General features: G+C 55.2%; 2 protein-coding genes across 15 annotated transcripts; both read left to right on the forward strand.

Annotated features, from left to right (window-relative positions):
• Positions 1-18027: 18027 nt before the first annotated feature.
• FGR (FGR proto-oncogene, Src family tyrosine kinase) lies at positions 18028-38015 on the forward strand. 9 transcript variants are annotated; one of them, NM_001098991.1, is made up of 14 exons: positions 18198-18207; positions 21315-21476; positions 25844-25906; positions 26877-27106; positions 27580-27682; positions 28451-28549; positions 32089-32192; positions 32650-32799; positions 33480-33635; positions 33751-33930; positions 34703-34779; positions 35015-35168; positions 36011-36142; positions 36251-36800. In NM_001098991.1, the coding sequence occupies exons 4-14, from the start codon at positions 26887-26889 to the stop codon at positions 36457-36459; spliced, it is 1584 nt and encodes a 527-aa protein (NP_001092461.1). In that variant the 5' UTR covers positions 18198-18207; positions 21315-21476; positions 25844-25906; positions 26877-26886; the 3' UTR covers positions 36460-36800. The 9 variants fall into 9 exon arrangements, with proteins under 9 accessions (XP_005203207.1, XP_005203212.1, NP_001092461.1 ...); XM_005203150.5 differs by lacking the exon at positions 21315-21476 and having other exon boundaries at positions 18028-18207; positions 26874-27106; positions 36251-38015; XM_005203155.5 differs by lacking the exon at positions 21315-21476 and having other exon boundaries at positions 18028-18207; positions 36251-38015.
• A 7198-nt stretch (positions 38016-45213) lies between these two features.
• On the forward strand, positions 45214-110217 carry AHDC1 (AT-hook DNA binding motif containing 1). 6 transcript variants are annotated; one of them, XM_025001969.2, is made up of 7 exons: positions 45214-45698; positions 45943-46040; positions 88799-88976; positions 94118-94348; positions 94480-94517; positions 94918-99828; positions 109568-110175. In XM_025001969.2, the coding sequence occupies exon 6, from the start codon at positions 94992-94994 to the stop codon at positions 99783-99785; it is 4794 nt and encodes a 1597-aa protein (XP_024857737.1). In that variant the 5' UTR covers positions 45214-45698; positions 45943-46040; positions 88799-88976; positions 94118-94348; positions 94480-94517; positions 94918-94991; the 3' UTR covers positions 99786-99828; positions 109568-110175.
• The last annotated feature ends 11679 nt before the right edge of the window (positions 110218-121896 follow it).

Genomic DNA, 121896 nt, shown 5'->3' on the forward strand with positions numbered 1-121896 from the left:
AAAAATTAAAGAATGGAGCCTTGGTTGCTTCAAGAAGCAGACCCAAACACTCAGCCCCAAATTCAAGTCTAAGGAACCTCAGAACCTAGTCCCAAACACCCAGATCCAAGGTTTTACTTATATCACCTCATTTAATCCTTACCACAATCTCCTTAGATGTTATTAGGATCCTCATTTCACAGAAAAGAAATGAAGGTAGAGAGATGCCAAGTCACTTCCCCAAGGAAAACAGCTGGCAAGTGACAGGCCAGGACTTGAACCCAGTCAGCGGCACTAGGACAGTGCCTGGCCTCCAGAGGGGACTCTATAAGTAACTGCCCAACCAAGGGATTTAATTTTCATCTCCTTCTGCCTCACCCATCTAACCCCATTCAACTGAGCAACCAGGCAACCTGTAGATCTATTTTCTAATTATTTCTTGAGTCTGTTCACCAGTCTCCATCCACATGGCCCTCCTCTCAGCATCCAGGTCACTACCCTCAGGCCTACAGGGAACCCACAAAGTCCTTCTAAGAGGTTACCCTGTGTCCACTCTTGATCCTTCTGTTCACTCTTATTTATTTTCCACACAGGGCCAAGAAGATCTGAAAACAAAGGAGATCAAGCGACACTCCCCCCAAAAACCCAACCAATAGCTGCCCATCACACTTAGAATAAAGTTCTACTTTATTTTGGCCCTTGAGGTCTTTAATAATCTGCTCCCCCAAATCTCCAGAGTCTTACCTCACTGCGCTTCCCCTCCCCCAACTCTTTTCCAGCCACACTGGCCTCTTTTCCCTTCCCAGAACCCTGCAAGAGCCTGCCAAGTTCAATGCCTTTCCACAAGCTCTTTCCTCTGCTTGGAACACTTTTATTGCTTCAGGAGTCAGCTGGAAGGTAACTTCTCCAGAGACCCGAGCCCCCAATCTAAATTCAACACTTCTTTATTCCGGCAGCCGGTTCCGTATGTTCCTAGAATTGATCACGGTTGTAATAAAAGCATGATGGGTGTAAACATTTGTTACTGTCAGACTTGCTCACTAGACTTGAGCGTTCACCAGCACCCAGCTCAGCGCCTGGCACACAAGAGACGCCCCAAAGCTTTGGCTGAGCGGACAGTTAAGATGGACAGCTGGATGCACAAACCGATGAATGGGTGGATGAGTGACTGAGTGAATAAATACACTTTAAAACTTAGAAAACGATTCACCTGCTTGTATATTTCTCAGGTTAGCTATAGCTACATGCGCGATTTACAAGGGAGTTATTTTCACCCTTTGACAAGCCCCACCCACTGGCCCTTCGAGGCTTTTCCCAGGCCCGGCCACTGGGCGGGACTTCCAGGGCCGGATGAGTGACGTCACGGGGCGTGCCCGGAGTCGGCCTCTGCCTCCTGATTGGCGGGCGCCCAGGGCCGAGGCTCTCTCCGCCACTGCCGTCGGCGTGGAAGCCGTGGGAGCTGAGCCGAGGGACCTCGGCGAGGTGTCCCCTTGGACCTCGGCGACGCCGTCTGCAGCTGCGGCGGCCTCGGCTCATCGGGGTCCCATGGGGCATGTTCACGTAGCGCTGAGCCTTTGGCCAGTCTCTCGCCCTTCTGCCGGGAGATGGGACAGCGCAGGGGGCCCGCGTTGCGGCTGGACCGCTCCCCGCAGAGGGCGGGGCAGAGAGCTGGTGACCAGACCCCTACGCGCTCGCCGAAGCGCCACTATTTCGGGCCTCTGACTTCAGCGAGGAAAGTCCCAGAAACACAGCCCTACACACTACCACCACCTCCCAACTCTTCTGGACACGCTTCATCTCTTCCCCAAACCCCCACCCCAAACTCAGACCCCAAAGACCTGAACGAGGAGTAGCACTGATTCCTATTGCCTCCGTCAGACTCCATGCCCGCCCTGTAAGGCGGGAGATGCTGTTCCCATTTTACAGACAAATGGGTTGGGGTTTCTGGTTGGATGCTCTTTATCTAAGGTCGCACAAATGAGATAGTGGCCAAGCCAGGGTAGACTTGAAAGCCCAGCCTCTTTCTTCTACCTCTCAGCTTGGTGCCTCTTGTCTACTGACCCTGCTACCAGAAGCATCATGAGGTCCTGAGGGTCCGCGGCTCCAGGATCCAGCTGGATCCCACCCACACTGGGGCCTCGGCAGCCAGCTAAGAGCTGACTGTATGCCAGGAGTCGCCCCTTCCTTCTGTACTTGGTCACTCCCCAAAACCACGGAGGGACCTAGGCTAAAATTAGGCAGTGGCCAAGGAGCATTCTGGTAACCATCAAGTCCCTGAAACTAGACTGGGCCAGTTATTTCCTGCATGACCTTCAGTGGTTTCCTTTCTTGGAGCCTCTGTTTATCATTTGTAAAGGGGGAATATTATCCCTCCCCGGGGTCTCTGTGTGCCGGTCTTCAGGAAAACTGCTCTTCTCTCTACTACTACTACTACTATAGATAATAATGTTTAAATCCTCAATAATTAAAACACCCTTGTACCCTCTCAGAGAGCATGGCCTCCTCTTCAGGGTCCCTGTGATGGCAAAACGCCAGCATAAACTGCATATAACCTGGTCCTTGATGGAAGTCACAGACCCTGGGTGGGGCAGGCAGCAGGTGAGGGGGGGGGGTGCATAGCTTCCCCAGCTTCAGCCCCTCTTGGCCTCCATCTCTGCTGAGGAACTGGCTCTCTCATAACTTCGACTCACTCTCGGTTCTGTGGCCTTTGCAGAGCCGTTCCCCAGGGGAACCCTGCCTCTCCTGCCGCCTCCTGTTATCCTCTCTCCCTTCTCCCCACCCCCCCAATTGTTTATCCGTGCCTACTCTGTGCATCCGTCACTGAATAAGCTCATTGCCAATGCTTGCAAAGGAGGAGACTGACAAGGAAACCGAGTTATAATTCATTCACCCATCCCCAGTGCTATTGCCCTCCCCGGTTCTGCCCTCAGCGGTGCAGTCTGCTCTCTACTCGGCAGCTTGAGCCATCCTGATAAAAGGGAGGTCAGAACATGTCACTCTTCCGCTCAACCCCCTCCCAAGGCTCCCCAGCCCAGAAGAAAAGCCAGCGTCCTTGCTGTGACCTGGACAGCCTGCCTGAGCTACCTCATCGCCTCCCACTCTCCCCTCTGAGAGCTCCATTCCAGCTGCACGGGCTGCCTTGCTGGTTTTCAACATGCCAGGCGTGCTCCTGCCTCAAGCCTTTGCATTCGCCCTTGGCGCCGCTGGAATGTCTTCCCCAGACATCCAGGTGACCTCCTCCCTTCACTCAGGTGTCTCCAACTCATTCAAGGGCTTCCTTGAAATACTGAATACTACTTCCTACTTGCCTTCTGTCCTTTTATCTGCTTTATTGATGTTTTCTTGGCATTATCAAGCGACAGATAATTATTTGCTTATTGTGTGTTCCCCTACTTACAAGAGTGTAAGTCCCATGAAATCTCCTACAGTTTCTCACCCCTCAGGAAAAAAAAAAAAAAAATGGGGGAGGGAGAGGAAAGAGTATCAGGAAACTATAAAAAAAGAAAGGCAACACTCACTATACTACTATAGATAATAATGTTTAAATCCTCAGTAATTAAAACAACTTGCTTTTGGTGCAGGAAGAGACAAAGGAATGGGCTGGACTAGAATGTCTAGAAGTAGACCCAACTGTAGAGAAGAATTTAGTACTTGATGAAAGCGGCATCTCAAAGTGAAGAATGGACTCTCTAATAAATAGCGTTGGGACAGCTAGGTAACCAATGGAGGGAAAATGAGATCTCTACCTCACATTACAGCATTAGGATAAGCTCCAAAGGGGTCAAAGTTTGAAATGTTAAAAAATTAAAATAAAAGCACTAAAGGAAAACAGGAGAGAATCTGTAATCTCATAGTGGGAAAAGTCTAACTGACGACTCAAAAACCAAAATGTCATTAGAAAAGATTGACAAAGTCAACTATATAGAAATAAAAAACTTTTGCATGGAAAAAAAATCATATAAATAAAAAAATCGCATAAATCAAGTCATAAGATGAATGACAAAATAGAGGAAAAGATTCACATCTCAGATCACAGACAAAGGATCATCTCTCTAATTTATAAAGAATTCCTGGAAGGCCACTAAAAGGATCAACAATCTAGTAGAAATAGGCAAAGATATGAATTGACAGTTTGCAGAAAAGTAAATACAAATGGCTTTTAAACATATGGAAAGAAGATCAAACACAGTTGAAAAAAATGAAAATCAGGAAAAACATGGTGGGATACCATGTCTTATCCGTCTGGTGAAAAATCCAAAAGTTTAATAATATACTCTGTGGGCCTTTCTGTAAGGAAACCATACTCTCACACCTGCAAATATAAATTGGTACAAGTCCCCAAAAGGGCATTTTGGTAAAATCTATCAAAATTACAAATGCATCCAGATATTCTACTTCTGGGAATTTATCCTTCGGATATACTTGCAGAAGTGAGAAATGATGTATGGACACGATTATTCTCGGCAGCGCTGTTTGCAATAGCAATAGACTGGAAACAACTCAACTGTCTGTTAGTAAGTGCTGGGTTAGGCAGAGTACAATCCATTCATAAAATGAGATACTCTTTAACTATGAAAGAGAATAAGGGAGATCCATGCATCCTGACAGGGAAAGGATATCTGTAAGGGATAGTAAGTTTTAAAAGCAAGGTACAGATACTTCCCTGGTGGTCAATGGCTAAGACTCCATGCTCCCAAGGCTGGTCAGGGAACTAGATCCCACATGTCACAACTAAGACCCAACATAGTCAAATAACAAATAAATTTTAAAAATAAACAAATAAATTTTTTAAAATATATGTTAATTTAAAAAAGCAAGGTGCAGAGCAGCATATATGATATTCCACCTTTTGTAGGAAAAAGAGGGAGAATTATATATACAGCTGACCCTCTAACAATTCAGGGTTACGAGCTCTGAAGCCCTGCACGGTCAAAAATCTGTGTACTGCTATGTCTGCCTCAAAAATGAAGGAATTGATAATGACTCACACAAAAGCAGGAAGTGGGGAACTCCCTAGTGGTCCAGTGGCGAAGACTCTGTGCTCCCAATACAGGGGTGCTAGGTTCGATCCCTGGTCAGGGAACTAGATCCCACGTGCCACAACTAAAACTCTATACAGCCAAATAAATAAAAAATAAATATTTGAAAGAAAAAAAAAAGCAGGAAGTGGGAACAGTTCAGATAGAATCAGGATTCAAACTTCAGTTCTTTTGATTCCAGATACTGGGATCTCTAATCAAACACAAACTTTCCCCCACACACTTAATTTAAAGATCTATAAAATGAAATCCCTTGAAGTCTCCTACAGATCTTAATATACCCATTCTACAGCTGGAGTTTGTCCAGGTACCATATTTATTGGGGAAAAAAATCTATGTATAAGTGGACTTACACATCTCAAACCCATGTTGTTCAAATGCCGACTGTATAGTCATAATCTTACTGAGAGGCAGTATAACCAGTGATTAACAGCACAGGCTCAGAAGCCAGACTGCCTGAGTGCAAATGTACTTTTGGGTGCCAGGCTGGGTTCAGTAGTGTCCCACCAAAATTGATGTCCATCTGGAACCTGGGAATGAATGTGACCTTATTTGGAAATAAGGTCTTGTTTGCAGATGTAATCAAGGTAAAACAAGGTCATTCCTACATTCAGTATGAATGGTATTCTTATAAGAAGAAGAAAATTTGGACACAGAGACAGGCAACACACATATGAAGACAGAGGCAGAGACTGGAGTGATGCATCTACAAGCCAAAGAATTCCGAGAATTGCTGGCAACCACCTGAAACAAGGAGATGAGAGGCTTGGAACAAATTCTCCCCAGAGCCTCCAAGAAGGACTGAACCTTGCTGACCCCTCAGTTTTAGACTTTTAGCCTCCAGAATTGTGAGAGAATAGATTTCTATTGTTTTAAGCTACCCTGTTTTTGATAATTTCTTCTAGCAACCCTTGAAGCTGTAGTGGTAATATAGCTACTTAGAAGCTGTGTCATCTTGGGCAAGTTATTTAGCCAGCCTCTCTGTGCTCCAGTTTTCTCGTTGGTTCTGGAACCAATCCCCAGCAGATACCGAGGGAAAATAGTCACCAAGTCTCTATATTCTTGGACAAATAATTCAGCCTCCCTGGGCCTCAGTTTCCCCATCTGTAAAATAGGAACAATGAGATTGACCTTTCTGTACATTTACTGTGCACAGTAACCCAACAGGCACCTCACATGCATCGTTTCACTTCATCACAAAGCAGATTTTATTAATATACCCATTTTACAGATGAGGAGGTTTAAGGAGTTTAAGCAGCTTGTTCAAGGTCACTTGGTCAGTAAATCGAGAAGTCAGGATTTGTCTAGAGGCCAGTGTCAGGGTTATGGAGAGAAGGCAGTGTGAATCAGTTCAAGCAGACCCTGGGTCAGACTCCAGCTTGTCCATTCATTCACTAGTTGTATGACCGTGGATAAGTCTCTGGAGCTCTCTGGCCTCTAACCTTATTAACTGGAAGAATGACTCTACTTTGTAGGGAGATAATGCAGGTAGAATGTTTAGAACAGGGCCTGGCACACAGTAGGTGCTCAATAAAAGAGGATCCCCGCCCCCTTCCTTCTTTGCCCTCTCCCTCCCTTCTTCCCCTTGTCTGGTAGGGATTTCAGGCCTGTGGGCTAACCTGGCTGAATTGAGACATTGTTGGTGTTCCCTCCTCCCATACTGATGAAGATCAGAGGACTTCTGGGGGCATACCCACTCCCAGGGTCTCTCCATTCCCAGGGAGCCTCAGCCTGCGGCCATCTGGGGATGGTCTCCAGTCTGATGTACACACAGCCCAAGCCAAAAGGGGAGAGCCCAGCTCCAGGCCTGACACGGAAACCAGAGCATTGTGCCACCTTGTTGCACAGCGTGTGTGTGGCTGCGGTGTGCACACAGGAGATAGAAGCATTGGCACTCTAGCAGGGGGTGGGTGCGGGGGAAGTGTCTGACCCTCTGCTCTATGTTGAGTGACCTGCTGGGGCCACAACGTGTTGGGAGGTGAGTGTGTTGTGTGGACGTCTGTTGGCACGGTCCAGCTGGTACTTGTCAAGTGACAGCCCAGTAGGTTGCTAAAGCTACGCATGGTGGAGCAAACAGGAATTGTACCCCGAGGGCCTGAGCCACCCATACTGGCCCACTCTCTTCCGCCCACCGCCCATTGTCACCGCCTCACTTAGCACCCTGGCCCCCAAGGGCCTCGGGTCTCACAGGCTGCAGGAAATACCAGGGAGCACTGGGGCAGAGTAACCTCCCCCACCCCAGGAGGGCTCCTATACTCAGGAAATAAACAAGCCCCCCATAAAACAGGAGGGGCTGCAGGTAGACTGCAGACACACCCTTGGAAGCAAGGGTCTGTACTCAGCAACGCTCCCCACTTCAACCAGGAGTCCCATACTTGAGAAAGGGTTGCTGAGGAAAGGAAAGGAGTCCTGCCCAGAGGCAGAGGGATGGCCAGGTTAACCTGACCCTTATCTGGAAGCTCCAGGGTGCCAGTGGGATGCTACATAAGGACGGGCTTCTTCTTGGTGCCACCGACATGGAGGCAAATTGGATATTGGACCCCAAGGCCCTGGTCACCAGCATCACCTTGGAGGCCATACTGAGGGACTGCGTGTGGCTGAACTGGAGTTCGATAACCAGCCCTGAGGGGCAGGAGAGAGCATGAGACTGGACTTCCAGGGACTCCAGAATCGTTGGACTGCAGACTCAGGGCTGAAGGAGTTCTCTGGCAACCTCCAAGGCCATACACCATCTCCACCACTATTCTCACTCACCTCTGAAATATCCCAGTCCACCCCATGAAAAGACTTCAGCTGCCTCTGAAGAACTCCTGATCCCTCTGAAATAATCCAGCCTCCCCCAGAAGACTTCAACCTTCTCTCTGACATTCCAGCTTCTCTCTGAAATACTGTAGATCCTCCTCACTCCCCATAATACTCTAGCACAGAGGTCCCCGACCTTTTTGGCACCAGGAACTGGTTTCACGGAAGACGATTTTTCCACAGACCAGGGGTGGGAGGATGGTTTCAGAGTGATTCAAGCACATTACACTTACTATGCACTTTATTTCTATGATTATTTCTGTAATTATTTCATATTATCTCTATGACATCAGCTCGACCCTCAGATCATCAGGCATTAGATCCTAGAGGTTGGGGACCCCTGATCTAGCATCTTCTGAAATAACCCAGCCCTTGGTGAAGTCCTGTAGCTCACCCGCTCCGCATCAGACAATATTCCAGTCGTCTCTGGAGTACTCCGGCCCTTGCTTTGAAACTGCACTCCACTTTTAAACTGCAGCTCAACTTTAAATGTGTGCTCCAAGTTCAGCACTCTTGTTTTCTATCTGCAATATGCCAACGTCCTTAATACTCCTCACCCCACTAGAGTACTTTAGTCCTAACTCTCATAATCTCCATCCCCCATGAAGATCTTCCAGCCCCTTCAGTAACACTCCAAGCCCACTCTATAGCCCAAAACCTCTGGAATGTTCTGCCTGGCCCCAGAGATGGACTCCCAGGCCTGCCTAGGACACACTGCAAGGTAGTTCTTGCTCTGGCACTCAGTCTGCTGGTTCCGATGCCCTCCTGGGCCTCATATGGCTCCTGGACGTCCACGTAGTGCACAGTGTCAGTATCCCTTCTGGGAGGAGGCTCCCACCAGCTTCCTCACAGTCCTCCAGCCAAACAGACTCTCCTTCTAGAAATCTTCCCCCGGCTCTGCCCAAGTTAAGAGCCCCACTGACCAAACATGATTGTAGTCCCCAAGGGTTAGGGGCACCCAGGGTCTGGGGGACAGCACACTGCTGACCTGCCTGGTTGACTGGTCAGGAGCTCCCTGCCTGGGTCAGCCACCCAGGGTAATCCTACAGGTTCAGCCCTAGCACCTGGCCGGTTTCCCCCTCGTGCTGCTCTGAGACACCTGTCCTGTGGCTCCATAGGTCTAAGATAATAAGGCAGATAGGCCAAGACCAAGTTGCCTCTGTTCAAAAAACACAGTGACCCACTGTGGCCCCCCACCAGGGAGCAGAATGGGGCCCATGAGGAAGGTTTGGGGGGCCACCGGCCCTTTTCTGTGCTTATGTAAGTGTCACCCACTGGGTCACCCTTATGTGAATGTAGCCAGAATCTAGCAAGTCCCTGACCACAAGGTGGCCCCATGGAAGGCGCTATTAATTATGGGTTAGCAAATGAAAGGAACTAGTTTCCAAGCCCAGCTCTGTTGTGTTACTTTAGGTAAATCACTTACCTTCTTTGAGCTTCAGTGGCTTAGCCTTTGGAACAGGTAATAATCCCTTTTAAAAAAAATATTTAGTTATTTGGCTGCATTGGGTCTTACTTGTGGCACTAGGGCTCAGTAGCTCCATGGCATATGGGATCCTAGTTCCCTGGCCAGGAATTAAACCGCGTCCTCTGCACTGAAAGGTAGATTCTTTTTTATTTTTTTTAATATTTATTTATTTATTTGGTTGTGATGGGTCTTAGAGCATGTGGGATCTAGTCCCATGGCCAGGGATCGAACTCGGGCCCCCTGCATTGCAAGCACAGTCTTAACCACTGGACCACCAGGAGAGTCTCCAGATAATAACCCTTATCTTGCCCTGTACCAGTTTGCTTCAAGGCTCAAGTGAACTAGTAGTTAGAGAATGAATCTTTCATTTAATAAATATTTATTGAGTGCCTACTATGTACCAGATCTGCATCAGACATAGACATAATATATTTATTATTTCTCCCTGCACCAACCAGTCTATGAGCATGAAGAAGGTAAAGTATAGAGTGATAGAGGAGAGATTCCAAAACTCCAATTCAGACATCCCTCTCCGGCTCCTAACAGCCTGTTGTACGCCTGCTATGTACAAGGTACTTTCAAAGGCATCATATCCTTTACTCCTCATCCTGGAAGATGAGGAGTTCTGGTTTTACTGATGTAGAACTAAAGCTTAGAGTTGTTAAGTCATGGTCTAAGATAATATAGTAATTTATGGGGCCTAAACTTTGGTCCATCCTGCCTTTGACAAAGAAGAGGTCAGAGCAGCACCACACCCCGCTGCCCTCCACGAACCAGGTCTATTCCTGGAGCCAGGACCACTTCTGTCCTCTGAGAGTCCCTGGTCCATACAAGACAAGAAGACTAGACTCCAAGCCAGACATCTGGAGGTTGAATAGCCCTCATAGGGCATGTTGTCCCACCCTGTCCTTGTACAGATCAGGAAACAGAGGCCCAGAGGTGGGTAGACACTTGTTCGAGGTCACACAGCCCATGAGGCGCCCTGCCTCTTACCCAGGTGAAAACTTGCTGCGTACTGGAGTGGGTTGCCATTTCCTTCTCCACTGTAAAAGACAGAGCATGCCAATAGCCCTCCTTCCCAGGTGGTGCTAGTGGTAAAGAAGCTGCCTGCCAATGCAGGAGACATAAGAGATATGGGTTCGATCCCTGGGTCGGGAAGATCCCCTGGAGGAGGGATGGCAACCCACTCCAGTATTCTTGCCTGGAGAATCCCATGAAGAGAAGAGCCTGGCAGGCTTGGCAACCCACTCCAGGATTCTTGCCTGGGAAATCCCATGGACAGAGGAACCTGGCTACAGTCCATAGGGTTGCAAAGAGTTGGATAGGACTGAAGCGACTTAGCACAGTACAGACCAGAAGTGCTCAATGGCCAGAGAAGGGGAAAAAAATACTGCCTGCCTATAAGACTGAGCCTGGGCAAGAAAAGAGGAGAGACAGGCTGCCGGTCAGGGGGACCTCTGGGCCAACGGTTGGCAATCGGTCTCGTGTGCATCACCAGGGGGTCCATCCCCTACCCATACATGAGGACAGTCCACGAGGATGCCCTTTGTGGCTCACCCAGGTGCCTCCTGAGACCAACCATTCTGCTGCTGAGCTATTCTGAGAACGTGGTTCTTCCTGCTCCTGAACTGAAACTCGGCCGCCCGAGGCTGCACCGCTGGTCAGAATTCTGTTGTCCGGGTCTCCAGGAGCATCAGCCCAGAGCCACTGGGGTAGGGGAGCGGCTCTATCAAAGTTCTCGGTTCTCGGCAGTGAGCCATCTCCTACTTCTGCTTGAGGACCCACCAGACACTCCCTCCTCTAAGGAGTCATCCTTCTCCCTCAAGCAAGGTTCATTCCTTCCTTTATTCAACTTATTTTTATTTGTGGCTGCGCTGGGTCTTTGTTGCTTTGCCTAGACGCAGTAAGTGGGGTCTACTCTTCGTCGCAGTGTGCAGGCTTTCCCACTGCAGTGGCTTCTCTTGTTGCAGAGTATGGGCTTTAGGGCACGTGGGCTTCAACAGTTGCAGCCACTAGCTCAGCAGTAGTTATGGTCCATGGGCTCTAGACCGAGAGTTCAATAGTTATGGCACAGGGGCGTAGTACTCCGAGGCATGTGGGATCTTCCCAGACCAGGGATCAAAGCTGTGTCTCCTGCATTAGCAGGCAGATTCCTATCCATTGCACCACCAGGGACATTCCTTTCATTCTTATTTTCAACCAGTGTCTATCTATTGATGTGCTGGGAACTATTGATATGCTTCGAAGATCTAGGGACAAAACCCCTGCCCTAGTGGAGCCAAAAGCCTAGGAAGGAGAGAGGAAAACACGTTGACCAATACACACCATGATAGCTGTGTTTTTCCCAAGAACTCTCTAGCCAAGTTTTATGTGCTACATTTGGCAATGATGTTGTCTCTTTGGTCTCTTTTCATATAACACAGTGACCCCCATCTTGCCTTTAAAAAAAAAAAAGACAAGTTTTTAAAATGACCAGGTCAGTGGTCTTCCAGAATATTCCACATTATAGCTGAGTGTGAAGGTTCCCTCTAGTGTTGTTTATCCTCTTCCTCTAAATCCGGTATCACTTGTAAGTGGAAGTTAGGTGGAGAGCACAGATTGGCAAACATTTTCTGGAAAGGAGCAGAAAGTAAATATTTGGGGCTTTGCAGCACATACCAGAGAAGGCAATGGCACCCCACTCCAGTACTCTTGCCTGGAAAATCCCATGGACGGAGGAGCCTGGTAGGCTGCAGTCCATGGGGTCACTAAGAGTCAGACACGACTGAGCGACTTCACTTTCACTTTTCACTTTCATGCATTGGAAAAGGAGATGGCAACCCACTCCAGTGTTCTTGCCTGGAGAATCCCAGGGATGGCGGAGCCTGGTGGGCTGCCGTCTCTGGGGTCGCACAGAGTCGGACACGACTGAAGCGACTTAGCAGCAGCAGCAGTAGCAGCGCATACAGTCTCTGTTGCAAGCATTCAGCACCGCCATTGTAGCATGTACACAGCACACAAATGGAGCATGGCTACGTTTCAGTGCAACTTTATTTAAGGATGTTGAAACTGAGATTTAATGTAGTTTTCGTATGTCACGCAATATTATTCTTTGATTTGGGGGGAACCATTTAAAAATGTAAAAATTGGGACTTCCCTGGTAGTCCAGTGGTTAAGAATCTGCTTGCAATGCAGGGGACACCAGTTCGATCCCTGGTCTGGGAAGATCCCACAAGCTGCAGGGCAACTAAGCCCACGTACCACAACTACTGAAGCCCCCATGCCTAAGAGCCTGTGCTCCTCAACAAGGGACATCGCTGCAGTGAGAAGCCAGAGCACAGCAATAAAGAGGAGCCCCTGCTCGCTGCAACTAGAAAAAAGCTGGATGTAGCAATGAAGACCCAGCACAACCAAAAAAATAATTTTTTTTAATGTAAAAACCATTCACAGTTCATGGGCTGCACAAAAACAGGCAGAGACCATCTTTGACCCATGGTTTGCTAAGCCCTGATTGGATTTAGGTTAAGCATCTGTAACAAGAATTCTTCATAATGATGGTGATTGTCTAACAGTTATTGAAGGAGGAGGCACAAGGGCCAACTTACACGAGTTATGGGTGAGTTACGGGATGTCCACTAGATCTCTCCATTGAAAAGAGAGAGCCTCTTTGCAAAAGCCCGGTCAGCTGTGCAGGACTCCTTCCGCACCATGTGAACACTGCGTTCTTTACAACCTTTCACTTAGGGACTTCCGCGGTGGTCAAGTGGTTAGGAATCTGCCTGGTAATGCAGGGGACACGGGTTCAATCCCTGTCCCACACGCTGCAGAGCAACTAAGCCCCGTGCACCACAACTACTGAAGCCCACATACCTTAGAGCCCATGCTCCAAGACAAGAGAAGCCACCACAACCAGATGGCCGAACACCTCCAACCAGAGTAGACCTTACTCTCTCCAACTGGAGAAAGCCCACATGCAGCTATGAAGACCCAGCACAGCCAAAAAAAAAAAATAATTTTTTAAAAATTCAAAAGAAATCCCTTTACCTGGTGTTTTTGGTACCTTCGATGCACTGAACTGTGGCCTCCGTTTAAATTCATAAGTCAAAGCCAGAACCCCAATGTAACTATCTTTGAAGATAGGGCCCTTATGGAAATAATTAAGCTTAAATAAGCCATAAGGGGCTTCCCAGGTGGCACAGTGGTAAAGAATCCACTTGCCAATGTAAGAGACACAGGAGACCTGGGTTCGACTCCTGGGTTGGGAAGATCCCTTGGAGGAGGAAATGGCAACCCACTCTAGTATTCTTACCTGGAGAATCCCATGGACAGAGGAGCCTGGTGGGTCGCAAAGAGTCAGACACTGAGCATGCATTCATATAACCAAAGCCATAAGGGTGGGGCTCTAATCCAAAGCGTATCCTTATAAGAAGAGACAGTGGAGAGTGCCTTCTCTCTCTGCCAGGTGAGGACATGTAGAGACGCTGGCCATCTGCAAGCCAGGAGGAGGGTTCTTACCAGAAACCCACGTTGATCTGGGACTGCTAGCTTCCAGAACCGTGATAAATAAATGCTTGTTGTTGGAGCCACACAATCTATGGCTTTGGTATGGCAGACCGAGGTGACTAATGCAACATCACTGAGAGTTTTTGCCTAAATCGATTATCAGTTGAGGCTACAAGATGGAGTTTTTCTAGTTCTCACATTCCTTCTAGTATATTCACTTCAGTTCAGTTCACTCGCTCAGTCGTGTCCAACTCTTTGAGACCCCATGAATCGCAGCACGCCGGGCCTCGCTGTCCATCACCAACTCCTGGAGTTCACTCAGACTCACGTCCATCGAGTCGGTGATGCCATCCAGCCATCTCATCCTCTGTCGTCCCCTTCTCCTCCTGCCCCCAATCCCTCCCTGCATCAGAGTCTTTTCCAATGAGGCAACTCTTCGCATGAGGTGGCCAAAGTACTACTGGAGTTTCAGCTTTAGCATCATTCCTTCCAAAGAACACCCAGGGCTGATCTCCTTTAGAATGGACTGGTTGGATCTCCTTCAGTCCAAGGGACTCTCAAGAGTCTTCTCCAACACCACAGTTCAAAAGCATCAATTCTTCGGTGCTCAGCTTTCTTCACAGTATATTAGGTGACATTTTTCTACAAAGAAAAGCTTTCCTTCAAGTAGCAATGAACAGCAGCCTCTCCAAAGAAAGGCAGGATAAATGCTACATTTTCCAAGGGAAAGTTTGGAGGTTTTTGTGTGTTTTTTTGGGTGGGAACTTCTGTTTGTATGCTGAGAGGTTAATTCTTTGGAGAGGGAGAGACAGGGTGCAAGAGAGGAGGTCACAGAAGGTGTGAAGTCCTAAAAAGGTGTGAGGATGTGGAGTACAAGTGGAGGAAGGAAGGGGAGGACAGAAGAAACGGTGTGAACTGGCCCTCTGGGTGGATGTACAAGGCCAGCTTACTAAGAAATGTGCCGGAGGATTGCTGGGCTTGGTTGCATGCATGCTAAGTCACTTCAGTCATGTCTGACTCTATGCAACCCTGCGGACTGTAGCCCGCCAGGCTCTTCTGTCCAGAATTCAGAATTCCTCTGAATTCTCCAGGCAAGAATACTGGAGTGGGTTGCTATGCCCTTCTCCAGGAGATCTTCCTGACTCAAGGACTGAACCCACATCTCTTATGTCACTGGCATGGGCCCGCAGGTTCTTTACCATGAGCACCGCCCGGGAAGCCCGCTGGGCCTCGTTAGTGTTCTTGGAATCTGGGAGCTGTCACCCTGTCTGTCTGGCAGGTGTTTTTCTCCTCCACACCCAGAAAAGGTAGATAGTTTGATTGCTGCAGGTCTGGGGCTTTCCAGGCAAGCACCCTGGGGGGTGAGGGGCGTGGCAAAGGGGCACCACCACAACTGACCACAGAATCCAATATGGTTGAAAACAGAAGCGAGAGCAAGAGTGATGGCTGGATGGGAAATGGATAGGAGTGCTCAGCTACTTGCTGGCCCTTGGTTTTTAGTTTTGATATCAGTTTTCAGAATTTATTTAAAGGAACATGCAAGCATGGGAACTACAACCACTAATAACAGTGAGAGAGGGTGTTCAACAGGCCCCTCCTATGGCCTCTGTGTCCTGCGCCCATCGTGGGGAGCAAGTGCCACACGGAGAGCAAGGACTGGACCTGACTCCTGTTCGAGCCTCTACCACCCAGCCTGGCACGGGCTAGTGACGGAGAAAGTTGAGTTTGATTGGCTGAATGAAAGAAGGACAGCAAACACTTTATACAGCGCTTACTATGTACAGGTCACTAGTACATATGCACAAGTCACTTGCTAGGTACGAGCACGCTGATTTCTCCCAAGACTCCTGGAAGGTAGACCCCCCCCATTTTACAGATGAAGAAACAGAAGCACAGAAAGCTAAAATAATTTGTCCAAAGTCATGGAGCTAGAAAGAGGCAGAGCTGATCTACAGACCAGGCAGTCTGGGCCCAGAGAGTCCGTATTCCTCATGACCAGGATATTCTGAATGGATGAATGAGAGTCATAGAATCGGCTTATCTCTGTCCTGGGTGAAGCCAGGTATCTCTTGAGGCCAGAGCCCAGATCTGGTCAAGAGAGAGCCAAGTCAACCAACAATGAACTGAGAACTACTCTGTTCTAGATTCTGACAACTGCCATGAAGGAGACAAACTCGGTGCTAAGGGCAAGAATAAAGGGACCTCCTTAGATGACGTGGTCAGGGAAGGCTTCTCTGAAGAGGCAGCACTTCAGGTAAAGGACAGAAAGGAGCCAGTGCTGTGAAAACAAGGGAAAGAGTGTTCTAGGAAGAGGAAACTGCATATAAGAAGATCTTGAGGCAAAAAGTCAATGTATTCTAGGAACTGAAAAAGATTGCAGTGTGACTGAAGAGGAAGAGGGCCCAAAAGGAACTTAAGAGGTGGGTAGGGGCCACGACTCTTCCGAAGCCACGAAAAGGGTTTGGATTTAGTTATTTTTCGCTATTATTGAATTGTATTTTTTTTATTCTGAGCAGAATGGGAAGTAAGCCATTTGAGTTGGGTTTTTTAGTTTGTTTGATTTTTTGCCATTAGTGTTTTAAGCAAGGAACTTATGTGGTCTGATCTGTATATTAAAAGCAATAGTTCTGTTCTTCCATTCATTTGGATAGTCAGTCATTGATTCTTCGATATTTTCATTTGTTCTTTAATTCTTACATTCATTTATTTTTTTCACTGGACTTTCATTTGTTTGCCTGCTAGTTCCTTTGCTTCTTGATTGACTCATGCACTCCTGTACTCAGAGAACCTGCCTCTCTGTGCCAAACCTTGCCCGGACTCCAGGGGCCTTGCCAAGAGCCAGACACAGTCCTTGCCCTTGAGAAAAACATATCCCACACCCCACACCCCAGGAACCAGTGGTCACCAAGCAAATGATGCTGAGTGTTCTGCTGGAGATGAGAAGCCAGACCTTGAAGGATGACAGAGCCTGATAGATTGGCGGGGCGGGGGGGGGGGGGGTCCCCAGGGGAAGGGACCAGTGCCTTCATGTCTATGGTCCCTAAGCCTGACACCTGACCAGCAATGATAAATATCTGTTTGTTAACTGAACAGGTGGGACAATGGTCAGGCAGGAAGTACTTGATGGTGTCCAGGAGGTGATAGTGTCCAGCCAAGGTGAAGCCACCCTCCACAAGTCCCTGCAACTCTAGCTCCTCCCCTGTGCCTTCTTCCCCACTCTTCCTCCAATAAGAAAGGCATTCTTACCTGTACCCTTCTGTTCTCTGCTGCCCCGCAATCATATTGAGACACACCTGAACACAGGCATGTGCACAGGCATTCACAGCCATCCCTGCTCACACACAGAAACACACATGCCTACATAATGCGTCCCTGTTGTTGATTCCAAAATTGCAGTCATCGTGTTCATTGCCTACAACCACACACTCACACATCTGTGCTTACGCCCCCTCCCGGCCTCCCCACCATATCCCAACACACATACTGCACCAAACAGCCCTCCCACACACATCTCATCCTCTTCTGACAAGAGAGATTGTTGTGGTCCTGGTTGAAGGCTGAACCCCAGGTTGAGGGGAGGGGCATCGAACCCTACTAGTTGGAAAGGCTAGAACTATTGTGATAGAAATTGCTATACTTAGTTTTTCTAAAAGTTGGGGGGTCGAGGGAGGCTGACACCTTCTTGTTTGCTCAGTGTAGCGGGATGACTGATTCCTTTGAAAAGCAAAGAAGGGTCTTCTGCTGCTCCTTGCTGTCCTAGAACCTCTCCAGTGCCCAGTCTCCAAGGATGGCAGAGCATGGTGACTGAAGACCAAGTGGCTCTAATAACAGCAGCCTTGGGTCAACTGGCTGTGAGAACTTGGGTTAAGGCCTGTCCTGGTGTGGTCCTCGAGTTTTCTCAGTTGCAAAGGCCAGAGAGCAGAGCAGTGGTGGAGAAATGCCCCCTCTTAACCTCAAATGCAATAATTCTAAATGAGCAGGTGCTTCTGGGTGTGAGGAACCTGCCCCTTTGAAGGGGGTCTCCGGGAAGTCTGTGCTAAGGGTTCAGGTCTGGGGAGAGGAGCCGGGGTGGGGTCGGGGGTCCGGGGGAGGCCTGGGAAAGCTGAGCAGCGGTAACTCAGGGGAGGTGGGAAGCGGGGGCGGGAGGGCCTGGGATGTGAGGGCCCCTCCCCGCTGCCGCCGGGCAGCTGGCTTGGGGCTGGGGCGTGACTGCAAATTCTCCCCGTCGCCACCGCCACCGCGCGCGCTGCCGCGGCTGCAATAAGAGAAGTCCGAGAAGTCCGAGGCGGCTTCCTCCTCCCTAACCAGAGGGGGCCGCGGTCAGAGGCGAGCAGCACCCCCGTTTGCTCGCCCCCACCCCTGTCGGCACTCGTGGCTGCTGGGAGCCCCGGCCGGCTAGCCCCGGGGTCAGTCAGAAGCGGTCTCGCCTGGGACCAGGTAGGAGCCGTCGGGGGAGCTGGAAGGGCCGGCGGTGCCCCGCCCCCAGTCCCTTCGTGGCTGGGAAGAAAGGGGGACGTGGGGTGCGGAGAGGAACCCCTAAACTTGGGGAGGAGAGCTGAGGGAGTTGAAGGCCAAAGGGTCCTCACCCCGAAAAGGACATAAGAAGGAAAACGGAGGAACCCTGGAAAGTGAAAAACTGATACAATTTGGGGAGAGGGCTGAGGGAAGGCGGGGAAAGTAGACTAAAAGGATCTGGTGGGAACCTGCAAAGACGAAGCTGGGAAGGGGCTGAGTCGGAAGAGGGAAACTGAGGGGATCCCCAAAAGGGTCTGGGTTGAGAAACTAAAAGGGACCTTGAAAGTGAGAATCTGGGGAGAAGCTGAAGGCTCTGGAAGAGAGGAACGACTTTTAGGTGGGTGGGGAGGGGGTCTGCCAGAAAGGAGTCAAGGAAAACCGTTTCTGGAGGACGCGGAATGTGGGTCGCAATCCCGAGGGTCCAGGAAGTCCCTCTATCCGGAATCGGCAGAAGTCGGAGGTGGGGTGAGGCCAGCGGCCGGGAGGGGAGGGGAGGCTGTCACAAGCGCCCCCCTAGACGCTCCAGCCTCGCACAGGTGGGCGGGTTCCGGCTGGCGAGGGGAGTCCTGCAACGCTCAGGAGGCGTGGGTCCTGGTTTCCTGGGGAAGTCCCCGCCCTCGGCAGGGATGGGCCTCTCTGGGTGCCCCCTCCCCGCCCGCAGCGGCGATCTCGGTCCACGTTCCTCGGGATCCGGGAATTGCTGGCCGCCCCGACGGAAATCCTGCCTTTGACCGCGATTGCCGGGAGGGGCTGTCTCCATGGTAACGAGAGGGCGGAGGGACCGAGCCCAGCGCTGGGCTGCCTCGGGGCTCAACGCCCGCGCTACCCTCTGTGGTCTCCTCCCCCGCCCCCATTTTGAGTCCTTAGTTCGGGGCGAGCTGCGGGGCAGAGGAGTAAGGCGAGGATGTGCAAGTGTTCAGGGATTGGGAAGGTGGGGGATCTGCAATCTCCAGGTCTTAGCCAGACTGGAACCTTGATTGCTGTGTGACTTTAGGCAAATTATGGGGCCTCTCTGGGCCTTAACTTCCTCATTTGCATTATGTAGGAAATTATCCCTGCCCCTACCCAGCTTCCATCCCCCAGCTTATCCCCAGTCGTGGGACTCGGGTGCACTAAGCAGTTTCCCCCACCCCCACTCCCCACCCGACCCGGTGTCCTGGGGGCTAGCCTCTTCAGTTTCTCATAAGTATAGAGTTGGACCACAAAGCCTGACAGGGCCTCCAGGGACCAAAACACAGGTGACTTCTTATAAAATAAATATTTGTGGGTCTCTTGAGGCCCCGTACTGGGAAAGTCAGCCGATTTGAGACTGTCCTTGACCCTCCCCCTTATTTATTTTTATTTTTTTGGTGATTTTGTGTGTGTTTATGGTATAAACACTGGTTTGTCAGCAAGTTTTGCTCTTCTCAATTCCAAATAATGCAAAGTTCAAGAATATGCATTTTATTGAAACTTCATTTTCTTTTTTTAAATTGTTTTATTAAAAAAAAAAATGTTTGGTCATGCTGCGCGGCACGTGGGATCTTAGTTCCCCAACCAAGGATCGAACCCATGCCTCCTGCATTGGAAGCGTGGAGTCTAAACCTCTGGACTGCCAGGGAAGTCCTGAAACTTCATTTTATTGAAACCAGTGATCCCTGAGTCTTTTAATATCCTTCCGTTTGTGAGTGTGGTGGTGGGAGAGTGAGGCTCTGTTCCCACTTCTCAGATGGGAAGATGGAGGTTCGGGAGTGAATAACTGACAGGTCAGCAGTAGGGACCCAGAAGCTGGGCATCCTGTCCCTGATGTGGTGAAGGATGTAGACAGAACTGAAGCCTACATTCCCTCCTTATCCCTATCAAATTCCGTTGCCCTCTGGAGAGGAGAGGGGAGCCAGGGGGGCAGTGGTGAAAGAACATATGGGTTTCCTGGGCTGTGTGGCTGGTTCTTGCTTTCCAGTGGGTGTGAAGCTGTGAGTGAGGGTGGAGAGTGTTTTTGAGTATGGTTTGGGCTTTGAGTGAATGAGCTTGAGCGTGTGAGCATGTGTGTGGGTGTTTGGGTGTTCTCTGCAGCCACCTGGGGCTGTGGCAAAGGAAGTGGCCAGACCTTGGCAGGATGGGTAGGGGGACCTCAGGGCTGGGGAAAGAGGACCCAGAGCCCTTCCTGCACAGAGTCAACCAGGCTGGCCTCTGACCAGACCTGGGGAAGGGGACTGCCTGTCTGAGCGTGCTATGAAATTCAGACTCCTACTCCCTCAGTTCCCCCTGGACCAACTCATGGCTTTCCATCCCCCGAGAATCTCAAGTCCCTCAAGATCTCTATTTTAGAGGCTAGTGGGTAGGTTTTCAGCAACCGATGAGAAAACACTTTTACCCACAAGAAGTGGAGAAAATTCAGCTGACACAGTGAGGACCCTGTGGAGGGGAAAGCCAGTGTGGCCCTTCCCTCACCCCCACACACTGGCCTTACCAAAGTGATAGAATCAGAGCCGGCTGTGTCTTCTTAGCCCCTGGGTGTTAGGGGTGGGGGTGATAAGGCCTGAGTGATGTGAGGTGGTTGGAGGTTCTATGAGAGATGAAGGCCTCAATGAGGGAGATGGAGGCTCAGGAAGGGCACTGGAGCCAGGGAGGGGTGGAAGGTCTCAGTGAGGAATGGAAGCCTTCATCAGAGGGCCAGGCCTTGGTGAGGATGGGGTGCGGTGAGCCTGAGACTTGGGCCTGCCCACTGGGCCAGCCTGAAGCCCTGAGGAGAAGCCGGAACTCTTGCTGGATGGTGGTTTCCTGCCCCTGTTCAGTCCCAGTTCCCTTTTGGTGAAATCCCCCAGGCGGCTGGGCCGGCTCAGCCCTCCCACCTCACCCTGAGCACTTCTCTTTCTTCTCTGCCTTGTCACTTCTCCTCCCTTGGCCCTGGAGGGGGCTTCCTCAAGGGGAGGGACCAGAAGTGAAAGTTCGCCGAGCAACTACAGTGCGCCCGGTGCTTTCAGGGGCTTGACCGCAATTGAGGCTCAGGAGCAACCCCAGGAGGCAGAGATCTGATTCCTATTTTCTAGGCGAAGAAACTGCAGCTCAGCGAGAAGTGAAGCAACCTGCCCAATGTCTCAAGTCGGGTAGAATTTGAGCTCAAACCAGTCTCCAGATCCTACAGATACTTGGCAGAAGTCAGGGGGGAACAGGACATCCTGTGTCTACATCAAAGCCCTGATGTAGTGTTGGCAAGTATAGACCAAAGAAAGGATGGGTGCATCTGGGGCTCCTATGTCCAGGAGGAGGCGTGGGAGGGGGGCAGGTTCTCCGCTTTATGGCCAGCTGCCATATATATGGCAGGGGTGGTATGATCAGTTGTCTGGGGACTGGGTAGGAAATATGACATTCACCAATCAAGGAGAGCGTGACCCCCCTGCTCAGGCTTTGGAGAGCATAGCTGGGAACAGAACTCTGTACTTGAATTAATAGTCCTGGCTTTGAATCCCAGGTCTGGCTGTTTGACCTCCAGCAACTCACTTCCCCTCTCCACACGAGAGAGGTAGACTGATAAATCTTCCCTGAGGGCCCTTCTAGCTTTGCTGTTTGTGGTTCTCAGCCTCCCTTAACCACACTGGCCAAGAGCCTTCCCAATAACTGCACAGAAGATACAGATGCAAAAACAGATGCTCAGAAGGCTGATGTCATCCAATTAAGGCCCCCAAACTTGGGAGGGCCACACAGAGGGAGACATGCTGAAGGTGGGAACACCATGGTCCAGGATTGGACCTCAGTTCTGACATCTACAACCTGATCTTGACCCAGATCAGACTTTAGAAGCCAACTCCTGTCAACCAGATGTTCAAGAGACCTGTTTATTAACAGATTCAAGTCCCTGCAGTGACCAGAATGCTTGTGGCGGGTCTCTGAGCCACTCCCTTTGTAAGCAGGCAAAGGGAGAAAAGAGACTTGGATTCAGATTCTAAGGGCTATTGAAAATCAGTGGTTGCTGAGAGACCCTGGGCAGGTCACTTCCCCTTCACTGGGCTATAATGAGGATTCAGGGTGTGTAGCACAGGGCTTGGCACTCTGTGGGGGCTCGTGAGGGTACATAACTGTATTGCTTTCACGGGGACTTCAAAATACAGCAGTGCTTATGATGGACTTTGGAGCCATATTGATTGGGGTTGTGTTTTAGCTTCCCCTTATTCGCTGTGTAGGTAGTCTTTGGGAAGTTATTTAACACTTTTGTGACTCGGTTTCATTATCTGTAAAATAGGGGTAATAATAAAACCTACCTCACAGGGTCACTAAATGAAATCAGTCATGGGACTTGTTTGACACTGTGCCAGGCACAGAGTGAAGTGAAGTGAAGTGAAAGTCACTCAGTCATGTCCAACTCTTTACAGTCCCATGGACTGTAGCCTGCCAGGCTCCTCTGTCCATGGAATTGTCCAGGCCAGAATACTGTAGTGGGTGGCCATTCCCTTCTCCAGGGGAATCTTCCCAACCCAGGGATGGAACCCAGGTCTCCCGAATTGCAGGTGGATTCTTTACTGTCTGAGCCACCAGGGAAGCCCCAGGCACAGAGTAGGTGTTTAATACTTTAACGTTTTAAAACTAATAGCTATTTGCCTTCCCACCCGCTTCCCCAGACTTCTAGGAAGTCAAATTATGCTCCTAGGCATTGGTGGCTTGTAGCTGAGATGACAGCTAGCCGAGGACAAAGATTCCTGGGGGCTGTTTTCATGCAGATGCTGAGCAGAGAGGACCCTTTGCGTTCCCTTTCTCTTTTTTCTGTCTTTGTCTCTTTAGTTCTCTCTGTCTCCACCCTCTCTTTCTCAGTCTCTGTCCGTCCGTCTCTCTGTCTCTCATTTCAGTCTCTATTTGTCTCTTTGTTTCTTTCCGGCAGTGCTGTGCTGGAGCCAGCTACCTAGTACCGGCCCTGGGGAGCTGATTCTGCAAATCTCTTTCCAGCCCAGCGTTCAGCAAGTCACTTCAGTAACTTGAAATCGGCCATGGTGGGAATATTTACACCATGGAAATCAGCAAATGCTACAAATCTGGGCCTTTTTATTCCCCTGTTTAAGAGTCAGTATACCAGCACAGCATCACCCCTGCCCCCTCTGCCCACACGGTCAGCCTTGCCAGAGCTCTCCCTCTGCCTCTTTCTTGGAGGGTCTCTGGACCCCCTCCCCATTCCAGGCTTGCAGAATTCCGGGATCCCCTTAGGCTGACTTTTAAAGATGGGGGTAACATGTACCTGTGTATTGTTGGAAGTGGCGGCATCATGTCTAATGGGAACTCAAGAGATCGTATAAGTTTGAAACTCTTATAGAGAGGAGCTCTGTGTGGGTCTGTGACTGGGGGAGGGGAGGACTACATATATCTCTGGGTTTCCCAGTGGAGGCTCAGTACACCTGTGTGTGCTTGAAGGAATGGCTGGAATCCTCTGTGTCTGTGACCAGGCAGTGGAGAGAAGTGGTTCAGATCCTGGAACCAAGGGCCAGGATACCTCATCTGTGCGGCCTTGGGCAAGTTTCTAAACCACTCTGTGCCTCGGATGCCTTTGCATTAATAATAATTCTTAACCTCGTAGAGTTGTCGTGAGGATAAAATGAGGTAATATGAATAAGGTGTTTAATGCAGTGGCTGACACAGAGGAAGGCTATAATGGGAGAGGCTCTGTGTGTGTGTGTGTGTGTGTGTGTGTGTAGATGGGTGAAGGCTGAAGGTGTGTGTCTGTTCATAGATGTCTGTGTCTGTGAATCTGTACAGAGGAGCTCAGAGAGTCCATGTGAGGCACTGTTGTGTAGCTGAGGTGGCGGGGGTGTCTGAGAATGTGTTGGGAGGGCTCTGTGCCATCTGAGATGTGTGTGTGTCTTCCTGTGAGAAGACCTCCATTCTCACCCTGTAGGTTGTGTTTTCCTCTTACCCCCATCTGTCCCCTGAGTGCCTGAAATCCCCTCCCTTGGCTCGAGATGCCCCTCCTCCACCTCTGCGTCTATTCTCTCCCTGAGCCTAACCAGCCCTGTAGCACCTTGGAGCCCTTCAGACAGTGGCTTCACCCCAGGGGAGGGGTCCTGAGGTCCTGAGGTGAAGACCTCCTCAATGGCTTGGTGAACAGGGGCTATTTTGGAGCTCAAACCACAGCCCGCCTCATAGTTCACCACATGGGTGTCACCCCCTACACATACACGGGAGAATGGTTGCAGCGGAGCATGAGACAGGCTGGTGGGTCTAAAGTGGGGATCACAAGGCACTGATGTGACAGAGCCATCAGCCAAGCAGCTAGATCCAGTGGATCCAGGAAGGCTTCCTGGAAGAGGTGAGTGGTGCTGGCTGGACAGGTGGGGCAGGACCCACAGAGAGAAGAAGGAGGGTATCTATAAAGGGAACGGAACTCGGGAGTCGAGAAAGGCAAGGCGGGACACCTGTCCTGAGGGTCCTCTGGGAGAAATGAAGGCACACAGGGTTAGCCCCACCCTATCGCTCATATCCGGAGAAGGCAATGGCATCCCACTCCAGTACTCTTGCCTGGAAAATCCCATGGACGGAGGAGCCTGGTAGGCTGCAGTCCATGGGGTCACTAAGATTCGGACAAAGACTGAGCTACTTCACTTTCACTTTTCACTTTCATGCATTGGAGAAGGAAATGGCAATCCACTCCAGTGTTCCTGCCTGGAAAATCCCAGGGACGGGGGAACCTGCTGGGCTGCCGTCTATGGGGTCGCACAGAGTCAGACACAACTGAAGTGACTTAGCAGCAGCAGCAGCAGAGCTCACATCTGAGGAAGTCGAGCCCTTTCCCCGGCAGTTCCTCTCTGAGTGTTGCAATGGCAGAGTTTCTGGCAGGGCGTGGAGAGCCCTTGCTCAATGACCTGCCTGCCCTGTCACTCAGAAGACACAGCTACCGGGAAAGCCTTGGCTCCCTTGGGGGCTTCCCAAGGGACCTGGTGGTCCTGACTTCTGACCTGGGCCTTTCCATGGTGTGGAACAAGCTCTGGAGGTATGTGTCCACCTTCCCCGGCTATTCAATGTAGTCCTGGGGTTGCTGGGGTTTACCCAGACCAGGAGGGATGCCAAGGCAGAGCTCAGAGGGAGGGCTTGGTTTTAGGAGACAGTGACCAGAGGCCTAGGGGGAACTGAACAGGGCTGACAGAAGTCCTGTTAGAGACCTGGGTCTAACCCAGAGATGTGCATACGTGAGTGTACGAGTCTGTTAGCCTGAGCAGGCAACCTGTGTGCACGTGCGCGTGTGCGCGCTGCCGTGTACCGGAGCTTGGGCTGGTGTGCGTTAGTTGTGTTGCTGTGTGCTGGTGCTGCTGAGCCCACTCACGCAGGGGTGCGCTGTGAGTGTCGCGGGTGACTGTGCTGCCGTGTGTGCTGCTCATGTGTTGATGTGTCAGATGGAGATGAGTGTGAGAGGGCTGGTGTGGGTGGTGGGTCTTGTGTGAGGTCTTTAAGTGAGCCATGGAGGCCAGGAGGAAAAGGAAGGAGGAGTCCTGTCGGGGCAGAGCCCAGGCCCCTGGCTTCCCTGGAGAGGACAGGTGTGGGCATCTGGCCGCCAGAAGCCTGGCAGGGACTTCATCTTCCGTGTCCTCTGTCCTGCCCTCAGGTCTCCGGCCCCTCCCAAGGACCATGCCACAGCCCCACTGACGCAGGAGTAGAGGCCTGAGGGGTGAGTGGGGGCTGAGGGCTCCCCGGGTCAGGAAATGGGGTGGCGGTGGCCTTTCTGGGCCCCACAATTCCTCACAGCCCCTTCTTCCTACAAGGGCCCTGTTGCTAGGTAACAGATGGGGGAGCGAGAGTGAGGCAGCTTGAAAGGCCAGAGGCTGGACCCACGACAGGAAATGGCCTTGATCCCCCTCTGCAGGGACTCTCCAGGTGCAGGCACACAGCCCTCACACACACTCACACATAAACATGCATCGACACACAGACATGCGCACTTGCACAGACATGCACATACCCACACGGACTGACGCAGACCTGCACACACAGATACACACACGCAGGCAGGCACAAATACTCCCACACAGGGCTACATGCATGGTCATGACACACAGATGCACTCACTCACACACACCTGCAAACACAGAGACACACACATACATGCTGATACAGAAACGCATGCATATGGACACATTCCAACAGACATGAGCATACAGAGTCATTTCATACAAGAACGTCCACACACTCACACACACACAGACACAGACATTCACAAAGAGCTGCCTAGACACACACAAAGACATGCACCCACAAGCAAACTCACCAATACTAAGAGACACATGAAAGACACACACACACACACACATGCAAGCACTCTGAGGGGGGTCATAGAAACCCAACACACTGAAGCAATAGGAGGCAAAAACATATAAATAAACACAGAAACATCTCGAAACAGAAAACCAGTCCTGTGGAGGAGATATATACTCTCCAGAAACACTAAAGCAGCTGCGGGGGTGGACAGAATGGTGACCCTGCCCCGCTTTGTCCCTCACTTAGGGAGGACTTCCTCCCCCCAAGCCTGAGTGAGGCAGCTGCACGCCTCTGCATGCTGTATGTCAGTGGCGTGCAGGTGTGCCTAGGGTGGCATGTCTCACATGGACCCCTGAGTGAAGCATGCACCCCTTCTATAGCAGGGCACCTGGCATGGGCTGTGTGTTCTGCAAGAAGTTGGAGCCAGGGGCCAAGGAGGATGGTGGCCTAGAAGGGGACTTCAGGAACTATGGGGCTGCAGACCGCTATGGCCCCGACCCTACTCAGAGCCGGCCTGCATCTTCCTTTTCCCACATCCCCAACTACAACAGCTTCTCCCCTCAGCCCGCCAGCCCCGCCTTCCTCGATGCGGGCACCATCCGGGGCATCTCAGGTGAGTCCAGAGGGCTGGAGGCAAGCCCTGACTGGACCCTCACAGGACCTCAGGGGAGAAGAGGCTTGGCCTTGTCCTTCGGAGCCTCCAGGATGACTTGGGAGACACAGCCCTGCTTTTAGCGCACAGTCTGAGGGAACCCGTCCAGCCCTACCCTCAGAAACTTCCATCTGAGGGGCAGACAGAGCTCTGTTCCCCGTCTGACAAAAGGACTCCGAAGACAGTTACCAGTGGGATGTCTGCTTGGTCAGGAAGAGCAGAAGGGACTCGCAGGGAGCCCCCAAGGGAGGAGGGATGAGCTCGATGGTGTGTGTCCTGAATCCATGGGGTCCAAATCAGAAATCCACTGGATTCCAAAGACCTTTGATCTCCAGGGCACTGCCGCAGTGGGGAGGCAGAGTGCCTGTCTGAGGAACAGGACTCCGGGGGTGCAGCTTCCGGGGGCCCCCTGATGAGTAACCCTGACTCTGCAGGGATTGGGGTGACCATGTTCATCGCCCTTTATGACTATGAGGCCCGAACGGAGGACGATCTCACCTTCACCAAGGGCGAGAAGTTCCACATCCTGAACAACACGTAAGTGATCGGGCCTCCCCAGCTCAGGACCCAGAGAGGAATCTTACTGGTCCTTGTCCTCAGGAAATGCCAGTCTAACTGGAGAAGGAGACATGACAATAACAATGTCTGGGTAACTGCTACTATGTAGGGGAAGCCTGAGGAACTATGGGCACGGAAAGAACACCAACCACGGCCTCTAGGGTAGCAGTGATCAGGGCAGGCTTTCTGGAGGAGAAGATTTCTAAGCTGAGACTAGAAAAACAAAGAGACATTGAAAGAAGAGGTGACAAAAAAGGAAGAGAGTTAGAATGAAACTAAATGATGACTTCTGGAAACCACCAAGTGGTTCAGATTAGGAGGGTCATAAAGTCTGAAGTGCGGAACAGATCCTGGAGGACTGGGTGGGAACAGAGTCCGCAGGGCTTTTTAAGCCATCTTGAGGAGTCTGGATTTTATCAAGAAGGAAATGTAGCCATTGGAGGGGTTTTTAATGGGGAAGTGACCTAGTTAGCTGTTCACTGCCTGCCCAAACCCCAGCCCAGCTGAGGTGCCAGAAAAGAATGCCAGGAGGCCCAGATGTCCCCACACATACTCCTTCTGCGGGGAAAAGCTCCCAGGGCAGCTGCAGTGGCTGGGGGCAAAACAGGCAAAAGCCCTGGGGGTGGTGTGTTCCGGGTGAGGGGTTGGCAGGGCCAGTGTTCGCCTGATCTTTGACGTGACCCTGCCTGGCCCCATGGTGCCCCAGGGGCTAGGTTGCCAACGAAACCCTCTGTTCTGTGTCTCCAGCGAGGGTGACTGGTGGGAGGCTCGGTCCCTCAGCTCCGGACACACTGGCTACATTCCCAGCAACTACGTGGCCCCCGTGGACTCCATCCAGGCTGAAGAGTGAGTAAGGTGGGGGGACGCCAGCCTTAAGGGCAGGGCTCTGGAGTCCAGATTCAAGGCCACTCTTGAGCAAGTCGCAGCTACACTCTGAGCCTGTCTCCTTATCTATAATCCAGTAAGGTCATTGTGAGGATACGAGAAGATAAGAGAGATGATACTAATAGTAGGTAATATTATCCAGCACGTACCATGTTCTGAGCATTATTCAGAGTGCTTTCTGTGTATTAACAAAGTCAGAAACTAATACTATACTGGTTTACAAATGAGGAAACTGAGGCAGAGAGAAATTAAATATCTTGCCCAAGTTCACATGGCTAGTAAGTACGTGGAGCTGGTATTTGAACCCAGTTAGTCTGGCTACATTTGCTAAACGTTATTTATTTATGAAAGTGAAAGTCGCATAGTCGCATAGTCGTGTCCAGCTGTTGGCGATCCCTTGGACTGTAGCCTGCCCGGCTCCTCTGTCCATGGAATTCTCCAGGCAAGAGTACTGGAGTGGGTTGCCATTTCCTTCAACCCAGGGACTGAACTCGGGTCTCCTGCATTGCAGGCAGATTCTTTCCCAACTGAACCACTAGGGAAGCTATATATAGATATATATTCTCTCAGCGATAACAACTGTGTATGAGCTTTTTAAAACACTGGGAAGTGCTAAACACATAGAAGGAGACATTACTTAGAATTAATTCTGTTAAGCAATCAGAGAAATATCATTTTTTAATACCCTGATGAAATTGAGATACTGTGATGGGTACTTTACATACTTGATTCATTTAATTCTCTGTGGACACTATTATTATCCCATTTTAAGGATGAGGAAACTGAGGTTCACAAACACTTTTTAATCTAGCTTCACATATACATCCATATATAGGAAAAGTAGAGATTGGAGAGACCTCAGAGTGGGAGTCGCCAGGACTTGGTGACTGATTTGCTGCTGGGCTGTGAGAAGTGAGAAGGATCCAAAGTGACCCACAGGCTTCTTATGGAGCCAAGTAGGTGCTGTTTGCTAAAGTGGGGGAACCCAGGAACAGGTACAAATACATGAGAAGGGGCTTGTGAGGTTGAATTCATGGAGAGGAACACCCACAATTAGGTCAGCAGTTAGATTGGGTGTGCTTTGCATGAGAGCTGCCCAGCCCATGCTAAGGCATGTGCCTGCATTAGCCCAGAAAAGGGGCATCCTTTTCTAATTAGCACTGAGATTCCTTAGTTTGTTGGCTGTGGCTTTTGCAGAGGTCATACCTGGGCTGGGGTGGAAATTCAGGACTCTTCAGAGGAGAAAGAATCATCAGAGCTGCACAGAGGTGTGAAGGAAGAAAATGAAAGAGACTGGTCCTAGGACCCAACTCTGGAAAAAGCCGGGCATGAGGGAGAAGGAGCTGTTGGCAGACCAGGCCAGGCCGAGTCAGAACAACCAAGAAGGCAGCGGGGAGGTTTCAGGAAACAAGAGAGGGAATGTCAGAAGCTGCCACTGGATTTGGCAACAGGGTTGACCTTGGTGAGACATCCCTCCGCATGAAGTGAGGGTGGAGGCCAGACAGCAGAGCCTGGGAGGGAGTGGGAGGTGAGGAAGCAGAGACCCAAGTGCGAAGGGCTTTTTCAAGTGAAGGAAGGTGAGAGATACAGCAGAACGTTGGTGGTAAGATAGAACTTAGAATGGTTTCCTTTGGGGAAAGAAGAAGTGTGGCCACATGTAGGGGCTGGTGGGATGGAGAGGAGGCAGATGGGGCTGGTCGGTGGGGGAGAGGTGTCCCTGAGCAGAGGCCAGTGGACGGGCTCCAGAGCTCAAATGGCAGGAGGCCTTCATCTGGAGAGGGTGATAGGAGGCTTCTTGGAGGAGAGGAGGTGATGAGGCAGGTGAGAGGTCTGGGGGTCCACATCTTAGAGGCAGTGTCGTGCAGCTCTGAGAGGCGCTCCGGGCAGCATCGTGGTTAAGAGCGCTGTCGTGGTTAAGAGTGCAGGCCCGAGAGCAGACAGCTTGGGTTCCTATTCTGGCAGCACAGCTTAAGAGCCGCGTAGCTGGGTAAGTTGCTTAACCACTAGGCATTTCAATTTCCTCATCTGTCTAGTGGGGGTTAATAACAGTACTTATTTCACAATATTGTTATAAGAATGAAATAAATACACGCATGTAAGACAGCAGAGCCTGACACAGAACAGGTGCTGTTCTTGTTATGTCAATGATTAAAGAAGTAGCTAATGTCAAGGTGTGAGGAGGGGCAGAGCATTGGAAACACTTGAGAATGTGATCTGTCTACACAGCTTCTCCTTTCCCCACCCTGCCTGCCCTTCTGGGCACTACTTGCCAATGCCTTTCCTTGTTCCCCAGACTGTGCCTAGTAACCATGTGTGGCTTGACAGTCCCAGAGTTCACTGAGACCGCCACCTCCTTTAATTTGAAAACTGTGCTCCTTTTAATTCAGCCCAAGGTGATCACAAGCCAATTTAGTGATCAAATGACACCTGAGTCTTCTGTGGCACCTGTGGTCACTTTGGCTCTCCTCCCATTGTAGTCTCACCATTGGTTCAAGGCTACAGCTCAGTCCCAGGAAGTATATCCAAGAGACAGCAGGAATGCTTGAGATCTGAGTTGAAGTTGAGACTTAGAACAACATCCAGGCTTTAGAGAGTGGAGGGAAAGCAGCAGTCAGAACTAGGCAGGAGCAGTCCAAAAGAGGGAAAAGGGGACTTCCCTGGTGGTCCAGTACTTAGGACTCGGCGCTTTCACTGCCTTGGCCTGGGTTCAATCCCTGGGGCAGGGAACTAAGATCCTGCAAGTCATGCTCTATGGCCAAGGGGGTAAAAAAAAAAGAAGAGTAGCAGAAAAGAGTGTTGTTCTAGATGCCAAATGAGGAAAGTGTTTGAGGAGTATGTGGAGAGAGGAATCTGAGTGACTGTGTGGGTTGGTGGGTAAAGAAGTAGGGTGGGAGGCAAAGGTTTTAGATAGAGCTCATCAGCTAGCCTTGTGGGAAGGTCAGTTCCCCTCTCTGAACCTCAAGTTCCTCATCTGTAAATGAGCCTATGGAAGGAGCTGTAGTGACCCCCTGATGAAGTCTAGCAATTTTAATTCAAGAGAAACTCAGAGAGGTGATTTCCCTAGTGGCCCAGTGAGTAAGAATCCACCTTCCAATGCAGGGGACAGGGATTCGACCCCTGGTCCTGGAGCTGAGATCCCACATGCCACGGGGGCAACTAAGCCCATGCACACAACTCCTGAGCCTGCCCTCTAGATTCTGTGAGCCCCAACTAGGGAGAAGCCCTCACAGCGAAAGGAAGATCCCTTGCAGCCAAATAAATAAGTAAGAGAGAAACCCGGAGAGTGAAGAGAAGCCTAAGCTTCACTGGGCACCTCCTGTGTGCCAGGCATGCTGTATGTCCCTGCTCTGTGATCCTCCTTGTCAGGCTGCAAATCGGGTGTGTGATCCCCTTTTCATGGGTGAGGAAAGCGAATCTTGGCTAGTGAGGTGACTTTTCCCGGGAGGCTGAGTTGGGGGTTGAGTCAGGTGTATCTGACTCTTGCTGGCCTTTCCCAACAGGTGGTACTTCGGAAAGATCGGGAGGAAGGACGCTGAGAGGCAGCTGCTCTCCCCAGGGAACTCCCGCGGGGCCTTTCTCATTAGAGAGAGCGAGACCACCAAAGGTGAGGGCTCTGCCACCGCCCACCCAATGGGGACAGCCTAGCCATTTGGGTGGGGCTAAGAGCAGTGGGCTTCCCTTGTGGTTCAACTCGTAAAGAATCTGCCCGCAATGCGGGAGACCTGGGTTCGATCCCTGGGTTGGGAAGATCCCCTGGAGAAGGGAAAGGCTACCCACTCCTATATTCTGGCCTGGAGAATTCCTGTATAGTCCATGGGGTTGCAAAGAGTCGGACAAGACTGAGCAACTTTCACTTTCACTTCACTTTCAGGAGCAGTGGGGTGGGGCTTGGGTCAGGGCCAAGACTGGGACAAGGTTGGAGGGACTGAGCTAAGACAGGGATTGGGTTCAAGAGGTGTGGCCATCCAACTTCAGAGTCCCCAGCCTTTTGGGCTTCCCCAGGCTCCCAGACTGGGGCTGGTGAGGAGGAAAGCAGACCCAAAGGTGACCCTTGCCCACAGGCGCCTACTCCCTGTCCATCCGGGATTGGGACCAGACCAGAGGCGATCATGTGAAGCATTACAAGATCCGCAAACTGGACACCGGTGGCTACTACATCACCACGAGGGCCCAGTTTGACACTGTGCAGGAGCTGGTGCAGCACTACCTTGGTGAGGGCAGCCCTTCAGGCTGGCGTGCGTTTGAGATTCCTGAACCAATTGGCTGAGACTGAGGTGCCCAGGGAAGGGAAGGGGCTCCCAAAGCAATTGTGCCTGGACCGGAACTAGAACCCAGGTGTCTGGACGCCTGGCCCAGGATCCTGCTCTGTAAGTTTCCAGAGGAAACTGAGGCGTGAAGCTCTGCATGGCTGGAGAGCGCCCCCCCTAATGTCTGAGCTGAGTAAGAGACTGAATGGACCTGCCTTGGAGGATGGGCTCTAGGGTGGAGGAGCAGGTTAGCATCCAACCCTGGTTTTTGCTTTGGTTGGTTAGGCCAAGCATAGCTGTGTGGAAGGGTGAAGGCTTCATGTCCACACCTTTGTCTGGAATTCCCAAGTCCATTTCCACCTGTCAGAATCCCATCTTATCCTTGGAGGCCCAGCTGGAGGCCACCTCCTATGGGAAGGCCGTCAATCCTTACAGGAATCATCTCTCCCTCCAGTGCCACCTCCTTCCCTGGCCACCAACGTGTTCACCTACTCAGTGGGCTGGGGTGCCTTCTGCCCTGGCCTGTGACCCTCAGCTGCCCTAGCGCCTTATAACTGGTCTTGGAGGCTGGGGTGGGGATGAGGAATATGTGGACCATCCTGGCCAGCCTTTGACCTTCAACTTCCCAATGCCCCACTGCTCAGAGGTGAACGATGGGCTGTGCCATCTGCTCACGGCGGCCTGCACCACCATGAAGCCGCAGACGCTGGGCCTGGCCAAGGATGCCTGGGAAATCAGCCGCAGCTCCATCACGCTGGAGCACCGACTGGGCACCGGCTGCTTCGGGGATGTGTGGCTGGGTACGGAGGTCCCGAGAGCGGAGGAAGGGGTGTGGGTGGGGGTGGGTGTGTGGAGGCCAGGGCGAGGGCTGGGGGCGGCAGGAAGCTGATCCAGACAAGCCTTTCCACGCGACAGGCACGTGGAACGGCAGCACCAAGGTGGCGGTGAAGACGCTAAAGCCGGGCACCATGTCCCCGAAGGCCTTCCTGGCAGAGGCGCAGATCATGAAGCTGCTGCGGCACGACAAGCTGGTGCAGCTGTACGCGGTGGTGTCAGAGGAGCCCATCTACATAGTGACCGAGTTCATGTGCCACGGTGAGGGGCGGGGTCAGGAGGCGGGGTCTGGGAAGGCGGGGTTTTCAGGGGGAGTCCCAGTTTTAGGTGGGTGTATCTCGGGGAGGAACCGGGGTGGCGATTTGTGAAGGGACGAGGAATGATGGGCAGAGTTCGAGTGAGGGGCCCCGGAATGAGAAAAAAAACACTGGAACTTTGGGTGGGGCCAAGTTAGATGGGGCGGGGTCTGTGCCTGGGGGCGGAGCCTCGTGGGGCGGTCCAAGACATGTGGGCAGAGTAGGGTTGTCGGTGGGAATAGGGTCTGGGCGAAATCCGTGAGGAGTTGAGGCACTTGGCGGGATCCCGAGTGGGTGTGTGTGGGGGGTTGGGGGGACACGGATCTAGGGTGAGAAGGACTGGGAGCAGGGGGCGGGGCCAAGCGAGAGAAGGCAGGCCCAAGGCTGGGAGTAGGGTCTTAACGGCTGCTTTTCTTCTTTTTTTGTTTTTAATTAACTTATTTTAATTGGAGGATAATTACTTTACAATACTGTGATGGTTTTTGCCATGCATCAGTATGAATCGACCATAGGGATACATGTGTCCCCTCCACCCTGAAGGTCCTTCCCGCCTCCCTCCCCACCTGTATCCCTTCAGGTCGTCACAGAGCACCAGCTTTGGGTGCCCTGCTTCCCATATCAAACTGGCACTGGTTATCTCTTTTGCATATATGGTAATACATATATTTGGATACTATTCTCTCAAATCATCCCACCCTCTCCTTCTTGCTGCTGATTTTCCGAGTTCTTCTCCCCAGGTAGCCTGCTGGAGTTCCTCAAGGGCCCGGAGGGTCATGTTTTGAAGCTGCCCCATCTGGTGGACATGGCGGCACAGGTAAACTGAGACAGCCACCTTTATCTCTCAGAGCCCGTCCTATTATCTCCCACAAACCCCTGGGCCCTCCAGCACCTAGCCTGCTCCTGGGAGTTGCAGCCCCAACGCCTGGACCATCTGTGCGACCTGAGGCAGGACCCTGCCCCTCTCTTTGGGCCCCAGTCTGAAACAGGATTTTTCAAATAATCGCTTACACAAATACGGTGTCCTCATCTCTCTGTACCTTCGCCCCCAGGTTGCTGAGGGCATGGCCTACATGGAGCGCATGAACTATATTCACCGTGACCTCCGGGCAGCCAACATCCTCGTCGGGGAGCGGCTGGTGTGCAAGATCGCTGACTTCGGGCTGGCCCGACTCATCGAAGATGACGAGTACAACCCCCAGCAAGGTGCCTGCCTCACCCCTCCTTCTGAGAGCTCCCCAGTGCACCAAGGGGCTACCATGGGGCCCCGCCTCCTCCCAGACCATCCAGGACACTCCTGCGCTACGCTACGCTAAGTCACTTCAGTCGTGTCCGACTCTGTGTGACCCCATAGACGGTAGCTCCTACTCCGATATAACATAAAAGGCAACTCTGGGTTCAAACCCAGCTCCTCCACTTACCAGCCATGTGGCCTTTGGCAAGTCACTTAACCTCTCTGGGAGCTGTCTTTTCTCATAATGGAATTCTCAGTGAACAATCCCAATGAAAATACTCAGACAATAGATATTTATCAAGCACCTCCTATGTGCCAGGCACCTCTATAAATCTCAAGTGAAAGACCATAGAGTGTAATAGCAAAAACGCTGTAGCCAGAATGCCTGGGTCTGAATCTTAGCCACTTGGAAGTTGTATGATTTGGGCAAGTTATTAACTACTTAGTGCCACCTTTTCTTCTTCTGTACAATAAGGATAATAATAGTAAAAAAAAAAAAAATAGTAATAAAACTCACAGGGTTTTCCTGAAGGTTAAAATGAGTTAATGCATATAAATTGCTTAAAACAGTGCCTGGCACATGGTAGAGGCTATACAGGTGTGAGCTATAATCATGATGAGAATTATTACAATGTTTGCAAAGTGCCCAGCACTATACTAGACTCTTAGCAAGTTCTGGCTAGATACCAGGTCTTTCCTGTTATGCCCAGAGACCTCTGTGCTTAGGGTTCCCGTTCCCAAAGATGCCATTCTCTAATCCAGCTATTCCCAGGGATTTCCTCATTAACTTTCTCTTCTCCCTCAATCTCTCTAGGGACCAAGTTCCCCATCAAGTGGACAGCCCCTGAGGCTGCCCTCTTTTGCAGATTCACTATCAAGTCAGATGTGTGGTCCTTTGGGATCCTGATCACTGAACTCATCACCAAGGGCCGAGTCCCCTACCCAGGTTTGCTGGGGGATGGGGAGGTGGAAAGGTGGGCATGGGAAGAGCTTCCTCCTAGTTGCTTCTTCAGGAGGGGCTAGGCCCTCTGACTGACAGAGCCCTACCTTCCAGGCATGAATAACCGCGAAGTGTTGGAACAAGTGGAGCATGGCTACCACATGCCGTGCCCCCCAGGCTGCCCAGCATCCCTGTACGAGGTCATGGAACAAACCTGGCGTCTGGACCCAGAGGAGAGACCCACCTTCGAGTACCTGCAGTCCTTCCTTGAGGACTATTTCACCTCCACAGAACCCCAGTACCAGCCTGGGGATGACACATAGCCTGATTGGGCATCAACCACCTCTCTGGGGGTGCCCGCCAAGCCCTTCCTATTCCCAGGTTCCTATTTCTAGGTTCCCAGGCCTAGAACCCTATAGAGTCCTAGCATGTCAGAGCAAGCAAGTTGCTTTGGGTTCATCTAGGGCAACCTGTTCATTTTAAAGATGGGGCAAATCGAGGCTCAGAGATCATCCCTCACCCACTCTGGCCCCAAGCTCTCTCTCTCCTCTTCCCACTTAAGCCCCTACATGCCTCTAGCTTTCCTGCCTGTGCCCCTTCCCCCCAAAAAGGAAATGCTGAGATTTTTTCTAGTTATTTATAAAATTGTATATCCTCTCCCTCACTTAGCTCCTGTCCCTGGTTTCCTACCTGTCAACCCACCCTGGTCCGGACCCCCAGAATTCACCTACTCAGTTCTCTCATATCTGTAATTTACAAAAACAGGGAAAGTCTCTGTCGGATCCCTTTCCCACTGGGTGGATGCTGTAATACACGACTGGGGTCCAAGCCCAGGGTGAAGGAGAGGGTTGCTGAGGGCTCATCACCTCTCTGAATCATGTGTGTGTTTACTGATTTTGTAAATAAGAAGAGTGACCATATGAATTGTTGAGCCATGAAAATCTTTTCCTGTGGGAGGGATGGTGGTCAGTGGGAGGTGAGTGGGCCTGCTTTGGCTGCTGGAAGGAGGAGGAGGTTAGAGATAGCCGTAATGCCTGCTAATCACAGGGCACCCAAGGTGTGTTCTAGGACACCCCAAAGTCCTGAATCTCATCCTCATATGAGCTCAGGATGAACTGAGAGATGGATATAGAATCAAGTAACTGGAAATCAAAATATCCCCTTCATTACTGATGTGGCTTTCAGTCTGCATGCAGTGGTTTCACTAAGTCTTTACTTGATTTCAGCAGATTTACTGTTCATCACAGGCACCTCAGCAGAACCTCAGGCCTCCTCCACTGAGGTCAGGGAGAGGACCACAGTGGATCCTCTGCAACTCCCCAGAAGGGACAGGGGTAGGGCTGGGTGGGCAGAGGCCTGAGAGTCTAGCTCCTTGGATTTCACTTGGGACAACTCTGCCCCCAAGGGGCTTTTGGAGAGGTTTGGAGGCAGTTCTGTTAGTCACAGTGATGGGGGGGTGGGGGGGTCCTGCTGGCATGTAATGGACAGGGAGTGGGGTACTTAACATCCTGACATGTACCTGTGCAGTGAAGACTTGTCCTACCCACTGGGTTCCCCTTTGAGAAACTCCTGCAGCTGATGTGACTCTGGGTAGAAACAAGAACAGGGAATAAGGATTCCCCCCTCTCCCATCAACAAGTGTTGACCCTTAACTTACAAAAAGAATAGCCAGGGGAAAGAGTCTGGGAGCTGGGAATTACGCCCATGCTTGGCAAACAATGACTAAGTATTGGCTCTGTGAAGGGCCCTTTGCTAGGCAGGAGCCTGGGAACACAGACCTGAACAAGATCTGTCCCTGTCCTGAAGGAGTTCACAGTCAGGCTGGGGAGAAACAGTAGTAATAATAATAACTCATTTATTAAATGTCAACTGAATGCCAGATGTGTTTACGGTTATCTTTTCATTTAATCGAGTCCTGAATCTGGTTCCATGATTAGCACCCCCATTTACAGGCGAGGAAACTAAGGCCCAGGGATTACCTGATGTACCAAGGTCACACATATATATGACAGAGCTGGGATCTGAACCAAGGCCCATGATCTGTCTATCAGACCTTGCTACCTCTGAGTTTTGGGAAAGGATCCTGTCTGCCCCAGTGGATGTTTAGGGGATGCTTCTGTCTCTAAATATTGGTAGAAGGATTCTCTGGAAACTCCCCAAGTTGAGTGACCTAAAGGAAACAGAATAAGGTGGCCAGTGTAGATGGAGCTTTCCCTGCGCTCAGCCCTCTGCTAGGGATGGCTGAACCGGAGCAATAAGATGCAGAGAAGCCAAATGACTGCTTAGAGAAGTGGTCACAGCGCTGGGAGCCTTCGCTTTGCATACTCCAAGTCTCAGGGGCCAAGGCTTCCAGAAGGCCATGGTTTCTGGCCAACCGAATTCACAAGAACCTGATGTTTAAATCAGAGGCCCAGTGTTTCCATTTGCCATGGAGTAAGCACATAATAAGAGCACAGCTCTGGAACTGTCGTGTAATGTTATGAATCTGGCCTCTACCATTTGCTAATTGTGTCATGTTGTGCAAGCTATTAATCGCTCCAAGCTTCAGTTTCTTCTTCTGTGAAATGGCAATAAAATGCACAATACATGTTAGTTGTCTTTGTCACTACCGTTTATAGATCATTCACTCTATGTAAGGCATCCTATACATGCATGTTGCCATTTAATCCTCGGAAAGTCTTATGAGGAAATAGCTATTATATCTTGATTTTACCAGTAAGAAAACCGAGGCACAGTGAAGTAGACTATAGGACATAAATGGCAGAGCAGGGGTTTGAACCAAATCCTCTGACTCCAAAATCAGTGCTCTTAGTCTCTAGAGTCTTTTCTTGGGACCAGACTATTCCTGTCTGCCCCCAAGGGGCTCTGCCTGGTACCTGGATATCCATTTAGTTTAGATGATGGCCTAGCAGGGCAGTGAGCCACCTGGAGTCCCCCAGGTCCCTGTGACTCCACAGCGGAGACCAGAGCTGCCTGAGCCTGGAATCCCTCTGTCTACTGGTTCCCCGTCCCTCCCTCTGATGCAGCCGAATGAATTCTCCCTTGCACCCCCTTTTCTGTGCATTCTTCTGTTCCCGTCAGATAGAGCACAATGCAATTGATTAGGCCTCTGTTTTCTCAATTTCAATCACATCCTCGCCCTGCCTCCCTGAGATTACAGGCGGGTCACCTTGATTGCGGTTTCCACCGTTCACAAAACTCTTCAGTCATTTACAAAACCATCTCTCGCCTCATTCACTCCCCCACCTGGCTCTTCTCCTCTGCGATGCATGATTTTACTGGCTTAAGACTCAGAGGGCAATTTTATTTCCAAGTTCATGGTGGGGGAGGAGGACACCTAATTGACTAATGCTGGGTGTTTCACATGCATCATCTAATTCGAGCCTCACCATGAGGCAGTGCAGAAGTAGGATTATTCCCGTTTTACCAAAGTGGAAACAAAGACTCTGAAAGGCCACAACGCTTGCTCAAGGTCACTCAGCCGGATGATAGAGTCAGGATTTGAACCCAGATTTGTGTGACTTCAGAGTCTCAGGCATCCCTCTGTGTCTCATTCCCTTATTTGATGGAACAGCATGGGAAAGTGTGATACTAACCCAGAGTCAAGCCCAGGGAGGACATACTGCAGACTGGGGGTGGGGGTAGCCCCACATGTGCCGGACTGTTTTCATAAAAGAGCCGACTCATTTATTAATTTTACACACATCTACTGATGTCTCCTGTAGGCTGGTCCTGACCAGGAGGCAGAACAGTAAACAATTACAACACTTAGGGGCAAGGTCAGTCTGGAGGCCAAGGGAGACTTCTTGGAGGAAGTGAAAGAAAAGTCTGCCTGATGAAGCAGCCAGAGGGTGAGATCATCTCCCACTGAGGGAATAGCTTGTGCAAAGGTCCAGAGGTATTGTAGAGCAAGGTCAAGTCAGGCAAGTATAAATAATTATATATGGGAGGGTTGAGGCAAAGGATGAGGCATGGAAGAAGGAGGTTGGAAGGCCAGAGACAAAAGATACTGGGGGGTCAGGAAAACAAGGGTTATGATCCCTGAGTTGAGAAAAGTCAGAGAGAAAAAGTCTGGGTGGCCTAGGACATATTGGGATGAGTCTATTCTGGATTCCACTGCTCCGGTACTGAGCTGGGTGGACCCACTATCCACTCCAGGAGTTCTCTCCCAGGTACCATATCAAAGTCTCCCTCCCACTCCGGGAGATACACACACCCACCCACCCACCCACCCCTGGATGGTCTTGCAGTGATGTCTGTACTCTCTCTAGCGGCCATTCTGGGCACTACATCCAACACTGCAGGAAACTTTCTGGGATAGAAGAAACCTTCAGAACCTTCCCATCCTCAGGATGGGAGAGACAGTCATTCGGTACAGTTTACGCTCTCAGAAAGCTCACAGTTTACTGGTGGTGAGTGTGAAGGGCACAGGCAAAGCAGATGTTGGAGATCAGGAGAGGGTCCTAACCCAGTTGGGCAGGGGGACATCTTCTCACAGGAGGTGTTACTGGAGACTTGAAAAAGGAATAAAAGTTTGCTTGATAAAAGCAAGAGAGGGGCATCCATACTTGATAGAATTGAGTAGCTCAGAGGCAGGAAATGGGACTGTGAAGAGAGTTAAAATTAAGTAGCTGTGATTGGAGTGAAAATTTTGAGGGGGATCTGTGGCTAAAGATGAAGATGGTGAGGTCGGCAGGGGTTGTCTGCTGTGTCCTCAAGCTAGGATTCCAAACCTTGCGTCACAGGAAGTCACTGAAGAGTTCTGAGCTGGGGAGTAAGAGAGTCAGATTCACTTTCCAAAAGGAACCCACTGGTGGCCCACACGGAGGAAGGCCAGGTGGGAAGAGGTGGGAGAGGAACACCCTTCTTGGACACAAAGAATCACACCAGGTCACACTCATAGGAGGACACAGAGCTCTGGGCAAGCCTGTGAACTAGACGTAGAGCACAGATGACGACACCTACAGACTTGTCAGTGGGACCCCAGGCTGAGCACCCAGACAAACACACACATACTGACATACACGCAAACCCAGAGCTCAGGACCTCGAACCAGAAGGAAGCCGAGGACACGCATTCACTCCCAGTCACAGGCTGACAGTGAGACCGAGCACACTGATGGACGCAGGAATTCACCCGCATGTACTGTGTGGCTGTCAAGGGCTCTACCCTGCCCCGCCCCACCCCCACCCCCGGTCCCTCACCACCTCCGGCAGGAACAAAGCTGACCTTTGCCCCCTGGCCTCTGGCCTCTCCTCCCACACCCCCTGCCCAGAGGGAGGAGCTGTTTGAAGTCTGGGCTGCAGCTGGGGTTTCCTGTTGCCTGGAGGAATGTGGGAGGACTTTCAGGGAGGGGTGAGTGCAGGGAGGCCAGCACAGGAGGAGGGATAATGGAGACCTGGGGGCCTTGGTTCCCACTGTACCACAGTGAAGGAGAGCTTCCTGCTTCCACTGTCTCTGGGGCCTCAGCTCTGAGCTGTTCCCATCCAGAGGAGGGGAAAACCAAGGCCTCAATGGCTGCAGTCCAACGGGCCTCTTGTTCCTGGATCTGTAGCTCAGTGGTTCAGGACAGGCCCACCACCTCTTTGGGCCTCAGTTTCTCCTTCTAGGGACTAGGTTGAATTCCTCTGAAACAATCCAGACCTTTCCTGGGGATAGCTCCAAGAATGAGGCCAGCCCCAGAACTTCTGTAGTCAGGGAGGGCGGTGCCCATTCCTACCCAAGGCTCACTTCACTCTGCCCTTTCCAGGAGCTCCAGGGATGTGGCTCCAGGCTGCTGTGACCTCAGTTACTGTTATTATTATTATTATATGGCTCAGTAATCCCTCAGCACGCCTGTGCCAGTTTTTCAAACTGCTTTCATATCCATGTGTTCAGTAAATCTTCTCAACAGCCTTGCCTGTAATACAGAGAAGGGGTTACTCTCAGTTTTACACATGTGGAAATGGAGACTCGGAGAGTTAAGGACACGCAAGCAAAAGCCGAATCAGAACCAGGTCTGGAGAATTCCCTGGCTGTCCAGTGGTTAGGACTCCACGTTTCCACGGCAGGGGGTCCAGGTTCAATTTTGGGGGAAGGGAACCAAGATCCTGCAAACTGTTCAGCACAGCTGAAAAATAAAAAGAACCAGGTCTGCCTGCTTCCTATTCCACATGCCCTCCAAACTCTTAGGCCCCACAACTTTTAGCCCCTCTGGACTCTCACTTCTATTTCCTAGGTCTAGCTACATAACACCTTCTGCTTACATCGAGACAAAAGTGGTTGCAGTGAGCTGAACCTAGAAAGGGATGATTTAGGTTCTTCCTGTCCTTCAAGTCTGCTTTCTCTGGGAGTTTACAGGTACCCTGCCCAGCCTGTGGCTACTCCAGATGCTGTTTTTAAAGACCAGGTAGCCCCCAGTCCATCCTAAAGGAAATAGTCCTGAATATTCATTGAAAGGACTGATGCTGAAGCTGAAACTCCAATACTTTGGCCACCTGATGCAAAGAACTGACTCATTTGAAAAGACCCTGATGTTGGGAAAGATTGAAGGCAGGAGAAGGGGACAACAGAGGATGAGATGGTTGGATGGCGTCACCGACTCAATAGACATGAGTTTGAGTAAACTCCAGGAGTTGGTGATGGACAGGGAAGCCTGGTGTGATGGACAGGGAAGCCTGGCCTGCTGCAGTCCTTGGGGTTGCATAGAGTCGGACACCACTGAGCTGAACGGAGACCCCTTCGGACTAGGCTGGTAAACAGATATAGCAATTGGACACTAGGTGGCAGCAGCCACCCACAGGAAGACTTTGCTTGAGTTTGGGGAGGACCCCCGCCCACCCTCTCCACAATACAATTTAAAGAGGCTCCAAGAGAAAGACCAGTTCCCAGATGACTGGGAAACCCTGTAGTGCTTGGTTTCCAGCAATGCCCAACACCTTGGGGGCTAAGAACACCCAGCCTCCCTGGGAAGGAGGCTGCTCAAGCAGCCTGGGGTGGGAGAGTGTGCATGGACAACCCTACCTAAGTTCTATTCCCCTCTCACTTACAGAGCCATGGGCCCTACTAATCTTGGCCCCTGTACCTCATCACCTAATCTCTCCCCTCCCGTGTCTTTCCCAAACTCCTCTTCATCCCTCTCCACCTGGGGCTCCCTATCTCCCAGAAGCCATCCTGTATTGCCCCCCAGTTCCTGCCTCAAACTTGATTCAGCCTAGGTGGGGTCTTCATTCCCTGGGGCAGAGCCTAATACGTAAGGATGTTGTGAAGGTGTAAAAGAAAAGGGAACCTGGGCCTCTCCTAGCCTCCCCAATGCTAAAGTCTCACCGGTGGGGGACCAGCTGGGGCAGGATGCCAAAGCCTCATCTATTTGTGATAACTTTAGGTCAGGCTTGGGAGCTGCAAAGGGCCCCTAACAACTTTAACCATTGCTTTCGTTAATATCTGATCTTACAATGGTCTCCATTTAATTGATAAATCTTTGAACCCAGGGCTTGCCTATAAGGAGAAGCTGCTCCCAAATGGGAGCTTCTGCGGCTGGTCAGCAGCCCCATGATGCCAGATCAATAGATGGAACTATTTAGAGCCCTAGACCTCTGCCATGGGCGTGGTGCCCCCAGTCCCTGCAAAGGGCCAACAGTGTCCCCCAGAGCCCCTCCTTTTTTTGTCTTAGAGGAGGGGCTTGCAGGTGGTGACAGGGAGCTGCCGTTGGCAAAACACCTGCCTTTTGTCACACGCTGGCCATCACCTCGTATCACCCTGCAGGGCCAAAGGAAGAGTCCGAAACAGGTGGGCCAAGGACAAAGGCACTGCTGAAGGGACTTCAGACACAGGGAGGGCAGGACAGAAAAAGCCAGCGGACATTGGACAAAGGAATGCCAGACACACAGATGAAGTGGGACTAGCACAGGATCAGTGGGGCCGGTGCTGGGAGATGCCGGGGACAGGACAGCCACCATGCATTATTCATCTCCGTGTCCCCTGTGAGCCCTGCACACCTCAGTTAACATTTGTCGAATTTAAGTGCCAAGGGAGGACACACAGACGCCGGGAGAGAAGGTCAGATGGAGAGCTGGGAAGTCGCAGCTCCCTGCTTGATCCAGAGGTTAAGCAGTGAGCTTTGGAATCGAACAGACCCTGGTCCAGCGCAGGACTCAAGAGCCCTGCGGTGTTCAGTAAGTGGCAGCAGCAGCAGTTCTCCTTCTTGCACTGTCCAGAGACCTCTCCTTGGTAACCAGGCCCTGGCAGTGCACATTCCCATCTGTGGGGATAGGCCAGGCAGGGGGCCAGAGCTAGGGGCTGGATAACAGATGTGACCTGCAGAGGAGGTAGGTGAAAGTGCTGAGTCCAGCCCCCTGGGCCCAGCAGGAGCTCTGAACTGTTGAATCTGAATGCTGCTTCCTGACACCAGGAAGCTCAGTCGAATTCAGGAAGGCAAGGCTGTGTGTGTGTGTGTGTGTGTGTGTGTGTGTGTGTGTGTGACAGAGAGAGATCTGTGGAGAATCCAGGACTTCATGCTCTTGTCTTCCTCGGACTTCTAGAAAAACTAGTCTTTGGTGGGGGTGGCTAAACCCAGAGCTCAGAATTTGAGACTGGGGTCCCTGAGTGAGGAGGAGGAGGTGCGAGCGGGCTTTGAGTTTTCTGGAGCAGCCCTCTCTCCATCAACCCTTGCGCTTTACTCAATAGGAAACCTCATGAAGGGAGAACGCCTCCAGATTCAGGGAGCCGGCCGTCTCCTCTTCTCGCTTCCTCTCACATTTAATTGGGACGCCCCCAGAAAGTCTCAGGCCCTTTTAGCTAGTCCCTCGATTCCCCCATTCTACTCTTTGCATTCTCAGACCCCGCCCCTTCACTCCCACCCGCAACCTCCGCTCCGGCCAGAGACTCCCGCGGGAGGACAAGGAACGTGGGGAACGTTGGTGATCCTTAGGGAAGAATGCAATCCCCCTTTGTAAAAGAGGACGCTCGCCCTCGGGGCTCGGGCGCTGGGTGCCTCCCGCGGGCTCCCGGCCGCGCCGTCGGAGCTCCCGGCGCCGCCCCGCCCGCCCCGCGCGCGGAGCGGCCGAGGCGGGGACTACAAGTCCCGGCGAGCCGCGCGCGCGCTCCCCCCTGGGGTTCCGGATGGTGAGCGGCGAAGGTAAGGCGAGCTCGCAGAGGCAGCGGCGGCGGCGGCGGAGACGGAGAGAGGCAGGCAGGCAGGCAGGCAGGGCGAGGGCGAGAGACGGCGAGGGGAGGGAGCGAGCGAGGCAGACCAGACAGACAGACAGGCGGGCGGGCGGGCAACGCGAGCCACCCGCCAGGCTGCGCTCAGCCCCGCTCGCCGCGGAGAGAGCAGAAGGCAGGAGGAGGGAGGGGAGGAGGGGGAGGGAGGGAGAGAGGGAATCCAGCTACCACCACCCAAAGCCAGCGTCTGCTTTCTGTCCTCATTTCCTTTTCCCACCCAGCTCTGAGAGCAGAGAAAGGCAGAGGGAGCGAGAGATTGAGACAGTCAGAGGGACAGACAGACAGCCAGAAGAGAGCGGGAGGGAGGAGGGCGGAGGAGGAGGAGCAGGAGGAGGACTACGCGGGGCGCGTTCCCTCCCAGGTTTGCAATTGGGGGGGTGGGGGCGGGGGTGTCCAGGGCTGTGAGAGTGTGTGCGCGGTGGTGGTGGTGGGGGGAGAAAGGGGGGCGCAGAGAGAGAGCGAAGGAGTGATCGAGGTGGGGGGCGCCGCGGGAGCTGGGGGGTCGGGTCCAGCGGAGTTAGCGGCGGAGAATGTGAGCCGAGGCGCGAGCCATGCTGTCAGCAACGGCGGGCGGCTCAGGGCTCCTCCACGACTCCTCTCCCCAGCTGCCGGGCGCCCGCGTCGCTGCCGCCGCCGGAAGACAGACGCCCCCCGAAGCCCCTCGCCTGGCTCGGACCCACGGAGCCGGCAGCCCAGCACTCCGGTGAGTGGCGCCTCCTCCCCAGCCCTAGACCCCCGCTGGGGACCGGCCGGCCGGGCTCTTTTGTGCAGCGCACCGGGGGGGCCCCGCGCCCCCTCCGCGCGCCCCGGTCCGGTCCGCCGGACCCCGTGGCTGCGGTGCCCGCGGTGCGATCGGTCTTTGTTTCCACCGGGGCCCGCGGCTCGGCTGGGCTCGGCTCGAAGCCTGGCAGGCAGCGCCGGGAAGGGGGAGGGGGAGGTGGACGAGAAGGGGGGGCGGGGAGGGGGGGTTCTCGGGTTTCCTGGCCGCCCCGCGGCTCCCCCGGCTCGGGGGCGAGGTGCGCGCCCAGCGCTGCCGCGCGCCCCCTCCTCCTTCCCCCTCCCTCCGTCTTTGGATTTAAAACTGCAATTTGCTCTCCAGCTTGCTGAGAATGTGGGGGGGTGGGTGAAGGGGGGGGGACCGTGGGAGCGGAGAACAAGGCTGGATTTTAGGAACGGCGCTGGGAAAGGGGGAGACTGCGGAGGGGAGGAGCCCCTCCCCTCCAACCCCCAAATCCCAAGGTTCCGCTTGTGCTCTGGGAGTTGAGGGGCGGGGACCTAATGACCCGGAGGGGGTGTGGGGCGGAGGAGGGATTTGGGGGCGGCCGGGGCCAGAGGGGTTGGGCCGCGTGCCCGGTTACCTGGCGAACAAAGTCGGCTCACTTTTGCATAAATAAATAAATAATCGCCCATCAATGCGTTTCCTCTGAGGCTCTGATTGAATCGGGGGGCCCCCTCTTCCCCAGGGGTTGGGGTGCTGAGTGACAGCTGTCAGCCCCCTGGGCCTGTCGCTGGGGGGTGAATCGCTGAATCCCTCCGCTTTCTGGCTCCGGGCGCATTCCCCTGCTGGGTCTTGGTCCCCGGGCAGAGCCAGAGGGGCAGGGGGATGGCTCCGAGTCTAGGAAATAACCTTGTTTCCTGTTCTACAGGAAAAGGGACGGCAACCCAGAGAGTTTGGGGGCTGGGGATGAAGACTGATGGGAGCCGGAGGGGTTCCCCGGCAGCCTGACCCCCCAGCCTCCTGCCAGGCGCAGGGGCCGGCCGAGGGAGGGAGGATGTGGGCCTTGCTGGCCCGAGGCGGGCGCTGGGGCAGTCCCCGAGGCGGGCAGCGGGCACCGAGCAGGAGGAGGGAGACGGAGAGCAGCGGGGGCGGGAATTCTCCACCGCAGACCCTGGGGGCCGGGGCCAGATGTGGAGGGGCGGGGAGTCCCCCTCCCTGCTAGCTTGGGGGCCCCGGGGGCTGGGCTGGGAAGGGGCTGAGCCTAGTGCCCTGGGTTCTGCACCAAGTGCCTGACTGGCAGGGCCAGCTGAATTTGGGCCCAGGCGTCACCCTGGGAGGCAGGGCCAGCCTGCACCAGCCTGGTCCCTGAGCACAAGGAGGGACCCTTGGGGGGCCTATGCCTGTCTGGCTGGGCAGGCGTTTCCCGCCGGACCAGTTGGTGTCAGGCGGGACTTGGCCCCAGCTCCCTGGGCAGAGCTCAGGGTGTGAGGACAAGCTTTGCCTCTGGGTCAGGGTGGCCACATTTTGTCCGCTGCTGCTGCTGCTGCTGCCGCCGCCGCCGCCGCCGCCGCCGCCGCCAGCGGGGCGGGGGCATGTACCCGGGCCTGGGCAGAGTCCTGCCAGGAGCATTTGGGGTGTTTCTATTGTTGGCTTGTTCCTGTTCCGTGTGGCCCGGTGTGTGTAGCTGTGTGAGCTGGGGCTGTAAGTGAAAGATTACCAGTCAGTCCACCCCCCCCAACCCACACCCCCACCCCCACCCCACCCCCTGCCTGTTGGGGGCAGGCTGGGTTGTGGTGGTGAGCTGTGGGGGACCCCCCCAGGTGGCATGTGCCTGCAGCTTGCCATCTCCTTCCTTTGAACAGATGTATATTTATTTTTATAGTAATGGAAAATCAAACTGGATAGTAAGTTGAATTCATTTTTTTTTTCTCTTCTGCTGTGTCAATAGTTGGAATAACCCCCAGAGACGAGTGAACTTCTTGCCCCAAAGCTCCCACCCTCCTGAGGTTGCAGAGATCAGTGAGCGCATGAGCTTTGGGGGGCCAGTGGGCACCAGTTCAAACTGGTGATTCTTGTCCCTCTCTGTCTGGCATTGGGGCAGGTACCCAGGTGGGGAGGCATTGCCCCCTCCCCAGGCATCCCCCCCCACCCCACTCCCCCTAGTCTGTCCTCTCAGCCACCTCCTTGGTCAGCACCTAAGCTGTGCCCAAGCCCTCAGGGGACGTTCTCCTGGTGGGCTCTCTCCCCCTTTCTGGGCTCCTGGCCCACGTGCTGATATTTATTTTCTGTAGTAAAATCCATTTTTAATGCCGTTACTTTTGAAATAATATAGAGAGAAACAAATGTGATGTGTTTAAGTTGCCCTCTGTGAGTTTTTAATGTGATCTATGGCTGAGGTAGTGATGGAAGGAGCTGTTGGGCTTGGAGGAATTTGGTGTCATAAAGAAAAAGAGCTTGCTGTTTATTATGTTTGCTGGGCTGGGGGTTCTGAAACAGGGTCGTGGGGGCCTGGAGTCCCAGCACCCCCAGGTGCCGTGATGGACAGCAGTGCTTCTCAGTTTGGAGGTGTGTGGTTTCCAAGACTCTTTTTCCTTGCTCCCCAGCCTTCGATGGGGCCTTTGGTGAGGGGGCTTGGGAGCTGAGGGATTTGTTCCCCACCCCCCCACACACATAATTCCACCTGGTTAGACTTTGGCTGGGAGGCTTCTGGAACCCCCTGCTGAGCTAAGTGGAGGTGTGCTGTAGCGAGGATGGATTTGGACTCTAAAGGAGATTAAGAAATGGGATCTTTACCTGCTTGGTGTGCCTGTGCTGGAGACTTGAGGGGCAGACAGTCTCTGGCAGAAGACCCTTTTTTTAAGGTGGGGGTTGCTGCTGTGGACCGGCAGAGCCCCCAAGGGACATTGCTGGTTTTCAGGTCAGCCTGGAGCACTGGCTGGAGCCACTGCCTCCTGTCGCTTCTGTTCCTCATTGGACAGGGGCTTCCTCCAGGCAAACCTGATCCCCTCCACTTCCCCTCTTCTCCACTCTGCCCCACCCCAGGTCAACTTTTTTTTTTTTTTTGGTTTGTGGAATACAGAGCTCTGTGTCTCATGCCAGCCACCCAAGACCACAGGGTGCCCTGCCGCCTTCGTACCAGATGCCCAGGCGCTTCTGGTCTGATTCGTGAGGTCAAGCCGACTCACTATTATGGGATGGAGCCCAGCTCAGTCGCTGGGTCCCCTGGGTCTCTTGGGACAGAGCCGGGGAGGGGGTGGAGCTGGGAACTGAAGGAGGGGGGGAAGCAAGGGCAACATTGTTGCTAATGTCAGCAGATGGGCCCCCCAGGGAGAGAGCTGGGGTAGGGGGAGGTGGGGAGGAAAGAGACCCAGACAGTCACACGCGAGGTGGAGAGAGGGAAAGATGGTGACAGGGGGAGCAGGGAGAGGGGGAGCAGAGAAAACAGTCAGGAAGAGCCAGGATCAAACCCCAGGAGACGCGTCCAGGGGACCTAGAAGGCCTAGGTGTGTGCCACTCCCCACCTCAAAGCCCGAAATGAGCGGGCACTTGAGAGCCTCTCGCCCAAGATCAAATGCTGCTAGGATTGTGTTTGGAGGCGAGACAAGCAAATGTCTCAGGGAAGAGGGAGGAGGACAGACAGGTGGGAGGGGGAGAAGGGAGGACTCCCACAGGAGGAGGGAGAACGGGGAGACTGGGGGATTCCAAGGGTCACTAGACTGAGGCTGCTGCCCCACAGGGCAGGGTCTCCCCACTGCTTTGCCCAGATGTCTGTGGATGGAGCCTGGCTCTTCTTTGGACCTGGGGGCGGGGCCGAAGGCAGGTACAGTGCCCCACAGATTGTGGGCGCTCTGCACCAGGAGGCATTGGGATTTTAAAAACAGGGAACATCAGGAGCATTAGAGGCACCAGGGTGCCATGCAACTGCATCCCCCCTTCCTTGTTTGACGGGAGGAAACCCAGTCTAGAGAGCACCCCCCAGCCGCCGCTTGCCAGGGGTCACAGGCAGCAGAGCCAGATCTAGGACCTAGGCTCTTTCCCTCCACCTCTCTGTAGTTAGAGTTGGAACAGCTGCAGGGGGGCCTCCTGGGTGCGCGGGGGTGGGGGCCAGAGCCTGGGGAAAGGAGCAGGCGGGCACCCTTGTGGCCAGAGCCCCCCCAGGGGAGGGGGAGGCGCCGCTGCCTGCCGGGAGAGAGAGAGAGAGAGGGAGGGGAGAGAGGAGGGAAACAGTGAGTCAGGCTTCCAAGAGCTGAGGATGAGAGAGCCAGAGCTGGGAGGGAGAGGGCAGGGAGGGCTGCTCCGAAGCGCGGAGAGGGAGGGGGCCCAGCCAGGGGCAAGGAGAGCTCTGGAGGGAGGGAGCCAGCCTCTGGCCCCAGCCCAGCGGCAGGGCTGCACAGGGCTGTGCGCCCTGCGGAGGGTGCAGCCAACATGGACTCTGCCCACGGCAGGTCAGGAAGGAGCCAGGTCCTGCCCCTGCAGGTCCCTCTCGTCATCTGTGACCCCACCCCAGGGTCTCAGAAGCTCCTGACTGTGTCGTCCCCTTCCCTTCCTCGGTTTCCCCATCTAGCGTGAGATCAGGACGGCAGCTCTTCTCAGAGGAGTAGGGGGAACAGAGCCTCCTGAGAGGGGTCTGAGGGCTACCTCCTGCAGCTGCTGGCTTCCCGCCGGGAGACCCTGTTGGAGGCCGCTGCCAGTCAGGGTGAGGCAGGTCTCTGGGGTCGGGTTCCTATTAAGCCCTCTTGAGTCGCTGGGCCACAGAGTGGGGGCGTTGGGCTGTGAGTGCTGGTGGGGGGGCCGTGTGTGTATATGTGGGTGTGAGGTGCTGGGCTGGCTGTGGTAGGTGGACTGCCTGGGGTCTCTCAGGATGGCCAGTGCCTCGACAGGGCAATGATCTCTACATGTCCAGAACCAACCTCCATTTGGGGAAGGGGGGAGACATTCGAGTGATTTCCACCCACCCATCCCCAACTCTGCCTGCCATATCCCTGTGGGTCAGAGGCTGTAGGGCAGCAGGGAGGTGGGAATGGCCCCTGTGGAGCTGATGAGAACTGCATGTGCAGCCCCTCGTGTCGTGTCTGGAGCTGGGACCAGAACTGGAGGGGTCCCCAGGGACTGCCTGGAAGGGAGGCGAGGGGGGGAGGAGCCCCCCTTCCACCAAGCTGACAGGAAGCTGCAGCTCCAGCCCCTCCTTTACCCAAGGCCTGGCATCCTCCAACCCTTCCCTCCTGGATCCCCCAGTGCCTCTTGCATGGGTGAGGGGATGAGGAAGGTGGACATAGGGCCTGGCTTTGGGGGGGAAATGGTGAAATGAGGGCAAAGTGAGGCCCCCTGCCTCCTCTTTACACACACACACACACACACACACACACACACACACACTCAGCTGCAAGAGGCCCTGCTTTCTCTCCTCTCTGCTCTGGGGTCCTTGGCTTGGGAGCCCAGGGGAGGGACCGCTTCTGCAGCTGGCTGGCCCCGAACTCCCAGCTCAGCCCAGCTGCTACTGAAGCTTCCAGAAGCTGCAGCTCTGCACCCCCCTCCCCACCTTCTGAGCCAGGAGAGGCCTTTGCTGACCTGGGGGAGGGTGGCTTGGTGAGCGAGCGGGTACCCTCCGAAGGACTCGCACAGACAACCAGACAGATGGGTGGCGAAGCAGATGGACACAGACACCCACGCACAGGCAGACAGAGAGAGACGGACAGATGGACCAGGACAGGGAGAGACGGACAGACAGAGGTGCTGGCAGAGAGAGGAGTCAGAAACATGGAAGGGTCTGGGGAGAGAGAAACAGACAAGAGACTTGGAGACAGGGAGATCCAAGGAAGGAGACAAGGTGACTGAGATGGGAGAAGGAGAGATACGGGGAGAGAGTGAGAGGCAGGAAGAGATAAAGAGAGAGGGGGAAACCCAGACGGAGAGAAAGAGAGGCTGGAGGCTGCAAACCACAAACAAGGATTTGATGAGAATCTGGAAGGTGTTTTCTCCTGCTTCCCTCCCCAAACCCCCAGGCCAGCCAAGTCTCCATTCCTTCCACCCCCAGCTCAGTTTCCAGCTGCTAAAGAGGTCAGGAAGGGAGAGAGAGGAAGAGAGAAAGAAACACACGCGCACGCACGCACACACACACACACACACACACACTCGCCAGATCCCAGAGACCCTCCCTGTTGATCTCTTTGTGGGGGCAGGGAGTCTCAGAGGGCACCTCTCCTGGCCCTGACCCCTATTCACAGATGTACATACCTCTTGTCTCAGGAAATATTCCAGAATCCTCCCCACTCACTGGGTGTGTGTCTTTTCATACAAGTGCACCCCCCGCCCCATACTCATACCTGTCCACACAGGCCTGGCATCACACACACTCACAAACACACGTTTTGTGGCTCTCGCACTCCTCTTGAATCTCACAGACAGAACCCAGTGAACTTGTCCCTGGGCCTTTTACCCACGTGGGCAGTGACACCAGGACTCATCATGGGTTCTCAGGACCTGTTCCTACCCCCATATACAGTCACACTCAAACAACAGCAGCAGTCACCCCACAGCAGAGAGAGGACCCTTTCTGGAGGGGAAGATCAGGGTTCCCAGGGAGCCATGGTGTTGTGGGGGCAGGGGAGGGGGTTTACCCCCCACTCTGACTTGGCTGGGTGGAGTGGAGGCCCTCTGAGCTGGTGGGAGCCCTCCTGGGAAGTGACAAGGCCTGTCCTGAACACTGATCAGCTGGCTGGTGTGAAAGAGCTGAGAGTTGGTGAGAGTGTGTGTGCATGCATGTGTGCACATGTATAAACCAGGGCACATACATGCAGGTGTAAGGGATGGCGAGTGTCTGTTACGGTGTGTGTGAGAGACTGAATGCATGTGAGATGGGGTATGGGTGTGACAGGGAGATCTGAGGTGTGTGGCGTGTGGGTGTGGGTGTGATCGCTACTTGTCAGGTATATATGTGTGTAGGCATGTATACGTGACAGGTGTGTGTGGTCGTACCTGGCTTTGCAGCGTGGGGTGGGGTGTGATGGGCATGCGTGTGTAAGGACTGGGACCCTGGGGCGCAGGTACACGTGTGCCAGGGTGCACTGTTCTGCAGATGTGGAGGTGTGGGGGCCGTGTGTGCGGGAGTGTAGGCAGGGTGCATGGGTGAGGGGTAGCTGCCTGTGTGAGCCTGTGAGTGTGGAGCCTGGCTTGGAGGGAGGGCTGTTTTCCAAGGCAAGGCCGCCGCCATGAACACATGCGAAGAAGGGGCTCCAAGGCGCACAGTCGGGCGCTGACCCACACAGGCGCCCAAAGGACAGACAGACCCTCCCCTGCCCTCCCTCCCTGCGTCGGTGGTTTTCAGAGGAGCCTCCGTGAGAGCTGTTTTCTCTGCAGAGCCCCCAGCCCCCAGCCCCCAGCCTGTCTCTTCAAACACAGTGATGCCCTCCAGGCAGCTTTGTGGAGGCTCCTGCCTCGACCGTCTGAAGGCAGATGGGTGGGCTGGGATCTGCTGCCACCCCCCCACCCTGGGGATCGAGGAGGCGACTCTGCTTCTCCGGCCTGGCTGGGCACAGGCTGAGACAGATGGACAGCCGGTCTCGACGCCCCCACACAGGGGTCTGAGGGCGGGCAGGCACCGCCCTCCGCCCCAGCAGAGGGGTTCCAGCAGCAGGCAGCCCCCAGGTGGGTCCCTGAGCAAAGGCCAGGACTCTGCCCTTCACCTCCTCAGAGGGGTACCCCACCTCACCCTGCAGCCCCCCACCTGTCGGGACAGCCGGGGGGACCCAACTGCAGCCCCCTCATGCCTCCTGAGTATACAGCTACTTCCCCACTCACGGTGGCAACACCCCAAAACACACAGCCCCAGCTTCTCCACAAACACACAACCTCTCCACATTCCAACACCTTCCTCATATCTGCTGCTCCGTGCACTCAGCCGCAACACACCACCACCACATGCCTACCCCCCCACACACATAGTCACAGCTCTAGTACTGAAAACCCAGATTTTTATGACCCCCAGTATATCCCCAAACACCCCAACACACACACATGGCTTCTACCACATCCTCAAACGTATCAACTCCCCTCTCTAACCCCAACATCTCCCCAGATACACCCAGGACCCTACTCCAGCTCTAATACCTCCCACACACCCAGACTCTCAGAGCCCCAACACCTAACAAGATACCCATGGACTCTCCCTACAGCCCCGATGTTTCCCCCAGCTGGAGCCCAGCATGTCCGTAGACACCCCAGTACGGCTCCCTACACCTTTCCAAACTCACAGCTCCCACCCCTCACACAGACACAGACATGCACACTGCCTCACGCAGGCTGCCGCAACAACCACTCAAATGGCAACGCCTCCTGTGGCCACGCCATTCACCCCAGACACACAAATATGGCTTCAGTTCTACTGTATCTTTAAACAGGCAGTGTCCCCCCAGCTTCTCATACCTTCCCAGGCATGCGTGTGCAACACACACACACATACACACACCCCAGATCCCACAACATCTCAAACAAGCGGTCCTCTGTACATCCCAACAAGCTCCAGCTCCAGCACCTTGCTCTGCCATCCAAGGGCCCAGGGACAGCCTCCAGCCTTCTCCAAAGACCAGTCCCGCACTCATACACACACACACATAGCCCCAGCTCCATCACAACCCTGCACCCATTCACCCCTCAGAGCAGCTCTGCCCTGTACCCCCTGCACCCCCACCTCAGCCTGCAGCCCTTACTCCCACTGGCGCACATTCCAGCACAGCTTCCCTTGTTCTTCCCAACCCGCACCCCCCCCACCAAACCCCCTCTGGATAGCCTCAGCTTTGCTCACGCATGCGCGCACGCGCGCACGCACACACACGCACACACGCACACGCACACACACACACACACACACACACACACACACACACACAGGCCCACTCTTCTGTGCTGTCTACTCTGCTGCCCAGTCCTCCCCCACTTCCCAGTGCCTCCTCTGCCTGGGGAGGCATCTCCACCCCGCCTCATTGCCCCAGGCCTTTCATTCCTGGACAGTGAGGCTGTACATCTGGTTCAAAGCTGCCCCACCCAAGACCCTGTGCTCTGGGCACCCTGGCCTGGGCTTTGGGGGTTTGAGGCCTCTTTGGGGGCTCTTGGCACCTGGTCATCCTGGTTTCTCAGCCAAGAACTCTTCGTACCCAGCCCTGCCCTGACTCTGGCAAGTATGGTGGTAGGGGTGGGGTGGGGGCATGGTGCTGGGCAGGGGGATTTACCCCCAGCCTGCACTTTGTCAGGTGCTTGCCAAATCCCCCTCCTCCTTGGCTCACCTGAAGGGGGACATCAGGCCTGGGACTTCAGGGAAAAAGATGGGGAAGTGCTGGCTTGACCTGATACCCCCTCCCCAAACACCGCCCCCCCCCCAACCAGGTCCTGGCTTGGGGCTTGGTCTCCCTGGGAGTCAGTTCCGACAGTGAAGGTTACTTTACTAGATGCATGATTTTAAACGGAATCTCCACCATCTGTTCCACCCCCTAATTACAGATGCACAGAATCCGCCTCAGAGGGCAGCGTGAGGGAAGTGATTTAGAGGCTGAGCTGCTTCTGCCTGCATTAGGGCTGAGGAGATTGGGGTGGGGGGGGTTCTGGGTATTGCTCACAGCCCCCCAACCCCACCTCTTCCCCAGGGGCCCCTTGTGCCTCTTCTCTTGCTGGGGGAAGGCTCCTAGCAAGGTGCTCTGACCCAGTAGACCTGAAAGAGGAAGCAGCTGCAGTGCCGCGGGAGGGGTCCCTGAGACATCGCCCGCGTCCCAGGCCCCAAGTCTTGGGATGCAGGCTCCATTAGAGCCTTAAAAAATTCAGTGGATCGATCTCCTGCCTGCCTTCTTAAGCCCTGGGGAGACACAGGCACTGGCCTGGCCCAGCTGTCTGCCCACCCCAGGGGTAGCAAGGAATTGGTGAGGTAGGGAGGGTGCAGTTAGAACAGAGGTGGGGACATCGGGGTTTTTGGCAGCAGAGGACGAGAGCAGGCACGTCAAAACCCCCCAGGTGTGTTTGTGCATATGTGCCCCAGCTGCCTTGGCGCCACTGGCAGGCCTGACCCCAGCTTGAGCCTCGCCCTATGGGGCTGGAGGGGCACCAGGGGCCAGAGGAGATGGGCCAGGGCCTGGGTTTCAGAGGCTCCTAGGGGACACCAGGCTACACCCCGAGGATGGGTCCAGGGACCTGGGCCTCCAGCAGGCTCAGCGGTGGCGGCCGCGGGCACATGGTGGTAGGAGCTGGAGCATTTACCTTGGGGAGAAAGGGAGCGAGGCCGGGCTGGAGGAATTTTAAAGATTGCTGCAGGCAGGAGGGTCTCAGGAACCCTGTGGAGCAGGCAGTCATGCAGAAGTAATCCTATCGCCGCCTGCCTGGAGGAGAGGAGGGGGGCAGGGAAGGAAAGAACGGGCGGATGCCCCCTTCCCACCTCAGCCCCTGCCCCGGCCAGTGGTGGAGGGAGCCTGGGACCCCAGGGCGCCCCTCTCCTGGGGGAGGCACCACCCTTCCCTTCCGCTGCGGCCTGTGCCCCCTGGAGGGGCAGCACTGCAGCTGTTGCTGGGCCTGGAGCGCTGGGTTTTATAAATAAAGCAGCTTGGAGGTGGGGGCCAACTCAGCACCCCCCAGTCACCTTGAGTCACCCCCTGGGGGCATCGGCTCCAGCTGGCGGTCCTCTCCCTTGCAGCTTGCTCCTCTTCTTTGGCTGTGTGAGCTTGGGCCAGAGGTCCAGCCTCTCTGGACTGGACCAGGGGCAAAGGTGTGTGGAAGAACCTAGAATCCCCTGTCCTCTTGTACGCCGCCCACCTCCCCCTGAGGCTTCACAGGTTAACTGGCCACTGGCTCAGCACATCCAGGCTGGGAAGGAGTGACTGGCCATACAGGAACCTCCCCCGTCCCCAGCCCCTCCATTTTGCAGATGGAGTAGCCGAGTCCAGGGAGGGCAGGATGGCCAAGGCCAGCCAGCTGATGAGCGCCTCCTTCCTGCCCCGTTCTGCTGTCACTCAAGACTCTTCTCAGCCTCAGCTCAGCTAAGAGCAGGGCCTGGGGGGGGGCGGGGGGGTGTGGGGTGGGGGATGTTTGGGAAAGTGGTTGCGGCTGAGAGGTTGCCATGGCAATGCTGCAGGATGCCGAGCTGAAGTGGGGGTCCTACAGGGTCTCTGGGGCCCCCAGCTCCACACCCCTGTGGTCTTCTCCTCCCCAGCTCCTGTCCCCCAACCCAGATGCCTGTCAGGCAGCTCCGGTGACAGGCGGGGTGGGTGACAGGTGGTGCAGGTGATGGGCTGGGTGGGTGACGAGCTGGGTGGGTGACAGGTGGTGCTGGTGCGAGGCAGGCAGGTGACAAGCTGGGTGGTGACGGGCCCTGCTGATGACAGGCAGGGGGTGTGGTTGGCGGGGATGCTGCCTCCTGGCTGGTGGCCTGTTGCAGCCCCCCACCCGCATGCGTGTGCACATGCACAGACTCTGGGCTCAGAGCTTGGGGCTAAGATACTAATGAGGCTTATTACGTGTAGAGGGGCAGGTGCCCAGGCTCACTAATGAGAGGCCTTTAACGAACAGGGGAGACGGCTGGGGGGATTCCAGGAATTTGGCTGGCCCTCCTGGGCCGGAGGATGAGCCAGGTCAGGACCCCTCCTTGTCTTCCCCCCCTGGCCACTTGGCTTTGTGTTAATACTACCCACAGTCAGGATAGCTACCACTGTCGAAGCGTTTGCTACACTGGCCGAGCCCATTACGTGCATTTTTTCTCATTTCAACGCAACAGCCCATAGGAGCAAGGCACTATTGCCCATTTTACAGATGAGGAATCTGAGGCTGAGAAGGCAAGGGACTTCACACAGCAAGTGTCTGTTGCAGCTGGCACTTTAATCTAGGTCTTTCTGACCCTGGAGCACATGCTCTTAACCATCCCACCAGTAAAGCTCAGGTCTTGGTACAGACCCCAAGCCTCTCTCAGGGCCTCAGTTTCACTCTTCTGGAAAACAGATGCATCGTTGAGTGGGGGGAATCACCAGGCTCTTCAGCTCTGAGTTGGGTGCCTTCAGGGACTCCTCCAGGTAACCACGAGGCCTCACCCCATCTGGCCCAGATGGTCGGTGACAGCCCTGGACTGGAGAGAGGTCAAGTCTTAGCCCTGAGGAGCGGAGCTAAAGGGGAGACACCTGGGATCCGAACCACTTCCTGCGTCATGTGGTGGGGAGGCTGAGGTCTGGAGAGGACCAGCAACTGCCCAAGGCCACACACCCTGTGAACTATAGGGCCCCCCCTGGATCCCAGGTCTCTTGGCTTGTTGGAAGGGCGGGGCTGGGTGTGGTGCCAGGGCTGGGAGGTCACCTCCTCCTGGGCCCCACCCTCTAGCCTAGCTTCTTTCCCGGAAATTGTGAGCCCTTACCTCCTGGGAGGGTGCAGGGGGCTCTCGGCTGCTTCTTTAGGGCCTTGTCCCATCCCCATCAATCTGGGCCCTGCGTGTCAGTTGAGCCCCCTCCTTTTGGGACCCGTTGGGGTGGAAACTCCCTGGCAATAGCTGATGGATGGGTTAGGGCCTTGACATTGGCCTGGGGCCACAGCATGACCCTGGAGGGACCAGGCTAGGGCTGGGGGGCTTGGAGGGGAATTTAAGGGAGAAGAATTAGGCTCATAAATCTTGGAGCTTCTCGGTTCTCTTCTCCTCGACCTTAATCTCTTACCAAACCTGCTCTCCGGCTGCTCGTCCTCTAAGGCTGGGGGTTGAGGGAGTCCACCTGGCTCATTCATTCCCTTCTCCCTCCAACAGATGCCTCCCCCATCATGCAGATGCACTCCCTATGGGGAAGAATGTGTTGCCAGCAATGTTGTTGGGCAGAATTAAGAACTTGTGTGTCTTAAACTCCTGGCTGTGGCCTCTTCTTCATGATGACAGGCAGGGCAGAAGGCTCCACTGCCTCAGTTTCCCCAGCCTTGGGTTTGAAATCCTTGCCTGGTGCTTGACTGCTCAGTCAGGAAGGAATGCTAAGATTAAGTGGGATGTCACAGCTGCGGGACACATAGCCCTGTCCTCAGGAGCCCCAATGAGGTCAGCAGCACAGCCCTGGCCTTTGGAGCCCTCAGACCCCGGGGGTGAGGTCTTGAACCGAGGCTGGGCGTGTGCAGAGGCTCAGGCAGGGAGTGGATGGTGCTGGGTGGCTGGTCCGCAAGGGCCCTCTGAAGCAAAGGCTGCAGCTGGGGAGACGCCAGGAGAAGGGTGGCGCTGTGCCTGGGGGGCCGGGGAGCCGTTGTTGATGGTTGGGGTTGGAGCCCGGAAGGGTCTGGCTTTCCCATAGGTCTGGACAGCTGTAGCCTCGAGTTCTGGGGCCCTCCAAGCTCCCCAGGGAACCCGCTGCTGCCTGGCCCTAGGGACCCAGGCGTCCTGGCGAGTGAGGGCGGGTCTCCAGGAGGCGCCCTGCCAAGCCCCGCAGCCTGCTCACCAGGAATCTTGTTGCTGAGAGATGGAAAATCCCGGCCGGGCCTGCAGCTCATCCCTCCCCTCCGGGAGGAGGAGGGGCCCAGAGATTCCTTCCTGCACCCCCCCTCCCATCTGGGGCAGGGCCCTCCTAAGTAGTGGGTGGGGCTGGGGGGGCCCAGGACAGGCCTCTAAGGCTCCATCACATGTCCTGGAGCCTAGCCCAGCCCGCAGTGGGCACCAGGGCACTCTGGAGGCAGAATGGGCCTGGCGTGGCAGAGGAGAGGTGGGGGTGGGGCGCTGAAGCCACAAGGGGGTCTGGACGGAGGCCTAAGCCTGGCCCTGGCCCCACGGGCTCCCCCAGGGCGGAGGGTGAAGAGTTGGTTCTCTCCTTGGACAGGAAGACGAATGATCCCATTATGGGAGCGTGATTTTATTCCACGTGTCACGGAGTCTGAGATTAACTTGCTCACCAGTCTGTGACAAACCCCTCACACCCTCACATCCAACACACGCATCCACACACAGAGGCACACACACAGATCCTTGGTCTCACAAACACACATCCCACAGGCACACAGGAGCATTTCCACACTACCACGCGTGGCAAGAGTCTCACAAACAGAAACACAAGCACACACTCAAACTGGGGTACCCCACGGTCTAGACCCACAGCCTCAAAAGCACAACAGTTCTCTCACTCACACCAAGGCCACCCATCAGAGACGCAAACAGGCGGGCCAGGGCATGCTGGCAGCCCTCCTGAGACATGCACAGCTCAAGGACACACAGCGCTCCACGGACACAGATACACCTAGATGCACACACCGCCCCAGAGACAGTCCTGTGGGCAGGCCTAGACCAACAGCCACACACACCGAGACAAAGGCCCAGATACAGACAGAGACAAAGACAGGCAGCGACACACAGCCGGCAGCGCGCGCACAAGCACAGGCGTGCACACCCGGACACAGACAAAGACAAATACATGCCCAGAGGTTTCGCTGTGGACACATGTGAGGCACACACACACAGCTGGGCCTCCTGCTCGACCTGCCTGCCTGGAGACGTGGTCAGCTGGTGCCTGCGGCTCGGAGGAGAACTCTGAGGAATCTTCTGCTCAGTCAAAGCCCCCCCACCCACCCACCCTGGGCCCAGGGCCAGCCCCCACCTCTGGCGCTGGGCCCGTGGCCGAGGCCGTGGCAGCCACACCCTCAGCAGAGCCTGACGTCCCTTACCTCATTGTGCACGCTCTCGGGCGCACCGTCTCCTCTGCACACGCTCACGACGCCCTCCACGCCCACACGCTGACAGTTTTTCACTCACACCCCTCAGGTGTCCCCCTCCTGGTTGTCTTCCCCAGTCACTGCCCCCGCCCCCACAGGCATGCACAACCCCCAGCACCACGGCGTCATGGCCCACACCCCCGCCCCTCACACAGACCCCTGTGCACAAGGATAACGCATGGGCTCTCCTTCCCAGACCCACGAGCCACGTCCGTGCGCCCCTGCACAACCTTCCTCGCCACTGCTCACAGGCTGATTCACAAATGCAGCGCGCGCACACACACACACTCCCCCGCATACATCCCCACCACTTTCTCACATGCATGCGTGCACACACACACACACTTTAGAGCCTCCCTCACACCATCACTTGCCTTCCTCTGTCTCTCACAAACACTCCCTCTGCCAAGAGGGTGGCTCTGCTGCAGAGCAGCCCCCGAAGTGTTTGTCACTGTTCTCCATCACGTCCTCCCTGGCCTCAGGCTCTTCCCTTCCACCTCCAGACCCGCATCCTGGGGCCTTGTGCTCTTCCGTCATTTCTCTGTTTAGTCAACAATAATACACGGAGGGTCCATTTACTTCATTCAGCATATGTTGATGGAGCGCTGATCATGGGTTAAGCTTTGGGACTACTGTGGAGATGGGCTTCCCTGGTGGCTCAGCGATCAAGAATCTGCTGGCAGTGCAGGAGATGCGGGTTCGATCCCTGGGTCGGGAAGATCCCCTTGGAGGAGGGCGTGGCAACCCACTCCAGTATTCTTGCCTGGAGAATCCATGGATTGAGGAGCCTGGCGGGTTGCAGTCCATAAGGTCGCAAAGAGTCAGACACGACTTAGCAGCATGAGCACACACACGCACACACTGTGGTGACAGAGGTCCTTCCCTCGTTGAGCTCTCGGTTTTGTGGCCAGTTTGTTGGCTGCTTGTCTCGTCCGACTCGATTGTTAAGGTAACCCTTGATCTTCGATGTTGAGACATGAGTAGGGATTCACAGGAGGAGAAGCAGGCGGCAGGTGTTCTAGGCAGAGGGAACAGCATATGCCAGACCTACCAGTGAATCAGGGTATGGTAGGCTGGAAACCAAGGTGATGTTCAGAGACTGGAGGAACCGCTGCCAAGAGGGCAGAAGCCAGATGTCACAGAGCTCAGAGGCCATGCTCAAGGGTTTGGATTTTGTCCAGTGGCCCCACGGAGTCATGGGAAGTCTTCAGTGACAGGACAGGGTGCGGAGATGACGGTGGTCTGACCTAGAAGAGGTGAGTGGGAAGGAAAGGAGACTCATCTGGGAGCAAGGCCCGTGGTAGGGGTCCAGCTTCAGAGCTGTGACCTCGGAGAAGTCACACAACCTCTGTGCCCTGGGTCCATCATGGGAGGATGGGACAGGACAGGGGCTGGACTTGTAGTAGATGCTCAATAAACGATAGTTAGCAGTAGGACATGGCAGAGCATCAGATGAAGAGGAGACTGCACACCTACTGAGTGCTGAGTACCGTGCCAAGTGCTGGGGCCCAGAGGCGAGGTGGTCTGCGGCTTCAAGAAGCTCACATGCCACAGCCACAGCTCACGTGGACAGCAGAGAGTGGGGAGTGGGGTGGGGGTGGAGCACCTTGGAAGGTTAAAAGAGAAGGAGGGCTCTGGGGGCTCCCAGAAGAGCTGGCACTGACCCGGACCCTAAAGAGGCGGGGTTGAACTTAAGCAGGCAGAAGTGTAAGAAGGAGCTTCAGCAAGGAGAAGCCATGTGAACAACAGCCCAAGGGCAAGGAGTCTAATCCGGCTGTTGTGTGGGACACAGGAAAGGGGGGTCGTGGGATGGGATTATGGAGGCAAGACCGTGGTGGCCAGGCTAAGAGGGAGGTCAGCACAGGACTGAGCTGCACTCTAGAAATGCCATGTTTTGGAGGTGACATGGAATATGTCCATTAGAGACTCAGCTCCAGGCTCTGCCAGGAAGCCATGGGTGACGGAGAACAGATGCCTTGCCCTCTTTGACCTCGGTTTCCCCATCTGTGTGATGAAGTGTTTAGTCTTGTTTAGGAGGGAGTTCCAGTATCATGTCCTGGGATTGGTCCAGCCAGCTTTGCTAGACATGGGATTCTGGGCCTCAGCAGTGCTTCCTTCCTGAGCATTCTCTGCCAAAGAAAGGAGCAAAATGAGGGGTTCCCCGGAGGAGGTTCTGGGCACTCCAAATGAGGGGCCAGAAGCCCCGCACAGAAGGGAGAGGTATGCACCAGGACCCAACTCCAGCCCCAGAGGGAGCCCGGAAGAGAAGGCCAAGGTCCCTCTTCCCTCCTGCCTTGACCCGTATGGCGGCAGATGTGGGCCATGTGCCCAGGAGGGCACAGTGCCCAGTCCCTGGCCCAGAGGGCATCAGGACCCTTCTTGCCCACTGACAGAGGAGCAGAGCTTGGGTTCAGGAATGTGGCCCAGGGCTTAGAGTCCCCTGAGATTCAGGAGCCAGGAGGCCAATCTCAGGGTGGCAGAGCCAGTGAACACCCCCGGGTGGCTGGGTTCATGGGTACTTGGTGTTGCCTGGAACTGTGATCTAAGGCGAGTCCTGGTGACCCCCCAGCCACCCGGAATCCTGGCTGCAAGGGGCTCTTTAAGCATCTCACCTGTGAGGTGGGGCTGGCAGAGAATTAATTTCCTGTGCTATTTTAATTTTGCTGTATTTAATTTGCTGTTTATTTTAATTAATTAACGGCGGGTAATGGTCTATCGTAACTTGCTGCCTGCCGCTGGCTCCTCTTCCTTTTCGGAAGGGTGGAAGGCCGGGCCAGGCAGCTGCCGAGTTGGCAGTGGGGGCCCTGGACAGCCTTGGGGGCCTGCCCCTCTGCCCCTCTGTCCCTCACTCCAGGGGTCTTCTCTGTTCTCCCCAGTTCTCCAAAGCGGGGCTCTCGTCTTCCCCCTCACTGGTAGCCTCTCCTGCTTCTTCCTCCTCTCCCCTAAGGCCTGCCTCAGGACCTCAGATGCTGTAACTTCATGAAGAGAGGCCAACATGAAGCCCCTGCCTGTCCCCCAAGAATTGTATTTTTATGTCATAGGTCGTGGACTAAAGGACAGGGCACTTGGCTTGCAACCTAAGTGGTGCTTACGGGCCGTTGGGGAAACTCGTATAAAGTGTGGGTCGGTTTTAAATGGCAGCTCCCTTCACCACCTTGGTGCCAAACAGCTCGCCCATCCCATGTGGTCAGGCCTGTGAGACACTCACATGTTCAGATACCTGTGAACACATCCATGGGTGTGATGTCAGTTATTAGTTAATCTCTAGGACAGAATTCCAAGGGAGGATTATCCCCTATAGAGAGGAGGAAGTGAGATTCAGAGAGGCTAGGTGACTTGTCCAAGGTCACACAGCAACGAAGGAAAGCAGGGCCTGGACTCTGTCTATAATCAATCTGGCTATATAGAAAGAGTTAATAGGTAGAGGGAAGGGAGGGGAAGTGGCTTGGGGCTTAGGGTAGGGGGATTAGGTCCCGAAGACTGAAGAGGCCAGGAAATGGGGTCCTCTGGCTCTTGAGGGTGTGGGGAGAGGAGGAGAGTGGGTCCCTGGCACAAGGGGCTTCCCGAGGCGTGAGGTCTCTGCCACCTGTTTCCATTTCCCTCGGTGTCTTCGGTTATCTGTTTGGAGCTGGGGCTCGCTTTGTCACTTGCACTGTACTTCACCAGGGTGACCCTTCCGTGGCTAGGTGGAAGTCTACTTTTACTTATTTAACAAACACATAGCACTTACTGTGTCCCAGATACTCTTCTAACTTTATAAATAGATATTCATGTAGTCATCATGGTAGTTGCATTATTATTATCTTTATTTCACATATCAGAAAAGTAAGGCTCAGAAAGGTTAAGTAACTTGTCCAAGGTCACACAGCCAGTACCTGGTGGAGCAGCCTTGGAACTTGCAACAGTGGGATCCATTAGTCCTTGTTTTGAGCCACCCTAACCATCCCACTCCCCTTGATGCTCTACATGGGAGCCCTGAATTCCCAGGAGATGTGGCATCTTCGGGGAGCCTCTAGTCTCAGTTGAAGGGAGATCTAGCCCCTTACTCGCCAAGCCCAAATCTCATAGGGCAGAAAGAGCCCACAAATCAACAGCTGCTTTGTGGGGGAAGCTGGCAGAGTGTCCAAGTGGGCCTGGCTGGGAGGCGCAGGTCAGTAGTTAGGAAGCCTCTGTAGAGCGTGGGCCTGCAGCCACAGTGCTGGCCACGGTAGCGGGTGGGGGACACGGAGACATTGACGAAAGTGTTGGCCTCAAACTGAGCCCTCAGAGAGCTTGCCGTCTGACTGACTAGAAAAACAAGGCAGGCATGTGTGACCAGTTAGCAACAGTTGTGTAAGAAAGTGGGAGAGAAACAGCATAAAATCCGATGCAATTGAAAGAGTTTGGGCTTGGAATCCTGTGTGGCCTTAGTTATTTGACCTCCACTCTCAGTCTCCTCACCTGTCATGGGGAAATAATGATGGCACTGACTCCATAGCGTTTTGTGAGGCTCAAATGAGACAAAATATGAAGGGTTTGAGCTCTGAATCTGGAGCCCAGTGAGCACCCGAGAAAGGCTCAACACCCAGAGAAAGAAAGGGACCTGCCCCTGGGGCTGGCTTTGGAGCAGATCAGGATGGGAATAGTGAAGATGAGGAGGCCAGTGAGGGTCTTGGCTCTGGAGTCAGACTGCTTAGGTGTAAATCCCAACCATGACGAGTCACTTACCCTCTCTGGGCCTCGATTTCCTTGTCTGTAAAATGGGTATAATAATAGTGCCCCCCCCAAAGGGTATTCTGAGGATTAAACTAGTTAACTCATTTATTCAATAAGCAATATTGAGGGGACTTCCCTGGTGGTCCAGTGGCTAAGACTCCTCACTCCCAATGCGGGGGCCTTGGGTTTGATACCTTATCAGCGAACTAGATCGCACATGCTGCAGCTAGAGATCCCGCGTGCCGCAACAAAGATCGAAGATCCGGTGTGCTGCAACTAAGACCCGGCGTGGCCAGATAAATAAATAAACAAATAATAAGCAATATTGAGCACCTGCTGGGTGCCAGACATATCTCTATTCACCGCAAATAATAAACAGTCAATACACGTTAGTGATCTTATTATCTTCATCAGTCATTTTCAGAAGGCAGGGGACTGTTCAGGGAGGAGAAAAAGGGGGCTGAGGGTTTTCAGGATCTTTGCCTAAATGGGGAGGCACGACATCCTGATCACAAGCTGATAGGTGATGAGTGCTTACTATGTGCTGGGCAGGTCAGCTCATGAGACAGGGGATCATGTCATCCCCCTTTTGCAGGTAGCAAACAGGTCCAGAGACGTGCAGTGACCTGCTCAAAGAAACACAGCTAGTGGAGGTGGAGCTGGGGTTTGAGAGACTCAAAGGCCAGGCTCTTGATTTACAAAGCTTTAAACTTGATTGAGAGATGGCATGGGGTGGGGGCCGTGATCCAGGAGAGGAAGGAGGGAGAGACCTGGCCAGGAAAGGGACAGACATGGGCAGAGCCTCCAGGTTGGGCAGATAGTGAGGAATGGACCAAGTCAGCATCTGCCTCTCTGGTGGGTTTTCCCAGCAGTAAACAACTGAGGGAAGACAGTGAGGGAAGATTAGCTGCCAGGCTTCTCAGAAGAGGTGGGTCTTAAGAAACAGGCCGAGTTGAAAGAGATGACAAGCCAGTGCCTTCCTGGCAAAGCGCACAACATCAGCAAAGGCCCTGAGGTCAGCACGCAGCATGGCATAGGGCTGAGAAGCTGCCGGAGATGGCTAAGGGAGGTCAGAAAGAGGATTGGGAGGGCTGGAGGCCTCAGGGGCACAGGGAGAGTGACAGCCCCAGGGAGATAGGGAGGGTGACAGATTCTAGAGGCCTAGCTAATGTAGAAATAGAAATAACCTCCCATCTGGACAGGAAATAGAGCACAGTGATCAAGAGGGCAGGTCCTGGACATTCTAGTCAGGCTACTTCCTACCGTGTGGTCAGAGCAAGTCGCTTGATATCTCCTTCTCAAAATGAGGTACCTCTCTCCTAAGACAAGACCATCTGTGAGGGGGGCTTCGTGCAGTGCTGGGCACGTAGAAAGTGCTTGATTCATTCATTTATTCCTCAGCTACCAAGTGCACCCTTAGGCACACAGCAGAAAACAAAGTAGATAAAAATTGCTGGCCTCAAAGAGCTTATATTCAGAGGGTAACGACGCGAAAACCAGTGAAATACATGGCTTGCTGGATGGCGATACGTGCCAAGGAGAAAAACAAAACATGGAAAGGGCTTGGGGACTGCCAGGGTTACGGGGTGGTTGTAGTTTGAAGTAAACTTATAAATAGAGGCTATTGTGTAGAATTATTGTATGGCTATATTATAACATTATTTGCAGAACAGGTTGTAGCAGAAAAAAGTGCCTTGCAGTTTATGAGGCATTTATCCTTCATTAGAATCACTCGAGGTGTAGGTATTGCAGTTCCCATTTTATAGATGAGAACGTTGAGGCTCAAAGAAAAGAATCTGACCTTGGAATCATGACTCTGAGGACAGGCTGCAGTGCCTGACTCCTAATGACTCCCTGTGACAAGAAGAGTGTTGTTCCTAAAAGTCTAGAGGAGAGGTTAATTGGGGTGGCAGGGGGACAGGGGGTGGATATAGACAGGGGCCAAGGTGGGTTAGCATCTCGGGGTGGGGCGGAGCTGGGGAGGAGGAGCAGGGGCCTCCTTCCAGGGCCAGAGCTGTGGTCAGCATACCTCGGCATGGCCTGATCAGAGTGAGTTCGAAGTGGCCGGACCCAGGGGCAACCCTGAGGGCAGAGCGGGGGCAGCAGCAGGCTGGCCCTGAGACACTGCATGATTGAACAGAGGGGCAGAAGCTGTCCAGAACTGAGTGAGTGTGGGGGTGGTATGGAGAGTATGGGGGAGGGGGGAGGGCTGACCAGACCAGAGAGAACAGTGAGGAGGTTGCAGGGCCGGAGCTAGCCATCCAGCTCTTGAATAGCAGGATGGAGACCTCGGCCTTGATGTCGTCCTCAGCGGTGGGGAGCTCTTAAAAGTTTCTGGAGCAGGGACACGGGTGTCATGAGAATGAGATTTGGGGAAGAAGAATCTAGCACTAGGTGGAGCAGATTCAGGGGAGGTGTTTGGAAGTGAGGACCCCTCTGGGGGACTGCCATAGCTGACTGGGCAAGAAGTGATGAGGAAGTCAGACCAGAAAGACCGCTTGGACTAATGGACAGAGTGGGGCCTGGGAGACCCTGCTTCTAGGTGCTAGCCTTGGGTCTGCCTCACATTTACTTTTTTTTCTTGGACTTGCCGTGTGCTGCTTGAGGAATCTTAGTTTCCCTACCAGGGATCAAACCCAGACCCTCAGCAGTGAAAACACCGAGTCCACCAGAGTACTCCTTGCCTCTCATTTTCTGAGGGACCCAGGGCTAGTCCTTTTCCCTCTGTACCTGTTTCCTTATTTGGATTGAACTAAAGCCGCCCACCACCCCCCTCCTTTTTTTTAACCCTGTGGGCTAAGAATCCATTTTGAGAAGATGATGGACCTCTTCAGAAAAAATACTAAAGCAAATTTTGGTTAAAATTTGCTTGAGGTTTACAAACTTGTCAAAGACCATTCATGGAAACAAGCTAGATCATCAATAATAGAAAAAATAGCAACTAGCATTACATGCTTTTTTCGGGGGGGCGGGGCATGCCACGGCATGTGAGATCTTAGTTCCCTGACCAGGAATTGAACCCAGGCTCCCTGCAGTGGAAGCATGAAATCCTAACCACTGGACTGCCAGGGAAGTCCCTAGCATTACATGCTTATTATGGGCCAGGTGCTGGGCAAAGTGCTATTATATACATCATAATCCTGTTAAGTCTGCTCAACAACCCAATGAGGCAGGTACCATTGTTTTATTGTTAACCGATAAGGAAGCTGAGGAGGCCTAGAGAGGTGCAGTGACTTGCCCAAAGTCAGAGCTGGAATTGAAGCTTGGCTGTGTCAGCTCTAGAGCTTGAGATCTTAGCTCCTTAGGTTAAGGGCTAGGATTTTTGGATGGAGTAAGGAGAAATGGCAAGAGGAGAGTAGATGCGGGGGGATTTTCAAAGAAAGCCGTGGAGAAGCAGCGCAAGAGTAAAACCATGGAGTCCTGAGATGATGGGCACAGGTGGCTGTAGGGAAAGATTCCATTTGGAGGTGCCTTGTCTAGCTTCCAGGGTGTTGGTAGCTGTCCCACACAACCCCCAGCTAAGTGACCTGCTCTGGAGCCTGTTGGGAAGGGGAGGGGTTGTTCTGTTTTCTTGGCTTGATTATGTCCTGCCCCCTTGGCAGGAAGAGCTTACCCCTGACTCTTGACTCAGCCTCCAGTGCTGTCTCTGGAATCTACCCTCCCTCCCCCTTCCCAAGGCCATTGACAAGGGCCAATGAGCCTTGATCTCTCTAGGAAAGTTCGGAAGAGGGAACACCCTTTCCAACCCAGAAAAGAGTACTGAGGCCCCTCTCCTGAGATCAGAGTGGAATCTGGAACCCAATCAGCATGGGTGCGTGTTAGGTTCTGGTTTAGAACCGGATCAGCAGTACCATCTAGGGGGAGGTTTTCTGGATTAGACCAGGCCATCATCTCAGGCTGGAATCTAGATTTATGGTGGGTGGGACTTGCTGGTCATCTAGAATAGGGATTGGAAACTTTCTGTAAATAGTTCGATAGTAAAAGTTTTGGGCTTTATAGACCACTGGGTCTCTGTCATGACTACTCAGTTCTGCCACGGTACTTTGAAAACATTCATAGTGCGTAAAAGGAATGAGCATGGCTCTGAACCAATCAAATTTGAATCCTAAAAACAAACAGCAAGCTAGATTTGGCCCTTGGGCCATAGTTGCCAACCCCTGGTCTAGAACCTTATTCTTCCTGTAGATGGCTAGATCTCAAACATGACTAGACAGTAATCTAAGCAACAAGACTGGGTGATCTAGAGCCACTCTCTTGCTGGATCTAGATATTGAGAACTGGTGATCAAGAAATGTACTAGACCGTGCTTTCAAACAGACTAAGGCATAATCTCTGGCTGAGCCAGATTCACAGAAAGCTGGGAAGGGCTGGTGTGGGGTGGTAAGATTTAGACCCACACATAAGGCTGTGGTCTGAACATGGGGAAGTGGATGAGCTAAAGCCACACAGATATTGATCTACAGCAAGCAAAGTCTTGGTCCAAAGCCAGAACACCATATGATCTAGGACAGGACCTGTCCAATAGAAATGTAATAGGGGACACATATGAATCTGCATTTTCTAGTAGCCACATTAAATAAGGTAAAAAGAAAGAAGTGAATTAATGTTAATCATATATCTTATATAACCCAATATATCAAAAATGTAATCATTTCAACATAAAACCATTGTAAAAAATCATTGTCTATTTTATATTCTTTTTTTCATATTTAGACTTCAAAAGCTAGTGTATATTTTATACTTACAGCACATCCCAGTTCCAACTAGCCACACTCCCAGTGCCCAGTAGTTAATTTATACCACATTGGGTGCATATTCTTCCAACGTCGGGCAGTTTGGAAGCAGGCTTTTCTTTGGGACCAGGGTCCAGAGGAGTGATGAGCCAGAATGACCTGGAGTAAATAGAGCTGGTCACACCGGAAGTTATATTCTTAGCAGACCTGAACTGGGTATAGACTGGCTTATCCTGGGAGAGCATCTAGGCTCCGGATTGGGAGGAGGAGGTGGTGGTGCTGGTGGTGTCCCTCCCTTGGAGTCCTGACCAACTGGCCTCCAGCTCTCCCTCCTTCCTCCCAGCGTCACCTCTGAGTCCCGTCTGGTCTGGCAGGTGGGGGTGGGGCAGGGTAGCAGCTGGACCCTTGAGGGAGCAGGAGCTCCACCCCTCCAAGCCAGCTGCTGCCAGCCTTCCTGGACTGACTCTGTGGAAACAGGGGGCCCAGAGACAGAAATAAACTGCCAGGTTTCCGGGGCGGAGTAGGGGGCCTGCCAACCTTTGTGCTTCCTTGCTAAGGGGTAGTGGAGGGGGACAGGAAGCAACTCCAGGCCCTCTCCCAGGCTGTTACCCCTGCATGTCGTCTCTCCTCACCCTCACGTGTCTTCATTCTCATGGGAAGGCTGGGCTAAGTCTAGAATTTGGTGGATTAGTAAATCCTGGGGGCCTGGGAGTCTGGGCCTGACCCTTGGGAGCAGAGTGTGATCCCTCAGGGCCCTGGACACAGTTCTGTGCCCATTTCTAGATCCCATCTTAGGGCCCCACTCGCTACCCCAGGGCAGGAACTGAACAGCTTCAGAGTGTTGAACAGCTTCAGAGTGCTGCACAGGGCATTAGACTAGGAGTTGGAAATCTGTGTTAGATGCTCAGCTCTGCCACTAACTGGGCAAAGGCAACTTGGGACAGATCGCTTTGAGCCTCAGTTTACCCTTCGATGAAAAGGGGACAGTGTTTGTCCTGCTTGTCTCAGGGCATTCTAGTTCAGTGGTTACTCAGACTCTGGAGCCAGAGCTTATCTGATTCTGGCCCCTGCCACTGTGTGACTTTTGGCGAGTCACTTAACTTAGAGCCTCAGTTTCCTCATCAGCAAAAAAGGAACATTACCTCCTTTATGGGAACTTTTTAATTAAATGCGTTTACTGCATGCAAATTATACAGGGCAAGTGCCCAGTATTGGTTCTTGTCCCTGGGTAGTCCATGAGCTCAAGTAGGTTGTAGTGAAAATGCGTTATTCAAATATAAGGGATTCTTCCTCTGTTAAGAGTTCTTTCGGACTCCCTCATTTTATGAACGAGAAAACTGAGGCTCCCAAAAGAGAAGGCGTTTTGGCCAAGGAGAGGCATACGGCGAGCAAAACCTTTATTTCCGTAACCCCTCTTGTAAAGCCAGGTAAGGCTCATCCCCAAGTTACAGGTAAGGAAATCGAGGCCGGTGATTGGCCATTGGTGCATAGCCGCGCCATCCAGTAAGGCCTGAGTCCGTCGCTGGGGAGGGAGTGCCCTGGCCGCCCGTGTTCACCGGAGGAGGGGCGTGCAGGTAGCGGGCGCCGTGGAGCCGCAGCCGGAGCCAGGCGCTCTATTAATAATCCCGCCGCTCTGCCTCGGCCGAGAAGCGCAGGTCCGCACCGCCGCCGGGCGCCTCCCGGGCCTGGGCCGGGGCCCGAGCCCCAAGCCGGATCGCGGCGGCCCTCCCTTTCCACCAGCCTCCCCCCGCCACGTGACCCCCTCTCCACTGCGCGGGCAGCCGAGGGCCCGGGCTGGCGGGCCGGGGGCCAGGAAAAAGCCAAAAAACACCGAGGCCGGGCCGCTCCCCTTCCCGCTGAAAATAGCCCCCGGCCGGGGCTGCCACGCATTCCGCTGGGCCCGGGGCGCGGGAAGGGGCGGCCGGCCGGGCCCCCCGCCCGGCCCGACGTGGCTGCCCGGCCGGGTTGGAGGCGGCGTGGGGCGGGGGTGGCGGGGGGAGTCGAGGGCGGGCCGCGCGGCCGGCCGGCATGTGGCTCTCCTTCGGGGAGCCTTGGCAGCCCGGGCTGCGCGCTGCGCCGGGATGATGGAGAGCTTCTGGAATTTCCTGCAGCTGGAGAGCGCGGCCGGCCGGGGGAGCGGGCTGAGCGCGCGGCTCGGGAAGGGGCGCCTTGCAGCTCGACCCTAGGGGGCGCCCCCGCGGCGAGGGTAATAGCGGGTGGGGTGGGGAGGGTAAGAGATCTCCCGCCCCGCCTCCGCACGGCGCACCAGGCGAGACGAGCTGCACACACCGCCTCCGTGTCCCGCCGTGCTTTTTCGGGGGGTCTGGCTGGGGTCCAGTCCCGCCCCCTCCCGGCCGGGGCGGCCTAGAGGGACCAGGTGCAGGCGGCGCCCCTCCCCCAGCCGCCTGGTTTCCCTCTCGGCCCGTCACCTCCTCCAGGAGTCAGTAGCTCAGGCCTCATCTGGGAGGGATGGGGGGGCGGGGGGTGGCAAGGCTTGAGGGCCGCTCAGGCCTGCCAGGTAGCCGGAGAGGCGGCGGCGGGAAAAGCCGCGGACCGTTCGGCCCGAGAACCGCTGGGGCTGCAGACCAGAGCCTCCTGCTCAAGCTCATGGCCCCCCGAGGGCTTCTAGGAGGGAGGTGAGGCAGCCAGCTCACAAGAACCCCCACCCCCATTCCTCGCAATTGCGGACCCGGTGGGGGTCGGATGGGCCAGAAAAATCCTGGATAGTTTTCTCGACGGCTGCGGCAGCTTTCTTTGGGGGGCCGGCTCTGCACCTTGCAGGTCTGGGAATCCAGAAAAGGGCTCCCGGGAGGGCTTCCTTTTACAAGGAGCCCTGAGATCCAGGGGAGTAGGTAAGTGACCCCTTAGGGCTCACTCTTGGCACGCTGGCTTGCGGGAGGGAAAGAGGTCTACCTTACCCTTTGTGGGGGAGGGGAAGGGATGCTTTCCCACCACTTCGCTAGTTCCAGTACCGTTTGGTGCTCTGCAAACCGTGGAACCGTTTGGCAACTCAGCAGGCACCTCCCCGTCCTGGGTTGGACCCCACCCCCGCCCCCCCGCACTTGCCAGTGGTCCCTGTTCCACTTCATGTCCTGCCCCAACCCAGCAAACCCTCACTGCGTGAAAGAAGCCGAGGGGATCGAAGGTACAGTTGTGATATCTTCTCTGTCGCTCCCTGGCTGAGTGACCTTGAGCAAGCCCCCTCACTCCTTAGTCCCTTTGCTCATTTGAAATGGATGGTAGAAGGTAGGCCACAACAAAGATAAACAAAACAAAAACGAATTAGAAGGTAGTCCGCGGCCTTGTGGTGGGGCTTAAAGTTGCACAATATTTAAAGCAATTCCCATAGTGTCTGCATACAGTCAGGACAGGAAATAAAGGGCACCTGTGTATGAGACAGCCAGCCCCACTCAGAGCCTTCAAAAGTGTTTGAATCTCTTCTCCAAAAGCCCTGAGAAATTTGGCCTTGCAAGGTAAGTAGTGCCTCTCAATTGGGCTGGGAAAGATGGAAGGAGCTTGGTTCTGTTGAGTGTTCATTTATTTACTGAACACACACTTACCGTTATTCTCAGCTCCAGTCTGGGGGAGAGACTTACACATTTGCTCTGGAGACTGAGAATCAGGGTGGTCACCACATTGTTAAAGCTGGAAGGGCCCTTAGAAATCCTTCCTGCTAGGCTTTCTTTTTTTTTAACCTGGGAATTCCCTGGTAGCTCAATTGGTAAAGAATCTGCCTGCAATGCAGGAGACTTGGGTTCAATCCCTGGGTGGAGAAGATCCCCTGGAGAAGGAAATGGCAACCCACTCCAGGATTCTTGCCTGGAAAATCCCATGGAAAGAGGAGTCTGGTGGGCTATAGTCCATGGTATTGCAAGAATCGGACACGGCTTAGCGACAAAACCACCAGAGGCTAGCTCTTAGTACAGATGGAGAAACTGAGGTCCAGGGAAGGGGTGGGGTCTTCTCACTCCTTCTACTGTTGGGATGGGGGTGGGGGCAGGGGCTGGCAGAGAGCTCTGGGCCTGAGAAGTTGGGGCAGCCCCTGGCCCAGCTCCCTGGAGTATGGTCCAGGCTGGCTGGGAAGCTGATGGAATTCTGCTTTCCTCTCCCTCTCATCTTCTTGCTGACCTTTCACTCCACCTCAGCTAGAGTGGGTGGGGGTGGAACCCAGATACCCAGATTCAAATTCAAATGCTTGTTGGCTCCCCCTCAGCCCAGGATGTTGGGCCTGGGCCTGTGTCAACTCCCACCCTTCCCTCTCCTCCTACCCCTCCTCCCCCCAGTTCTCCCTGTTTCCTGTTGGATGGGCCTTCCCTGTGTACTGGAAGGAACTCAAGGCTCCATTTGTTGTCTGTGTGAACTTGAGCAAACTACACCACCTCTGTGAACCTCATTTTGCTTTTCTGCAAAGTGGAGTTGAAATAAAAATTACCTTGCAGAAAATCTCTTTCGCAGCATCCCAAAGGCTCCGTGGCAGAGATCTATTTAAATAACAAAAAGCAGGGACTTCCCTGGTGGTCCAGTGCTCTGGATGGTGCCCTTCCACTGCAGGGGGCGAAAGTTCGATCCTGGTCTGGGAACTAAGCTCTCATGTGCCACTGCCAAAAAGTAGTAATAATAATAAAAAAGGCAGGGATTCCCTAGACGTTCTAGGCGAGGTATAGGGAACAGAGCAGCCTCCTTTCACCTTTGATTTGGGGAGGGAGCTCTCTGGAGCCCTGGAATAGAAAGTGGGTTGGAGGTGAATGTGTACCAGATCATTTTGGCAAAGTACAAATTTGAGCAAATCCATGTGGACCCCAGATTCTGAGGCTGCCGGGGTCCCATGTATCTGAACACACCGCAGGGCAGTTCTCATAAGCTCTCCAGGACTACAGACCCTCCCTCTCCCAGCTAATCCAGTTCCATCTCACTCTGGGCTAAGTGTCCTCTACCCCCAACCCCCATTATCACAGAGGACTCTCAGAGACTAGAAAAGAAGGGCTGTGTGGCTTTGGGCAGGCTGCTTCCCCTCTCTGGGCCTCGGTTTCCTCCTGCATAGAGGAGGAGGCTGGATTAGTGACTCCCTAAGGCACCTTCCAGCTCTGACAGGCTCGGAGCCTGTGTTGACTGATGTATCCTAGGAGATAGGAGCACACAGAACCGAGTCAGCTGGGAGATTCTTGTTGAGGTATATTCCACCCGGCCCCCCCACCCCAGAAAGCTGGAGTGCCTCCCTCCCTAAGACACACCCTCCAAGGATACTGGCTGAGATTGTGGTGGGTGGAGGGGGGCATATCACCCAAGTGGTGCTACTGATTCCCTGTCAATAGAGAGGCCTGTGCCTAAGAACAAGAGCTGGTGTCAGGCGGGGCTGTGAGACTCCTTGCTTCTAGGGGAAGGGAATGTGTGTGTCAGTGACCAGTCAGCCTCCAGGGAATGGGGGGCGCGGTGCATGAGGCAGTTAGCTTGTGGGACGGTCCAGAAGAGTGGTCACAGGGCCAGTTTACTGGTGTATGCAAGACAAGGAGGCTGACAATGGGAGGGAGGAAAAAAAAAACCAGATGAACCACAGAGTCAGGCTTTAGGTTAGGGCAGGCTGTTGGGGAGGCACCAGCCTCACGGGGAAGTGTTGGAATATTCAACAGTCTGACACAGTTTTGCCTGTGCCCAGGATTGTCAGCTTGTTTATAGGTCCTGTGCTGAACCGCACTGTTCGGAATTGTTGTTGTCACATTCTCATGTGGGGGTATCTGTGTAAGGGTGTTGTCAAGGTTTAGTCATCAGCAAGAGTCTGGCTGTTTTCGGAGAGTATCTGTACAGGATGGCATTATAAGGCAGTTAGGCAGCTTTTGTCCATTTGGGGTGCTATCAGATTGTACGAGGGGCGTTGGTTCTGGCTGCTAGGAAGCCTTGAGCCATCTTGGGGACATTGCCAGGCTGCTAGGGAGGGTGTTCTTAGGCTGTGGGAGCATCCTGGCCATGCTTTAGGTGCCTCTTCCTCCTCCATCTCTTACACACTGGGAGAGCGGTCTGTCTTCATCAGTCCCTCCGCAGGTAGGCTAGCAGGCAGTCACAACCCGCTCACACTCGCAGTAATTTTACCACGGTGCCTAAATCAGGACCAGGCGTGAATTGACCTTTTAACCCCTTCCCCGCCAGGGGATTAGACTCTGTTTCCTGTTCAATCTCCTCCAGAGCCAGTTCCATCCCTCCTGGGGGGGACCCCCAAGGAGTGGATAAGCAGCCCCCACCATCTCTTTTCTCCCCCTCCTCTGTAGAGCCTTGGCAGGGGTGGGGGGGGCACGGGGTGGATGCTGAGGTCCAGGCTGGTGCAGGGCCTGGCAGGAGCTGAGGGCCCAGGCGGGAGTGATAAATATTGAAGAGGAGGGATTTCAGTGTGGGCTGGAGCAGCTGCAGTGGTTCGAGTGTCACACTATCTCTCCCCAGGTTTACTGACCCATTTCCATTCACGCGGCTGCTGGTTTCCTAGCAACGGCAACAGTCCCCCCAGAACAGGCGGAGTGTGTGTCTGCCATTAGCGACTGCCGCAACTGTGTCAAGGTTACCCCGCTCCCTGCAAACCCACCCCGGCGGGTTTGTTTTCTGCCAGTGCCTGGCACACACCGTGCCAGCCAGGGAGGGGGAGGGAGGGGGCCGGGGGCCAGCCCAGGGGCTTGGGTGGGGGTGGGGGGCCAAGGAGGAGCTGTAGTTCCCGGTCCAGTGAGAGCCAACTTGGACTCAGGCCGAAGCAGGCCCCCCCCCACCCTTGGCTGGTGGAATTCCTGAGCCCGAGGGGAGCAGGGGGCGGGGTTGTCCCTCAGCCCTGACCCCCGAGATTCCAGAGCCTAGGGGGAGGGGTGTGGGCCGAGGGGCCTCCGGGAAGCCTGCCCGATCTGACCCCACCTGGCTTGTTCTGCTCCTGCCCTGGCTTCCTCCCACTTCTGCGCAGCTCCGTGCTCTTCTCTGCTCTCAGCTCTTTGTCCCAGCCTCTGTGCCTGGTCTCCCCCCTCAGACTCCCCAGGGCGAGGTTGTATTTCTCCCATCAGACTAGGAGCTCCTGAGGTTGGGGTTCATGATACCTCCTTTCCTTCTCTTCCCTCAGCTCCAGTTCATGACTGTTTTTCTAAATGTCATGGGAGATGAGACTAAACACTTGGGGTAGCAAAGGATAAGTTTCCTTAACAGGGACTAGCAGGGCAAATACCCCCATTCTACCTCCTGGGTGAAGTAGGTTCTGCCTGCACCGCCCAGGCTGGCAGCACTTGTAGGGGAGGGGCCACTGGAAATAGAGGAGGACCCTTCTTTTTCACCCTGAAAGCCTGGCTGCAAAGGGTTAAAGCAGTTCTTCCCCCCCACCTTGGTATGTAAGCTCCCCTCCAGGCTGGGGAGATGGGAGGAAGAGGGGGGGGTCTGTCGCCTTATAGCCACTCATGTGGTCAACTCAGACCTGACCAGTCACATTCCTGCCCAGGAGGATGAGGCTTGAGGTGGAGAGGTAGGGACCTGGAGGGGGCTGGGTGTGTAGGATTTGGGGAGTTGGGGTACCGAGAAGGTGGGGCACGGGGCTGCTGGGAACTTCGAAGGATTGTGCAATGTAAACCTCTGGAAGCCTGTATCAGCCTCCTGTCCCTCTGGAACTGTCTCCCTGTCTTTCCTCCTAGTTTGCACCCCCAGAACATTCCCGTGGTCCCTGTCACTGTGACACAGGTACAGATGCAGTCCCAACTCTAAACAAAGAAAAGTGTGTTGCGGAAGCAGTTTCCCACATGCAGGATGGCGCAGAGATTTGTGGGTAGTCTCCACTGTGACTTTCTGGTGCTTGGAGGAGGTCGGCTGGATTTTTGGCTGGGTCGGAGGCTCTAAGATCTAGGGTACAGAGCAGGCTGTGCTTGACAGTAGAAAGAGACCTGGGCGGGGACACAGACAGCCTGGTTCTCTGCCCAACCTTGTGCCTGACTCCCCGTGGGCTCAGTCTCCCCATGTGAGGGGCTTAGGCCAGTGGTCTCTAACAGCCCTCCTGTCCTGTTGGTCAGTGGTTCTGGGTGAGGGATGAGGAAGTGAGGGGCAGTGGTCTGGAGGGACTGTGGGAAGCTGCCAGCTCCAGGGGGAGTTTGCAATGTGATCCCAGAGCGAAAATAGCCCAGGTCATTTTCAGCTGCTTGGGCGGAGGTATCTGATCCCGCCAGGGCAGGGCAGCTTGGGCAGGGGGCAGGGAGGAGCATTCTGTAAAGCTCTCTGGGAAACCAGACCCCAGGATGGGATGGTGGGGAAAGGTTGGCATGCCCGGCTGGACTTCCTGAGGACCCCCCCACCCCCACCCCATGGGGGCTCTGGAATTTTTAAGATGAAGAATGCAGAGGGTTAACAGGAGGTGAGGGCTGGACTCCAGTCCCCTTTGGGTCCTGGCCTGGATGAGGTGAAAGGTCAGCCCCAAGGAGTCCAGGCACAGCTGGGGAAGGAGTAACCCGATCCTTCTCCCTAGTCCTGCTCAGGGGATCACAGAGCTGCCTCCCCCAGGAAAGGTACTTTGACATCCCCAGGAAGAGTTTGTTTCGACTTGTTCTCAGCAGGCAATGAGGGGTAGGGGAGGGTCCTGGCCCAAGGGGTCAGGGAGAGCTCCAGGCCTGGAGCCCCAGCCAGTATGGCAGTGCTTTGTCATCCTAAGGTCAGGGGAGGTGGAGGTGAGCTTGCTGGAAAGGTTAGAGGTAGCGTGTTGTGGCCCTGCTCCCATTCTGTGTTCCATTTATGACTCTGATGGCCAACACTGAGGATTGAGGAAGCTTAAAGTTAGGAGACTACCCGCCCTCAACACACACACTGATTAGTGAGAGAAACTGCCAGCTACTAGACAGTGACATTACGATGCGTTTGGGGTGGTGAATTACCCTGACTCTGAAATGGCTTTGCTGTGTGTGATGGGGTCGTTACAGAGATAATACACAGAAGAACATGGACTCTGAAGTCAAGCCTGACCTGGGTTCAAATCCTTGTCTCTGTCTCAGACAAACTTTTTAACCTAAGCCTCAGTTTCCCCAACTACAAAATGGGACTGATCGTCTTCATCATAAAGGGCAATCGTGAGGGTTGGGAGAGAGCAAGTACTCAGTAAAAAGTAACCCTTAATGGGCCTCATTGTGTCCCAAGGCTCCAGAGGAGTTGGTGAGCTACAGCTGGTCTCAGGAAGAGGAGAGTTACGAGACTGTGACGGGGTCAGTGTCCCCAGGGCTCTGCGTGAGGCTGTGGGAGTATCCAGGTCACTTGGGGTTGGATGGGGTGAGGTAAATGATGTTTAGTCTGTAGCAAAGGGTGGTTGGGGCAAGGTTCTTCTTAACAGCCGATCTCTGAGGCTGGCGACAGCCCCCTCTGCTGCCTACCCCGGCGGGTTTGTGCAGCCATGTGTGGGTGTAGCCTGTCCCCGGAGTGTGGCTGTAGGTATGTTTGAGAAGGCGCAGGCATCCCAAGAAAGAACAAGTTGCCTTTTGTACAAGCCCAACCCCGGGGCGGGTTGGGCCCTCTCTGGGGGATCCCCTGTTTCTGCGCCCGGCTCTCAGCCCACAGGACAGCGCCCCAGCCGCGCCGGCCACCTAAGGGGGCTGCGAGGCTGCCTGAGCGCCCCCTCCCGGGGGATCCACGCTTCGGGCCTGGAGCTGGGGGTGCGGGGGGCGGGGAGTGGTCTTGGGCAGGGGGCGTGCTTGGAGTCCTGGCCCCGCCCACGTGACGTCACCCAGGTGCTACCAATCTCTGGGAGCCGTGCCCACGGGCGGCCCGCCCCTTCCAGGCTCCGCGCTCTGAGATCTGGAGGCGCCGTGGGTGGAGGAGGCGGCAGGGCCGGCCCACGGGGCGGGGAGACCATTGAAAGGCTTCGCCCTTCCTGCCTTGGGCGGGGCTGAGCACACGACCCTGAGAGCGAACCGAGCTGCTCTCTTTGAAGAACCTCACAAGACCTCCTTTCTTCCTGGAGCACTCAACCTTCTTGCCCACCTGTCCAAATCCTACCAGGTACCACTTTCTGCAGGAAGCCTTCCAGAACCGACCTCTCCCCCACCCCCCACCAATCTTTTTTCTTATTACCTACACCCTTTTAGCGATCCTCAGTCATACCAGTACTGACTGCTACTAACACCAGCAGCTGTCCACTGAACCATTTACTGTGTACCAGGCCTTTACGGGTCTTTCATGGAATATCTTACCTGATAGATCTCTGATTGCTTTCCACCTTGTATTATGAGCCTTTCGCACCCACTGGATTGGAAGTTCCTCTGGGAAGTGGTTCCAGACATGGCATGGCTCAGAATAGGCACTACTGAATGTTTAGGATGGATAATAAATGAAGAGACAGGCTCATGGAGGGAAAATATCCTGGCAGAAGTCCCACAGCAAATAGGTAGAAGAATCAAAGCTAGAAATGAGGTATCCAGGCTCCATTCAGGCCTTTAGTTCTGGTGTGTGACTAAGAGTAGGGAATTGCAAAGAAGGATGGCATAATCCTCCTCTCTCCCCGTAGGAGGGCTTCTCCCCCCACCCCCCCACCAAAGATCAGAGGAACCCGAAATCTGTTTTCCTCTGCAATTCACACACCTTGAACCAGAATCTCTGGCTCTTGAGAGGATGAGGAAGAAACAGTGATGGAGGAGCTGGGAGGGCTTTTGTAGGCCAAAGTGTTACCTCTGGGCTGTAAGGAGTAGTGTGGTTCCAGTAATTGGGGGTACTGGTTCTGGGGACATAAGGCATTTAGTTTGCAGGTGGGAGGTTCCAAGTTGAGCCGCGAGGAGGGTTGGGAGCCAAGGTATGTAGGGATTCAGTGCAAGGGAGGCAGGGTTTGTGCTGGGCAAGCACCACCCCCCACCACCACCAGGCTGGCCTGGTGGAATGCTGGGAGGCCCAGGGGATGGGGCCAGGCAGCCAAGGTGTCTCCGGTGGTACAGAAGCAGTTAAGAGCTGCCTCAGCCCGTTCCTTCAGACAATTAGTGACATCTCGCTTGACAACACCACACTGAGCCGATGCAGACCTCAGCCCCCCTCCCGGCCCCCCCACGGCCGCTTCAGCTGTTTATTCTTGGGCTTTAACAATTGGGATTCTGACTTGGAGGAGCGGGCGCCCCGCGCTGCCCTCTGACCCTCCGTCGCCTTGGCAACTGGAGCCCGGTAGGCCTGGGCTCTGCGTTAGGATTACAGATCCTGAATTCACAATCTTGCTGCTCCCCTGCAAGCAGAAGCAGCAGCGGCAGCATGTGGGATCTTCAGCTAGACTGGAGGGGACAAGAAAGAGGATCCCCAAGGGCCAGCCTGAGGCACAGGTGGGGAACCAGGGATGCCCACAGGCAACCCAGAGCATGGTGTGCCCCCATGGAGTGGAGCAGGGCCCAGAGCTTTTCTCCGTTCCCAACATCTCCCATCCTCTGTCTGGAAACTTTCTTCCTAGTAGAGCCCCCAGGGCAGGGGCCAGCCTTCTTCATCACCCTCCCCCTGTTTTTCCCCCAAGTCAGCCCCCTACCATGCCCAGACCTCCAAGTGCCAGCAGACTGTGCCCCTGCAGTGCCTGCAGCCATGGCAACAGCCCCCCCCCCTTGTGAGCTCTCCTCCTCCCCCCCCACCATCCCCCCCACCCCAGCAACCAACTGCCCCAGCTGAAACCGGAGCCGACGCATCTGTGAGCCTCATGCCCAGACTCACATTCCATTTCTGTCCGCTGTCCCCCCCAGCTCTGGCGACGACATCTCCCCCTCCTCCTCTTCACACCCCCTCCCTCCTTGCCTCTGTCTACTCCTGCTGCCCCCATCCCACCCCACACACACACTTTATCACTTAGTGTCTCCCCCTTCCTGCCTTCCCAGTCTCTGAGTGCCTCTCCCCCTCTCCCTCTGTCTCCAGTGGTCTTTGGGTGTGTCAGTCAGTCCCTCTGTCTCCAGCTTCCTGTGGTGTCTTCAGTCCCCTGTGCCTTGCCCCGTCTGTGGCAGCCCCTTCTCCATCTCCTTCCCCTCTGCAGGTGTCTTGCTCTCTCTCTCTGTCTTTGTCTCTGCCTCGTTCTGCTTGTCTCTCTGTCTCTTTGTCTTTTTCTTCCTCCTCTATCCTTCTCTCCCTGAAGGGAAGACTTCCTGTCTCTTTCTGGCTCTTTTCCTTCCTCGAGCTTTTCTCTGTCTTTTTGTCTCCCCATCTCTGTCTTCTTAACCTCATTCTGCCCTGTTTCTCTTGCCCCCCGACATGCTTCCTGTTTCCGCCTCTCTCTCCCTGAATCCGATTCTCTGCCTTGGTTTCTCCTTTGTCTCTCTTCCGACTCTCTCCTTCTAAATTCATAGATTTCTTTCCAGTCTTCTTTCTCTGTTTCCTAGTCATGAGGGGTCATTCCCCTCATGGCCCCTGGGATGGTGGGGGTCTCTCCGGAGTCACCCCAAAGGAGTCCTCTTTCAAGATAATCCTGGTGTTCATTCGGCACATGTAGTTGAACCTGAGATGAGATGGGGAGGTTCTAAGGGCAAAGAGTCAGCAGGGCGTGGGGCACAACGAACCAAGATTACCAGGCCTCTCTTCCCTTCAGAGGACGGGCTCCATCATCTAGTTTACCTTCACCCAGCCTAGGTAAGGGCAGACGGTAGTTGTTAGGGGCTGAACTGGCCCAAGAAGCCCCCTGGCTCTAGGAACTCCACGAAAAGCATGTTTAGGCCTCCTTCCCTGATTCCTGGGATTTGTTTCTCCCCCTCATACAATGATGGCTGCCTCAGACTGTGCCTCAGTTTCCCCTCTGGTACAGAGGGTATAGTCCCCTTGCTCTATCTCTGACTCCTCTTGAGTGCTTTGAGTTCCTGGAGCAAAATGGGGGTTATAAAGAACAGGGAAAGGGTGGAGTGACTTCCGCCGCCCTTGCTCACCAATACTTCTGTGCTGGAGGGGGACTTCAGCACAGAAGAATTGGTTTGGCTCAGGGCTGGGGTGGAATAAGGGTCCTGTCTCCTTAAGTGTCTGGTGGAGGACAGTGCCCCCTCTCCCCCCCGACCCACGACTGGCAGCCCTTGCTGTCAGGCCCTCCTCCTCACACCCCCTCTTTGGAATGAGCTTGGAGTCATGGGAAACAGACCCTGGGATGGCGGTGCCAGGCCTCCAGGGCCTAGCCCTTGCCTCTGGGTGTGATGAGACCTGGGCAGGCAGACAGTTCTAGGACTCCTGGGTCTGGGCACTACTCACCAAGGGGCCAGGCGGGGGAGTAGGGGTGCCTGGGGGAGGCGGGTTTGCACGCAAGGCATGCCGGGCCCCCTCGGCGGGTGGGTGGGGGGAACAAAGCTGGCATCGAGGCCTCAGCTAAAATTAGCCGCTTCCCTGCGCGGGAGCGAGCATGCCTGCCAGCCGCCCAGATCGCCGCTGCCTCGGCAGGCCATCTGTCGCCACGTTTTGCTCAGTCCCTCAGGGCCCCCCAGCTCCAGCCACCCCAGGGGCTAGAGAACTCTGCTCTGAGGCTGTGCCTGGCCAGGATGCTGGACACTGCTGCTGTCGTGCTGTGTGACCTCAGTCTAGGCCTGTCCCTCTCTGGGCTCCTGTACAACAACAGGGCCCCGGATGCTGACATCCCAAGACCCCCCCCCAGTCCTTGCAAGCACCAGGTGCTGGCGCCACTCACGGGGGCTGGGGTGCAGGCTGCCTCCCTAGCCTTCTGGTCTGAAGTCTGAAGGTGGACCACGTGGGTAAAGGTCAAGCTATATGACAAACTCCTGTCCATTTTCTTGATCTTCATTGGACAGGAGAGCAGCTCTGTAAGCAACAGTACACACACACACACACACACACACTCACTCACTCACTCACTCACTCTCTCTCTCCCTCCAAGCAGTCCTACAGAAACAGCTTCAGGCGGGAAGCCTGGAGGCAGAGGCTGGATTCAGCTGATACTAACTTGCCCTGTGGTTTGGGCAAGCCTCCTGCCCTTTCCTAGTCTTATCTTCCCCTCTTCAATAAGAAGCTCCCATTTCGGGACTTCCCTGGAGAGCCAGTGGCTAAGACTGCACTTCTAACGCAGGGGGCGTGCGTTCGACCCCTGGTCAGGGAAGCCTCTCTGCTCTCCAGTTGAGGCAACTGAGCTCCAGAAAGCAGAGGTTCCTGGTGAGGAAGCAAGCAGTGGGCCAGGGTGTGAGCCGCCATGTCCTTCCTCCTCAGCACCTCCCGGGTTGCTGCCTCTTCCCCCTCCCCAGAGCCAAAGAGACTGAGCCTCTGCTCCAAGGTCACTCCGCTTGCCCTGGGAGGAGCTCAGACTTGAACCCAGGCCTCTTGGCTCCTGTCCTCCTCACTTTCTGGCCAGCAGGCTGGGCCTGTTCCCTGGGTGAGTCATGCCCCTGGACTTTGGCCTCCTTGTCAGGCTCTGTGGCCTGAATTGGAGAGGGGGCCTTGGTAAGAAAGAGGGGCTCCTCTGGCCGCAGTGGGTGTCTGAAGCGATCATCCCACCCTGTCCATCCTGGGCCCCCGAGCGTGTGGTGACAGCCACCCCTACCCCACCTGACTCCACAGCCTCCGAGAAGTCCTGTTAGGACCTGCTCCTCAGGCCTTAGGGCCAGGACAACCTCGTTGGCCTCTGCATTCTATTCCCCACAAAGCAACTACGTTCTATTAGAAATGGGGGGGAGCGCTCCTTGGGAAGGTGGCATTTTCAGGTTGTCCATGCCCAGGCGGCCTGCCTTCTTCCCGGTACTCATCCTCCTGGCCCCGGACTACCCAGGAGAGAGGCCATGGCGCCGCCCCTCCTGGTGTCCAGGGACCAAGGTCACGCCCAGAGCCCTGTGCGCCTCCACCTCCTGGGGCCAGCGGTGTTTGTCACTGGGGCAACGTGTGGCTGTGCCCGGCGCTGGCAGTGCTGGGGTGACATTCATGCCCTGTGAGCTGTGACGCCTCTGCAGGCAGAGGACGGCACCACCAGGCTGGCAGTGATGGGGGAGGGGCCGGTGGGCTGTCACCTGTCCCGAGCAGCCCGGGGTGACATGTCCTTTACCCACCCGGCAATCTGGAGGGGGAGGACTCACGGGGAAGGTTGTGTCCCCGGCTTATACTCGATGTGTTGTGGGGAGGGGGCTGTACCTTTGTCACACCTGGAAAGTGAGGTGTGTGTGTGTGTGAGAGAGAGGTTCTCTGCATTTTGCACCCTGTTGGGGTCCTATTTGTGTGTCGGTCCCACCCTCTGGAGGGTGACAACTGTGTTTCTGTCTCAGACTGTCTGGAGTTATCAGGTGTGCCCATCTCAGGCTTTGGAGGAAGTGACAGGTTCTATGCTTAGCCCCTCCTGTTAGGAGGGTAGTCACCCACTCATCCGCCTATCTCTCTGACTGTTGGGTGTGTGTGTGCGATGTCACCATGTGCCCATCTCATGCCACTGTAGGGAGTGACGTGTGACTATCTCGTGCTGGTGGGGGGCTCTCAGGAACTTGGGAGCTTGTCTCTTGACTCTAAGGAGACGACATGTTGCCCAGTGGCATGGGGCTGTCAGTTGGCAGGGCCTCAAAAAGCAGGCCAGAGCCAGGACGCAGACCATGGGCACAGGGACAAGCTGGGATCGGGGCAGGGGTGCAGGGCAGGAGGGTCTGGGCTCCCCAAGACCTAACTTGTGACCCAGGTGCCAGCCCTTGGGACTGTTCCCTGGGAGGAAGGAATTTGCTGTTTTTCAGATGATGTGGGCTGGGGCAGGTGCGACCTAGTAGGCAGGGCACCAGGCAGGGGTGGCATGGAGGGGCTTGTGTCCCCACGAGTCTGGGGGCCCTGTGCCTCGCCTCTCCTGCCCCTGAAACTGTTAAACTAATTAAGGCTGTGGAGCCGCAGGATTAATCGGGGCAGCTCGGCGCGGGCCAGGAGCTCAGGTAGTCGATTAGTGCGCCGCGGAGGATATTGGATTTCTGAACCGCAAGTCAGCACTATTCGGGCCTGTTATCTCTCCCAGGCTCCAGGGTCAGGAGGCGGGAGGCTCCAGGGCTCGCTGGCCGCCCCCGCCCGGCTGCTCCAGGGCGGCCACTCCCCCTGCCCACCCATCGCCTCTGCCCTCCCTGACCCTGCATCAGGTTCCCCCTGAGTCTCCCCTCCATCAGGCTTGCAGCCCCAGCGCCCCCCACCCCGCCCTCTCCCTCTCAGTCCTTCCAGGCCTGACTAGCACCCTGTGCCTCCTCGCTGACACGCTCCTCAGCCCCTGACCAGCCTCTCTCCACCCTGGTCTCCTTAGCAGTTGCCGGCCCTGTCCCCCACTCTAAGCCTCCCCCAGCATCACCCAGTCCTGTCTCTGCTTTGGGGTTTGTGTGTCCTTGTCTCTGCTTCTCCTGTCTCTCTCCCTGTGCGACTCTGTTGAGTCTTTCTCTCCCTGTGTCTTTTCCTCTCCCTCTCTCTCTCTCTGTCTTTTCCTCTCTCTCTCTTGTGTGGTCTCGGCTGGTGTCTGCAACCAGAACAAATCTCCCCCAGCCAACACCCCCTGAACAAGGAGGCCAGAGCAGCTAATGGGAAACATGTGATGCTGCCTTGCGCCTGGAGCACCGTGAAGGGAGCCTTAGTCCCAGCTCAGCCCCTGCTCCCACCCCCCCTCCTTGCCGCATTCCCCCCACCACACTGTCCCCTGCCTTCCAGCCCGTGTGGGCACAGTCACAAGTTCCTCAGTCATTACCATCTAAAGGGGCGGGCGAGCTGGCCATTATCAGTTGGGGAATATCAGGTTGGGGAGGGGCTGGGAGCAGCTTCACTCCTCAGGTCGCCCCAGCCCCCAGGGCCAGGCAGACCTCATGCAGACTCCCCCCCAACCACCAGCACCATATGTAGGAGAACAGGGCCAAGATGAGCTGAGCTCCAGGGGCCTGAATGGGGGGCCGCCAAGCCACCCCCACTGGAGGGCTCTGGGGCCACCCAGATTTCCATCTTTTCCACCCTTCTGGGCCTCTGGGGAACCGCAGAGGTGGGGGCTCCCCGAGGGCTTGGGCCGAGGCTGAGCTGCCGGGCTGCATTTCTGTGCCCACCCAACCATGGGGGGAGGGGGGATGGATCAGAGGAGGGAGGCTCTGGCAGGTTGAAATTCTCCTTCTCTGCCTGTGGATAAATTGTCCCTAATCCAGGCTTGGGGAGTTGTCTGGCTCCTACAGAGAGAGAGAGAGAGAGAGAGAGCAGGAGATAGGGAGGGAGGAGGGAAGCAGGCATACAGACACAGTGACACAGACACACACTATCACAGAGTCTCACATACACGCACGCACGCACGACAAGTTACACAAAGGTATCACATGAGCACTGAAGCACCACTGTGCTGACAGGCACACCATGGCACACACTCACATGTTGCGCTGACACAGACATACAATGACATGGCACAAGGGCCCACTGACATACACAGGTGCACAGTGATGAGGTCTTACAAGACGCACGTGCAGGGTCACAGTCAAGCACACACTGACCCGCGGTGAAACAGACCCACAGGGACACTGTGACCAGTCGCACCACGAGCCTGAAAACCCAGAGAAAGGCAGAGGGAAGGAGGGAGATGGCACTGATCCAGTGACACCAGTGCCCCCAGTCACTGGCCTCGAGACTGGAAACCTGTGAGGACAGTAGAGGGTCCACTCCCCTCCCCACCCCAATGCACACACATCCAGAGATGGGCAGAAGTCAGTTCGGCTCCTGACACGGCCAGATGCAGAGTGTGTACACACGGGCACACATGCCTCAATCACAGCTGGGTACACTGGTCACACATTAGGCACATATACCTGTGTGTCCCCATAGGTGTGCGAACATAGGCTCAGCTGGACACACACAGAGAACTGAACAGACCCAGATACACACATGAAGACACCAACTCTAGTAAATAGCAGCTCTCACACACACACAGAGACAGTCCTATACATGGGCACTCTTAAACACACATATACTTGCATAGACATACAAAAATACACAGAGAAACATACAGAAGGCTAAGTAGACCCAGGAAGCCACACACAGGTGTGTTTGCCCAGACAGCTGAATGCTCACAGACGTGCAGGATCTCTTTAACACGCATGTACACACACACATTCCCAGGCAACCAAAACCTATAAGCAGTCCATGAGGCCTGGTTCCCAGACCCCTCGGGGCTCAAGTACAAACCTCAGGGAGGTAGACAAATGGGCAGGAAGCAGAGGGGGTGAGGAGGGCCCTAGTTATTAAAGAAAATAAGAGAGAGAACCAGTCTTGGATGGAGAAGGGTAAATGCTAGCTGCGTATACACCCCTTGTGAAGATCTGCAGTCACCATCACTTTGAACAGTAACTCTCACACCTGCATTGTAAGTGCTCTTAGCATTTATAGTTTCCCTAGAGCACTTCTCCCCGTTCATAAACTCTCCCTATTTTATACATTAGGAAACTGAGAGCCAGAGAGGTTAACTGACTCGCCTGAGATCCCACAGGTGATGAAAGTTGAGCCAAGGACCATTCTGACACCCAAGACCAGGTTCTTTTTGCCATAGCGTATGTGTTCTTGTTCATGCATACATATCTGCCCATGCAGAGATACTGCCTGGGGATTCAAGACACAGTTCGTAGTCCCCAGTGAAATGAGGTTGGAGCCACTTTCTGTGTACGTCTAGACTCACCTAGGATGGCCTCCTGGTCCCTCTGTCTGGTTCATCCTGTATCCATGCTTATGTCTGGGGTGCTGTTTTTGTTTTCACAGATGGGAGCTTGCCTACCTGTCTACCTATTGGCCTGGACACCAGAGCCTGCCCAGCTAAGTGCGTGCAGAGGGCCCCGGGTTTGGGGCGATTCTCAGGCTGCCGAAGAGACCACCCTGGAATCACTGGCGAAGACAAGCCTTGGCTGCTGAGCTGGGCCTATCTGCACAGCTTGCTCAGGTAACAGTGTACAGAGAAGCTGGGTCTGCCGGCCACCCCAGGAAGTGGGGATCAGGGGTACTTCTTCTCAATCCTATCAGGGATCCCTCCCCTCTCAGCTTAGGCCAAAAAGAGGCCCTTTAGTATCAAAATACTGTAACTACACTTACTCAGACTCCCCGTTATCCAGAAAGGCAAGGTCCATGGATATACAGCCAGTTCCCCCAAGTCCTGCCTCCTAATCGGGGGACCTGCACCTGGATGACCTGAGAGAACTGGGCAGTGAAAGGGGTTGTCCCAGTGATCAGAACCCAGGGCAGAGGTAGAAACCAGAATGCCTGCTGTGTGATTGCTGACCTCCCAGGACCCCTGTCTCCTAGAGTCTGTGGAAGCTGAGAGGACCTGGGGAGTTGAGGTACGCTGGGCTGCCCTCCTGGGATGAGATAGGGCAGGGGCGGGGGCAGGAACCATCTCCCTAGCCTAGGCCCAGATGAGCCCACCCAGGCAGGCTAGAGAGCAGCAGAGGCCAGGTGGAGCGGCCCTGCCCTGCAGAGGCAACTCCCCGAACTGACACATGAAGCCTCAGGCTCCAGGAAGCTCCCTAGAGCCCAGCCTGCATGGGGACCCCACCCAGCTTCCAAAAGAGCATTCCTGGGGCCTGAGGTCTGGGGGGGTGGAGTCTCCCGGGATTGTCAGGGTGGGGATGTCAGAGCTGGGTGTACCCAGTTGTAAATGTACAGGGCATCTAGTGTGCAAGTACTCCAGCTTGTGTGCAAGCAGGCGTGTGTAGGACTCTGTCCTGAGGTGTGCAGGGTGCTGTACATAAAAGTCTAGGTGGACTGGGCTGGGAGACATTCACTGGCTGCATACATGGTACATGGGAGTGAGTGTGTAGGACTCAGGGTGTGTCCTGTGCAGGTGTGGGGAGGCTAGAGTGTTGTGTGTGCCATGCTGGGTGGCATTCCTGGGCAGGGTGCTAGTGTACACTGGAGAGGTGTGCAGACAAGATTCTGAATACACCCGGGTTATACACGAGTACACACTGGGTGGGGTGGATCATGTACACAGAAGTTCTTCTGTGTGTCACCAGGGAAGCGTGTGTTCAGTGGCTGCACACACTGGGGGATGTGTGTGCACGTGGCTCCATTTGTGCTTTGGAGGTGGGCTGGGCAAGGCTTCAGCTGAGCTGGGCTCAGCAGTGCCCAGTCTTGTGGCCAAACTGCTGAAGTCACTTCCTTTCCACCAGCAACTTTCCAGGAGGAGGAGTTTTTCAGACCTGGGTGGGGAGGGGTGGGGGGGCGGAACAAGGAGCTCTCAGGGGAAGGAGGTGGGCGGTGGTGAGGCTGTGGGGAGGGCCTGGTGGGGCTGGAGGAGGGGTGTCCTCCGGGAGACAGAAGGAAAGACAAGGACAGGAGTCTGGAAGGGCCAAGGGCAGGAGGGGATGGGGGCGGAGCAGGCGGGAAGCACAGTCCCTGGGTGACCTCGGAGAGAGGAAGGGAGGGCCGCCCGGCAGGGTGACCCTCGGGTTCAGCCAGAGCTGGGGGTGGTGCCCACACACCTGGCACCCAGGGCAGGGGGCTGGCAGGGGGCGGGTCTAGGGTAGACCTGCTTGCCAGGTGCCCTGCTCCGGGCAGGAAGGGGGTGGACAAGGGCTGCACAAAGGAGCTCTGTGTGGCTGGGGGTAGGGTGGGGTGGGGTGTGCTGTGCTATTGGGGGGGTTGGCCCTGATGATTCCAGGGGGCGGGGCGGGGCTTGCTCCCCTTGGGGGCATCAGTGGCTCTAAGGGGACACCTAGTGGCGAGGGAGGGTAGTGCATTGAATGACCGAGGTGGGAGGGGTGAAGAAACTGAGAGGAGGGGGTAGATTTAGAAGTCAAAAATTAGACCTGGTTGTTGGGACCAGGACAGTTCAAGGAAGCCGCAGGGGAGGGGGCTGACTCTCTGTGGACAGTGGAGAAGTTTGGTTCAGAGGAGCTCAGCAAACCCAAGTGCAGACACTCTTCCCTGTCATGGCTGTTTGTCCTTAAGGGCTTTTCTTAACCTCTCTGAGCCTCCATTTACATGCCAAATAAGTGACAGCTGCCCGTTATTATTTTCATCATCGTTATTTTTTTGGTAACAATTCTGGTCCAGAGTCAGGTTGGAAGGAGATCTTCAGGGGTGGGTGGGAGGGGGCTGAAGAGAAGGAAATTGAGAGGGGAGGGTGATGCATAGTTCCTGAGGGGGTGCAGATCCTGGGAAATAAAGGTCCCTCCCAAGGGAGGTGATTGAGGGAAGGTTTCAGCGCAGCAGTGATAGCCCCCTTTGAGGCCGAGTTTTCCATTTGAGGACATCTCTGGGCCTTCAGTCCGGGCTGGGAGGGAAATGGTGTGTGTGGGGTGGGGGGTGGGGGTGGGGAGGAGGCTGGAGAGAGGGTCATGAGGCCGGAAGTGAGAGCTGGGGCTGGCAGCCTGGCTCCCCTGGGGAGGCTGCGGGTGGGGGAGGGGGAGGCTGGCTGGGGAAGGGGTGGGGTGGTCAGAGCCGCAGCGGGGGAGGGTGGGGCTGGGGACTCAAGGATGTGGGCTGGCCCTTCCCGGCACTGTGCGCAGCAGGTTGGGGCCCCCAGCCCCCCTCCCAGCCGGCGGGTGTCCCCACAGGCAGGCTCAAGACACACTGACCCAGAAGCAGACAGACGACGGACAGAGGACCCTTTGCCACTTTGTTCACAGACGTGGGGATAGGTGGTACCCTTGGGAGGGGGTCCAAGAAAACGTCTGCCTGGGTGTGGTGGGGAGGGGAGCCAGTTGCTTCCCTCAGATCCTGGAGGCCGCGGACAGTCAGGAGGTCTGGCAGGACGACGCGCCCAGAGGTCTTCACGGGTGGGTGGAACAGAAGCAGCCGCTGGAGAGGCGGTTTGTCTCTTCTGCCAAGGTCACACCCTCAGGCCCCCAGTGGGAGGTCTCCAGAGTAGGGAGGGTTGGTGAGCCCCACCCTTAGCGAGAGAGGGGCGGTGGCTTGTGGTAGGCATCTCGAAGAGGGCAGCGGATCCACGGGTCAGCCGTGCAACAGGAAATAGGACCTGGAGATTCCAGAGTCTGAGCCCCTTCCCTCCTTCGTGAGTGTCTTACTCACAGTTCTTCCCGCAAGAGCGGCTGTGAGATTCTTCAAGCAGAGAGGGCCTGGCCTAGAAGGGGCCCGACCACAGTCTGCAGGCGGGCATGAGAGAGAACAGAACCCGAAGCGATCTAGTAAATGGGACGGTGAGGAGCAGCTGCGGCCTGGGACCTGAAGAGACACGGGGGTGTTCTGCTTGGATGAACAACACACTGGGGGCCACACCTCCCCATGCTATCTTGTGGTCTTGGGCACAGTCTGTTTCCCTCTTCCGGTCTTAGTTTCCTTGTCTGAAAAATGGGAGGGGCACGAGGTGACACTGGAACACTGTACCCACTGGGGGGAAGCTGATTAAAAATGCAGATTCCCAGGGCCTTCCCTAGTTAAGTGAAGTGAAGTGAAAGTTGCTCAGTTGTGTCTCTCTTTGCAGCCCTATGGATGTAGTCCATGGAGTTCTCCAGGCCAGAATACTGGAGTGGGTAGCCTTCCCCTTCTCTAGGGTGGTCCAGTGGTTAAGACTCCGTGCTTCCACCACACAGGGCACAGGTTCGATCCCTAGTTGGGGAGCCAAGATCCCACAGGCTGCACAGTGCCTCCAAAAAAAAAAAAAACCACCAGATTCCCAGATGTCCCTTCAGATTTATGAGTCAGACTCCCTGGACTAGGGTCTGCATATCTGGAAGGTTGCACAGCTCCCCAGGCCCAGGGTTTAGAAGCCCAAGGGTTAGGTGATTTTAAGGTTCCTCCCAGCCTTAATTTAGACCGCAGCTCTAGAAGAAGCACTTTCAGGAGTGTCCAGAGGAGCATTGCAAGAGCTAGGAGTGGAAGGAGGCTTTGGACTTGGCAGAATTAGAAATCTTGCCACTTAGCAGCTATGTGACTTCAGGCAAGTTATACAACTGCTCTGAACCTGCTTCCTCTGTAACATGGAGGTAATAATCCACATCTCCCGGTTCACTGAAGATGCAGTGGGTCATATAGGTGGAGGTGCTTTGTAGGTGGCATGTTGCTGCCCACCAGAGGGGAGTGGACAAGTGGCCCTGCCCATACCTCCCTGTCCCCAGGTCAGCTCTGCTGTCTTCCTGTGGAGTACGAAGTGATCCTCCCAGTGATCAGGGCTCATTCAGCTTCCTGCTCCCCCAAACCAGCTCCTGGGGATCAACCAGGGCCCTGAGTCCCCTGGCTCCTTTGGGAGTCAGACCTGCCTGGATCTAAATCCCAACTCAGCCTGACCAGCTCAGGGAGTTGCTCAGTAAATGTTTACGTAGCATCCATAGCCCAGGCCCTGGGGCCAGGGGATACAACGGTAGACAAGACAGACTTGGTCCTTGCCCCTGAGAGCCCACACTCCGGGAGAAGACACACTGAACAGCCAGTCACACAAGTAATTGACTGCAGTCCTGATAACTACTGTGAAGGTGAAATAAAGGGGGGCTCTGAAAGTACGTGGCAGGGCCAAGCTGAGGCCAGAGGTGGCAGGGGAGCAGAGAATGTCCCTTTTCACATTCTTAATCTCCCTCCCTCCTTCCACATCCTACCTGGGCCCCACTTTGGGGTCTGGAGAAGAATGAGAGAGAGCCTCGTGGAGAAAGGCTTATTGTTTTGTGTGTCTCATTCATTTATTTGTTCAGTAGATATTTTCTGAAGCACATTTATGGGCCGTGGTGGGGGATATACTTGACAGCAGGGCGGAAATCCTTGCCTTCATGGTGCTTACCACCTTCCAATGGATGGCTTCCTTGACTGTAAAAGTGGGGGTGATGATCGTATTGATTTCAGCTTTGCAGGGGGGTTAGATAAGATGATCCGTGTAATGCACCCAGGGCATGAACTTTTATTGCTGTTGACTCTTGGTATGACTGTTGGACCTCGGACCTCAGGCGCTCTTCAGTTTTTCTCTGCTGCTGTTATTCCACTAATTACGTCACTTATGATTGTCTCATCAGTGTTTGTCTACCCAGTGTTTGTGCACAGTAGACACTTCACAAATACTGAGTATATGAATGAATGAATATGTTACTTCGTCTCTGAGCCTCCGTTTCCTCATCTGCAAAATGGGGTTATTAATAGCCCCTACCTCACAGGATTGATATGAAGAATTAAATGAAACGATGCCTGGACAGCTTCCAGCCCAGTGCCTGGCGCCCAGTAGGTGCTCACTAAACCTGAGCTGCGATGGTCCTTTCCAGGCGCTGTCCACGCCCCGAGGCCTGGGCTCGGGCCAAAGTTGCTTCACAACACCCCCAGCTGACAGCCAGCGACTGGCAGAGCCCCCAGGCACGGGGGCCCTCTCTCTTCCAGGTCAGCCAGAGTTCCTGGGGAGCTGGGCTTGGGGTGGGGGTGGAGACGGGGCCCTGTGGGCAGGTGGGCAGCGGTTGGGCTATGACTCCCAGACCACTGAGATGGCTTCTTGTCTGTCTTGTTACCCACAGACATCTCCAGTGTGACAGCCCAGGCGGCAGAGCCGAGGGTGAGTGACCAGGGTTCGCCTCAGGGGTGGGGCAAGAAGGAAGAGGCCGTGTCCTTGACAGGACCTCCAGGCCCTCAGACGGGCCTGGCCCCCTCCTTAAATTGATCTGGAGTGGTTGCTCCACCCCATTCATGAGCGTCCCTCTCAAAAGCAGGTGAATTATTCTCCCCCAGTCCTTAGCCTGGGTCTAGACAAAAGTGGGTGCACTATTAGGAAGTGGAACTGGGGCCCATGGGGGTTCACGGTGCTCCTGGTGGCTTAGGAAATGCTAAAGGCCACCAGAGGTATTGGGCTTTGGGAGGGGTCTCAGGAGAGGGGTGCAGGGGGCCACAGGGGATATGGGAAACTGATGGGGGCTTGGGTGTTCAAGGAGGGACCTGCTGCCTGTTCCGCCCAGCAGGTCCTGGTCCCGGCTTCTCGCACCCTCATGTCAGTCCCGGCCCCGCCCGGCGGCCCTCGGAGGACAAGGTCAGGATGCGTGTGAAGCCCCAGGGCCTGGTGGTGACTTCCAGTGCCGTGTGCAGCTCTCCTGACTACCTCCGGGAGCCCAAGTACTACCCCGGCGGCCCCCCCACCCCCCGGCCCTTGCTTCCCGCCCGGCCCCCTGCCAGCCCACCCGACAAGGCCTTCGCCCACACCTTCTCCGAGAACCCGCGCCCACCCCCACGCCGGGACCCCAGCACCCGGCGCCCACCAGTCCTTGCCAAGGGGGACGACCCGCTGCCCCCGAGGGCGGCCCGTCCTGTCTCCCAGGCCCGCTGCCCCACACCCGCGGGAGACAACAGCAGCAGCTCCCGAAGGCACTGGGACAACGGGAGGGCGACCCTGCGTCCAGTGGTCCAGCTGATCGACATCATGAAGGACCTGACCCGGCTCTCCCAGGACCTGCAGCACAGCGGCGTGCACCTGGACTGTGGTGGTCTCCGGCTCAGCCGCCCCCCCGCCCCACCCCCCGGGGACCTGCAGTACAGTTTCTTCTCCTCGCCCAGCCTGGCCAACAGCATCCGCAGCCCGGAGGAGCGGGCCACCCCCCACGCCAAGTCCGAGAGGCCCAGCCACCCTCTGTACGAGCCTGAGCCTGAGCCTCAGGACAGCCCCCAGCCCGGCCAAGGCCACAGTCCTGGAGCCACGGCCGCGGCCACCGGTCTGCCACCGGAGCCTGAGCCCGACGGGCCCGATTACTCAGAACTCGCTGACGCCGACATCCTTAGTGAGCTGGCCTCCCTCACTTGCCCTGAGGCCCAGCTGCTGGAGGCCCAGGCCCTCGAGCCACCGTCGCCTGAGCCAGAGCCTCAGCTCTTGGACCCCCAACCCCGCTTCTTGGACCCGCAGGCTCTAGAGCCGCTCGGGGAAGCTTTGGAGCTGCCGCCCCTGCAGCCCCTGGCTGATCCTCTGGGGTTGCCAAGCCTGGCGCTACAGGCTCTGGACACCCTGCCCGACTCCCTGGAGTCGCAGCTGCTTGATCCCCAGGCGCTTGACCCCCTGCCCAAGTTGCTTGACGTCCCCGGCCGCCGCCTGGAGCCCCAGCAGCCCCTGGGACCCTGCCCACTGGCCGAGCCCTTGCGCCTGGACTTATGCTCACCCCATGGCCCTCCGGGGCCTGAGGGTCACCCCAAATACGCCTTGCGGCGCACTGATAGGCCAAAGATCCTGTGTCGCCGACGGAAAGCCGGACGGGGACGCAAGGCAGACGCTGGCCCCGAGGGCCGCCTGCTGCCCCTGCCTATGCCCACCGGGCTGGCTGCTGCCCTGGTGGAGCCACCCCCACCGCCGCCGCCGCCACCTCCTGCCCTGCCCGGGCCAGTCCCCGTCCCGGAGCTGGAGCCCGAAGCCTCCCAGACCCCGGTGGTCCCTCCCCGCAAAGGCAAGTGCCGGGGTATCCGGCGCATGGTGGTGAAGATGGCCAAGATCCCCGTGTCCCTGGGACGGCGGAACAAGACCACATACAAGGTGTCGTCTCTGAGCAGCAGCCTGAGCGTGGAGGGCAAGGAGCTGGGCCTGCGCGTGTCCGCAGAGCCCACCCCGCTGCTGAAGATGAAGAACAACGGCCGCAACGTGGTGGTGGTCTTCCCACCAGGCGAGATGCCCATCATTCTCAAGCGGAAGCGCGGCCGCCCTCCCAAGAACCTGCTGCTGGGCCCCGGCAAGCCCAAGGAGCCGGTGGTGGTGGCGGCCGAGGCAGCCACCGTGGCAACAGCCAGCATGGCCATGCCAGAGGTGAAGAAGCGCCGGCGGCGGAAGCAGAAGCTGGCGTCCCCCCAGCCGTCCTACGCGGCGGACGCCAACGACAGCAAGGCCGAGTACTCAGACGTCCTCGCCAAGCTCGCCTTCCTGAACCGCCAGAGCCAGTGCGCTGGGCGATGCTCCCCACCCCGCTGCTGGACGCCCAGTGAACCTGAGTCCGTGCACCAGGCGCCTGACACCCAGAGCATCTCCCACTTCCTGCATCGCGTGCAGGGCTTTCGCCGGCGAGGTGGCAAAGCGGGCGGCTTCGGTGGCCGGGGAGGGGGCCATGCAGCCAAGGCCGCTCGGTGCTCCTTCAGTGACTTCTTTGAGGGCATCGGCAAGAAGAAGAAGGTGGTGGCTGTGGCAGCCGCGGGGGTTGGGGGCCCCGGCCTCACTGAGCTGGGGCATCCGCGCAAGCGAGGCCGGGGGGAGGTGGACGCTGTGACTGGGAAGCCCAAACGCAAGAGACGGTCCCGGAAGAATGGGACTCTGTTCCCGGAGCAGGTGCCCAGCGGCCCTGGCTTTGGGGAGGCGGGCACTGAGTGGGTCGGGGACAAGGGTGGCGGCTGGGCCCCTCACCACGGGCACCCAGGCGGGCAGGCTGGCCGAAACTGTGGGTTCCAGGGGACCGAGGCCCGGGCCTTTGCCTCCACTGGGCTAGAGAGCGGGGCTTCAGGCCGTGGCAGCTACTACAGCGCGGCTGCGCCCGCGGGCCAGGCCGAGCTCAGCCAGGAGCGCCAAAACCTCTTCACCGGCTATTTCCGCTCCCTGCTTGATTCCGACGACTCCTCCGACCTCTTGGACTTTGCCCTCTCGGCCTCTCGGCCCGAGTCCCGGAAGGCATCAGGCACCTACGCAGGGCCCCCCACCAGCGCCCTGCCTGCCCAGCGGGGCCTGGCCACCTTCCCCAGCCGGGGAGCCAAGGCCAGCCCAGTGGCCGTGGGCAGCAGTGGGGCTGGGGCTGAGCCCTCCTTCCAGCCGGTGCTGCCCGCTCGCCAGACTTTCCCACCCAGCCGGGCAGCGAGCTATGGGCTCACCCCGGCTACTTCAGAATGCCGGGCTGCAGAGACCTTCCCCAAGCTGGCGCCCCCACCTTCCGCTGTGGCCCGCTCACCTACCACCCACCCGCCCACCAACACCTACCCTCCACAGTACGGTGGCTATGGGGCCGGACAAAGCGTTTTTGCCCCGGCTAAGCCCTTCACGGGCCAGGACTGTGCTAACAGCAAAGACTGCAGCTTTGCCTATGGCAGCGGCAACAGCCTACCTGCCTCACCCAGCAGCGCCCACAGTGCCGGCTACGCCCCACCGCCCACCGGTGGCCCATGCCTGCCACCAAGCAAGGCCTCCTTCTTCAACAGCTCCGAGGGGGCCCCCTTCTCTGGTTCAGCCCCCACACCTCTGCGCTGTGACAGCCGGGCCAGCACAGTCTCGCCCGGTGGCTACATGGTGCCCAAGGGCACCACGGCCTCTGCCACCTCCGCCGCCTCTTCGTCGTCCTCGTCCTTCCAGCCCTCGCCTGAGAACTGTCGGCAGTTTGCGGGGGCTTCTCAGTGGCCTTTCCGGCAGGGCTATGGAGGCCTGGACTGGGCCTCGGAGGCCTTCAGTCAGCTCTACAATCCCGGCTTCGACTGCCACGTCAGCGAGCCCAACGTGATCCTGGACATCTCCAACTACACCCCGCAGAAGGTGAAGCAACAGACAGCCGTGTCCGAGACCTTCTCCGAATCCTCCTCCGACAGCACCCAGTTCAATCAGCCGGTCGGCGGCGGTTTCCGGCGTGCCAACAGCGAGGCCTCGAGCAGCGAGGGCCAGTCGAGCCTGTCCAGCCTGGAGAAACTGATGATGGACTGGAACGAGGCCTCGTCCGCCCCCGGTTACAACTGGAACCAGAGCGTCCTCTTCCAGAGCAGCTCCAAGCCGGGCCGTGGACGGCGGAAGAAAGTGGACCTGTTCGAGGCCTCGCATCTGGGCTTCCCGTCGTCCGCCTCGGGCGCTGCCTCGGGCTACCCGTCCAAACGGAGCACCGGGCCCCGGCAACCTCGGGGTGGCCGGGGCGGTGGAGCCTGCTCGGCCAAGAAGGAGCGGGGCGGGGCGGCGGCCAAAGCCAAGTTCATCCCCAAGCCGCAGCCCGTCAACCCCCTGTTCCAGGACAGCCCAGACCTTGGCCTGGACTACTACAGCGGGGACAGCAGCATGTCCCCGCTGCCCTCCCAATCGAGGGCCTTCAGCGTGGGTGAGCGAGACCCCTGTGACTTCATGGGACCCTACTCCATGAACCCATCCACGCCATCCGACGGCACCTTCGGCCAAGGCTTCCACTGCGACTCGCCTAGCCTGGGGGCCCCTGAGCTGGATGGCAAGCATTTCCCACCGCTGGCCCACCCGCCCACGGTGTTTGACGCAGGCCTGCAGAAGGCGTACTCGCCTACCTGCTCACCCACCCTGGGCTTCAAGGAAGAGCTGCGGCCGCCACCCACAAAGCTGGCTGCCTGTGAGCCCCTCAAGCATGGGCTCCAGGGGGCCAGCCTGGGCCATGCGGCTGCAGCTCAGGCCCACCTGAGCTGCCGGGACCTGCCACTGGGCCAGCCTCACTACGACTCCCCCAGCTGCAAGGGTACTGCGTATTGGTACCCACCAGGCTCAGCTGCCCGCAGCCCACCCTACGAAGGCAAGGTGGGTTCGGGGCTGCTGGCTGACTTCCTGGGCAGGACGGAGGCCGCGTGCCTCAGTGCCCCACACCTGGCTAGCCCACCGGCCACACCCAAGGCCGACAAGGAGCCGCTGGAGATGGCCCGGCCGCCCGGCCCACCCCGTGGCCCCGCTGCAGCCGCTGCTGGCTATGGCTGCCCACTTCTTAGTGACTTGACCCTGTCCCCTGTGCCGAGGGACTCGCTGCTGCCCCTGCAGGATACTGCCTACAGGTATCCAGGCTTTATGCCGCAGGCGCATCCCGGCCTGGGTGGGGGCCCCAAGAGCGGCTTCCTGGGGCCTATGGCGGAACCTCACCCTGAGGACACATTCACCGTCACCTCCCTGTAGTGCCAACTGAAGTGCCGACTGGACCTCGAGGTTTTGTTCCTGGGTGAGTCTGAGGATGTGGGTGCAGTGGGCAGAAGAAGCCTGGGGGCTGGGACTGGGGAGGCGTGAAGACATTAGAGCTTGGGCAGGGGGCAGAAGGATGGCCGCGAGCCAGAAGGACTTGAGGGCAAGACTGGGGACCCAACAACCGAACAGGGAGTTGGGATTCAGGGAGTCTGGCGTTAGCTGTTGGCAACAGTCTTGGGGAGGAGGTGAGTGCTTGGGTGGGGAACCCAGTACGGGGCTTAGACATTCCGGGGACCCATTTTTTAAATGGCTGGAGGACTGTAGACTGGGTGGGGCCATCTGGTTTGGTTCATCAGGTGTCTGTTCCCCTTAGCCATGCTCGGTCCTGAGCAGGGACCACCTGAGTCCCAGCACACACTCATCACTTGACCTCTTGTAAGGGAGGGTGTTTGCATCACTCTGCATGAGACAGATGAAGGAAGAAGCAGGTTGGATAATTACCCACAAAGGCCCATCCAGGATACTGATCCTGCCAGCTTCCTTGTCTCCCTGGGAACTTCATTTAATTCAAGATGCAGTCTGACAAAAGCCAGGCTGAGGGTGTGGCTAGGATGTCCTTTTCTGGCCTCACAGGGTACCCCAAAGGCTATTATTCCACAGGGGTATTGGGATTTCACTGTCTGGGAACCTCCAGCCAGTGGGTCTGTCCCCACGTAGGATGTCGCCTACCTAAAAAATCCCAGGCCCTTTCCTGAAACCAAATTCATTCCTTAAGAATTCAGTTAAGTATTATTAGGTATTTTGATATTGTTTTATCAGGTACTGTCACCTCCTTCAGTATTCTTTAAGATTTTGTGTTCAAGAAAAGGAAAATAAAAGAGGGGGGAAAATGCCCCCAAAATGGTCTAAGGGGACAGAGTTGAAGGAATCATTTTCTTGATGAACAGCCTGCTCCAGAAATGTAGCCATTAGTGGCCCTTCATTGACCTGGACATGGTGTATGCATAGTGATGGAGTGGGCTGGGGGTCTGTCTGAGCCTCTCACCCCACCCCACACCTCTGTGACTGCTGCAGCCTCCTGGGAATGTCTTTTCCTGGAGAAGGAATGACAGGGCTTCTGGAAAGCCCCATCCCTGCTCGCGGAAGGCCATTCGAGGCCAAGGTGACTCAGGGTCCTGAAGTCATGTCAGTGGAAACTTATTACCCCCTCTCCGCCTGACCTCAGCTCCCTTGGTGCATGGAGATGGCAAAGGGCAGCACGTGGGAGTCAGGAGGCCTGGGGAAAGACCATTCCTCAATTGGCCGACTTGCTATGTGCCCTTGACCAAGCTTTTGCCCCTCCTCCTCCCCATGCCCCCCAACCTCTGTTTCCCCATCTGTTCAAGGAAATTGACTTTGGTGTTCTCTTGGGTTCTTGAAACTCTGCATGGCATAGAGAAAGGACCAGACTTTCTTGGGGGCAGCATATTTTTCCTCGTAATAAAGCCAAACCAAGATTAAAACGGCCTTCCATTCCCCATGCACCTCATTGCAAGCAGCAGAGCCACAGATCTGAAGCAGGCCAGGGAGAAGCTGCTTAGGGTTTAAAATGTCAAACTCTTGATCCTTCTCACTGGAGGGAAGATGTCTCGTGGATAATCCAGAAAATGTGAAATAATCTGAAAACCTTTCCTCGCGGGCTCTGGGTGGGAAAATAAACCAATGTGGGGGCTGGGTGTTTGGGCAGGTCATGGCTCAGTGAGATACATAATGGAACCACCCAGCGAGGCCTGAACGCAGGAGGAACTGGGACACCATCCAGCCCCATTCTGGCCCGCTCCCCACTCAGAGCTGGGAGTTGACAGCACTAGTCCTCAGACCGAGGCACTCAGTCGTTCCAGAGACATCCATCCAACACCCACTGCCTGCCAGGCATTGGGGACACAGCAGTGAACACCACAGTGAGCCCCTGGTCCTCAGGGGGCTTCCAGTTTAGAGGGAAAGACGGGAAACAAGAACACAAAGCATTTGGTAATTGTGGCCATAGGAAGGACCATGCAAGAGAAGAAAAGGTAGGAGGCCGTAAAGGTCTGCAGCCGGCTGGCCAGGTGCTGAGGCTGATGTCTGAAAGATGAGGGGGCGTCAGCTAGATAGGGAGCGGGGCAGAGGGAACAGCAGTGGGTAAAGCCTGGAGGCCAAAAGCAGCTCAGCTTTGACGACCTGATGGGAAGACAGTAACACTAATGACGGGGTGAGGAGGCAGGGCCAGATCATGCAGCCATTGGAAGGAGTTTGAAGTTTGTTCCAAGACAAATGGGAAACCATTGAAGGGTTCTGAGCTGGGGTACCGCGGGCGGTGGCGGAGCAGGCAGGTCTTCAAGGAGGGAGACCAGCTGCAGTAGCTCAGGCGAGCAGTGGTGCTGGCTTGGACCGTGACGGCGGGAAGGCTGTCCCCCCTTCTTCATCCAGGATGGCATATACTCTCTCATCTCAGGCAGCCCCCGCTCCCAGTGCCAAGGACTGATTAAAAGCATTGTGGGGAGTAAGGAAGTGTTGGGGATGCAGGGAAGGAGAGTGGTGAGGAAGAAGAGTTAACAGAGGGAGTGGCGCTCGTTAACAGGGAGTGTCATTGTCAACAGAGGGCTTAAACAAGGACAGTGACACACTCATTCACCAGCAGGGCAGCGAGCCCTTTTGACCCAGGGCCGGGTGCAGGAGCAGTCACTGAGCTCAACCTCGCATCTTGAGCATCACCCCCACCTACCCTCTGATGCCTGTCCCGATGCCAGGCACGGCCCCTGTCCTCGAGGGCCCATGGAAGCTAACCCAAGCCCACAAAGAGCCTCAAGCGTCTGGGCATGAGATGGTAGGGAAAAGCAAACCTTGTGCACCAGGAAGGTGGGCCACGGCCCCGAAGTCACCTCTCTGTCCCTTTGGTAAGAAAAGGGACATGTATTCATGCTGGGCCGTTTGTACAACACAGCCTCGCTGGCCCTTCACAGCAGCCTGAGGGGTCGGGGTACTTGCTTCTTCCATCAGCGATTCAAATCTCTTGGAATGCAGGTGCAGCTCCGAAGGTTGCCCAGGGAATCCACGGGTAGGAAACATCAGAGTCGGAATTTGAACCCAGCACCCCACCCTCATGGATCCTGGATACTGTGCCTTGCTGGTCCCCTGCGCCTCTGTTCCCCCACCCGCAAGATGACGGAGTGGTTGGATGGTCCCCACAGCTCTGTCTGGGTCTGACATTTTAAATGGATTTTGAGGTTCTGTGAAAGAAGCTGCATCTGAGCTCAACCTTGAAGGATAGGCAAGATGTAGACACGCAGGAGACTGGGGGAAGGGCAGTTCCAGGCAGAGGAAACTGCGGGCAGGGGCAGGTCACCTCCCAATGTGAGTTAGAAGAAGAAAGCTGGGAGGAACCAGAGCAGGGAATGTGGGCCCTGACTGTCTGGGAGCTGAGCTGACAGAGAGGGAGGGGGGCGGGGGGCGCCCCGGCCGGCAAACATCTCTAGTCCCTTAGATGGAACGCAGAGCCAGACAGACTGGCTCCGCCTTGGGCCCTCACAGCTGAAGATCACCCCCTTCTAGACTCTGGGGACAGTCTGCAAGGGTGGGAAGGGCCCCTCCAAGGTGTTCAGGGATCTCGAGTCCCCCTCTCCTCCCCATTCCCTCTTGGGTCTGGACCTGAGGCCAAGAGAAATGTCACAGGTCCTCCAAGGTTATACCAGCTGGGGCAGGAAGCAGCTTCCAAGGCCACCAGCCAGCCAGGGTCAGCAGGCATGTCCGGACCTGGGCCAGGCCCTGGCCGCTCTGGGCTTTGTCTCTCCCTGTCTTGAAACCTCAAGAGGTCACCTGATGTTGCCTCTGGCCCTGAGCAAGAGGCCCACACCTCAGGGGTCAGGCAGGCTTGCCCGGGCTCCTCTCCCCACTGTCTGGTGCTGTCCTCTCTCCCGGCCTGTCTCTCGCCTCTCCTGCAGCCATTTTCAGGCCAGGCCTTCTTGTTCTGAGCCCTTATTTCCTGGAAGTGTAATCTCTCCGTGAGCATCCCCTCTCAGGCCCCTCCTTTCCCATCTCCCCGCATCTCTGTGGACCCGGAAGAACCCAGGGAGGCTGGAGGGTGGTGGCTGGGAACAGGCCTGTGGGTGCAGACAGGCCTCTGTGCAGAGCCCGATTCCATCCCTTCCCAGCCATGTGACCTGGTGAATCATGTCACCTCACTGCTTCTCTTGTGAGAATTAAATGAGATTACCCGTGAAGCACTTAGCCCAGTCCCTGGCACGCAGGAAGCACGTAATCAGTGGTTGGTAGATGAGTGAATAACATACCTCCTCGCAGTCTGCATGAGTCACACACCTCTGACCCTTTTCTCCAAGCTCAGGACTCTTGTAGCCAGCCCTCTTTCACCTGCTTTCCCCGCTTCCCTCTTGGAAGGAGCTTGTATTCTAGTGTAGGTTTGGGGCCTTTGGGTTTGGGAAACTGTGAAATGCCACCTGGTTACATGCCTTAACAGTGGGGCTGAGTCCTCCCTGGGGGGTGTCCAGAGTCAAGGTGAGTCACAGGTCCCACCCCAGTGGACCACCCCAGTGGACCTAAAGCCTGATGGGCAACAGGCCCCAGACTGCTGCGTGATCCAGGTCGGCTGGAAACTCTGCACATAGTTACCCACACCAGTTCTCTGTCTCAGTCCAGATCATCTGAAAAAAAAGATTTCTTTGTCACTTTGTCATCTAACTTTGGCTACCATGTGCCCTCCGTTGGTGCCGGAGGGCAGGAGAAAGTAGGTTAATTCTGGGTTCAGCCCACACAAATGAACCACCTAGCCTGAGCCAGCCATTAAAGGAGCCACTGAACAAGATGAGCAGTGTCCTGCCCTCATGGAGTTTGCAGCCTTTAAGCGGGTGTTCATTACAAGCATCCATGTGGGCATCACTCACCAAGGAAGGGACTGAGACACTCCCACCAGATGTACCAGAGACCACCCTCTTGAACCAGGGGCAGGACTGGCAGGAAGAGCTTCCGGTGGGGGGCAGGGCAGCAAAATGGGTCTTGAACAAACTCAAGGCTTCGGAAGCTATAACCTTGGCTCAGCCACTTGGGTCAGCCCAGCCAGCACCTGGCAGGTCTCTTCCCCAATATCTGTCCTCCCACTCCCCTCCCCCGGGGCCCATACCCCTGTTGTGGCTGCCAAATATCCTTCAGCTTTGTGGGATGCTGTGTCTGGATAGCTCCCCACTCCCGAATATTTACTGGATGAATTGATTCACACATATCTGCTCTTGTGGCTTCATTGCGTAACACCTTCTGATTGCATCCTCAGCCCTTCAGCCTCCTATCCTGGTGTTCTAGGCATTCGAGGCCGCTTCTTCAGCCCCGACTTCCTGCTCGCACAGCCTCCCTTCTCAGCCCTAGACTGTGGGGTCTGGAGAGAGCTTTCCAGGCCCCTCCCCAGCATGCCTGTGCCTTTGCGTTGGCCGTTCCCTGGCCTGGGCCGCCCTTTCCTAGCCACCATCCATCTCCCACCTGTCAGGTCCTATCTTTCACTCAGACACTGCCGCCTCCAAGAAGCGTTCCAGGATCCTTCCCAGGCGCAATTAATCTGCAGCCCTTTATGCAGCTGTGACAGCTCTTCCTGGGAATGACTTCCTCACTGCGCCATCAGCTCCTTTAGGCGGGTTACTCATTTCTGTGCACTGTCCCCTCAGTGTCTCATCGTGCCTGGGACATTTCAGGGGTCAGGGTTCCCCCCCTCCTTGAGTCAAAGAAGGGCATGTAGACCAGGGAGAACTGTGAGAGAACGGGTTAGGCATCGTGCTCCCAAGGATGGAGCAAGGGTGGGGTGTGTAAATGAAACCAGTTCCAACTCTCATGGCTCCTGGAGTTCTCCCAGTGCAGCCCCTTCCAAGTTTATAGAGAGGAAGAGGGACTCACCCAGCCACCCAGGCAGGAAATCACAGAAACAAAGAGCCGGGATCACCCAGGTCCGTGTTCTTGCCACTTCTCAGCTTCCATTCAGTTGCATGCCCAACACATTACCTGTGGGTGACACCTGTCCTGACACAGGCATCTCCCATTGGGAAGAGAGAGATGGGTGTTAGGGGGACATGTATAGCCTCCTCCCAGAAGTAAGGAGGTAAGGAGTGTGAGGCTCCAAGAGGTGAGAGATACACACAAGGTCCCACAAGTTGGGTGGGCAGCCATGGGTGTAAACCCCGCTTGGTCTCACTGGCATCCCTCCGTGTGCCCAGTAGTGGGGTAAGCAAGGGAGGGTCCCTAAAGAGGGAATGACTGGCAGAACTGGAGTTTAAGGAATGCCTCTGGTCACTGGTGGGTGGATTTTGAAAAACTCTGGGGCAGGGAGAGCCACACCCACCCACGCCACAGCCTACCCACCCCCAGTTGGAAGCTTTATCCCTCATAGATGTCTGTCTGGGTCCCGCCTACCTGAGAGTATCCCCATCTGCCAGGTATGTTCTGGGTCTCAGGTTAGCAGTCTACTCTCCACATCTAAGGGACTCGCAGGCCTGACTGCCTGAAAAACCTCAAGGGATGGATCACCTTTGGGCAGCTGTGGTTTGTTTCTGACCCCTTGTCTTTGGCACATTATCTCAGTGTCTAAAGATCTTCCCCCATTCCCTGTTCAACCCCCTTATTTTGCATAGAAACTGAAGCCCAGAGAGGGCAAGGACTTGACCTAGGTCACACAGCAAATCGGTCTCTCAAATTCTCATGCAGTCTTCGCCTTCTGTTCCACTGTCGTATTGGATGTTGAGACCCCCCTTTCTGGAGGGTAGAGACTTGAAGGTGGGGCTATACTTTAGACTATCCCTCCGCTGGTTTGCTTAAGTGAATGCACAAACTTGTGCTCCTTTTGCTGGGGAGAGCAGCTCTCTTTGGACAACCTGGTTTATCCGTGGTCTTCAGCATTTTAAATTCCTGCTCAACTCAGCTCTCCCTTGGTGTCCCCAGTGCCAGCCCCCACTGACAGGCAGAGGCCACTGAGAGACCTGGCCCCACAGACCGGGTAAAGCTGCTGGAGCACTAGGCTCTGTGGAATATAGCTCTGCAGCCCTTCATTATGGAGGTACTAAAAGGTTAAGTCTCGTGAACAATGGCCCGTGTCCTGGGGCGCTAGCCACGTGCTGGCATCCGGGATGCCCAGGAGGAGCTCGGAAGGGAATGACAAGTGCCCCAGTAGCTATGGTAACAGGGTGGTCTGAGGAGGCGTCTGGAGGTATGCAAGTCCTGAGCTGGACCCTGAGTCCCCCATCGGACGTAGACTGGTCACAGCTATGTCATTCAGTCCCTGTGTACCACTGGCCCAGCATGTGCCGGGCGCCCTGCTCAGCAGTGAGTTGGAAGAGTCAGTCTTTCCCACCAAAGCTGGGTAAAGTGTGTTCCCTGAGCCCCCCAGGGCTTTTCTTGCCATACCCCCATCTCCCTGCCTTGTCATCCCCTGGTTTGGGCGTCTGCTTTGCTTCCTTCTCTGCTCTGTGAGCCCCTCCTGAGCAGGAACCAGATCTGTCTTCCTCTCTGCTTTGTCCCCAGTGCCCAGCACTGGGCCGCTTGGCCCAGCAGCATTGGTTCTGGGCTGGGGCGAGTTGCACCTAGTAAGGTCAGGGTTCTACATGGCCACGGCACTCTGTCTTCCTGGCTCAGGAGCCTCTGGTTTTGATTCTCTCCCCATCCCCCACCCCCCACCATCCCCCAGATTCTGGCCAAGTCATGAAAGCTGGGGAGGGTGGCGGGAGGAGGAAGGTGAGACAGCGGTGGCTTAGCAGAGGGTGAGAAAGCCTCCCCGCTGCCTGGCCGCCGGCACCACGGGAATGGTTCTGGCAGGAGCTGCCTGCTGGGCTGAGATCACCATGGAGACCTGGCTTGGAGAGGGTCACTGGCAGTGGCTAAGGGCTGGAGGGGGGCGGGGGCGACAGGGATTTGTGCAGAGGCTCCCAGCCTGCCCTGGGGCCCGCAGGGGAAGCAGGGGAGGCTGGGGTTCGGTACAATTTGCTTGTTAAGTGGTTTGGAGCTGCTCGTCCTGAATCTCCCCCTCACTTGTCACCCCAATACACGATATCTATCACCCCAACGGCCATTCCTTAGCTTGGCAGCTGTTCTTCAACTGCAGTAAAGCTGTCTTACAGATAGATGCCCCCAGCCCTCCAACAGAACCTGTGCCCCCCCACCCGTTTATCACTCCCCTAACTGGAGAACTGGCACCCACCCCAACTGCACCCCAGGTCCCCACCACCCCAGTTGTGATACAGCTGTCACCCTAACAAGCACACCTCTTACCCCTACGGCTAATTTTCCATCCTCCTCCCACCAGCAGGAGACCTGACAGCCTAACAAAGATACAGCTCCTGCCCTCCCACTCACGCCTCTGCAAGCCACCTGGGCTGCTGCACCAGGATGGGATTCTGTTCCACCTCTCAGGGGTCCACCTGGCTCCCCTGGCCCTTGAGGGGAGTCCTGGCAAGTCCAGCCTCAGGACAAAAGTCTTCCCTGGGGCTGACTGCCCAGCAGACAGCAGTCGGGGCTGAGCAGAATTTAAATGTGGGCCCATTGGAAAGGGAAGCCAAGAAAGAGGACAAGAGAGGAAAGGCTTTCAGTGGCCGCTGGTTCTTCGGGGGGGTTGGGGGGAGGAGGGTGGATGGCTCCCTGAGGAGTCTCAGAAGGTGGTACTAGCACCTCCCATGCCTGCCCATTTTCAGTGGCATGGTCACTCACCAAGTATAGGAGACGTGAATTTTAGGGCTCTGAGAAGATGGAGCCCCAAAAGAGCCAGGATAGTAACTAGAGGTCTTGAGAATATCACCTCTTTCCCACTGGACATCTTCCTGCTCACCCCAGCAAAGCTGGGGGTCTGGATAGGAAATCAGGTCCCCAGAGCCCTGCAAACATAATTAGGACCATCTAGGGGAGTGGGTGACTTCATATCTCTAGTGTCTGATGATTGTAGGGACTGGGGGAGTTTCTGAGCTTCCGGAAGGCAGGGGCTGCAGACAGCACAGATGCTATTGTGTTGTCTTCTTTTTTCCTTTATTCTGACAGACTTCCTCATCACCTCACCTCTGTAAGGAACAGAATGGCAATGGTAGGGAATGGGGAGAAGGTTGGATTTGGAAAAAAAGCCGCAGTTCACACCTGTGCTGTGCTAGGGCCTTGTCTTCCCATTATGTCATTCCTCAGAACAGCTTCAGTAGGAGGAATTACTAAACTTACTGTTACATTAGGAAATTGAGACGTGGAGAGCCTAGCTGGCCCAAGCCCCAAGAGGATAATGACTCGTGCTAATTAGCATCACTTATGATGCATTTATGGACCAGCTGTAATCTGCCTCAAACCACTGAATCTTCCCAGCAAATACACAGGATAGTTCTGTTATCCCCTTTTTACAGATGAGTAAACTGAGGCCCGCAGAGATCCACTGACTTGCCCAAGGTCATAGAGCTGTGAAATGGAGGTGCTAGCATTTGAGCTCAGCTGTGTCTGACTCAGGAGCTCAAGTTCTTAACAGGTTGCTCTGCCTGAAACTCCACCTTCTTATCCAGCCCATCCTTTATCCCTCAGTGGCGTGGGCCTTGGGGACACACCTATTTTACCAGTGGGGAAATTGAGCTCGAAGCAGGCCAGAGTTTCATGAGCGGAGCCGTTTGGAATTTTCTGGGAGGAGGAACAAGGCAGTTCACTTCTGGGTGAACTGGGTGGGGGGGTCCTGCTCTTAGACTCCCTGTTCCTAGAGCTCAGGGCCTGTCCCTGCCACTGACTTCTGCCTCTTCTCTTGTGTTTCTTTGCAGCTTTCAGAAAACCAACGCCAAGACCCCTCCCAGTGTCCACATCGTCCTCCTCTGCCTGCCCCTCTGCCTCCCGCCGCCCCCCCACACCCCCTGCAGCCCTGCCCCCTGCTCCCGCCCCTCCCCGCCCATCTCCTCCACGCAGAAGCCGAAGGTGAGCCCTTTCTGCACAAAACCAGCAATTGTAAATACTTTTTAAAAATGTACAAAACTTAAAAAAACAAAACACAGTTTTAGAAAAAGACAAAAAAAAAGAGAGAGAGAGAGCGCGCGCGAGTGTGCAAGAGGTTGCGAGCGGGGCCTCACGGTGTCCAGAGCCCCTGCAAGTATGCACTGAGAAATTTATCTACAGGTTGTTTGACAAAAATGAACAATATCCTATTTATTGTATATACTGTTTTATTATAAATCGTGGATTGTATATTGCATTCTGTAAACCTGCTGTGGTCCCGTGGTGTGCAAATTCGCATGGTGGGGGGGAGGGAGAAGAACCTCTTGCGGGAGCTTTTTTTTTTTTCTTTCTTTCTTATTTTTCACTCTTTTGGGTTTTCTCTTCTGTTGTTGTTGTTGTTTTCTGTTGGCAGGACACACCCAAAGATCCAAGTTTGTATTAAAAAGAAATGAAAAAAAGCAAAAAAAAAAAAAAAAAAAAACACAAAAAAACAACCTCGTGTCTTGTGAAAGGGGATGAATAAGGGTGGACAGAATGGAAGGGGTGACAGCTGGGGATCATCACCATCCACCGGGTCCCCAGAGAACTTGAAATATCTCCGCCACTTTCCCTCCCTCAGAGTTCTTCCTTCTGCCTGAGATGAGTGTCACTTGCCTCTGGGCCCCTCTCTTTGCACACCAGGCCTTGGGTCTCCCCTGCCTCTGGGCTCCTCAGTCTTAGCCCCAAAGTTTCCTAGGCCCTGATGCATTCTGTCCCAGGGCCAGGGAGTCTGCCTTTTAGAGCTTCATTTTGATTTAGGTCCTGGGTCTCCCCTGATTTGAGACCCCTTTTCTCCCCCAAGTCCTAGGTTTCCTCTCCCTGGGGAACCCCCATTATAAATCAGGTCTTGGGTCCCCCTGTGCTTCTCGACCCCCTCACTCCATCCTCAGCCCTGGGTCTCTGACTGTAGCCCCTTCATTTGTCCTGTGTCCCCCCAGCCTTTGGGCCCCCCAGTTATATTCCGGTTCAGGATACTTGTCTTTGAGATACTCAGTCCATCCTAAGGGCAAGCACCCTTGTGGTTCACCCCCTTTTCCCACAAGGACTGGAGTATCTGTTCATGTGTCTCCTGCTCACCCAGGGCCTGGGTCTTCTTTGTCTCCAGCACCCCTCTTCCCCACTTTTTTGCCCCAACACACCTTCACCTGCCTATGCAAACTGCAGGGTTTGACTAGGCCAGTGACCCCAATATTTCTGCCTTCCCCTGTCTTTCCACCCTGAACCCCAAATGCCAGGTTTGAATTTCCTCCCAGCTTCTGTAAACTTTGGAAAAAGAAAACTCCTAATCCTGAGCCTATTTCTGGTGGACCTGGCAGGGCGAGCTGGGTCCCACTCCCTGACCTTGACGAGCTCTTGGCTGCCCTTGACCAAATAATGCCCACATTGGGCTGCCTGGTCCTGAGCAGGCAACTTTTCCCATAGCCCAGTTTATGTCTGTGGCCCTCCCTGCTGAGGCTCAAGGTGACCCCCAAGGGACAGCTCCGTACTACCTGCCCCCGCTCCTCACCCAAGCAGCATGGCCCAGGCATTGGGAGAGTCAGAGGAACCCTCGATCTGAGAGAAGATAAACCCCCCAACTTCTGGGCATCCCTATCTGAAAGAAGACGCCGGAGGGTTCAGACAGGGGCAAGTAACAGCCCCTAAAACCTCAGTCTCTGTGGTGGATGTGAAGGTTCATTTCTCCCACGAAGCCTCCCTCCTTTGCAGTCCCAAGACTCCCCCTCCTGCAGTGAGGGCCCAGGCATCAGGCTGCAGTGGGGTGGGACTGGCAGGGGTGGTGAGACCTGGCGAGGGTTTCCTGGAGGCCAAGACCAGGTGCGAGGCAGAAGAACCCAGGGAGTTCCCAAAGGAGAGAGAGCCAGGGGATGGAAGCCACGTGTGGCTAGATCCAGGTGGAGTAGACACTTGTCTGTTTGGGGAGGAAAGAAGGCTTTCATGAAGTCACCCCAGGGCTGGGGGCCGGGGGGCGGGGGCAGGCTGGTTGGAAGGGGTGGGTGGCCTCAAAGCGACCAGCGGGGGAGGCCTTGAGATGTTTGTTTTCAGCCCCAAGAGTCTCCTGCAGGGAGAAAATGAGTACGTTCATCGGCTGCTGAGGAAGCAGAGGAGACCTAGGGAGGCTGTCCAGGTGGGGCAGGCTGGGTAGAGGGTGGGGCCCCGGTGACGGGGGTCGGTGGGGGTGCCATGGGGGAAGGGGGTAACAGAATTATTCTGTGGAAGGCATTGTTAGGGCTCAGGGATAGAGGAAGAAGGACACAGAACCGTGGTGTGCCCAGGAATTGGGGTGGGGGTGGGGAGGGGTGACCCAGGAAGGAAATGGGAGTTGAGGGAGGTAATTATAGCCCAGCAAGGGGGCTCTGTAACTCGAAGAGGGCTCTGTAGGAAGGGTGAGGTTTCACTGAAAAGAGAGGGGCGCCCAGAGAGGGATGGAACCCAGAGAAGGCCTTGTGGTTTCCGGGATGGGCGGGAGGCTGGGTGAGGAGGACAGGGGCTCCTTGAAAGGTGAAAAGGAGGCTCCTGGAGCCCAGGAAGGGGAGGGGTCTCAGTCTAGGGTCTGTGGCTTAGTCCGGGCTGAGGAGGGCGGGGCCGGAGGTGTATTTGGAGAGCAGACTCGGGGAGCTGCCAGGGCCAAGGGCACAGCTCTTGGGATGGAAGGTTCTCTTGGCCCTTGGGCCCTCGGGCTTCTGAAGGAAGGGGAGCAGAGACCCTGCTCAGAAGTTTGGCCCTTCACAGCCACCGTCCCACACCTGATCCCACAATACATTAAGGCAACTTGGCTCCTAGGTATTTGGATTTTGCCACTGTTTATTAAGCCCCTCCCTGAGGTTTTTTACTCCTCAGGACAATCTTTGAGGTAGAAAAAAATACTCAGCTCATTTACAGATGGGAAGACAGGTTCAGAGAAACAAAGTAACCTGTCCCAAGATCCCACAGGAGGTGGCAGAAGTAGGTTGACCCAGAGTCTGACTCTGAACCATTGCTTTTTCATAACAAAGGGAAAAAAGTCTTGCTTATAAAATTAATCCCCAAATTCATCCATTCTATGATTAAAATTTTAAATGATAGAAGTAAGATCAAGAAATAATTACATAACATTATGTACTAGTTACTGTTCTAAACTAGATCTATAAACTCATTTTGTCCCCATGACAATCCCATGAGGCTTTATTGTAGATCATCCCCATTTTACAGACAGGAAACTCAGGTACAGAGAGGTCATTTATAAAGACATCTCAATGAGGACACCAGGGTTGAAACCCAAGCAATCTCCTTCAGGAGTCTGTTTGACTATACTGTTCAAAGTGAAAACCCACACTACCCCCATTCTTGGTAATAACCCTTACGTCAACATTTTCGAGTCCATTCATCTAGATCAGTGGTTCTCACCCCAGAGAGATTTTATCTGTTGGCCTGGGTGGGGCCTGGGCATGGGGATTTTTAAAAGCTCCCCAGGTGGTTCTAATGTGCAGCCAAAGTTGAGAACCTTAAATCTAGCTGTTGTGCTGAATGTTTGCACACAAGCAGCCACTTGTGTGCACACACCTGTATTTAACGTGTTGTCCTAGGTGTGCATAAAATGCTTTGTGTGTACACTAGGGTACCCGTCAGTGTTTTTCACTGAATGACTGGTTGTAAATTACCATGGGTTCTCTCAGTGACTGTTAGAGACACTATGTGAACACATTCATTCAACCAATATTTCTTAAGCATCTACAAGATTCCAGGCACTGTCCCAGGCACCCGGGGATACAACAGTGAACAAGACAGATGGGGTTCCTGTCTGTGTGTGTATGGTCTGATGGAATTGACAGATTTGTTCTTATGTCTTTCCCTGTGGGTGACAGGGGTTGGGAACCCCTCAGGGGTTGCTGAAGGGTGAATGGCAGCCTGGGGGAACTTAAGAAGGTGACACTTGCTGTATGCATGGTGGATCACCTGGCCCTGTGTATAGATGTGTAGAGAGAGGGAGACTGAGGGCATGTTTCCGGGTGTGAATGAGTGTGGCTGACTGTGTGACATGTGTATAAAGGTGTACATGATCTGGGCCAGTGAAAATGCGGACAACAGTGTGTGTGCATGAGGGGGGAGGTGTGTGTGTGCCTGTGCCTTTGTGTATCTGGGTTTCAGCGTGTGGTTGTATCTGCCCTCTCTGTGCCTGTGCTCCTGTATGTTCCTTAAGAGGTGTGTGTGTGTGTGTGTTTATGTCAGTTGTATGCCCATGGCCCTGGGAGGGCTGAGTGCCATTGTAGGCACTGGCCAAGAATAGCACACAGATGGTAGCACATGCACACTGGAGCACTTGCGTGCATGTGCACACGCACACATGTACGCACACACACACAGCCAGCTGCTGCGAGGAGGAGGCTGGGTTCCAGTCCTAGGGCACAAACTCCCAGGGCCAAGAGAATTCTGCTTTGGGTGTGTGGAGGAGGCACAGCTGGGGCTGGAAACTCTAGAGTGGGAGGAAGGGAGGGAGAGAGGGAGGGAGGCTGGGGAGCCACATCCTTGATCTCTGGTCTGTTTCAGCAGTTCCGGACTTGGTGCTCTGGGTCTCTGTGTGACTCTGGGTCTCTCTAATGTCTGAATCTTGGATCTCTGTTTCTCTCTTCTGGGTTTTGGGCTCTGAGGCTGATCACATGACTCTGGGTCACCACCTCTGCAGCCTGCTTGGCTCTCTGCGTCCTCTTCCAAGTCTCTCTGTCTCTGCCTCTATGTCTGCCTCTGTCTCCGTGTCCTTCCTTGTCCTTGCCAGGTGGGAGGAGGGGGTCCAGTGCTCAGGGAGCAGGTGTCGGCTCACTCAGGCAGCAGGGAGTGAAGTTGAGGAGGGCATAGAGCCAGGAGCTCCTGGACACAGCCACACTCCAGGACACAAACTCAGGGTGCTTACAGGAACACACGACAACATACATGGAGAAGTAGGTTCTGGAGGACATATACACAGGTACACAATTCAACACACAGCTGCGCCCCACCACACACAAGGATGCCAAACACCGAGGGTCACGTGCAAAGAAATCACACGTACACAATGACAAATACTCATCTAGGCACACCCGGATATACAGTCACAGGCATATGGCATTCTTCCACAGGAAAACCCAGGGCCATGGGCATACACACAGACACACACACACACACACACACACACACACCTTAAGGAACATACAGGCACACAGGCACAAAGAGGGCAGACACAACCACACGCTGAAACACAGATACACAAAGGCACAGGCACACAGTTACGCTGGGGCAGTCACACTCAGAGCCACAACAGGAGTAAGAAGGCAAATGAGCACAGACAGGCAAATACCCTCAAGGACAACCAGACACAGGCACAACAGGCGCGCTGAGGGACACACCCAGGCACAAGCAGATCATCCTCAGGTACACTACCCCCCCACCCCGGGCTCACTCTGGAGCACCTGGGGACACGCCCACGGACGGCGGGCGCGGGACCCGGCGGCCCAGCGCACCTGGCGCCCATGGCTCGCCCCCGGGCGCCCCCAGGCGCCCCGCCTGTGCGTGCCCGCGCTAGCGTGCCCGGCCCGCGCGCGCCGCCACCTGTGGGAGGAGAGGTGCGCGCTGCGCCCGGGGCAGCCTGGCCGGCGCGGCGCGGGGGGAGCGGTTGCCATGGAGCACAGAGCGCGACCGCATACTAATGGGGCGGCCACGGGCGCTGCCCCCTGCCCGGCCCGCTCCCTCCGCCCACTCCTTCCTCCCGCTCAGCCAGAGTAGCCCTGGCCCCGCGGCTGGGCCCGCGCACCCTACTCCGAGAGCCAACACACCCCGCCGGCCTGGGGCCTGGGGCGGTCTGGAGGCCCGGGGATGGGAGGGGGGCGCTGCGGGACCCCCAGAGGAGGCCCAGGCCAGGTGAAAGGCGGCGCAGGGCGAGGGCCTGGGGCGCTGCGGGGGCTGCCTGGCCTGGGCACGGGCACCAAACGGGCATTGGCAGCTGGGAGCGCAGGTGCTGTCTTGGAAACGGGGGTGGGGAGGGTAGCTAGGAGGGGGTGGCTATCCTGGGAGAGGGTGGAAATAAAGGGGGAATTTAACCCTTTCGTTGCCAGAGGGTCCTCCAGCCAGTCTTCCCCAGGCTTGACGGGGAGGGGGAAGAGACTTGACCAATCGCTAATACGGTCTGCACCCCTCACTTTCCATCTGCTTCCAGCATCTCTCCAGTTCTGGCAGGGGGCATCAGTTACCTTCCCTCCAGTCCTGCCCTTGTCTGACGGGTGAGGAGGAGGGGAGAGTGGAAGAGTGGGCTGAGGACTGGGGGCCAGAGGACAGCGGCACCAGAAGGGTTACACCTCCCTACACCTTAATCCCAGTCCCAGAGCCCCCCTTTCACTCAGCCTTGACCCCCTACCCTCTCAACCCCGCTGTTTTAATTGGCATGGAGGGGGCGTGGCAGTATCCCGGGGTGGGGGGAGCCGGCAGAGGGTTTGCAGGTAGAGGCAGTGGGAGGTGGGGGCTTAATAGAGGGGGGAGCCAGGCGGTTGCCTAGCAACCCCACAGCTGTCTGTTGACCTAGAAGAAGCTGCGCTGTCTTGACACAGCTGGTGTTTACATGTAACCGAGGCTCTGGCTTACCGCTTGCTCGGAGGAAAGCTGAGGCAGTGCCCTGGTGGCAGCCTGGCCTCGGCTCCCGGCTGTGGTGGGCTCCGTGCCTGGTTCCTGCCTGCCCTCTACTTCAGCTCCCACCTCAAGTCCAACGGGAGAGAGGGTGGGAGGGCAGATCTCAGAGCCGGAGGCACTGGGGCTGGGGACAACTGATAGACACACACACACATACACATGGCACAAAACCCGAGGCCTTCAACACAGAAATGGTGGAAGACTGAAAAAGGACTGAGGGACAGGGGTGCTCAGTTTGTGCACAGATTTCAACCCCCACAGACAACTCCAGCATTTGCAGGAACGCATGGCCACAACAGACCCACGAAATCAAGCTGACAACAGGCACACACACTGGCACAGAGGTGCCCATGGACAAAATGACATCCAGGCAGACACACACAGACACACAGAAACAGAGTCATCAGGTGGCGGACATCCCAACATACAGACACACTCGCGGACCTCTTGGTAGAGAGGACAAACAGGCACTGACCATTTGATAGAGACACACACTCCAACACACCGCCACGCCGAATTCTCCGTGTGGTAACACCGGCAGCTAACACACCACCACAGTTCATTCCAGCCTAGGGTGTGCGGGTCTGCATTATGAAAGAAACCCAGCCTCACATACAGAGGAACATTCACACGGGGGAACACCCAACTCCCCATACTTTCATTGATTGCCCACAAGGTTTAAGGCAGGCAGTTGCTGACAGCACAGACATAAGCGAAGACACACCCAGGAGCCTAACATGTGATGGGACACAGGTCCCTGAAGAACCACGGGCCCTGACATGTCCCGCCCACACCCACACAAAACATGCCGGCCTAGGGTGTGAGCTGAGCTGAGACTCCTCCCTGCCCACAAGCCCTGAGTAGCAGCAGATGTGCCTTGGGGTCAGAGGGCCCTAGTGGCTCCAGGACCAGCTCCAGATGAACCCACACAGCCTGGGCTGTACCCTTGACCCTCAGCGCTAGGGAGGAAACAGCACCAGTTTCTTCCCCAGGAGCCCCCTACCCAGGCTAAGGGGGAAAGATATAGCCCATCCCCAGAACGCCCGGTTGGCAGCTCTGCCCTCCCAAGTCCCTGCCTGGACTGACAGAGGAGACATGGTCCTGCCCACAGGAGCCCTGGTCAGATGGAGCCCGTATCTCCCTCCCAGGCAGCTCTGGACACTACAGATACAGACACACACACAGCCCAGCATGTGGCAGCTCCCGGGAGGTTCTGGAGGGCTTCCTGACAGAGGTAAGCCTGGGGCCTGGTTTGGGAGCCCAAGAGGGAAGGAGGAGGGGGTGTGCTGAGGAGGGCCTCCTTATCTCACCCCACACCCGCCCCTCGCCCAGCGGTTCCTCCTCCCCCCAGGGCCCGAGGGGCCTGCTGGGGCCCCACAGCTCCATCAGCCCAAGCAGTGAGCAGGAGGAGGAGAGCGGATATTTTTAGCTTCTCTGCCACTGACATTTCGCAGCAGGCGACCTGGGGTGAAGCTGAGTGAGTGCTGAAGGCTGGGAGAAGCCGCCAGCGTCTTCCCGCCCCCGTGCACATGCACACACAACTGTGCACACACACAGACACATCCCCCAACACTCCCAACGCTCACCGAAGGGGCACAGCTTCAGGTACACAAGTTACGTGCGGATCTAGACACACACAGGCACACCTGTACACACACTCGGTTCACAAGCCACTTTAGCCTAAAACTGCACACACCTGGACAACACCAAAATGTACCCGTTCACACACCCAGATACACGCACACACAGTTCAGACATACAACACACTTCCCGCACATAGCCCAGCACGCGCCCATTCGCTCATCATTTAGTGGAGAAATAGGATTCAATGCCTACTGTGTGTTAGGCACTATTCTAAACACAAAAGATACCATGAAGAAAACAAACCAAAATTCCAGCCTCACAGAGTTTACATTCTGGTGGGGGAATGTTTGACCATAAATAAAAAATAGACAAAGTACCGTTTCAAGAACCACACATTTAACCCAATCCCCCAAAATGTACAACCACATATGTGAACAGCTCCCTCACATTCATTGTCCCACAAATACACAACTGCACACGCCACTCTTAGTCAAGACACACACACCACTCCACCTTGTACCTCAAAACAATCACAGACATGTACACAGCTGCACTCATATCCAATTATACACTTCACATATAAATACGCAAACACGATCCACACACACAAATCCAGCCACGCACACACTGTGCATAGCCATATAATTTACTTAGTGTACACAGAATACAGCCTCCACAACAGCATGTAAATGCAAGGTCATACAGCCTCCTCCACATACCTGAATGCACGCACACACACAGGCACGCAACCTCAGGGTAAATAAAATTCCTCTTCCTGCCTATAGCACACACACATGTACACATTCCCACAATCCTTCCCCTACCCAGGGAAGTCCAAGCCTGTGTGCCTGTGTTCACAGGTGTACATGCAGTGTCTTATCACACTCACAAGGTCACATACACACCTAACTCCCAAGCTCCAAAGATGCCACACACCCAAGTTCACACCCACCCCATTTTCTCTTAAGGTGAGTCTAGTCACTGCACACCACACGTGTGTGGTGCCCCCAAGATTCCAACCCTACGGACCCCAGGGTTTGGGGGGTTGAGTCCAGGCCTTAGAGAAACCCAGCAAGGGGCAAGACTCCCTTGGAGCTCAGAGTCTGCCCTTGGTGCCCAGGCTGGAGGTGGAGCCAGGAGAGTTTAAGCTTCTCAGATCTGCCACCAGGCCCCTCCCCAATTTGCTCTCCTCCCCGCCTCCCTCTCTTCCTCCTTTTTTTCAAAAAAATATTTATTTGGTTGCACCAGCTCTTAGGGCATGTGGGATCTAGTTCCCTAACCAGGGATGGAACCCAGGACCCCTGCATTGAAAGCACAGAGTCTTAGCCAGTGGACCACCAGGGAAGTCCCTTCCATCTCTTCTTGAGTTCCTTTCCTTCTCTTTCTCCATCTCCCCATCCCAGTAGCCCTTGGCCCAGAACCAAACTCTCCTTTTCTCTTCCAGGTTCTGCTGCCCCAGAGGGTATTGGTGCCCTTGTGATAAACAGACGGACTAACAAGCAGACAGACACATCACTTGGGACAAAAAAACCAAAGCAAAAGCCAGAGGTCATTATTGTATCCTGAAGAACTAGGAGGGAGAAACAGCTCAGTGGGTCACGGGAAGGCTAGGATAGGATGGACTGGCCCCTGGGCCAGCGCGCACAGCAGACATACTAGGCAGAGCGGCAGCCCTGGGTTCCAGTTCTGACTCTGCTGTGTTACCCTGGAGCAGTTGCTGCCCCTCTCTGGGTCACTCTTCTGCTTCTAACAAAGAGAGAGCTGCAGTTGGTGATTTCTGAGGCAACCAAAATTCTCAGAGACTCTGCAGCAGTTGTATAATATAACAGGGAGGGGGCCCGGGAGCCTTGGGAGTCTGATTAGAGTAATAAGAGGCCCCTCCTCAGGGGCTGCCCCAGCCCTGCAGCCTCCTCCCGCTTCTAGGCTGGACTCTCCCCTGGGTTGAAGCACCTGAAGCCAACAGCACCCCCTGCCCCCTGGTACCTATAAACACATGTGCTCCTCTAAGCCTGAGCCATGTGTTTCGCCCTCTCTGGACCTTAGGCTTTCCAGGCTTGTGTATTTAGGGGCTCACATTCGGGCTCTGTGCCGGTGAGCCAGTCTCTGTGTGCGTTGTCTGTCTGTCTGTCCAGCTGCCAGCAGCCTTAAGGCGCCAGGAGGAGAGGTGGGGGCGGGGAGGGAGGTAGCGTTGACAAGTTCCAATGTCTGGCTTTCCCTCCTGGAAACCCCGAGCTGGGGCTAGCCCCCCTTTCCCTTCCTGTCTCTCTCGCTCAAGCACGTCCCTTCTAAGAGCCCCTCACTGCAGACACCCCCAGTGGAACCAAGCCCAGATTTGCTGCCAAGAAGGCCGACATTTCTTCGACTTGCCACGTTAAAGGGGCCTGCACAGGCACGCACTCAAACCATCCCCGCCATGTCCTCCTCCTGTGCACATTCAGACGACCCGAAACACACAAAGACACGGTTGGACACAGCGGCCACCTGTGCACACAGGAGGTAGCACATGGAGCGCATCTGACCCCGGGCTCACAGACAAGTACAAACACAGCCATGTGCTCCCCCCTTCCTACACTCAACTTCCCACAGACCCCGAAGCACGCCGTTTCCAGCACGCGGTGCTCACAAACACGCATAAACACAGTCACACACAGGGCCTTGCCGAGCAGAGAAACAAGTGCAAACCCGTAGCGTATTGTCTCCCTGCACCACACAGCCGCCACACCACCACGGCTGCTGCGGCCCCTGCGGATGCAACCCCAGGAACACAACACCCGGGCCGCCTCTTCTCTGCACACACAGCCCAGCAATCGACAGTCACACACGGTCATCCTCTGCGTGACCAGAGATAACCACGCTTACAAAGCCTGCCGGGCACAGAAAGACACTCCGTGCCCATGCCCTGGACATTTGGGCCAGCCTTCTCTGTTCCACAGTGTCTTCCTGGGACCTGCCTCAAATCCCAGCTGCAAGCATCCCTCTGGTGTACACACACAGACACTGTCCCCTGGGCAAACACAGAGGAGCTCAGACTCACAGTATCATCGTTATCCTCTTGGACACAATAACAAATTCACAGGGGGCCAACACACCCAGACACGAGGTGAGTACACAGACTCAGACACGCATGCTGAGCCTTTTATGCACACACCAATTCCTTGTCACTGACAGTTGTCGTCTTGTTGTCTTTCCTTGTGCTTACACAAACAACGCAGTGGTACCCCCCCACACCCCGTGTCTCACAAACCAGCACAAACTCACCCCACACAGCATCACCTGCACACACTGAGGCAAACAGACTCACACCAATCACCCCCACATGCCCCCCACCGCTTGCACACACAAGCATGCACGCAGCCACGGAGAGACCCAGCTAAAAGCCCACACACAGACACACCAGCCCCAGGCCCGCAGCCCCAGTCGCCTGGCCTCCCTTTCTTGGCTGGTGAGGGTGGGGAAGGACTGGGAAGGTTGGGGGCTGGCTCAGCCCTTGTTCCCTCCCTCCGCCGGCTGGCTCGCTCCTTCCTGTCTGGCAGAGTAAGCCAGCCGAGCCCCAGCTCCGGCAGCCCTGGCTGTTCTGGGCAAACTCTCTCGGCGGGCTGGTCTCGGCTGATGCCGTAGCAGCAGCAACAGCAGCAGGGGCGAGAAGGCTGCGGGCGGCTGCCAACGTGGCAGACGGCGGGCAGGGCGGCAGGAAGGAAGCTGGGCCCGTTCTGCGCCCACTCACTGGGGGAGACAAAAGCCAAGGGGGCTGGATGAGTAGGCAAGGCAGCTGGGCAGGGGGACTTCGTGCCCAGCCCGGGCTCTGGGCCTACATTGGCCCCAGACTCACTGGGTGACCTTGGAGAACTTGCTCCCCCTCTCTGATCCCGTTTCCTCCTCCTTCAGTGAGTGAACAGTCTGCTCTGTA

This window comes from Bos taurus, chromosome 2, assembly GCF_002263795.3.
Source record: "Bos taurus isolate L1 Dominette 01449 registration number 42190680 breed Hereford chromosome 2, ARS-UCD2.0, whole genome shotgun sequence".
NCBI classification, from domain to species: domain Eukaryota; kingdom Metazoa; phylum Chordata; class Mammalia; order Artiodactyla; family Bovidae; genus Bos; species Bos taurus.

Excerpts from the sequence above, each read along its gene's own strand:
- FGR (XM_005203150.5), top strand. The coding sequence starts at position 26,887 with ATGGGCTGTGTGTTCTGCAAGAAGTTGGAGCCAGGGGCCAAGGAGGAT. Across the intron at positions 33,636-33,750 it reads CTTCGGGGATGTGTGGCTGG|GCACGTGGAACGGCAGCACC; the intron begins GTACGGAGGTCC and ends TCCACGCGACAG. Across the intron at positions 34,780-35,014 it reads TGGTGGACATGGCGGCACAG|GTTGCTGAGGGCATGGCCTA; the intron begins GTAAACTGAGAC and ends CTTCGCCCCCAG.
- AHDC1 (XM_025001969.2), top strand. The coding sequence starts at position 94,992 with ATGCGTGTGAAGCCCCAGGGCCTGGTGGTGACTTCCAGTGCCGTGTGC.